General features: G+C 37.4%; 3 protein-coding genes across 13 annotated transcripts; 1 reads left to right on the plus strand and 2 right to left on the minus strand.

Moving 5' to 3' along the window:
• Window positions 1-9,589: 9,589 nt before the first annotated feature.
• METTL18 (methyltransferase 18, RPL3 N3(tau)-histidine) lies at window positions 9,590-12,176 on the minus strand. 2 transcript variants are annotated; one of them, XM_012783923.3, is made up of 3 exons: window positions 11,973-12,173; window positions 11,058-11,143; window positions 9,590-10,934 (listed from the first exon to the last, which is right to left on the minus strand). In XM_012783923.3, the coding sequence occupies exon 3, from the start codon at window positions 10,725-10,727 to the stop codon at window positions 9,642-9,644; it is 1,086 nt and encodes a 361-aa protein (XP_012639377.1). In that variant the 5' UTR covers window positions 10,728-10,934; window positions 11,058-11,143; window positions 11,973-12,173; the 3' UTR covers window positions 9,590-9,641. The 2 variants fall into 2 exon arrangements, with proteins under 2 accessions (XP_012639377.1, XP_012639378.1); XM_012783924.3 differs by lacking the exon at window positions 11,058-11,143 and having other exon boundaries at window positions 11,973-12,176.
• Window positions 12,177-12,236: 60 nt separating this feature from the next.
• Window positions 12,237-58,099, plus strand: FIRRM (FIGNL1 interacting regulator of recombination and mitosis). 2 transcript variants are annotated; one of them, XM_012783925.3, is made up of 24 exons: window positions 12,237-12,374; window positions 15,317-15,356; window positions 16,672-16,760; window positions 17,988-18,092; window positions 18,569-18,709; window positions 19,800-19,965; window positions 21,761-21,845; window positions 23,513-23,651; window positions 30,284-30,364; window positions 31,331-31,395; window positions 34,453-34,601; window positions 34,867-34,996; window positions 36,489-36,675; window positions 37,092-37,174; window positions 37,536-37,587; window positions 39,275-39,364; window positions 44,376-44,561; window positions 46,666-46,788; window positions 48,260-48,355; window positions 52,337-52,450; window positions 54,631-54,735; window positions 55,404-55,484; window positions 56,482-56,601; window positions 57,785-58,099. In XM_012783925.3, the coding sequence occupies exons 1-24, from the start codon at window positions 12,264-12,266 to the stop codon at window positions 57,971-57,973; spliced, it is 2,727 nt and encodes a 908-aa protein (XP_012639379.2). In that variant the 5' UTR covers window positions 12,237-12,263; the 3' UTR covers window positions 57,974-58,099. The 2 variants fall into 2 exon arrangements, with proteins under 2 accessions (XP_012639379.2, XP_075856487.1); XM_076000372.1 differs by lacking the exons at window positions 21,761-21,845; window positions 23,513-23,651; window positions 30,284-30,364; ... (13 more) ...; window positions 56,482-56,601; window positions 57,785-58,099 and having other exon boundaries at window positions 19,837-19,961.
• Window positions 38,170-99,489, minus strand: SCYL3 (SCY1 like pseudokinase 3). Of its 9 annotated transcripts, none has more exons than XM_012783918.2 (15): window positions 96,362-96,497; window positions 95,285-95,377; window positions 91,158-91,372; window positions 82,791-82,976; window positions 80,968-81,081; window positions 77,808-77,864; window positions 76,612-76,714; window positions 75,326-75,437; window positions 72,965-73,042; window positions 70,769-70,908; window positions 69,228-69,412; window positions 65,044-65,215; window positions 59,655-60,352; window positions 58,726-58,793; window positions 38,174-43,448 (listed from the first exon to the last, which is right to left on the minus strand). In XM_012783918.2, the coding sequence occupies exons 3-14, from the start codon at window positions 91,320-91,322 to the stop codon at window positions 58,734-58,736; spliced, it is 2,070 nt and encodes a 689-aa protein (XP_012639372.1). In that variant the 5' UTR covers window positions 91,323-91,372; window positions 95,285-95,377; window positions 96,362-96,497; the 3' UTR covers window positions 38,174-43,448; window positions 58,726-58,733. The 9 variants fall into 9 exon arrangements, with proteins under 9 accessions (XP_012639376.1, XP_012639375.1, XP_012639367.1 ...); XM_012783919.2 differs by lacking the exon at window positions 38,174-43,448 and adding an exon at window positions 58,098-58,622; XM_012783913.3 differs by lacking the exons at window positions 58,726-58,793; window positions 96,362-96,497 and adding an exon at window positions 96,588-99,489 and having other exon boundaries at window positions 38,173-43,448.
• Window positions 99,490-121,896: the final 22,407 nt, after the last annotated feature.

Here is a 121,896-nt window from a genome sequence, read left to right on the forward strand (position 1 = left end):
TTCGAGTGAAACACATGATACGGTGGTTCTAAGCATTGTTACCCTCTGGGGTAACTGAAAGGAGGGGACCTGAGGGAAGAAATCCCGTGTAACTAGCTTGAGGAGTTTTTCTGTAAAAAAGAGTGGAGAAGTGAGGTGACAAGTGGAAGAAGTGGGATCAACTGGGGGGAAAAAATAAAGCCGAGGTTGTTTGCATGTTTTCTACCTGGTTCAGAACTAATCCATCCTCAAGAAAGAGCTTGACTCTGTAATAAATTCTTAGGTGACAGAAGGGAGGTATGTTTCTAATTAGAGTATGTCTTCCTCCAGTTTTGTATCCTGGCCCAGATTTGCAATGAACTCACGTCAGAGTCCAGAGGGGGTACAGTTGAGTGTTTTGCTGGAGGAAAGAAAAAAAAAATTAAAAACACCAGAAATAGCTTTTGCTCTAACAGAATATAATCCAAAAAGAGAAGTTTCTGTCCGTACTTCACATTACACCAACCTTGGCATCATGGAGCTGTGCCCTGTGGGCAACGCAGGTGCTTGGTAAGAGATGCCAGGCCCAGTGGTGACCCTGGAGGAAGCGCTGTCAGTGCCCAGCAAAGAGCATGGGCCCTAAGCGGACACTGGTGCTCAGTAAGAGATTGCATTGTGGTTCAGCATAAAATAACAATAACACTATGGAGAAAAGGCCAGGCCTCCTTTTTTTTAGCACTTGGAAATATCTCCTGAGAAACAGCAGTGAAAACATGCTTGGATGGTCCGTTCCAGACACAACTGACTAATCCAGGGGCCTAGGACCCAGAGGGTAACAATGCTTAGAACCACGGTGTCATGCATTTGTGTGTGTCGGCCTGACATGAAGTCTCACTGTGACTACTGTGGCTGCCCCATGCACCCCTGGAAATACAACCAGGTCAAGAGAGCCCATAAGAAAATAAAATAAACAAAAAATGGCTCAAATTTCTATTTATCGGTTTTTCATATCTCTCAGCTTTTCATTAATTTTGGGACAAGATGTAAGAGTAGGATGGCTGTTTGAAGACTTTTTCTGTGCCATGGTTCGATGTTTTGTTCTTTCTTGTAGTAGAGGACTATGGTTTTCCTCAAACTTGATTTCTTGCATGTAAATGTTAATGATGATAAAAAATAATACCTAATCTGGTGGTTCTGAACATTTCCACACATCTGTTAAGCCATCCATCAATATTTATCAATTCCCATTATAGATAAATCACCGCCTAACAGAAGAATTTAAGACACATGGTTCTGACGTGGAAGGCTTTAAAAATTTCCCCAGGAGGGGATATTTATTACTTACCGCCTATCCTGGTTTGCCAGAAACAGTCCTGGTTTACACCTGTTATAATTATTAAAATTGCTTCATTTTACTCCCAAAATTATTCCAGTTTGGATGGTGAATTGTATAGTCACGCTGACTGTAAAACTTTTTTATTTAAGTGGTAAAATACCGACACATTCTAGGGAAGTTCAGGGAAAAGAGCCATCAGGGTGGATATAAATGTTAAGGTAGGCTTCACAGATGTAGGGCTTAAGGTAGGCCTCAAATGAGGGGTAGAAATGTTAAAAACAAAGAGAAAAAGGAAGCTGGAGTAGGCGTAATAGGGAGGGTAAGCTTTGTTAATGAAAGACAGAGATTGTTTTGGGAGGAATGGTTGTAGCAGTGTTCTTGAGACAGGATACGAATGGTAATTTTGGCTAAAGAGAGTCCTGAATGCAGACTAGGGGATTTGAACTTTATCTTTGAGATAATAGAGAGCCATTGAAAATTTAGGGGTAAAGAAGCAGTATTTTAAATAAAACACTGACCCTTTTCTCATGCACTTGGTCCTTCTTCCAGAAGCCCATTAGGGGCAGGCTGCCCTTGGAGTAATCAGTGATATTAGTGCAAGTCCTTCTCAATATTCCCCTTGGAAAGTCTTCCCTGATGATCCCATTTTTACCACTTTTTTGTGAAGACTTCATGGCTCTCTTCTTTGTAAACATGGTTTCTATGATGCTAAAGTGATGTAAATAAAGACAGACATTTATTTTGGCAGAATGTTAGGAGATGGTACTAACTTCATGGTGTATCTTATGCCATGGGACATAAATCAAGAGTTATTTTTTCTTATGTTTTAAATTTTAAAACTAATACAAATATATAATCTGATAATTTCTTCCTACATTATAATGAGATGTCTTGTATACCTACTTTGGAAGCCACAACCTTTAAAAATGAGAAGCTGTTAAAGATTTTAATCAGGGAAAGATGGGATGAAATGTGTGTGCTATAAATACTATTATCTGGTGGTGTGGGTTGAATGGATTAACATTAGGAAGAATGAATTGGGACAATCCTTAGTTAGAGAGATATAAACCAAAGGAAGCAATTAACTAAATGCTGGCAGTGGCAATATTAGAAAAGTTGGTTTTAGCCAAACGTGGAAACAAAAAGGAAACATGAATCAAGAATAGTGGTTTTGGGGGAAGGGGGAAAACGGGCATTTATTGAAACCTTAAAATCTGTACCCCCATAATATGCCGAAATAAAAAAAAAAAGAATAGTGGTTTTAAATAAGAATAATGTCCCAGATTTGTAGGAAATGTTAATATATAATATTACATTTGAAACTCATAACTCAGTGGGATAAACAGGACAAATACTACCCGACATTCTATTGAAGAGAGAGCTATTAGAGATCCTTGCCATTTGATGAGGGCATGCACACAGTTACTAAGGGCAAGACTCAGGTCTAGGACTTGGGTCTGCTCGCCTTCTATTCCAGCGGCCTTTCATCACACCACACTGCCTGCCCCACCCTTGGAAGCCTATCTTTGCTCCGTGTTGCTGGTTCTGAGATATCCTTAGTGATTAAGAAACAACAGAATGTCATAACACTCTAGGATAAAGATGCCCATGAAAAATATTCAGGCCTGCAAGGTGCCCATTACTTTCCCTGAAGGTTTTATAAATTTATCAGCCCCTCAATCTGCGAGGCTAAAATAAGAATGCAGCCTCAGCCTAAATTCCATTTCAAATACATCACAGTCACTTCCTTACGAGAAAAACACACACTTCACAGATTGATCCTTATGTGCGATAAGTGAAATCCAAGGATTTATACTCAGAGGTTTGTCATCTGCTTAACAAATAGAAAGGGCAGCATTTTCCTAGAACCGTGGGTGTAGGTAAGTTTTTAAAAGACTGAATTTACTCATGAAGAAATTCTTTCCCGGCAAAATGTAAAACTAAAGTACTAAATTGTGCTAGACTGTTTTAAAAGAATGCCAATTTTTAAAAGTGCTCATAAAACATGTAATTTTGGTTGATAAAATGAAGTTTTGATGAAATTTAATTGGTGGCAAATTTTAACAGAAAAAAATAATGAATTGGAAAGCTTTACCTCAGTCACTGAGCCAGCTCCATATCTGACTGAGGTCACGTAGTTCAATGATTTGGAGCTTTGCTGCTCACGTTAGTATCCATCGTAATCCAGCAGCATTGGCATCACCTGGGACCTGTTGGAAAGCCACAAGCTCCTCCTCACCTGCCACCTTGAAATGTGCTTGGCAGATAGTAGGTGCTCAGTAAATACTCAATGAATTAATGAATTAACCTGCTCTTGGAATTCAGTACTTTTTCACAGACTAGTCCTTCTGCCTGTTAAGCACTCAGCTCTCCCCTGCCAACACTACTCCCGTGTCAGTCTGATGAAAATCCGTTTACATTTGAGTCTGAGGTTATGTTATCTCTTCTGAGAAGCCTTCTCTCACTGGTGCCTCCAAATTTCTCCTCCATCTTGGCACTGTCCCAACATTGGCTGTCGTTATTGCTGTTCCCTTTATCATTTTAGTTGCTTGCTGAAATATATGTATATAAGGAAACCAGTCATTTTTCTTAGTAAAATAAAATCCCTAGCCTTTGGGGTTGCCAAAGGGATAGGGAATCTCTAATTGGGAAGTGGGGGAAGAGTATCTTCCTAACCTTCTTCTTGTGAGATTCATCTTCAGCCTTTGGTCCCCCATAGCCTGCCTACACTTGGCACAGGGCATCTGTCCCTTCACCCATCAGGAACTGTCTCAATTCTCAAGTCCAGAGTCAAAAAAAGAGAAGCGAGATTTCTTAGTTCTTTGATCAACCTTCCAAGTTCTAGTTCTGTCTGAAAATCTGCTGAGTCACCACCAGATGATTGATACTTGGAACAAGTCACCCCATCCTGAGATGATCCACCCATCCTCTTCCCCTTCAACTTTCTCCCTTGTCAACCCAATTACCGGGGATATGGTCTCCCCCGATAGCGCAAAAGGACAACCCTATCAGAAACCTGTACAGTATGGGAAACATACTCACAGGAAGTTCACTGGTTGTATAGTAACACATTTCCTAGATTGGAACCCCTTGTAAAGCACAGACTGTATCATTTTAACTTAATAAATTCATTTTGAAGCTCAGTGCCTGACATCTGGTTGGAAGTTATTATTTGAGTGATTTTTTAAAAAAAAATCACGACTCACTCCACAAAATTACAAGGTTAAGGATGGTGCTGCAGGATTGGTACACAGAAGCTGACCATCATGAATACACTTTTGAGAGTGCTAGAGTGTTAAACCAGATGGGACTGTCTTGGGCAAACTGGGATGGAGGTTGTGGTAGGTATCAAGCTCAGTAATGTGCTTCCACAATCCCAAACTCCAACTGTCAAATGTCAGGGGCACAGCAAGGTCACCTGGGCTGTCATCAAGTGCTTCTCCTTGGGCTCTCACCAACCCTGCCTTTTGGTTGTCTCTACCCACCATGAGTCACTGGCAATCCCACCCCTCATCACTCACTTGTTTAAAAGTTCAACTATTGTGTGAATTCCAGTCAACCTCTTGACTTCCTGACTGCCTGGTCTTCTTCCTTGGACTCTATCATTTTCCTTTCTCAGCATTCTTAGTGCTACTCTAAATTTTAATTAATATAATTCCGTGTCTGTCTTTCTATCATTCTTCATCTCTTTCTTCTCTCTTCTGTCCCATCTTGTTTGTTTGTTTGTTCTCTTACTTGCTTTAATACATCTGTCTTCTTGTGGGGGGGCTTGAGTCCAAAGCTGTCAGTTATCTATTGTTCTGTTTCCCGTTAGTTAATCCCTGACCCTTCATAAATTAAATTTGACAAAGTCCCTTGATTAACAAAGGAAATTCACAAGTCACAGTAAAAGGGGCACACAGAACACAAATATACTTGGGGACTTTTCTATTCCTAACCCTGCTTTTATAAAAGATTCAGGAGAAATGGAGTATAACTGGAAGGGTATGGAGTTACTCTAGAACACAAGTGTAAACTTTACTTACAAATAATACATTTCTTTAACAGATTATTGAAAATGAAAATTGTCTTCTCTATACATAGTAAGTACTCAGTGAATTCTTGATGGAATAGGAATCTATTAGGTTCCTTTAGAGTAGGGCAGAATTCTATTTGATTGGCAAGTATGGGAGAAAAGTAAACCCAAAGGACTGGCACCTAAGAAGCAGTACCTGGAAAGGGCTCATTCTTCCTGTCACTGAAATATCCTACAGAAACAGGAAACTTCGTGTGCATCTCTACATATGGTCAAACAGTGGGCCCATCTAGGATGTCTCTGTAGACCAATTATTGGCCAAATAATTTGCATTCAGTTTCTTACATTTGGCTTTCTCATTTATTTTAAGCAATTGGGTAAAATAGGATAGTACTAGATGATAGCAAACTAATTATAATTACCAGAGACATAAGAATCTCTAATGATTTTGAGCCTAACTAAGGTTATTTCTCTTTATGTTGAACTATGATAGGAGACAAGACAGAAAAGAGCTTCTGAAGTATTTTGGGAGAAGTTTACACACTAAGATTTTTTGTTACCACTTTGGGAAAATGAAAGCCAGTCAGAGTTAAGAGGCTGATTGTATTAATGTTTAAAATTCAGGCTTGTCCTCATTTCCTATAAAAGGAACTAAAATGAGCCTTACAAATTTTGCACCACCCTTCCTAGAAAATGTTTTTCTGAGATATTTTCTACAGAAGAGAGAGACTCTTGGATTCTTATTGTAAAAATCCAGAGGAGCTTAAAGACAGCAAAGCAAACAGGAAACAGCGTTTAATTTGTGGAAAGCTCAGGGAATAAAAGCAAATTTCTGAAAATGTATCTCCCCCTGAAGACTTTTAAAACACAATGATGGTGGAAAATGCAATGATAATAAAAAGCTGGCCTAGAGATTGGTTAATGAGAATGTGCTGTGCCATGGAGCCGACTGGGTGTGTGTTGAATTTCTAGGCTTTAATCTGTTTTCCACAGAAGTTCTCCCTTAAATGCCCCTGCCCCCAATACTCTTTCTCATGCCATTTAAATAAGTTCAGCAGCCACTAGAACTTATTTAGGCTACAGCCTAGAATAGAAGATATCTAGAAGGATTTTGATTCCTAGGACATTTGAGACACACATAAAGAATTTGGACAAGCTTTGACCAGACATGACAGAATAGAGGTAATTTTTTTCCAGAAAAGGCAATGGAGGGATGGGGAGGTGAGGGATGAGGGTGAGAGCAGGGGCGGGGGTGGGAAGGATACACACGTGGTGGGAGACAGAGGAGATTGATACCGGGCAGTGCAACTCCTGAAACTTAATTGTTTCTTCAAATTCTTAAGTGGGATTTGTAAACTGTAAAGGCACAAATCCCATTTTTAACAAAAGTGAGCAGGACTCCCCATCTGGTTGAGAAAACAGGATGACTAAACATTATAAGAACTCTTGGAAATAATAATTTCCATTTATGCATAAGAACCATATGACAGGAACCATGATATATGCTCAATATTAATTTTGTTCTTCAAAAAACTCTGTTAGGGTTGGGTATAGTGGTGCATTACTGTAATCCTAGCATTCTGGGAGGCTGAGGCAGGAGGATTGCTTGAGTCCAGGAAGCCTGAAGAAGAGTGAGACCCTGTCTATACAAAAAAATAGAAAAATTAGCCAGGTATGGCAGTGCACGCCTATAGTCCCAGCTACTCAGGAGGCTGAGGCAGGAGAATTGCTTGAGCCCAGTGGTTTGAGGTTGCAGTGAGCTATGATGATGCCACTGTACTCTAGTCCGGTAACAGAGCAAGAAAACAAACAAACAAACAAAAAATAACCACAAAACTCTTTAGATACTATTTTAAGTCTGGTATTAGATTCCAAAATCCATAATCTTAACATGTATGCCCCTTAAATGATTAAGTTGAGCTACTTACACAATAAAGCTTACTCTGCATCCTTCTCCTGGATTTGTAGCCATAATTTGTATCTCAAGTCTCCTCGCTGCCAGTTACCTTGGGTAGGTATATCCTCTTTGGTCTGTCTGCTACTTCTAGATTTATCTTTAATGCCAGGAATGGGCTTCTGCTTCGATACCTTCTGCTTTTACCAGACCCCCCCTCCCTAGGGACTAAAATGGTGTCCTGAGCCCCTGGCTAGGGCCTGTGCCTCTGCTACTCCTGGACAGGCCTCATGGATGACACTTCACTGAAAGTCTACTTTATCTTGGAGAATTGAAGATACCTATTTGTTTCAAAATCATTCATACTGATTGTTGTGTAATGGGATTCTGTCCAGTGCTTTGTACCTTGTCAAGTAGCCAATCTAATTGTCAGGGCTTATTTGTTCTACTTTATGTAATAGGTAGGTCTGGAAGTGTTAGCTGTGGCATTTCTAGTAATGGTACTTCAAGGACAGGTATCTTGCTATATGTCCTTTGTGTAGCCATATCTGTGCATTTACCTGATGGGTTACAAATTATATGATTATAAAGTACTTTCTTCATATTATAATTAGGGATATATATATAAATAATTATATATTCATTAGGGATATATATATGTATATATATATATATATATATATATTTTTTTTTTTTTTGAGACAGAGTCTGGCTCTGTTGCCTGGGCTAGAGTGCCGTGGCATCAGCCTAGCTCACAGCAACCTCAAACTCCCGGGCTCAAGCAATCCTCCTGCCTCAGCCTCCCAAGTAGCTGGGACTACAGGCATGTGCCACCATGCCCGGCTAATTTTTTCTATATTTTTAGTTGTCCAGCTAGTTTCTATTTTTTAGTAGAGACAGGGTCTCACTCTTGCTCAGGCTGGTCTTGAACTCCTGAGCTCAAATGATCCACCTGCCTCAGCATCCCAGAGTGCTAGGATTACAGGTGGGAGCCACTGTACCCAGCCTTTCTATGATTTTTAGTGGTAGCTTGCTCTTGCTCAGGCTGGAAACTTTTTAAATGATATGTGTAAATAAGTTTAACTATGACTTTCATTACAGAATAATAAAAGAGTGCTAAGAACTATTTGTGATGGAACAGGCATTGGTAGGTTTAAGACCACTGGATGGTGAAAATGTGTAAAACTTTTTAAAAGACTTTAATTCAGATTCTGGATCAAGGCGAGGAATGTGATTGGAAGCAAACTACTTCTATGAGTTTCTATATTTATTTATCTATAAAATGAGGACAGTAATTAGAACCTATTCCAGGGCTGTTATATTAAATGTTAGCAAATTGAGAACTCTTCTACTTCATACTATAGCAAATGTTACTAGCTATTAGTATACTATTAGCTGTTAGTATTGGTAATACTGTTAGCTATTATGATCATTACTAAAATGGAGATGACATGCACCTCATAAAGTTATTAAGTACTAAGCAAGATGCTATACAAAATGCCTAGTTAGCAGGTGTCCAGTAAATATCACATTTAATTGAATCTAAGATGTCCTATTATTTCAGTTATCTCCAAGAAAGGAAAAAATGCTTCCAATTATACTGTTACAGATAGCAAGGCAGATACCAATTTCAAATGTGATAAAATATGAAAATTTTTGCATTAAAATCAACAAAGCACTTTTTTTCTTCTTTTCTTTCTTACTATATCGATGACTGGTGAGGAGTCTCTACACCCCAGGGTCTGGAATTCTCCTTTCCTATTCTTTTTCCTTCTACCAAGGCCCTAGAGTCTTTTACTTGGTTACAGGGTTAACCTCAAGTATGGTAAGTTCTATCACTTTTTTACTCTATCACAGACTCCCTTTTGTTTCCTCATCTCAATGTGAATTCAACAGCTCAACATCCTGATCCTTATTATGTTAAAACAAGGTAAATGAATATAAAAAACAAAGTGAAACAAAAACTTCTTCCCAGTTACCTAAGGCCTTCAATCAAAATATTTAGGTTCAGTACCATTTAGTGATGCCATTAGAATTAATGGCAGGGTGATCTGACTAGGCACTTCATGTGAACAAGGGACTAACAAAGACTAGAAAGAAATTCACAAATATCAGATAAGAAATGGCAGGTTTTCCTGGGAACAATTTTGTGTAATGTCAAAGGCAGTAGAGAGGACAAACGAAATGAAAGTGGAGAACAGAGGACTTTCTTACAAAATGATTTCCCAGGAGATCTCATCAAATGTTGAGGGATTTTCTCAGTCTCACCTACTAAGTACAAAGCTTGCTGACATATTAATAGCTGGCCTATTATTTAGATAAGCAAAACTAAATGAACAACATAAAATTTTCAGAAAAAAATAATAGCAAAACAGAAATCGAACATACAAAAGCAATTTCTGGTCATTGTTTATTTCACTTAGGACACTCAATGAACATTAACTAGCGTACTTAAAAGTCAATTCAATTATGAACCTCTTTAATCCTTCATCAATTATTTGGAGTGTTCTAGTCTCAAATACACCCCTTTCCTCTACAAACTTCTGAAAGAGATGAACACCTCCACCTACACCAAAATAATGTGCTTTGCTGGCCAAAAGTATTCGTCCATTTTTATCTAACAGTCTAAGGAATGTTTGGTGCAAAGTACTGTAATAATCCGGATTGTAAATGGTTTCTGAGGTGAGAATGAGATCATATTTTACAAATGGGTTTTCACTGCTTTGTACAAGCTTACAAAACTCAGACCACTCCCCAGAAAAGAAATGGCATTTATACAGTTCTTGTACAACTTTTGATTTCCTGCATCTCTTCACATCTGGTTCGTTTACATCATTTTCTTCATCTTCCAAAGTGGAGTTAGCTACTACATTAGGTAAAGTTACTTCATCAATCACCATACTATTATAATCTTGAAAATGAATTTCATCGGCCCCTCCCTTGAATGCAATTATCCCCAGCAACCCTGATCCACAGCCAAGATCCAACACTTTTTTCCCAGCAAATTTCACATTGGCCTTTGTGAAATAAGCTAGGAGGTCAAAGGTACATTCCCAAATTTTTAAGCCTCCTTCATAAACACCTGTAATCAGATCAGTGTGAGAAGAAAAGCTTTTTGCAACTATATTTTCTCCAGGGAAGTTGTCTTTCAACAAGATGGTTTTAACTGCTGATAAGTTAACATGCTGGAGACCTGGTAATGTTTCTATGACTTTATTTCCTAACATTTTCTTTAAATCTTTAGGCATAGCATGCTCTTTGGCAACTCTCAAGCAGGGCTGTTCTTCAGGTGGCTCTAAGTGACTTGAACTGATAGCTGCACTTTCCACTGACTTATGTCCCCACGAGTGATCCTGAGGCAAGTCAAATTGTTCTACAGAACATTTTCTGTCCCGCTGTTCTCCTTTTGGACTTTCTAAGGCTGACAGCTCTTTTGAGGAATCCAGCATCAAAGCTCCATCTCCAAGGGGTGTTAATTCATTTTCCAGATGGTCTTGTATAGTAAAATTAAATTGAAAGGTCATTTTTTCATTAAATGCACACAATCCTTAAATTTATAGAGATATTATTCAACTTCTGGATAGAATTTGACGACACACATAAACCTGCCTCAATTATTCAATTAGTGTTGTCAGGGCCACTTTCCCTTTAGCCACTTATACACTGTAACAAATACTTAGAGATGTTTCCAACTGAATTTCAGAGGTCTTTGTTCTTCTTTCAATTTCGCCCTGGAGAGAAAAAAAGAAAGAAAATGATGGCTAAAGCAAAATGTCACAATTTTACTAAAATGTAATATGAAACAGCCTGCCTTCCCCCAACACAGCTGCCTTTTCTCCCATTCAAGTACTAACCAGGGCTGACTGAGCTTCCGAGATCAGAGGAGATCAGGCGTGTTCAGGGTGGTATGGCCACAGACAAGCTGCCTTTCCTAAAAAAGCTGTAGGGAGAGAGAGCTAAGAAATTTGGAAACACACAAACACACACACACACCTTGGGGGTTCAAACGCTGGAGTAGAAAATAAACTATTAAAACAAACAAGAGAACTACAGCAGCAGCCACCACCACCAGAACAAACCTAAAGTCAAAGATTTTCAGACAGGACAGTCTAGCTACTTTGTATCTTTCAGCTGTCCTGACTGTGTCCAAACATAGTCACTCCTCACTTCTGTCTTTTACTGTCTCAAATAACAGAAGTTTTCAAGATTTCAAGATTTTATCTTGGAAAATGAGCAACCCTTGGAAAACATGCACAGGTATGGATTGGCTGGTGTGTGTAAATTCATCCAAAAGATGAATTTCACTACAAACATTTAAACCAGACCAGCAGCCCTAAGGTACGTTAGTGGATCAACTGGGAAGTAATCAGTAAAGACTAATTAGGTGGCAGGACAAATACAAAATAAGGGCACTGCATTCCCCACCTGGAGAGGCCTGTAGAAAATGGAAACAACTTTATCGAGAATCTTTTTCTGTATCTACTGCGCGTTGACACTTTATACCATCTGCTTCAGTTTGCACAATTCTGGCAGGTGGGATTTTTATTCCCCTCACACAAAATGTACAAAGAGAGAGACGACACTTAAGCAGGTAGGAATGTGTCTAGTTTCTGTCCCAACACGCTGCAGGGCTCGGAGTTATTTCCTGCTGCAGGTCTCAGGTCAAACCTAACCCCAGAAGCGCAGTCTAAAAACCCCACGGGTAGCAAACCTGGGCACTTCCGGCCCTCACCTCCCCATGTCAACGTAACCTTTACTACGATCCAGACCTGGAGATGCTCGCGGGCCGTACAGTCTTGGCACCGCTCGGCAGAGCAACCCGGCGTCCCGGCGCCTCCTCCGCACTGAAAGCGTGCACCAGCGAGTCGAGTCTTCCGAGGGCCAGACAAGCCCTGCTTCCTTACTGGCCGTGAGCGACCGGGGCTCACCAAGGAACCCAGCTCGCGTCCTCTCTATGGTTCTGTAGCCGGCGGAGAGCGCGCAAGGGCTGCCGGGACGGTGGGAGTTTCCGGTCTGGGCTTGGCGGGAGTAGTTTGAAGCTGTGTTCTCCGGAGGAAAGCATGTCTCAGGAGCGCGTTATGCCGGCGAGTGCGGTTCCCCTGGAGGAATTAAGTAGCTGGCCAGAGGAGCTATGCCGTCGGGAACTGCCGTCCGTTCTGCCCCGGCTTCTCATATCCTTGGCTGTCACTTCCACCTAGAGAAGGGTGTTGGGCGGTCGCGAACCTTTCTCCTCTGTCCACTCAAACCCACCGCCAGGCCGTGTTTGGTTGCTGCGGCCCGAACTCTCTCTTTGTAGATGAGTGGGATGAACAGTGAGGGAATGGAGGGCGAGCGAGCACCATGGCAAATCGAAGGCTGTGTTTCTGGAAAGGGTCGCAGACGTGTTTTGACCTAAGGTTTTGGCAGTGGATGTGGCGTTTTCTTCCGGTGCTCTGTGCCTTTAAGTTTTTCTGTACTCGTTACTTGCACTTACGTGTAAGTGCTTTGCGTGGGGATGTGGGGGAGGCAAGAACTCAAACCTGAGCTATATAGGGTTATCTCTGGCTCTTGAAAGGTGGGTGACGTAAAGCGAGATACTCTGAGCTTTTATCACCTGTAAGACAGGTAGTGAAGATGAATACTACCTTTCTCAGCATTTTAAGAATTGAAGGATATAGTTCTGTGGTGTCAAATCTTTAGAAGATGTTCAGTGAATAAAGCTGTTTTACCCCCTTCCCTTCTCGGACCTCTTTTTCTTTATTTCTAGAAAGAGTTGCTTCTGCTTGTTGGATTTCATCTGCAGGATTTGTGGTGTTTAATGCCTCTTGTTCAGATGCAGACCATTCTTTATTAGTCTCATGCCTTTGTGGCTGTAAATGTGCCTGCAGCCCTAGCCCTTCATGTTAAAAGTGTGTGTGTGTATAAATTTACATCTTTAAACTTACCTTAAACATAAAATTACCCTCAAAAGAAAAAAAGTTACCTTCACTTGAAAGAGTTTTGACACTGCACACATAATTTTTCACAGCTAAAGCCTATCATAACTAAGTATTACCATTACATGGAAGTCATTCACCTAGTCATTAGCAAAATCCAGAAGGTACCAAAGCCCTTTTATAGTTTTTGTGTAGATCAGGAATTGCTGTCTTCAAGGTGTTTCAACTTGGAATCAAATAACCATTTCCTACTCAAAAATGTTTGCTGGGTACATAATGTGTATCTGGATTTAATGTGTATCTGGCATGGTGATAGGCTTTGGGGAAACAAAGATAACAAACATGATTCCTTTTCCTCTCAAGCTTATAGGGGGACTTCATTAAATTGAAAGTCACCATTCCCACTTAGCCTTGCATCTCAAACTAGACTGAACCCAAACTTGTTCTTCCCCTAGTTTTCTTCATCAAAGTAAATGATTTTATAAACCAAACCTTTAATCCTCTCTCTCTCTCTCCCATCCAATGAGCAAGTTTAATTGATTCTGACTCCACTTGAATCAATCCACTTATCACCATCCCCATTGCTACTACTCTGATTCCAGACCCTATCGCGCTTCATCTGGACTGTCAATAACTTCCTTCTGGCCATGTTCTCTAGTAATCCATTCTTCAAAAAAAGTTCAGAGGGAAAACCATAGATCATGTCACTACCTTCAGTGGCTACTCAACAAATTAAGAATAAAATCCAAATTTACCTTCAAAGTTCCCATACCCTTCTCTCATACCTGGATAACCATGTTCTATCCACACGTACCTCAGGATCTTTGCTCAGTCTAGGTTGACCTCACAGTGTTTTGTACTCAGCTCAAATGTCACCTCCTTAGAGGGACCTTTTTAGAGCCCTCAATCTTAGGTAGTTGCTCCATACCCAGTCTGATACACTTTTATCATATTGTCTTGTTCAATTTTCTAAAGAGCCTTTTATTATTAACAGAAATTATCATATTTGCTTTGTTTATTTTCCACTTTTCCACATTATACTGTTAAGTACATAAAGGCAGGAACTTGATTTTCTTCACTGAGTTATCCTCAGCACCTAGAACATTGTCTGGCACATAGCATTCAGTAAAGAGCTAAAAATATTTCATGTTTTAAAAATGCTTGGAAGTGTCACTAGACAATAATTTTTCAGCTTATGGTGGTCTATCTCCACTATTTTCAACAAATGAAGGAAAAGTTTGCAATAAATCTACAATCCCATCACCCAATTATTTTCATGTTTTGCGTTTTACATATTACTTTTACAGTCCTTACCTGCATGTTTATGTAATCATAACTTATGGTTAATTTTGGAATGGCTAGAATATTTTGAGCTTTACTGAAATTTTTCCATAAGGCAAATTCTACCCTACCGAACAAATGGTTTAAGGACTATACGTCATTTTGATTGCTGCTGAATAATACCTTTCTCAAATATTTTTGTGTAGATGGGGAATTGCTGTCTTCAAAAATATATATGCAAAATAAGATTTCAGAAGAGGAATCAATTCATATATTAGGGCAGTAGAATTATGAGTTATTCATTTTTCTTGTTGACATTTGATGATTCTTATATTGTTTTTATAGTAAAACTTTTTTAACAATTACTCTTGATGGTATATAAGTGTATAGTTTTTAATGTGATTACTGTTAATTTTTGTATTGGACATGGGATAATTTATTATCACATATTTGTAAGCTCCTGCTATGTGCAGAAGAATTTCAGTCTGATAAGAATTTCAGTCTGGTAAGATAGGTATACAGGTAACATGAAAATAAGATAGAATGTGATGAGTGACTTAAGACAGACATATAAAGTACTATAGATGAGAAGTTTCTTTCCTCTAGTAGAAACCAGAAGTCCATGGATTATTATAGCACTGTTTCTTATCTGTCAAAAATATTTCATGACTGTACATGGTTTAAAAAGGTGAGTTTGTCCCTGAGCAATTTTGAAAATATTTCCTTATAGTATTTTCATGATACTGTTTGTTTACCTAATGTTAAGTTTTTAAAAGCAAAATTGGGCCAGTAATTTGAGTTCCATTTCAAATTCTTATGGATCACTGCTTAAATTTCAAGATGAATCATTTTTGAATTTATTCTCAGTAATGAATATTTTATTACTATGATACAAGTATCTTCCTTAATTATCTTACTCTTTGTATCAACAGTCTGACAGTTGGATTGAGCATATTCGTAAGTAAAATTATTTTTTTTTTTCTTTTTTTTTTTTTAATGAGAAAAATTTGAGAAAAAATTATTTTAATTGCATGATTTACTTTGATGTCATTGAAGTCTGAGTCCCATATACTTCAATGGATATGACCTTACAGTTTTGTATTCCCTTCAGATTTAATAATTTCTGTTACAGCCTCTGTAACTTTCAGCTACTTAAAATGACCAAATTCCTTCAAATTACAGTGCTTAAAGTTTTAAATTCCTTTTTAGATAGATACTAAAAGCATTCTGTTGATGATTTGTGTATAAGCACATTGTAAATTATAAATGTTAAATTGTGGTAGATCTATATGAAACATAATTTGCAGTCTACTTAATAACCTTAAGCCTCTAACATGTTTACTGTCATTTCGAAAATACTTCCTAATTGCCAAAAGCTCATTGTCTAAGTGATAACAAATTTGTCATTTAGAGAAAGTTGACTTTCTCGTTTTTGTCTGTCTTCATTGGTGTTACTTGATGAGACTTACTCTTTTAGTCAGGAGAGGATATTGATATTGAGAGTTAAGACTAGACTGCTCAGTTTATTCATACTTAGACTTAGCTTGTTCTATTTACATTTCAGTTGGTTGTGGAATATTTGTTCATAATTTTGAATCTATGTTGCCTGTTGGGATCTAATTTCTTTTAAGTGATAATTTTTTTAATCTTGAGTATAAAAGTTATTCATGTTCATTGTAGAAAAATTGAAACATGCAGAAAAACAAAGATTATAGAATATCCACTAATCTGAAATGGTTAAGATATTGATGAGAATAGATTTCTTTTTATTTTCATCTCTTTTTTTGTTTTTTAAAAAACTTTCTTCTGGTTTTCTTATTTTGTTTTCCTGTGCTATTAATCCTGTGACAGATTAGAGAGTAGATTTCTATACATTCCTACCAGCCTGTCTATCATTCTTTGCATGTACATGTTTATGTGTATTAAAATTGGAATTATACTATCTTGGAATCTTTTTGTCATGTTTTAAAATATCATTTTAATGAAAGTGGATCTTATTCAATAGATGTACCCACATCCATTTAACTGGTTGTCAATTTTTGGATATTTAGGTTGCTCCTCCCTCCCTCCCTCCCTCCCTCCTTCCTTCCCTTTTTTTCCTATTATACGTAATTTTTGTTATTAGATACTTAATAGTTTTTCTGCATAGAATATGGCATTTTGCAACCATACAAATATTTAGATTGGTAGTATTCTTGATAAAGGGTAATGGCCTTTGTTGACTGACATGATTTAATATTTTTTAAAAAGATGTCACTATTTTGCTTTTCAGAAATTTTGAAGATTATTGTAGAAATGTTTTTACCTCATATGAACTACTTGACATTGGAACAGTCTTTCTTTTCACAAGCATTACCAAAGGTATAGTACTTTTATCTTAATGTATATTTTATAAAGGTTGCTAAAATCTAGCTTTAGTTAATGTGGCTGTGTTTTTCTAATGTAGCAAACATTGGAAATAAAAATAGTACTAAAAAAATATCTCATGTAGGAATATGGTGGTGTTAACATGATCATTAAGTGACTAAAAACATTTTCAGATTGTATTGATCCTTTACCTATTGAAGTTAAATTATTTGTAGTTAATTTTGAATACTCTTATGTTTGAAAGCTATTAAATGAAACTTTGGATAGGTGATAAAGTTAGTTAAGCCTTATTTTATCTTCTCTGTAGTGTTTGTCAATAATTGTTATATTTCATTGTCTGGAAAAATGAAGCTAAAATTTATTAAAGAAGTCCTAGAATTTAAAAAGCTGAAATATTGGTAAAATCAAGTAACTAAGAGAAAACACTAAATTCACAGACTGCATTATTACTTTTTAGATATGTATAGTATACAATTGGATCAGTCATCTGGGAATTGGATCAATCATCTAGGAATTACACAGATGAAAACAGGATGTTGAGCATTACCAGGCTTATGGGAAACAATGTCCTCTATACATTGTGATGTTGACTGTGTTGTTATTCTTATGATGTTTAGCCCATTTAAATTGTTTAAAAAGATCTGAGTATTAAGATCTAGGATGGCTAACTTTTAATAGACAAAGGCTTAGTTGTCAGGTCACATATTGTACTCCTATTCCAGGAAGGGTATCTTGGTCACAAAGGGGAACTGGTTAGAATGTAAGCGAATAGATTGAGTTAAAATTCATTACTACTTCTAGAAAATACCCTTATAAATGCCCATATGAATATTGATTGGTCAAGATAGTCATCTTTTATCATGCAAAAAGTAGTACTTATATTTGTTGCATTCCCCAAAAATGAAGATTGAGTGAGTTTTTTTTTAAATTAATACTATTAAATAGATTCAAACCACAGAAATGGAGAATAAATCAATTTCTGTCTGAGGCTTTTTAAAAATTCTTTTTTAAAATTTTTGAGCAGTCTTCAATGGTAAGAAGGTTTTTAAAAAAGGGATTGTATTATAGAAATACTTTTTACTTAATTAGGTGTAATTGTTAGGCTAGACAGTATCCTATGGGTATTACTAAATGCAAAATCAAATCATCGTATTGTGTTTCTTTAAAGATTTATTTTCTAGTGATTTTTATTCCTATTTATAACTTGATTTGTTTTCACAGACTGTGAAATTATTTGATGACATGATGTATGAATTAACCAGTCAAGCCAGGGGACTTTCAAGCCAAAATTTAGAAATCCAGACCACTCTAAAAAATATTTTACAAGTAAGTCAAATGTATTAGAAAGGAGTAGAGAGAAGAAGCTTAAAGTGTGAGAATTTTTATACTGTTATTGATTTGTCACGTATTCTTTATGTAATGGCCTAGTGCTGGAATTAAATTTATAAATTTAAAGATATAAATACAGAAATGTGAATTCTGAATTTTTAAATATAATTTCATGCTGAGTAAATATCTAAATTCTTATAAGAAAACAAATCATGAAGATAGCATGTCCTACCTATAATTTCAAGGCATATGTGTATAACACCTACCACGTGCTTTGAAGTTTGGGTTAAGATTCCAAACAACTAGATAGTTGTTTCAGTATTTGTAGTTCTGGTAGACTGAAGTTCTGTGAAAAGAAGAACAAGCTGTTTGTTTTGTTCACTGCTGTATCCCTAGTACCCAGCATACTGTCTGATACCTTTTTAGTGCACAAAAAAATATATTCTGAATGAAACTTCTTTCCTCATTTCCAGACAATGGTGGAGCTCTTAGGAGCTCTTACGGGATGTGTTCAGCATGTCTGTGCCACACAGGAATCAATCATTCTAGAAAATATTCATAGTCTCCCCTCCTCAGTCCTTCATATAATCAAAAGTACATTTGTACATTGTAAGGTGAGTAAAGGTCTAAGTATACTCTCAGTGGCATAGAATCAATGGGCAAAAGGGCTGAGTAAAGTAGTGTTTATGCAAGATTTTACATTTTAGCCTATATTATTGGACTAGACTTTCCAAAGAACCAAGAGTATGTGTATAAATAATTATTTCAAAATAAGTGGTTATAAGGAAGGCATAAAAAGTGGCCTTTTGAGGGATTTTGTTTTATCCTATTTCCCCTGTAAAAAGAAAAGTGATAAGGACTTTTGTTGAGACACAGTGATCCTGAAATTGTTATGTCATATGGCATTGGATTAATCATCAGTCACCTTAATCATTAGGTGCCAGGCTTCCTTTTATAAAGGGAAGTTAACAGGCCAGGTGTGGTGGTGCATGGCTGTAATTCCAGCACTTTGGGAGGCCAAGGGAGGATTGCTTAAGACCAGGAGTTCAAGACCAGACTGAGAAACACAGTGAGACCCTGTGTCTAAAAAGATAAATTAGCTGTGCATGGTGTCATATACCCGTAGTCCCAGCTACCAGGGAGGATCGCTTGAGCCCAAGAGTTTGAGGCTACAGCAAGCTATGATCATGCCACTGGACTCCAGCCTGGGTGACAGAGTTAGACCCTGTCTCTAAAAATAAATAAATACAGGGATTTATTACTAAATTCTAAATGTATTACTAAATACTACAGGGATTAATACTAAATACTAAATATTTAGTCCATCTTTATATTCCAGAGGCAGCTTTAAGGCACAAAAGCTGGCCTAGAATTTGTGGGGCACAGGAAGTTTTCGTGTTTGTTAGTTGAATGAAAATCACTAATTAATGCTTCTCTTTGGTGACAGGGTGCTTAAAATGTCATGCCTCTGACCTTATGTATCATCTCCTTTTTAGTTCTAGCACAATCATGGAAGTTAGAAATCATATTTTATACATGCATCTCTCAAATTATACAACGTATAATGGATGTTCAGTTAACATTTGTTTAATGAGTAAATATATGATTCAGTAAATTTATGATCTCTAATAGTATGAGTTAAAGTAAATTTGGCTGTTGAGCTTTTTATAATTTGTTTTTTCTCTCATTTTTATTTGTGATCAGAATAGTGAATCTGTGTATTCTGGACGTTTACACCTAGTTTCAGACCTTCTCCAGGCTCTTTTCAAGGAGGCCTATTCTCTTCAAAAGCAGCTAATGGAACTACTGGACATGGTTTGCATGGACCCTTTAGTAGATGAGAATGATGGTATTTTGAATATGGTAATGGGTAAGTGAAGAAAACTTTCTGCTTAGTATATGATATATATGATGATTATAAATCATACATCAGTTAAAATTGTTCTTCATGAGTCATGTTATCTTCTTAATCATTATACATAAAAAATAATTTAAATCTTACTAGATAAATTTTTAACGTTTTAAATTTTGGAATTTTCAAAATTGATTTTTGGTGCCTTAACCTGGATTTGCATATTCAGTTAATGTTCATGGTAGGTAATTTCCCCACAACATTGAACAAAGAAAGGCATGCAACTTTCTTTGTATATCCTCTAAAGTTGTCCATACTCCAAGACAGTAGGTTTCAGAATTTTTAACCATAACCCGTAGTAAGAAATGCAGTTTACATTCCTTTTCAGAATACATATAAATATGTGTATATATGTATGTTTCTGAATGTGTATGTACTCACAGACACATTTATTTATTATAATGAAATTATACCCCTTTTACATGTGATGTACTCTGTATTGTCTCATTTTAAAAAAATTTTTGACTGTAACCTATTTCATTGATTTCATCACTCATTAATAGATTATGATCCAGAGTTTGAGAAACAATACTTTAATGTATAAGGGCAAAGTTTGTGTTCCTAACTTTGGTATAAAAAGAGTGTATAGTACTGCTCTGTAACAGACCACCCCAAAATCTATTGGCTTAAAACAACCACTATTTTATTTATTCATGATTCTTTGAGTTTTCAGATTAGGGCGGGATTAACCGAGACAACTTTCTTTGTTCCCCATGGTGCACCTGGCTCACTCATGTGTTTGTGGTCAATGACTTTACTCATGTCTGGCTGTTGGCAGAGGCAGGGGCACTGAGAAAGCCATGCATGTCATCCAGTAGGCTAACCCTGGCTCAGTCACGTGATGGTGGTCTCAGGGTTTCCAAGAACAAGAGAGGGCAAGTCCCAGTATGCAAGCATTTTTCAAAACTCTGCTTGCCTAAATTTTATTATTGTCCCCTTGGTCAAAGCAAGTCATAGGACTCAGCCCAGAGTCAGTGTGGAAAAGTATGGATTCAGAAATGGCAGTTATTGTGGTGGCCATTTTTACAGTAATTTACCAGAGGCAGAGTAAAAGCCTTGCTTGAATACTGTATAAATTAGTTTTAACTCTTCTTAGGTTTCTTTCCTCAGCAGTTTATTATGTCAATTTGGATTAGAATTATATCTATAGAGTATTTGAACTATAATAAGGCACAACTTTTATTCCACTGAACATTTTTAGTTTTATTCAGGTCATAGGTAAACTTTAAAAGTTAATTTTCCATAATTTATAAGAACCATAATCAAAAGCATTAATTTCTGTAATTATTTTGATACAATCATTTCCAAACTGCATTACCTATTTTAATTCAATCAAATATTGAAATTATTCAATAGATACTTTTATTTTTTTTTTTTTTTTTTTTATTTTTTTTTTTTTTGAGACAGAGTCTCGCTTTGTTGCCCAGGCTAGAGTGAGTGCCGTGGCGTAGCTCACAGCAACCTCAAACTCCTGGGCTCCAGTGATCCTTCTGCCTCAGCCTCCCGGGTAGCTGGGACTACAGGCATGCGCCACCATGCCCGGCTAATTTTTTTATATATATATCAGTTGGCCAATTAATTTCTTTCTATTTATAGTAGAGACGGGGTCTCGCTCTTGCTCAGGCTGGTTTTGAACTCCTGACCTTGAGCAATCCGCCCGCCTCGGCCTCCCAAGAGCTAGAGATACTTTTAAATATAGGAGAAACTCTATGACATTTGAATGCCCTAATATTTTTATTACCTTTCTTTGTAGTTATTCATTCATTATTGGATATTTGCTCTGTTATTTCCAGTATGGACCATGCATTTCATGCCAATACTTGGAAGTTTATCATTAAGTAAGTTTGTTTTTTAGTTTTTACTTTTTATAACGTTTTCCACATCCCAAGTCTTAAATATTCATGTTTTCTTAGATTGCATTTGAAACACTTTGTGTGGGTATGTTTACTGACACTGCTGTTTGATAATTCAGATATCTTAAATATAGCTCCCAAACCAGATTGGACTTCTTTACCCTGCTGCCTCTAAAATTAAAAAAAAGTTCTACCTAGTTAGCTAGTACTCCTGAACTAATGGGTCTTGGACCAGACTAGACCCTAACCTTTTGCCTGCTGCTATTATTGTTTAACCAGCTACTAAGTATCCTGTTTCTAGGTTTAAATAAATTAGTAACTATAATTAGAGCTGAATATAATTGTTTCATCATGTACTTTTAAGTTATTCAAGCTTAATTCCATTTATAAAGTAACTTTAAAACTTTGAAACTGAAACATTATGAAGGGCTAGTAGGGAGAGTACCATAGCATTCATCAGCTTCTTAGAGGTGGGAGATGTGGTTGAGATATAAAAATGGTTAAGAACCTCTACTTTACACACATGCATTACTGGTCAGTATAATGCTTTCAAGTCATAGGTGCTTTTCTTACACCACCATTAAGTTGCCAACAAGTAATAGTGCAGCAGTGAAGAGTGTTGCCTCAGAGCTGTACTGCATGTGCTTGTATTTATTTTGAAATCATTCATTCTGAACCTTTGGGCAGTTTGGTTAATTTCTCTGAACCTTATATTGCTCATATGAAAATGGAAATAATAATAGCATCTTGATAGGGTTATAGTCAGAGTTGAATTCATCAATGTGAAATGCTTGGAACTATGCATGACATATAGTGAGTGCTCAATGAATTAGCCACATCACCATCATCATCATTGAATATCTTCTACTCTTGCCCCCTTCCAGTTCATTTTCTACCCAGTATTCAGAGTGATCTTTTAAAAAAGTAAGTCAGATTGTGTCACTGTACTGCTTAAAGTCTATCCCATTTTACTAAGAGTAACAGCCTGATCCTTTTTGTACTCTGTCTCCTTCACCAGCCTATCTCATGCTGTTCTCTTCCTACCCTTTGTTCCTCAAACATCCCAGACTCTCCTGTTGCAGAGTCTTTTCATGGCTTTTCCCTCTGCCTTTTTCCCTAGGATGCTTCTCTCCCCTACTCTGCACCTTGCTAACTCTTGCTTATCTTTCATTTGTCAGCTTAAGTATTGAATCTTCATGATAGCACTCTTTGACATCCTCACCCTAAGAAAGAATAAGTTAGGTCTCTCTATTGTAGCACCTTAGACTTTTCCATCTTAGCATTAATCACAACTATAATTATTCTTACAATTATTTAATGTTCTTTCTCATGCTAGACCACAAGTTCCATGCAGGTAGAGCAGGGATTGCATCTATTTGATTTACTTTATCCAAAGGCCCTAGCAGAGTGCCTGACATGTAGTAAGAATTCAATTAATGCTTTACTCAGAGAAATAAAAAATTAGCAACTTATTTAAACATAATTGCTTCAGAGGTAAAGTTGGCATATCTTAGTTATACCATGTCTAATATATTAAGATATGATATATTGTGATTTTTTAAAAATGTTGTATAAAGTAGATATTTTTATGGTACTAAATTACTTGATGTGTTACTTGTGGTGATTGTATTATTTTCTTTTTATTCATTTAGACAGAGCCTTAAGCACCAGTCCGTTATAAGGAGCCAGTTGAAACACAAAGATATAATTAGTAGCTTGTGTGAAGACATTCTTTTCTCCTTCCATTCTTGTTTACAGTTAGCCGAGCAGATGACCCAGTCAGATGCACAGGTAAAATAGCACTCTAAACAGCAACCCGTATTTTTCTTGGCAATTGCTAAATCTCATTTGAATGTCTGGATCAGTCTATTTAAGAAGATTTTAATTAATTTCATTTGGGCTTTTACTAGATCTTTGGGCTGCTTTACAGCCCATAATTACTTTTTACCCAGAACATTGCATTAGGCGTCTATCCTAACTGCCCTCATTGCCTCTAGAATCTACCTGTCCTACCTCTTTACATTCTAACTGATTGGTTAAGCCATCTTAGAATCCTTTCATTCTTTTCTGCCTTAGAACAAAAATCTAATTCCTTTGTCCCATATTTATTTAAGGTCTTCCTAATATAGCCATAGTCAACCTTTCTGTCTTTTCTTTGCAACTGTTAGTGATAAAAAGTGTCCTTGTGTGTGTATGAGTCTTTTAAAATTGGTATATACTTATGTTTATTTTGATTTCAAAAAGTTATAGTGTTGAATTGGCATCCCCTTTATGATCATGTTCTATAGATCATGTTCTAAAAATTTGTTCGTAATATGATTTTTGGGAATTATAGCTCATTTTCCTCTAACCATACTATACATAGTACCTTTTGTTCTCAGAGCAGCCTTATAATTTTATTTAACTCATAATAGCCCTAAACTATATGATTTATGATCCTCAGGACCTAACGGTTTATATATAATGTTAATGGGAAAATGAATGTTTCTGCTAGAATAGCAATAACACAGCCCATCATGTTGTAGATCTACAAATCTTACAAGCTGATACAAGGAATTCCTTTGTACCTGTGCTCTTCCCTGTGGTTGCTGTGGGGGTGGAGGTGTAGGGATTCATCCAAGTCCTAAAACTGGTAGCATCTCCTGGAGTGGGTATGTTCTGAAGAATAGACTCGAGAAAAGGGAAGAACATCAAAAAGGAGCTATGAAGGTGGTAAGAAGGAAGTGAGGAGCAGCTCTAGGAAGGGGCTAACCTGTTTTTTCTTGCTTCTCCTCTTTATCTATTGTCCATCCTCCACATATATCCCTTCATTTTCCCTTTACTTTTTTGTCCCTACGTCCTTCACGTACACTTTCTGATTCCCCTCACCTTGGTTAAAGGAAGAGTTTGGTTGGGTAGCCTATGTCAATGGCAGGAAGGTTGTTCCCTTCTTCACCTTTATCCTACACATCCATATCCTCAACTCCAACCACTTCCCTTTTTGATTTCCTCCCTGCTTATCTTAACTCCACAGACTCCTCAGCTAGTACTTGGAGAGTAAAATTAGAGATTCCTGGACCGGAGTTAAGAAGAGGAAAGCCTAAGCAACAGTATAGTTTATAATAGCAAGGGAAAAATAGTCTGGGCATGGCTAATCAGGGTGGTTATTTATATGTGAAGTATATCAGTTCAGCTTATGTAAACTGTTTGCATATGAAAATCAGATAATTTAAATTATAAATTCTTCTAATTGCCCTAGAAAGTGCTCATGTTTTTACTCATTTGTGCAAATTTGGGACTGATATGTGTGACCACTTCTGCTCACTGTCTACTGCCTGAAATGGAGCTTTGAGAAGGACTGCATAGTTTCTCGTCTTAACTCTAAATTCTTACTAGCAGCGCCCTCTGCTGTTCACTATTGATATTTATTTAGGAATCAAACTATAGTACTAAATTTTCCAAGCAGTTTTCTCTTTGTGTTTTAGTCCATTCAGGCTCCTATAAAAAATACCTTAAATTGCATAATTTATAAATAATAGAAATTTATTTCTCATAGTTTTGGAGGCTGGGAAGTCCAAGAGCAAGGTGCTACCAGATCAGTGGCTTGCATTGCAAAGATGGCACCTTCTTGCTGCATTCTCACTTGGTAGAAAGTCAAGGCAGCTGCTTTCAGCCTCTTTTATAAGGGTACTTATTCTATCCTTGAGGTCAGAGCCCTCATGACTTAATCACTTCCCCAAAGACCCTACCTCTTAACACGTTAACCGCCATGTGAGTTGTATTTAACTCACATTGTTTTTGAGCCAGGGGCCTCGTGAAGCATAGGTAAGTTACCTCTCTTCACCTTGGGAGTCACAAGAACTATTTTTCAAGTTGCATATAACTCACACACAGAAAACGATAAAAAAAACCCCAAATTTTTCATTAAATTAGGATCATTTTGTTTTCAAAGTTTTTATTCTATTTTCCTAATAAAACACTGTGGTCCCAAGGAAAAAATTTTTTTCTCTAGTGTGGCAATCAGTGTGTTTTTACTATTACATTGGTATTAGGTTCCAATATATGACTTTTGGATATGACTTTCCGATATATGACTGACATTCACACTATAACATCTTGCATTCAAAAATGTCAAAATAAAACTGCTAGATTTAATTAATAGTATGCTATTTATTGGAGGCATATGGATGTACTAGTCCCTATATTAGTTTCCTGTGACTTCCATCACAAATTGCCACAAACGGGGTAACTTAAAATGACAGAAATTTGTTCTCTCATGTTTCTAGAGGCAAAAATTCACAATATGTCAACAAGGCCATGTTCTCTCAAAGTCTGTTTTATGTCTTTCTCTTAGCTTCTGGTGTCACTGGAATTTTGTCTAGTATGACCTTAATCTTATTACATCCACAATGAATGACCATTTTTCCAAATAAGGTCACATTCTGAAGTACTGGGATTTAGGACTTCAACATATCTTTTTGGAGGACACAGTTCAACCCATAACAGACCCTAAAATTGATAAGATACTCATTCTCCATTAAGTCTTGAACTTGGTTTCAAAAATATTAAAAAATGTATTAGGTTTTTTAACAGATAGTTTTTTAGCCACCAATTATTTAGTTTTTCTATAAACAAACATAGGGAAATTTATTTGTACAGCCCTTAGATAAAATTTAATTTCCATCGTGATTCTTACTTTTTTTATATAATGCTTTTAAAAATTTGCATTATTCAGAAAAGGAAACATACACTGTTACATCTATTGCCTACACTTAGATTTATTGCCTACTACCTTTAGATTTATCAGTATTTTATTTAAAGAAAGAAAGAATGAGTGTTCATATTTTAAAACATTGAAGAATGGTCTTCCTTGCTTATATTTCCATCCCTTTGTTGGCACTGAGATGCAAACTTTGTTTTAGACAGTTGAGTAAATCAAGATAGGACTGTTAATGTACTTTTGTTATTCACTTGCTTTTTGAAAATGGTCAAAAGCTCTAGATTTCATTAGTTGTATGCTATTTAGTAATGAAGTGAAACTAAAGTCTTCAACCAAATCTTGTATAATTTCCCCTTGAATCAGAGGGAAAAATTTAAAGTAAGCAAACTAATAATAAGGTGTATGTCACCGTTCATTAATTAATTTAACAAGTATTTCCAGAGTGTTTATTCTGTGCTAGAAGAAAATGTACTAGGTGCTAAGTAAGTCATTTCTTTGCCCTTAACAACTTAGAGTTTAGCTGAGAAGACAATTAAACTGGTAATTATAGAATAGGGTGGCCTTTGGAGGACTGAGTGTTGGCTCATGAGAGTAGAAGATAGGTACCCAATCATGAAGTCAGGGGAGATTTCTTATGGTGATATGACATCTGTGTTGAATAAAATTTATTGTAACGTCAGTGTAGATTCATCTTTAATTTTGTACTTTTAAACTTGCATAGCATTATGTAAGAGAGTTCATGTCCATAATTATCAAAGAAAGGTGAATTTTCATCTTCCCTATTTCTGCTGAGGAAAATCGACTTCTTACATATTTTAATAAAGTACAAAATGAAGGGTCATACTTAATTAGTTGATCATCCAATTCTGTTTTGATTTGGTTTAATTAAGGTTTTGCTGTATTGGAAAAGAAATCAAACATAGTCAATTAACATTAAAGTGAAGATATTTTCACATGAAATAATTCTCAAAATTAAAGACAATCTATCTTTTGACTTAATTTTGTGGTGCTAATTTAATACCATTTGTATTATAGTGTGTATTATACATTTGGGTGACAGAACAACCAATATTTATTGAGCTAAGTTGCTTAAGTATCAGACACTGTTTAAACCTCACAATAATCCTGTTATTAGTCTCATTGTAGATGAGGAAACTGGGCCACGGAGAGCTTTAATATTAATAACTTTCCTAAGATCATGTCATAGTTGTGGTAGGGCCAAGTCATTAAATCCAGCCAGAATGATTCCATAGTCCTCCCTGCACGCACATCACTACTGACAGTAGCCCCGTTTTATCAGTTTACAAATGGAATACATAATCAGAAAACTTTCACACAACACAAATATTTAACAGGGAAAGTGAAATCTTACTTTCATCTGTTAGAACCAACCACAGAAAAGGTTTTGATTTATTTTGGTGTGAAGGCAAATATTAACAAATAACATATTTTATAATAATATGTTATATATATTATTTTGCAACTTGATTTTTTACTTAACTATCTTAGGGCTTTCTGTGTCTATGAAGTTATATTTACCTCATTCTTTTTAATGGCTGTGTGGCATTACAGTTTATGAATATATCATAAATTTACAGTTGACCCTTGCTCATGGGTTTGAACTGTGCAGGTCCACTTATATATTATTTTCAATAAACATTGGAAAATTTTTTGGAGATTTGCAACAATTTGAAAAAACTTGAAACATTGAAAAAATGAAGAAAAAGTTAAGTGTCGTGAATGTATGAAATATATGTAGATACTAGTCAATTTTATCATTTATCATAAAATATACACAAATCCTTTATAAAAAGTTAAAATTTATCAAAACTAATGCACACACACACTTGCCATACATGACACTGCTTGCAGTTGAGAGAAATGTAAATGAACATAAAGATGCTGCATTTAATCATAACTACATAAAATTAACTAAACACATACTATACTGCTGTAATAATTTCACAGGTACCATCTGTTACTGTTGTGGTAGGCTCAAGTGTTGGGATCTGCTTAAAATGCCATGTAATGCTAATCATCTCCATGTGAGCAGTTCATCTCTTCAGTAAATTGTGAATCACAGTAAAAAGTCATCTTGTGATTCTTGAGTATTTCCATTATAATGAGTGCAATACTGTAAACTTTGAATGACACCCTGGGATCCATATTAAATGCCACTAGTGTTGCTAGAAGTGCTCCCAAGAATTATAGAAAAGTCATGACATTTCAAGAGAAATTTGAATTGCTTGATATGTACCATAGATTGAGGTCTGCAGCTTTGCTTGCCCACCATTTCAGATAGATGATTCATTTTATAAATAGACACTGTAAACTTACAGTATTGATTGATACAGTACAGTACGTAAATTTATTTTCTCTTCCTTGTGATTTTCTTAATATTTTCTGTAGTTTACTTTATTATAAGAATACAATGTATAATACATGTAGCAAACAAGATATATGTTATTGACTGTTTATGTTATTAGTATGGCTTCCAGTCAACAGTAGGCTATTAATAGTTAAGTTTTGGGGGAAGTCAAAAGTTATATGGGATTTTCTACTGCACTGGCGTGTGCACCCCTAATTTCAAGTTGCTCAAGGGTCAATTGTATTTAACTCAATTTGCTCAAGGGTCAATTGTATTTATTCTCTACCTCATAGACACTCCTTTCATTTTGGTTTTCACTGTATAAAAAATGTTGCATTGCATACCCGTGCTAGTATTTCTATAGAACATATTTCTAGAAATGGAATTATTAATCAAGGAATTTTAACACTTTAGCTTTTAATAACAATGAAAAGACTGTATTTTTTTTTTTTTTTTTTTTTTTTTTTTGAGACAGAGTCTCGCTTTGTTGCCCAGGCTAGTGTGAGTGCCGTGGCGTCAGCCTAGCTCACAGCAACCTCAAACTCCTGGGCTCAAGCGCTCCTTCTGTCTCAGCCTCCCGAGTAGCTGGGACTACAGGCATGCGCCACCATGCCCGGCTAATTTTTAATATATATATCAGTTGGCCAATTAGTTTCTTTCTATTTATAGTAGAGACGGGGTCTCACTCTTGCTCAGGCTGGTTTTGAACTCCTGACCTTGAGCAATCCGCCCGCCTCGGCCTCCCAGAGAGCTAGGATTACAGGCGTGAGCCACCGCGCCCGGCCTAAGACTGTATTATTTTATGCTCCCACCAGGAGTAAAAGAAAATGCTTGTTACTCTACTTCTTCACCAGCTCAGATACATATCAGTCTTTTTAATCTTTGTTAATCAAGTAACCCTCAATCTTTCTGCCTTCCAAAAGATATTTAATTAGGTTGCAATTTGGATTTTTTCAATATTAATTTATTGACAGTTTTTTCTGTGATTTGCCTTTTCATGTCTTCTACCTGTTTTCTTTTATATGTCATTCTTTTATTGATTTCCTTTGACTATCCTTTAACTTTATCCCATATAACAAAGAACAATAAGGTATTTCACTTTCAAATATATCAAGAAGGATCATCTCTTTTGCTGTTATGCATTAAGATTTCTTTTTAGTAATGTAGATTTTAAGTTTTTGAAATACCTGTCATCATTTCTTGTTTGTATTGCTCCTAACAACAATTCAGAGAAGATTTCTGTTTTCTTAGAAAATTTTTATACTGTGTTTAAGAAGTCTTTTTAAAAAATATTGTCTTGTAAGTTTGGCCAATTTCATATTCTTTTATTTATTATGCTTTCTTTTTTTGTGACAGGATAATGCTGACTATAGATTATTCCAGAAAACACTCAAATTGTGTCGTTTCCTTGCCAATTCCCTTTTGCACTATACTAAGGTAAGGCTTTATATACATTACTTTGTTTAATTTTAGTCCTCTGAAAAACTTATATTATTATCCCCATTTTGCAGAATAGAAAACTTAAGCTCAGATAGCACATATCAAGTCATATAGCTAGAAATCAGTAAAGCTAGGAGTACAGATGTGATTTCTCCATCCATTATGTTTAGGCTATCTCTTAGAAAATAAAAGAAATAGTTTTTATTATGTTATAAGGTACAGAAAAAAGCTGATGATCAATTTAAAATTTTTTTAAATTCCCTTGATAGAAAAGAATTGATTTTTAAAAACAGCCTAGAGACAATGTTGCTTCCTAAACACCAAGCATTTATCATCCAGTGCCATTGGTGCACTTCCCACAGTGTATCTCTCTACACACTCTGCAAGCTGCAGGGAACCCAGTGTCAGAAGCAGCCAACTACTCTGTGTGGCAGCTGCCCACAAGGTCCAATTCAGTCAATGCACTAAATAAGATGACAATGTGTCAGTAGCTAGTATGCCAGCCAGGGAATTCTGACTATAATAAACAGTCATTGGAGATCCTTATCTTTTCTCAAAAAGGAAGAAGACAAGGTCAAAAACAAATTCAATAAGGATAATAGTTTTTAAAAAAGCATTAACATCTATTACTGATAGTTTCTTTCACTGTTTGCTATAAGCAGTCTCTGCTCTTCTCTCCAAATAATCTGCCTTGACAATTTACCTATTCTTTTCTTAATTATCACTACTATTCTGATGACTACCAGATATGCAGGTCTCTTTAAAATTGTGACAGTTTAAAGGTTTAACATTGGTTACATAGAACAATGAGTCATACTTACACTCATCCTCCTTGTCATTCTCAGGTAAGAATTTTTTAATGGGGCACATTGAGGATTTATTTTATTTTGCATGCCATTATGAGAAAGATGTGCTAGAAAGTCATGTTGTATGCAAAGAATGAATAAAGTTGTTTTATTTTAGGAATTTCTTCCTTTCCTCTCTGATTGTTGCTGTACCTTGCACCAGCTTTATCTTCAGATACACAGGTAAGAAGAATTATTAAAATGTAACAATGCCATTTATACCATGCAAAGTTTAAGCACATATTATTTTAAAAGAAAATATCAGAGGAATTTTTAGTAAATTTTTATCTGCTTGCTTAAAATAATTTGAAATCCAAGATTTTGAAGGATAGATTTCACTTATCTTTTTGTTCTTAACTAGTACCTTATACATGAGTGGTAAGTATCAATGGCAAAAAAGGTTGTATATACATGTATGTGTTTTATATTGGGATTTTTTTTAATCTTTATTAATTTTTATTTTACTTCTGTTGAGGGTTAAGTCAAGTAGTAAACTCCATCTCAGAAAAAAAATGAATTACAGAAAGGTATCATAATTTACACAGGGGCTAAGTGATATCTGAAATTGACGGTTGCCTCAGAAGAGCCCTAAATTTGACACTAAAACAGTCGGTCAGCTCATTTATTTAGCAGTCCTGTTATATTTCACTAATCCATTTAACCTCTTAGATCAGCTATCCCTAATCTTTTTGGCATCAGAGACCGGTTTCATGGAAGACAATTTTTCCACAGATGGGGGTGGGGAAGGTTTTGGGATGGTTCAAGCACATTACATTTATTGTGTACTTTATTTCTATTGTTATTACATTATTTCTATTACTACATTTCTATTATTATTGTCACTTGCCACTCACTGATAGGGTTTTGATATGAGTCTGCAAGCAATTGATTTATTACGATCTCTGTGCGGTCAAACCTCTCTGCTTTGATAATCTGTATTTGCAGCCGCTCCCCAGCGCTAGCATCACCGCCTCAGCTCCACCTCAGATCATCAGGCGTTAGATTCTCATAAGGAGTGCGCACTCTAGATCCCTTGCATGCACGGTTTACTGTAGGGTTCATGCTCCTATGAGAATGTAATGCTGCCAATGATCTGACAGGAGGCGGAGCTCAGGTGGTGATGCCAGCGATAGTGAGCAGCTATAAACACAAATGAAGCTTCCCTCACTTGCTCCCAGCTCACCTCCTGCTGTGCAGCCCTGTTCCTAATAGGCCACAGACTGGTACCAGTCCACAGCCTGGGGATTGAGGACCACAGCCCTATACCACTTTCTCTCTTTCCTAAAGCTGTTCCAGTCAGACGTTTTGCTGCACTAGTTCACTTCAAAACAGATCTTGTCAAGGTCATCAGTGACCTCCATGTTGCTGTATCCAGTGGTCAATTTTAGTCCTCATCTTATGTACCCTGTCAGTGGTACCTGACTCTTCCTTCGGAACACTTTTTCTGTTGGCTTCCAGGACACGTTTCCCTCTTGGTTCTCTTCTAGTCTTATTAGCTGTTTTTCCAGCCTTCTCAGCAGGTTCTTCGTCTCCACAGATTCTTTTTAAGTTGGGTGTGCCCCAGCACTCAGTCCTCAAGCCTATTCTTCATCGGTTGTCATTTAGTCTTAAGACTTTAAATTTTTATCTCTCCCCTTTAAAGTCTAGCTGCCAATCTGGACATCTGCACTTGAATTATCCCAGACTGAGCCGTTGATTTCCATCCATTCCTTCCCTACCACCAGTAAACTCTGCTTCTCTTGTAACTTCTTTGTTTCCGTTTAAATTAATGACTTTGTTCTTCAAATTGATCAGGCCAGAAAACCTTGCCTCCTTAGCATATTCTGTAATATTATCTCTAGTATATATGTGTATTATATATAAACACACACAGGCAGAATCTAACCTCTTCTCATCACCTGAACTGCTACTATCCAATCCTATCCATTATTATTTTCTTGCCTGGAGTTTGCAAAAGAGCATCTCCTGTCTTTTTGCCCTTGCCTCTATTCTGTTCTCCACACAGTAGCCAAAGTAAGTGATAGATCAGATCATGTGACTTTTCTATTCAAACCCCCAAATGACTTTCATCAATAGAACTTCCTGTTCACCTTTTCTTGTTCCATTTTATCTGTGTAACACTTAATTAACATCAGCTATATTATGTATTTACTTGCACATTTGTTTATTAACTGACCCCTTTCATTAAAATGAAAACTCTGTAAAGACAGTGACTGTATATTCTATTTACTATTGTATCACGCATTCCTAGAACAGTGTATGGCATATATGCATGTATACTTAATAAACATTTGTCAAATTATTTAAAAAATATTAACATATCATTTGAAAAAAATAAATACTTGCATTAATGCTCAGTAGCTATAGTTTAAGTCTGTGGAATTTCATTACCTATATTTTATTTATATATGTCTTTCACCTTACTTAAAATTTAATCCTCAAAATAACTTGGAACCAATGTCACAAATGAAGAAACTGAGGCTCAGGGAGGTCAAATGAATGAACCAAAGTTACATAAGTTAATGATTGACAGATTGGTGATTTTTTCATCACACCAGAAAGACCGCATGTGTTTATCTTAAGTGTGTCCTTTTAAATGTTGTTATTCTCTGCTAGACAGCATTTTCTCATGTACTGTCAAGTTTACTACAGTTAACATGGCAAAAAATATTGAATATATATATCTTACTTCAGATAGGTTTTGATTGAAGTTTAATTTTAACCCCAGTTACTGAGACATTGCCATGAAAAAGTCTTTTCATCCTCTTTTAATGTTAGTATACAGTTTATTTCTTGTAATACTCTTCCTTCTAAGAAACTGAGTATTAGTTCATAGTAAATTCAGCATTCTCCCTATTTCAAAACAACTTTTAATAGAAGTAGTTAAGGAAATTTGTCAGAAATAGAATTTTTTAAAATCTAGTTGATTTTAAGATTCATATTTTTGCAGTATCTTTAAGGACACCATTGTCAACATGGTATTAAAATACCTCAAAGCAATACCAAAGATTTCTCCAAGATTATAAACTTTTAATTTTATAGAATTCTAGCCATGTTATTTAGTTCAAAGGACTTTATACAATTCTGGTGTCAATTCAGTACCTTGAATTTTGTTTTATAAAATGCATGGTACTTATTTTGTATATATTTGCACTATTAGAACATCAGTTTATAGTACTTACTCTACCTAAAACTAGAAGACAGCTATCAGTGAGTGAATTTTTTTCCTTGCTGTTCCAGCAAGTTTCCTCCAAGCCTATATGCTACCAGGATTTCTAAAGCACAACAGGAGGAAATAGCAGGTACTTTCCTAGTGACACTGGATCCACTCATCAGTCAGCTGCTCACATTCCACCCCTTTGTGCAGGTGGTCTTGGACAGTAAATTAGGTAAGTTTCAAAGCAGAATTAATGTTAAATAATGTCCTATAAGTTATGATATGTTAGAGACACAGTGATTTTCCCTAACGTGGTTACCTTTCCTAGAATTTTAAAATTTTATTTAAACTTTCTCTTCTTGAAACACATTTCTCATTTAAAAAAATTATTCCTCTAATTTCTTTATATATCATAATCAGATTTCTGCTGAAAATATTTAGAATTTGTTTCTACAAATTTGTTATCACCTAATTAATGTGTTTTTATTATCTGTAAGACTTGCCATGTGAACTACAGTTCCCACAGTGTCTACTCCTGGTGGTTGTCATGGAGAAGCTGCCTTCTCAGCCTACGGATGTACAGACCCTGTGGTGCACAGAAAACCAGGTCTCAGAAGCTACAACCAGGTAGTAAACATTTTGTCATATCCAGTTATATTACTCGTGATTTGGAATACTCTCTTGTTTGGAATGGTCTTGAAATTAAGTTTTTTGTTATGTCACATATTCTAGTTAATAGTATTTTGTTTCCATGAGAAGTGTGCTTCCTTAAAAAAAGTAGTTACTGTGTAAATTTCATATATATATATATATATATATATATATATATATATAGCTACTTTATAAAAATAGATAAATTTAAAATATATAAAACTATATCAGATGTTAAAAGTTTTTAATTTTGTTCAGTATTTATTGCCTAATGGTCAGCATTATGAACATTGACTGTAACAGAGTAACATTTAAAAATAAGTGCTGATTGGCTGGATGCAGTGGCTCATAGCTGTAATCCTAGCACTTTCGGAGGCCGAGGCAGGAGGATCGCTTGAGGTCAGGAGTTCTAGGCCAGCCTGAGCAAGAGCGAGAGCCCTGTCTATACTAAAAAAATAGAAAAAAAAATTAGCTAGTCAACTAAAAATAGAAACAAAAAATTAGCCAGGTATGGTGGCTTGTGCCTGTAGTCCCAGCTACTTAGGAGGCTGAGGCAGGAGGATCACTGGAGCCCAGGAGTTTAAGATTGCTTGAGCAAAGGCTGATGCCACGGCACTCACTGTAGCTCGGGCAACAAAGTGAGACTCTGTCTCAAAAACAATATATAAATATGTATATATAAGTGCTGATAAATAAAATGCTAGACACTAAAATGTATCTCTTGGGAAATTTCACTTGTAATCATACTCCTTGCCAATACTGTAGTCCAGGCTCTAGTTTCTTCCTCCTTGAATTATCCTATGTTGTAATTTTTCACACCATCTGTTAGCCCATTCTATGCACCACTATGGGGTTAGTCTTCTAAACCTGGTTCTGAGCTTTCTATTCTTCTGCTTAAAACTGAAGTGTGATAGATATCAGAACTCCTCAGCTATGTATTTAAAGCCCATCCGATTCTGTTGTCATCTTCTACTTTTATTCGTTTTCAAGACATATACTTTGCCTCTGTCAGACTTGTTATTTATGTCTGTCTTTTATTCATGTTTTGTGTTCTTTACCTATTTGTATCTTGCCTATTTTTGTTATTTAAATCCCTGTGAAAGTTTTTTCAACCATTTCAATCTTAAAATGACCCCTCCCTGTCTGAACTATAATACTTATTTTCTGTTTTACATATAATATCTAATTTCACTATTTTAGTTTCAGGTTTTTTGAAGAACTCTGAGTAACTTGGTACTGTGATAAACAGTTGGTAAATGGTGAAAAAAATATGTCCAGGAGAATTTTCCTTTAAGGAATTTCTTTGACAGTATATTTATGTATACATAGTCACACATATTGGAAACTATTGTTGATTATACCTCTTGAGACATTTTGCTTTGCTAAAATTATCTTCCATGTGACATATTATACCTGCTAATATTAAATATTATTAATTTGGGGTTCATTTTTCTCAATTTCCCCACAGGGTATCTCTACTCAAAGCCCTTTTCAACAGTTTTGAGCAGTGTTCTGGTGAACTCTCTCTACCTGTTCATTTACACGGAGTAAAGAGTAAAGGGCAAGCCGAAGTGGCTGTCACCTTGTATCAGCATGTTTGTGTTCACTTGTGTTCTTTTATTGCTTCCTTTGATCCCTCACTGTTTCCTGAACTGGTAAGCATGTTACTTGCTGGGCTTTGTCATGGTTACATTTTTGCTTTCTTATATGTACATAGTTGAAGGCAGAAAGGAAAATAAAAGTGTATATGTTGTTCATGTTGCTTTAAAGATTTCAGGGTACTTAGGGAATATTTGTGGATCCTAGTAGTGATTGAGTTACCACATTTTAAACCATCTGTGAATCTCCATAACCTAGCACTACACTTAACATATAGTAGGTGCTCAATAAATATTGAGGGCCTGGCAGTGTATGTTCTTTCAGATGCTGTAAAGTATAGCCTTCCCACTAAGAATCTGTTCTTTGGATTCTGATACTGCTTTCTTATTTTATTTTGAGAAATGTAATATAAATGATAATTTATTATAAACATTTAGCATTTACATAAATCAACCTTTCTGTTTCTCATTAGGATGCCGCTCTGTTGAATGCTGTACTTAGTGCTGACATGATCACCTCTTTGTTAGCTATGGATGCATGGTGTTTCCTTGCTCGGTACAATATACTTGCTTTTTTGGTGTTTGGACTGGTTATTAGTAGTGATTGATAGTAAATGATTTTATAACTGTAAATTAATAGAAACATTATGTTGCAATAATTCTTTAATAAAATCACCAAAATGGTTTGATTTCACATAGCACTAAATTAGGAAACAGGATTCTCACTTTCCTTTTCTTTGGTTCAAGCCAATAGATGAGTATTGCTTGGGTAGTTTTGTACGCTGTAATATTCCTTGGCCATGGAAAAAAGGGCAGTTTTTATGTTCTTGTCAGAATATTTAGTGCTTTATGAAAGTTAATCTCCCTGTATTTCTGAGTAATTGCATAAACCTGATTGCCTTTTCTTTATATCGCAGATATGGGACTGCTGAACTCTGTGCACACCATGTCACCATAGTGGCTCATCTGGTGAGTAGAATTACAAAGCCTTAAATACTCACTTTCCATGCATTTGCTTTGGAGGTATGATAACCTTAAAGAATGTAAATAGCAACAGGAAAAATAATATGGTAACTAAATTGTTTTGACAGTTTCTTTACATAAATTCTGATGCTTTTAAGAAGGATGTACTAAAAAACTATGAGTGTGAAACTGGGGAAATTTTCTTATTTTTCAAAATTTTTTTTTTTTTTTTTTTTTTTTGAGACAGAGTCTCACTTTGTTGTCCAGGCTAGAGTGAGTGCCGTGGCGTCAGCCTAGCTCACAGCAACCTCAAACTCCTGGGCTTGAGTGATCCTTCTGCCTCAGCCTCCCGAGTAGCTGGGACTACAGGCATGCGCCACCATGCCCGGCTAATTTTTTATATATATATATCAGTTGGCCAAGTAATTTCTTTCTATTTATAGTAGAGACGGGGTCTCGCTCTTGCTCAGGCTGGTTTTGAACTCCTGACCTTGAGCAATCCGCCCGCCTCGGCCTCCCAAGAGCTAGGATTACAGGCGTGAGCCACAGCGCCCGGCTTATTTTTCAAAATTTTATAGAGTGTTAGTAATTGTTCTGGGAAAGAAAGACTAGGTTAATTGAGAATAAATTTAAATTGAATGCAAAGTAGAAAATAAGAAAAGAGTTACTTACAATGTTGTTAGCCAAGAGTTAATCTCTTTCTCTCTCTTTTTATTATGACTTAGACAAACTGACTTTTCATTTTGTTCTGTTTTTTTGAGTCAGGGTGATTCAAGAGGGACTAAGTTTGACAGTGATAGGTGCGTTTGGCAAAAGAAGAAATGTTTTATGAATGGGTATAAAGAGAAAATGATTAATAATGATTTCTTTTAATCTTTTCAACATTGACTTTTTGCTTTTAAATTTTGAGATGTTTGATGTGTTTCGTGTAAAATGATTATAACCTGTTTGTTAGGTATTTTTGTCCCTGGCCTTTGATAAAGATCTTGGGGGTCTATATATCCTTTGTTTCCCAGTGGAGTTATTATGCCATATATTTCCTGATTTACCTTTTAAGGATTTTATAGACCAAATTCAGTGAGGTATGTGATAACCTGAACAGCTGACATCTATGTCTCTATGGCTAATAGTCTAGATCATCACTTACCCACTTTACTAAATCCTTAACATGTCTTGCACTAAAAAGAGAGTGATTTTTGTGTTAGGTGTTTTATGTCTCAGGTTTCCTTTAACTAAAAGCTTGCCTAGTCATGATAGAAATGGATTCTAGGATTGAATGACAGATAGTACATTTATGATAAGATTGATAAAATTGAGTTTATAAAATTTTTTAATGAAGTTTCCATCTTGGAGTTACATCCACCTCTGCACTATTATACTTAGATCTTTAAAAGTTCCATGAATTGTCTTTGAGTGGGAGGATTAACATATCAAGTTATCATCAAAATGAAAATTAGAAATAGAAATTACAAGTGTCATTTTTAATTATAATGTTGAGATTTCTTTCTCATTATAAAAGTAATTAGATTCATTGAAGAAAAAAAAAAAAAGCCTAAAAGCCCCAAATTAAAAGTTAACATTATATATAATCTTATCACCCAGAAAGAGCTGCTATTAATATTTTGGCTTATTTCTTTGTGTAAACTAATCTTAAATCAATCATCAGTCTTTCCTCTCTCCTATCTCTTCCTAGATAAAATCATGCCCTGGAGACTGTTATCAGCTCAACAACTTATCAATACTGTTGAAGCGCCTCTTTTTCTTCATGGCCCCACCCCATCAGGCAAGGATAAATCTATGTCACTGTGTTCACTTCAGGCAGCTGCTGAGAATTGGATTCAGACTTTTGTGTCCTTTTCCTCCATCTCATTCTAAAGTTAAATGTTGGCATGATCTGAGCACAGTTTTTTTTAACATATTGCTTGCTTGCTTATTTCTTTTAGCTGGGTGTAGATTTTGATGTCCTTATGATAGGTTACAAATAATTATTCTAATTCCATCTTCCTAAAATATATATTTCCCTGAAATATGTTTTTCTTATATTTGACGTATATGAAATGGTTCTATATCCCCTTTGAACTTATTTTAAAGAGCTATAATATTATTTATGTTTTCAATGATGTCTTTTATTTTTTCTTAGTGAATAAGTTGAACTTTTAGGGGAAAGTTGCAAGTATGATTTGCAACTAAAGCCTTAGTTGTTTGCTATTGTGAGGAAAACAAGCTCTGCCATGATAGAGGAGAATCTCGTATGGCCTAGTGCAGTCACTCAGACTTGTCTGTCACGTTGGAACTCCTGTAGGAGTGTTTAAAAAGATACAGGTTCCTGGACTCTAACCTGTGAATAGAGTGGGTATAGAGTAGTGGATATGAAATAAGGCTCAGCAATTTTTCTTGTTACTGTCATTAAGTTCCTACATGATTCTTACATGGATCCAAGCTTGGAAACCACTAGGTTAGTGAAGAGGATTAGACTTTAAGGGCCTACAGGTCTTGGTTTGAATCCTGGCTTACTGTGACCTTGAGTAAGTCATCCTTTCTGAACCTCAGTTTTCCTGTCTACAAAGGAGAGGATATGTGTAACTATTTTAAAATATTTTGTAAAGACTTAGAGATAATATATGCAAAACAGTATGGTGCTGGGGTTAAGAGGGATACTCGATTCTTACTAGGGTTTTTGCCCCAAGTCCAAGCTGCTCCTGCCCTAGAGAAGGCCAGGTACCAGAGGAATGACACACCTACCCCCATGGTCCTCTTTTGCAAAGTTATCTTCAAGGCAGAAAACACAGTAGTACCATCTATTTGCCCTCTAGAAAACATGTGAGGATTGCTCTCTTCCTTCCAAAACTCCAAAAGAGCTGTCTCCTCAGATCACTTGGAAGTAGGATTGGAAGTGAAAGGGTCACTAGCCATGTGACTTTAAGAAAGTCACTTTTCTGCCGGGCGTGGTGGCTCACGCCTGTAACCCTAGTACTCTGGGAGGCCGAGGCGGGCGGATTGCTCAAGGTCAGGAGTTTGAAACCAGCCTGAGCGATACCCCCTGTCTCTACTATAAAGAGAAATAAATTAATTGGCCAATTAAAAATATATAGAAAAAATTAGCCGGGCATGGTGGTGCATGCCTGTAGTCCCAGCTACTCGGGAGACTGAGGCAGAAGGATTGCTTGAGCCCAGGAGTTTGAGGTTGCTGTGAGCTAGGCTGATGCCACTGCACTCTAGCCTGGGCAACAGGGTGAGACTCTGTCTCCAAAAAAAAAAAAAAAGAAGAAGAAGAAAATCACTTTCCTTTTCACCTCCATTTTCTTATTTATAAAACAAAAAATTATTTTCCCAGGGTGGTTGTGAAATTTTAACTTTTAAAATAATATAACTCACAATGAATTAGCTCTGAGTGAAGTCTAAAGCAGTGTTCTAAATCAGATAAACTTTATCCTTAGAGATCTCTTACTCTCAGTTTTCTAAATTTTCCCAAATGAGGCTATTAGGCTCAATTAGAGGTGGGGTCTTGCTCTGTCACCAAGGCTAGAGTGCAATCTATAATTCACATAGATGTGGCTATCTATGTGAATTATAGATAAATGAAGGGTTACTTTTAATTTGTATCTTCAGTTATCAAATACTCATTTCCTTTTATGAATAAATTACTGTAATAAAATTGAAGATTAAGAAACAAATCTGAATTTGAATACCTTTTTTATCTGAGTCCTTGAGAGAGTTAACCATAAAATTGAGATACTAATACTCATGGCAGTTATGAAATTTGATGAGATATATATATGAAATGAGCATTTAACAAATCTTAGTTTTTCTGTCTTGCTTTTTTTTTCTTTCTCCTTAAAACATTACCCCTCCTTTAAAAGGAGGAACAAGGGAATGGACATTTTTGAGACTATAATATGGGCTAGGCACTTTAATTCATATAGTCCTTATGACAACCTTGTGGAATAGATAATATTATATCCATTTTACAGATGAAAAAACAATAGCTCAGGTAAGTTACAGAACTTCCTCAAATGCACACATAATAAATGGCTGAGCTGAGGTCCAAATCAGAACTGTCTTATTCCCAAGTCTGTGCTGTGCTCTTTCCACTGACTGCTCCAATATTCTTTTCCAACTATGCTTCATGCAGCTATTTCAGGGCCCTCTGCTGTTTGTGAGATGTTGACTCTGCCTCCTTACCACCTTTAACCAGAGGAAATCTACTTTCATTGTTTTGATGTATAAAGCTTTTCATATAATTTTTAATAGCAATTTGTTGCTTAAGTTAAAAAATTTGAGTGTGTATTCCCAGCTGCCTGAGAGAGAGGTTGAGGCGGGAGGATTGCGTGGGCCCCAGAATTCAAGGCCAGCCTGGGCAACATAACAAAACCCTGTCTCTAAAAAAAATTAAATTAAATTAAAAATCTTGGGCCCAGTGCAGTGGCTCATGCCTGTAATCCCAGCAATTTGGGAGGCTAAGGTGGAGAAATGCTTGAGACCTGGAGTTCGAGACCAGACTGGGTTACATAGGAAGACCCCATCTCTACAAAAAAGATTTTTTTAAAAAATGAGGTGTGGTGGCATGTACCTGTAGTCCCAGCTACTCAGGAAGCTGAGGGAGGAGGATCACTTGAGCTCAGGAGTTTGAGGCTACAGTAAGCTATGATGTCACCACTGTACTCTAGCCTTGGTGACAGAGCAAGACCCTATCTCTAAAAATAAAGAAAACTTGGAAACAACTGCGCTACCTTATGATATATCAAGGAATGTAAAATCTAGTAGAAATTATAAATTTATAAAAATTCGCATAATAAAATGTGGTATGTGGTGAGTGCCAAAACTGAGACACAAATTAGACACAAATTAGATCATTTCTGGGGCATTGCAGTATGGGATGGGTAGGAAATTGAGAATATTGTTGGAGATGGTGGCATTTGAGATACATGTTAAAGGATGAATGAAAATGGGAGGCAGGTGGTGGGACTAGAGGAGCAAAGGTGAGAAAGCACAGACTAGGGAAAAAAGGAGAAGCAAGCAGTGGTGCTAGAAATATTATTCAGTCATTTGCATATAAGATGGTGTCTTTTAAAATAGTGAAATAAAAACCTAGGTCTCATACCAATGATGTAGCATTAACATAAATGAAAATAGTTAATCCCAGTATGGTGATGTTTTACTTAAAAAATGTAAAAAGTGTCAAATTAGCTGGGTGCCACACATTTCCTTTAGTATGTAACTATTAATGGTATTCCTGTTTTATTAATATAAAGTAAAGCAAAGGTACAGGTTACCTAACTGAGGAAAAGTATTTAATATGTCTTATCTAAGTACACTGATAATTGTGTTATTTACTTTATTTTTACATAAAGTAAAAATTACTCTATTTGCATTTTAAGCCCACAGATGTATTTTTTCTCTCTTCTCAATTTAAGGAGGGAAGTCATAATTCTCTGTGCATTATTCCTTTATCTGTCAGTCCATATGAACTATTTTCAGTCCTAGCAGTTTTAAATCTTTAAAATTGTGTTGAAACCAGAGTTTTCAACTTCATAATATAATCTGAGCCCTTCCTATGTAAACGATTGTGACACCACCTACCCTTTTGAGTTGTCCATGATATTATGATTTTATAGTTTCTATTTTGGAAAGGAAACTAGTTCATTCTCTTACTCATTGGACTTTATTATAAAGATAGGTGATATTTGAATTGATGTTCACCAGTTGACACAATCCTCGTGGCTTTCCTGGTGCAGTTTGGTTTTATGAATAAAGCTGGTTGTTATAATAGGCACTTAGCTCATCGAGCGATCCATTTTTCTGGCTGTAGCTGTTGTCACTTCAGATAGCCTCATGATTTCTTGCTTGTTTTGACAGCTAAATATGTTCTACAAAAGAAATAACACTGAAATATAGTATATGATATAGAAGAGTTTCTCTATCATTTAATATAGTGATTTTGGTGGGGAAATTTGAAATTTTTTTTAGTTTTGACATAGAAAAAATTTTCATTCATTAAGTAAATTTTGGATATTACGAATTGAATTATTCTACTTAAAAATATACTAATACAATTCCTAGTTGAATTATACTTAATTTAATAATTAAGTATACCATTGCTTTAGCTGTTTTTCACCAAAAACTAATTCAACATTATAACTGTTTTTTAGAAGTTTTATTTCCCATTTTTATCTACTCTGTGACACCTGCATTTTAACAAAACAGTACTTCTTTGTTAACTCAGGAAGCACTTCAGAATGTTATTTCAGTGGTAGAATGGGGTTGCCAACCACACTGTTTTTTATTTGTGGCTTGCCTTTGTGAAACTAATATATTGTCTAGAGTGGAGTCAGCTAACCCATTTGAAAACTGAACCTATGATCTTTGCTTCTTTAAGTTCTCTACTTGGTCAACTGAGATGATAGTAAGCCACAAAGGTTGGCTACATCATTCTTGTTTGCATATTTGAGCTATTACTTTTGACTTAACTATACAGGGTGACGAGTACTTAGGAAAATAGTAGACTTACTGAGTAGGAGCATGATAAAATATCTGACATAACTGACAATGAAATACATTATTTAACATTTCTTAGCGTATTTATGTTATGCTGCATTTAAACTTTTTTGTTTTGGAAACAATGCAGCAAGAATAACAATTATGTTCATTTAACTTATGTTGGTTTGATATCTAGTGATATTACCATGCAATTATAAAGGTTTCTTAAAATACTAAATATAGAAACTAATACTTATCTCTTATGCATCCATTCCTCTATCTCATATTACTCTTATTTCTTTAACACTTTATTTCAGGTAGAGTTTATCCAGAAATTTTCCCCAAAAGAAGCAGAAAATCTGCCTTTATGGCAGTGTATTTCCTTCCAGGCATTATCTTCTGAGTTTAGGAAACAAACTGCACATGACATCACCAAAGTGTGCACTGCAGAGTGCAGGAAATGGCTGAGCAGCAGTCGTACTTTGGGAGAACTTGAATCTCTGGTAAGATAATTTTAACTGACTTGACTCATTCAGCAGCTGCTTATTGAGTATTATTTTAGGTGTTGGGGATGGGTTGTTAATAAAATGGACACAGTCTCTGTCCTCTGTCTCTGTTAGAACCTAGTAAGATTTTCAGATTTCTACATTATAAAAGGATCAATGAGAAACTGTTATCTTGAGTGAAGTAAATAGTTTTGGGGAGGGTTCCATGTGTCGCTCAAGACACCTTGGGACAACATGGTGAAACAGATGAAATACTTCATTTGTGGTATTTTTGCTTATGCAGCTCTAAATTAGGCAGACGTGATTCTTCTGTTTGACAAAATACAACCCCATTTTATACAAACCTACTCTGAACCTTTATGTATCTTTCTACTTAGAATGTTTCCTCATAAAATAATGGAATAAAAAAGAGACTCATCTATTTTAAGAAGTAGAAAATACATGATTTTTAAAAGTTTACTGGATATCATACACGCAGTTGAATTTTCCAGTTTAGTGTTCATTTGCTCATTTATTCACTTATTCAACAAATATATTTTGAGTACTCTTATGTGCCAACTTCTGTTTTAGGCTTTGGGATATATCAGGAAACAAATAAAAATTTCTACTCTTATGGACTCATATTCTAGCTTATCAGTGGATAGTAAAATAAGAAGTATAAGTTTATTTGTTCACAAGGGTAGGAAGAAAAAGAAAAAAGAAATATCAGTTTATTTTATGTAGAGAAAAATCAAGCAAGGATAGGCACAGGGCATTCAAGGGGTTGGAGGCCTATTTGCAATTTTACATTAGGAGTTCATGATTTTCTCAGGGCATGTGTTTCCATACTGAATGCAGATGCTCTGATACTCTGTTATGTAATGGCACTTGACTATAATTATTAAGATAATTAAAAACATTTACATATATCCAAAGGATGTAAGTTTTTATGTGAATTTATTTTAGGAAAACTTACTTACTTAGAAGTGGCTTATATTTGCTCAGATTTTGCATTTAATATGCATTACTTTCTATAGTAAAGACAAAAGGTATTTTGTTTTATATTAAGTAAAATGAAAACACCATGAATAAACCTTTGAGCCATGCCTAACACTTTAGTCCAGCAGGTTGTCGAACATGTTTGTCTGTAGAAGCAAAGAGGTAATTCTTAAATATTTGATAAGAACCTATATGATAATTACATAAAATTGTGGCTGTTGAAGTATAATAGATTAAAGGCATTCATTATTACTGATCATTACATTCTCATATGGCCTTCACCCTACCCCTACCACACCCCAAACCACCCCATTCCTGGCCAGTCACACAGAGGTTTGAGTATTTTCACATATAGGTAAGAGTGAACCAGGAAAGATTGTTTTTAGTTTCAAATTCCAGATTGTGTACTTCTTAGGTATTATGATTGCTTGTTAAATGCATGTTGCTGAGGAATTTAAAATTTTAAAACAACAGGAACAATAAAAATGTAGTAACTGGTGGGTGCAGTGGCTCATGCCTATATTCACAGCACTTTGGGAGGCCAAGGCAGGATTGCTTGAGGCCAGGAGTTTGAGACCAGCCTGGGCAACATATTGAGAACCCATCTCTAAAAAAAAAAAGAATTCGCCAGGCATGGTGGTACATGCCTGTAGTGTTAGCTATTTGGGAGGCTAGGGCAAGAGTATTGCTTGAGCTCAGGAGTTTGAGGCTGCAGTAAGCTATGATTGTGCCATTGCACTCCAGACTAGGTCCATATTGTGAAAAAATAAAACTTTTTGTTGATGAATATTATGAAAATATTATAAATTAGATTAACCATACTGACCACTTATATTAAACCTAATTATTAAAATACATTATTGTTTCCATTTTATCAAAATTTCAGTCTAAAAGGAAAAAAAGACTTAGAAAAATAAAGTAAATGTTTCTGTGTACAAGGAAAATTATTTTTAATAAAATACATTTGTGTTAAATAGCTGGTAAGATGGCTTTGGCTCTTAGAAATATTCTATGTGGATTTTTACAAAGAGTTAAAAGTAACTTATAATCCCTAGGTGATTGGGTCCCCATTCCTTTAGACTGGTATCTAAATTTAAGTCCTTTTCCTCTTTCTCCCCTTTAGAACACAGTACTCTCTGTTTTGCTTGCAGTATGTAATTCTGCTGGTGAAGCTTTGGATACTGGACAACAAACTGAAATTATGGAAGTTGGGACACAGCTTTGGGCTTTTTTAAACATCAAACAGGTAAGGAAAGCAACTGATCATTTCCCTGAAGAACAATAAAAAACAATTTAAAAAAGAGAATAGTACTGAAATTTCCCTGTAGAGTAAAATTTATCTAATTTCCTTGGATGGTTGGTAGAACTTGTGAGTAGAACTTAAACCACCTATTTATTTGTATTCTCTCAGGCAGTTTTCTTTTTCAGAGTATTATAGCATTATATTAACAAAATTAGAATATGGTAAAGTAACAGCAACAATCCACCTACTTATTTTCCTAACTGGTTGAATCCTACTTAAAAAAAAAAATTATCTTTCCTTATTGTTTCTCTCTCTGGCTAATGTAGCCTATTTCTGTGATTCTATGGTCTTTTATAAAATCTCTTGGAGAGTGATCTGACCCAAAGATGGAAGGCACAAGTAAATGGATGTGGCTTATATTCCTCTTTCCCAGCAAAACCAATAAGCTAAGTGATGATTGGGCTAAAATTAGAATGATATGCATCCCACATATGGTTGTAAATTTATGTTTCTTGGTTTAAAAATTCAAATCTGAATTTGTTTTCTTTGACTAAATAGAAATAAATGTGTGACATCTGGCAACCAGGGAAGCTGAAGGCAATGTAACATAATTTTAGGAAGTGATAGAAATCATTTAGCAGATGATGTTTTATCATTAATGTTTGTGGTCAGATTGCCCTACTGTAGTATTTTGACTTCAAGAAGTACTTTTCTCTGATGCTCACAAATCATTCAATAAATGTTTATTCAGGATATCTGTGCTGGGGATAGAGTTTACAATATTATGATAGAAATAACTGTGAAAAAAAGGAATGTAGGCCGGGCGTGGTGGCTCATGCCTGTAATCCTAGCACTCTGGGATGCTGAGGCGGGTGGATTGCTCGAGGTCAGGAGTTCAAAACCAGCCTGAACAAGACCCCGTCTCTACTAAAAATAGAAATTAATTGACCAACTAAAAATATATATACAAAAATTAGCCGGGCATGGTGGTACATGTCTGTAGTCCCAGCTACTCAGGAGGCTGAGGCAGTAGGATCGCTTGAGCCCAGAAGATTGAGGTTGCTGTGAGCTAGGCTGATGCCATGGCACTCACTCTAGCCTGGGCAACAAAGTGAGACTCTGTCTCAAAAAAAAAGAAAAGGAATGTAATTCTAAGATAACTAAGAAACATACAAGCTTTTCAGTGGCAGACAAAAGTAATTAGATCCCCTTTAGACTTAAATCTGGACTTCAGTCATGGCTCTGCTTTTTCCTACCCATGTGATTTTGAACAAATTATTATTTTTTTCTTATTAAAGTTGAGGGTAATAGTATTTACATCATACCACTGTTGTGAGTCGTGAGGTAATAAATATAAAACACTTATTATATTGCCTGGTACATAATAAGTGTACAATAAATGGTTGCTATTATAATAGCTATTCTCATGTAATTGAAAATTTTCACCAAAATTATTTTGTGTTTCTTATATAAGGTAACAGGTCAACCCTATGTTCAACAGACATTCAGCCTCTTACTCCCACTGTTGGGATTTTTCATTCAAACTCTAGATCCTCAGCTGATAAGTCAGGTAAGAACAGTGACCAAGTTGATACTTTGTTTGCTAAGGAGGTGGCTAAACTGGTAGACTCAAAATAACTTTCTAGAAACATTCCTTTTAAATTATTTAAAAGCAGTAAAACTTTTTATTGTTGCTATTAACTGCCCAAGAAAAATCCCTGAGGTTAGGAGTCCTACTTCATGTGTTGCATGCTGCATTCATAGCATTTTCAAAGGCATTTCAGCAGTTGTGGGGATATGGAATAGAACATCATGGGTTGAAGGATAATGCTTATTATTTCTTTGAAGAAATAAAATTATTTTGAAAGAAGAGCTCTAGTGAATTTCTCTCTGTTCCCCAGCTTACACAGCTGGGACAGGCAGATCTGGGGTCACAATCTGGGGGATCCTTATGGTGGTGCCTAAGTTATGCCTTTGTTTTGGAGGTTCTAAGACAACAGAGAGAAAATGGGAAAGGCCTTCAGCTTATGTGAAGTGATTTAGAGGCTTTAGAATGAGCCCATACTGGACAGAATTGATACCTAAAATCAAGAGCTAAGCTCAGGGTTAAGTAGAAAATAGAAACAAAAACTGTTAAGAGAGTTTCTTCTAACTAACCCTTCCTATATAGGAAAAGTGATGGAAGAGATAATATCCTGTCACAGTATGTGGCGGGATAGAAAGAAGTAAAACTAGTCACACCTTTGTTTTTCGTAGCTCTTATTAATGGTGTGTACATGAAGAAGTTAGCATTAACATGTATTTACTAATTAGGTATTTTCTTTAAGTACCATATGTGTAACAGGCTACTAAGTTATAAAGAATGAGAATACAGTAAAATAATTGACTGAATGTAACCATTTGAATTTACTGATTCTGAAGTTTCTAATATTCTTTGAGAAAAATTAAATACCAATAACTTCAATAAAATGTACCTTTAAAAAACCCAAATACAATAACTGAAGTTCTAAAATTGTAATGTAAGTAAATTGTTCATGTAAGTATTGCTTCCTTTATGAAAGACTTCACCTCAGTGTTCCTGAAATCAGGGGCTAGCAAAACTGTGGTCTCGTGGCAAAATTTTGCCCAAGAGCTAAACATGACGTTTACATTTTTGAGAGTTTGTAAAATAAAAAATAAAGTCTTGAAGCCTACCAAGCATTATAAAAATAAATAAGTAAATAAATAAGAATATGCAACAAATAAACATGTTGCCTGCAAAACCTAAAATATTATTTAGCCTCCATTACAGAAAAAGTTTGTCGGTCCTTGCTAAATAATGACCCTCTCAATAAAATGTAAAATATAGGCATACCTTAGAGATACTGCAGGTTTGGTTCCAGACCACCACCATGAGTCACATGAATTTTTTTTCTCTCAGTGCATACAAAAGTTATATTTATACTACTGTTAGTCTGTTGAGTATACAATAGCATTATGTCTAAAAAACAATGTCCATATCTTAATTAAACAATACTTTATTTCTAAAAAAATGCTAATGATCATCTGAGCCTTCAGCTAGTCCTTATCTTTTTGCTGGTGGAGGATCTTGCCTCTATGCTGATGACTGTTGATTGATCAGGGTGGTGGTTGCTGAAGGTAGGATGGCCTGTGGCAATTCCTTGTTTTATGTTTTTAAATTTTTGACATGTCTTTTCCTGATACCAGAAGGCAATTTCTTAAAATAAGACAGTGAAGTTTGCTCCATCAGTTGACTCTTCCCTTCATGAAAGATTTCTCTGTAGTGTGTGATGCTGTTTGATAGCATTTTCCCCACAGAACTTTCACAATTGGAGTCAGTCCTCTCAAGCCTTGCTGTTGCTTTATCAGCTAAATTTATAGACTATTCTAAACGCTTTCCTGTAATTTCACCAGTGTTCACGGCATCTTCACCAGTAGTTCCAGCTCAAAAAACCACTTTCTTTGCTCATCCATAAGAAGCAACTCCTCATCTACTCAGGTTTTCTCATGAGATTGCAACAATTCAGTCACATCCTCAGGATCCACTTATAACTCTGCTTCTCCTGCTGTTTCCACCATATCTGCAGTTACTTTCTCCATTGAAGTCTTAAACACCTCAGACCCATCCATGAAGGTTCAAATTAACTTCTTCCAAATTCCTGTTAATGTTGATATTTTGACCTCTTGCCAGTGAATCCCAAATGTTCTTAATGGCATCCAGAAAGGGAAATCGTTTCCAAAAGGTTTTTGATTGATTTTGCTCAGGTCCATCAGAGGAACCACTATCTATGGCAGCTATAACCTTCAGAAATTTATTTCTTAAATACTACTACTTGAAAGATGAAATTACTCCTTGATCCATGGGCTGCAGAATGGATATTGTGTTAGGGGGCATGAAAATAACATTCATCTCCTCATACATCTCCATTGGTGCTTTTGGGTGACCAGTTGCATTGTCATTGAGCACTAATCTTTTGAAAGAAATCTTTTTTTTTTTTTTTTTTTTGAGCCGTAGGTCTCAACAGTGGGCTTAAAATATTCAGTAAACCATGCTGTAAACAGATGTGCTGTTATCTAGGTTTTGTTGTTGCATTGATAGAGCATGGACAGGGTAGATTTAGCATAATTCTAAGGGCCATAGGATTTTGGGAATGGTAAGTGAGCACTGGCTTCAACTTCAAGTCACCAGCTGCATTAGCCCCTAACGAGAGTCTGCCTGTCCTTTGAAGCCAGGAATTGACTTCTCCTGGCCAGCTGTGAAAGTCCTAGATGGTATCTTCTTCCAATAAACAGTGTAGGCTGTTTTGTCTACACTGAAAATCTATTGTTTAGTGTAGCCACCTTCATCAATGTTCTTAGCTAGATGTTGTGGATAACTTATTGCAGCTTCTACAATCAATTGCTTCACCTTGCACTTTCATGTTATGGAGACAGCTTTTTCCCTTTAACCTCATGAACCAACCTCTGCTAGCTTCATACTTTGCTTATGCAGCTTCCTCACCTCTCTTAGCCTTCACAGAATTGAAGAGTTAGGGCCTTGCTGTGGATTAAGCTTTGACTTAAAGGGAATGTTGTGACTGGTTTGATCTTCTATCCAGACCACTCAAACTTTTTATCAGCAAAAACTGTTTCCCTTTCTTATCATTCATGTGTTCACTGGAAGAGCACTTTTAATTTCCTTTAAGAACTCTTCCTTTGCATTGACAATTAGGGTAACTGGCACTAGAGGCTTAAGCTTAGCTTTTGGTCTCAGCTTTTTCAACAGCCTTGCTCACTAAGCTTAATTATTTCTAGCTTTTGATTTAAAATGAGAGACTTAAGACTCTTCCTTTTACTCGACCACTTAGAAACCGTTGTAGGGATAACTGACCTAATTTCAATATTGTTGCATCTCAGAATAGGGAGGCCCAAGGAGAGAGGGAGAAAGATGGGAACTGCCAGTTAGTTGGTGGAGCAGTCAGAACACACAAAATTTATTAAGTTTGCCATCTTGTATGTGTCTGGTTTGTGGTACCCTCAATTACAGCAGTAACATCAAAGATCACTGATCACAGATTAGCATAACAGAATAATAATAAAAAGTATGAAGTAGTGTGAGGATTACCAATGTGTGACAAAGAGACACTAAGTTAGCACAGGCTGTTGGAAAAATGGTGCTAAATGACTTGCTAGATGCAGGGTTGCCACAAGCCTTCCATTTTGTAAACAAAACAAAAGTGTCTATGAGGCACAATAATCAAAGCACAATAAAACAAGGTATGTCTATACAAAATAATTTTTAAAGTGTTGGGAAATAAAGTTTTTCAGGAACAAATGTATTTTAATTTTTTGCAATGGTTGAAGTTAGGAGGGTATAGTAAAAAGAATGCTATAATAACCGTTTATTTGATTGTTCTATTCAGAGTCTATCTGTGAAGTTCAGGCTTTGTGGCTTGTTTGGTTGTTCTAGGTTTTTTCCCATCCCCATAATTCCATATAAATCTTAGGTAGTATTATGTCTATACAAAATACTGTTTTTATTTATAACTTTTCTTTGGTCTTCACCTTTTAGGTCATGACTTTGCAAACCTCACTACTTAAATTACAGCCTCCTGACCATGTTCGTTTTTCAACGCTGGATTTTGTATCTTCTCTAGGAAAACTTTTTATACCTCAAGCTATCCAGGTAACACTCTTTAACTCTTTTTAAGAGGAGACAGGGTTTTGCTCTGTCACTCAGGCTGGAGTGCAGTGGCACAATCATAGCTCACTGCAGCCTTGAACTCCTGGGCTCAAATGATCTACCTGCCTCAGCCTCCCAAGTAGCTGGGCCCACATGCCTGGCTAATCTTTGAAATTTTCCTTTGAAATGAGGTCTCACTGTGTTGCCCAGGCTGGTCATGAATATTTTTAGATTATTAAAAATAAAATCTCTGTAAGAATTATTGACTACGGGATTTGTTAGGCTTTTAATTCCTGAAATTCTGCAGATTCCTGACAATGAAAGTTAGAAAAAAAGAAATCCATTTTCCAGAGAGGGTAAAGTATCAAAATAGAACTCATTTTAAGTTATTTTCTTTTAGAAAAATATGTTGACATATAAATAATTTATTCATTGGCTCTAGTCTGAGATACAAGTTTCTCATTCTAACTGGGCACTACTACACAGTTCCTGAGGGGAGAAAACATATTTATGTCTTCTAGGGAACAGTATATAATTAGGAAAATTGGTAATTTTTAAGACAGTATTTTTGAAAATGTTGCAAAGTATGTATACTTATGACAAATGAATACTTATAACATTGTACTGTTACGGCCTAACAATATACATCTACTGCATTTTAAAAACTCACACAGCAAAAGAGATCTTCATAAATTTAGAGTTTTGCTTTGCTTATTACTACAGTCGAAGTGTAATAATTCTGGATAATTTTTTTTAACCTCCAAAAGAGAGACTATAAAGAGCTCCTTACTGATGAGAACTTTCTTGTGTAATCAAAGCAAACACATGATGGACGATATCTCATTGTATGTTGATTAAAATCTTTTTTTTTTTTTTGAGACAGAGTCTCGCTTTGTTGTCCAGGCTAGAGTGAGTGCCGTGGCGTCAGCCTACCTCACAGCAACCCCAAACTCCTGGGCAAAAGCGATCCTCCTGCCTCAGCCTCCCAAGTAGCTGGGACTACAGGCATGCGCCACCATGCCTGGCTAACTTTTTCTATATATATCAGTTGGCCAATTAATTTCTTTTTATTTATAGTAGAGACAGGGTCTCGCTCTTGCTCAGGCTGGTTTTGAACTCCTGACCTCGAGCAATCCACCCACCTCAGCCTCCCAGAGAGCTAGGATTACAGGCGTGAGCCACTGCGCCCTAAAATCTTTGAAACCAAAAATTCAACTTCATTACTTTGTAAAGGGCTTTTTTGTCCACAAGTTAATGACACTATCCCATCTATCTCCAGCGTGCAAGGGTATGTTTTATGAAATGATGAGTGTAGATGCTGACAGCTTCTTTTTAACTCTCTTGACAAAAGTATCCAAAGATACTTGCATCTGAGCTATTTTCTTTTTATAAAGTAAGTTCATTCCAAAATGTTGCTCCATTCATGCACAGCTGTGGACCATGCATGGGCCCAGAAACTATGAAACAAGCGTTTTGTGCCTTATGTATTCCCACGGGTGAGATCAGGGCTTGAAGAAATTTTGGGGATTCATCAGCATATAAGAGGTATTTAAAGCAAGAGATGAGATTGATTCATTTGTCCATTCAAGAAAAATTGAGTTCTTGCTGTATCAGGCACTGTTTTAATCACTGGTGATTCAATAATGTACCAAACTAATAATCCCCTGTACAACAGGTAATAATTTAGGGACATATGAAATATGTTAAGTGGTGGTGAGTGTTATGGAGAAAAATAAAGCAGGGAAGGGGGCAGAGAATATGAATGTGGGGGTACGGTCTGAAACATTGAGTCCTCACCAACGTGACATATAAGTAAAAACTGAAGATGAGGGATCAAGCGATGCAGGTATCTGGGGAAATAGCAAGTGAAAGCATGGGAGATTGGAGCATGCCTGATATATTCCAGGAAGCCATTATAGCTAACACAGAGGTAGCAGGGCTTTGCAGGCCATTTTAAGGACTTTGGCTTTGAGTCTCAGGAAAATAGGAAGCTACTAGAAGGATGTGAGCAAAGGAGTGACATGACTTAATGTATTTTAATATAAATGACTTAATGTGTTTTAATATAAATATCCCAGTTCACTGGGATAAGATTATGGAAAGTTGACAACAATTATGTATATTGAATGCACTCTATTGAAGTTTCTTTTTCTCTATTTAGTAAAGTTTGGTTCTCTTTTTAGGACAAAATTCTGCCCAACCTGTCATGTATCTTTGCTTTACTGTTAGCTGACAAGAATTGGCTGCTAGAACAACATACCTTGGAGGCATTTACTCAGTTTGCTGAGGTAATTGTAAGACCAATTTATCATGATGACTTCCAAAACCCTTTAATATTTCACATATTCCAAAACTTTCCCAAAACATTTGTTGAGCTGCTTCTGTATCTGAATCAAAATGTTCTGGATGGAATATTACTAATCATCTATTTTACAGGATCTCAAAATGAAGCCTAGAAAAATGAAGTGAATTTCCTAAGGTCCTCTGAATAGCAAGGACCAGAACAGGCATTCAAAACAGGCCTACTAATGCTGACACTGTCTTTCAGACAGTATTTTTTGGTTGAATAATACATTTCATCTTGAACTATCATTAGAGTTAGGTTGATGAACCTATGTCTGTTAGTGTAGTTCTGTGGGGAAGGTAACCTCCACCATCAGTTGCTCCTTTACTCTTAACCATTGCTGTGCAGTTATGCTTTTGGTCATAAGAAGTCCAGAGGCTTTAGTATGACTAAGCAGAAGTAATTAAAGCTGGCAACACTAAACCTGTACAGAAGTTAATACTGCATTATCCTAAGGCACTCGGAAAGAATTGTGAGCTTATTTTTGAGTATCCTCTGGCACTATTTTCTTTGAAAATGAATTTATTAAGGTAGCTTTTAAAATTCATGCATTTGTCTTTGCAAGTTATTGAAATATATTAAAGTCAGTCTTGCTTATCCATCTTTTAATAGGGAACAAATCATGAAGAGATAGTTCCCCAGTGTCTCAGTTCTGAAGAAACAAAGAATAAAGTTGTATCCTTTCTGGAGAAGGTATTTTATTTATATAGCCTATGTTTTATTCATCATTAAATTTTTTTTTAAATTGTATAATTATAACCTACTTGAGTATCTTCTTAGCTTAAACTTTTCATAGTGCTCAGCATAGTGCTGACACAGATTGTTACTAAGCAATTGAGACCATATTACAAGTTACAGAAGTATATAACATTTGGAGCCACTTTCTGCCTGTAGTCTGAGATACAGTAGCACTGATTTATCCAGAGATGACTTATGAGAATCCCTAAGCCATTACTAATTATAATTATAGATACCTGACTACATATAAATAATTAGCTAGGCCTGAGAGGATGTTTATTACCATATGTTAGGTATAATTTAAGCATGACTTTTCTACACATATGGCAGCCAAGAATTACTTTTCTAAGACTGTGACATTATTTTTAAAGCTGTTTTTACAGTTGGGACCAAAGTTTTGAATCACAGGGCTCCCATATTTGTGGATACTTTGAAACTTATATAGTGATAATGTGAGGATATAAGTTAAGGGTTAACTGAAGTACTAACAGAACCATTAAATCACAAATTTAGAATATCAGGAGAAAGTGAATTCTGCTTGAGTACAATCTGCCCATCATTAAACTGGGCTATATATGTATTCTACATATTACATGTATACACATGTCACAAATTTTACATATATATTACATTTAGTGCACATGTATACATTGCTATTTCTAATTTCTTAGCCCAGTAAAGGTTAGCAGACTCATTTTTTCCTGGAAAGAGGACTCTTCAGTTTTCCTGTAGGGAAGAACACAGTCATTTAGCCAGATTACACTAAGAAGCAGCATTTACAGATAATTCCAATGAATTTTCAGAATTTGCCATGTTCACAGACAGCTCACAATGGTTGAACACTAAGCATTTACACAAATGGTTTGACCTTTTTATTTTCTGAATATTAAGACCATTTGGCTATTAATAGAGAATGCTAACATTTGCTTGGTTTTTCATGGTAATCTGGAAGACTGGGTTTGTAGATGAAACTGAAGCTGCCAAAGTGGAACGTGTGAAACAGGAAAAAGGTATATTCTGGGAACACTTTGCTAAAGTGACTGTCGAAGAAGCAAAGAGGTCATCTTTTCAGGTATGGGCTGCTTTTCAGTGTGGGTCAAACTTGAACAAGGGAAATTCTGCTCTATTCCTTACTGATAAAACAGAAACTAGTTTGGTTCTCTTGGCCTCATGTTGAATTTCAAATCAACTAGACCTAGACATGCAAAATGCTCCTATTTTATAGTAGTTGCTCTTTTAAAAACCACATTTCTTCTTCCTGAAAGGTTGTCAACGCAGAATTGGGACTATAAAAAAAAAAGCCTTACACATCATACATACTCTTTCAATATAACTGTCAAGTACTGGTAGTAACCTTTAAAGGAAGTTATGTATTTTACCAATGAGGCTGCAAATACAGTAGTTTCTGAACCACAGAAGAAAATCAATTACCTTCCAAAATGTTTAGTTTGATCCCTTGCCTCGTTCATCAAATCAACCTAATTATTTTTGGCAATGTCTAAAAAGTCACATCTACATATTAAAAGGCAGAAATTTGACACCAATAAGAATATTAAAAATACTGTTTTGAGCACTAGTAAATAAGTTTAATAACTTTTAAGACCTGTAGCTTTTATTCCTGAAACCTATAAAGTTCCAAATATGTTATATAAATATGTCCTCATGAATTTAAATTTATTGTGACCTTCCTTAAAACACCACAATTATAAAAGATGTCTTGACCTCAACTCTTACCCACCTCTCCCTTGTTGCCTCCCTGGTGTAATGTTTGAAAGCCTGACATCTTATTAAACTGGCTCCAGAAAGATCTGAAAGATTGCAGCTCATCAATTACAAACTTAGCTTAAAAAGAAAAGAAAAACACTGAATTCACAAATGATACTTTTCTGTAAGAACAGATTATATGTCTAAAGAATACTCACTGGAAATTATTTAGGCAGCACATCTCAATGGGAGCCCTTTAGGACAGGACACTCTGTTATTTGCCACAAACAAGCTAAGACACTGGTAATGGCACCTTGAACCACTGTGATAAACCAAAATGCCCTCACATATTTTTCTAGATGACCATGCATGGGTGGTGGTGTGCTCTCTTCCTTATGATCTAGTGACTAGAATAAAATTTGCACATAAACTTTTTTGCAGTTTTAGATTTTGTTCTAATAAGCTTTACTGCAGTCCAAAAGGAAAGTTCTTTTATTATTTCTAGAATGGGTATTATGGCATTACTTACCACATTTTTCTCATTTTTCCAGCCTTACGCAAAAAGAGCTCGTCATGAGTCTCCCTTAGAAGAAGAGTACAGGTCGGCATTGCAGGCAGTAGCAGAGGCCTTGGAAACAACCGAGTCATTACTCCAAAAGGCTCCTGCTCCAGCCTGGCTTCTAATGGAAATGGAGGTGCTCCAAGAAAGGATTGATAAGCTAAAACGTTGTATACTCTAAAGTATTATCACTAGGTAGAATTGGGTTTGCTGCTTTGACAACCGAAAGTGTATTTTGTAAATGAAAATACTAATGTAATTATGTCTGTACATTTTCTAACACATATAAAACAGTTTTTATAAAGTTGAATCTACTGAAAATAGTCTTTATTTGACATTTAGAGAACAGCATTGTGGGGGATATTTCTCATTAAGAACTTTGGTACAACTTAATACATAAGGAACAGTCAGTAACCGCCCAGGTCCACGCAGGACCATTCACTTAGATAGTACAACTGTAAACAAATAAATAAGCTGCCTAAGGAAACCTTAGCAATTTAAAATCATTTATATAATTTATAGCTAAAATTTTTCAGTAAGTTGTATTTCAGAATAGAGCTTACTCTTCTGTTAAAAGAAATGGCACAAAATTAAGCTAACCAGCTTGAATTTTTATATTTATTTTCTTTACTTCCAGAATTGTCCTGGAAAAAGCTGTAAATTCGAACTTTCCTCAGCTACTTGCTCTTCATAGAAATTGGCCTCGGGCAAAGCACACAGGCTCTTCCTCCTGGAAACCAGTACTGTGAGCCTCTTTACCACCCAGGGTTTGTAGCCAGCACGCGAGGTCGGTCTCACACTTCAGTTGGCACAGACTGGAAAAAGAGCTCCTGGTATGGGAAAAACAGGCCACTTTGGGGTTTTCTTGTCCATAGAGCCTGCTTTTGAGGTATTAATTTGATTTTTTAGAAATTTTCCTAAAGTTTAACTCACATCTATTGTCACCAGTTATTATCTTCCCAGTTCAGTTCCCCTTCTTCTCCCCAGCCTTCAGCCTCTCCCTGCAACAAAATAAAGCACACCAAGAGCAACCCACTGAAGCAAATCATATCCAAATTTGAAAAAGCAGGAATTTTTAAAGAACCTAACACTTGTCTTTGTGATGCCAGAATACAATACCCCATACTAAATAATCTTAAAGCTATAACTGAAAGTTGAAAGGTAAGATTACTTTAGTCCCAGTATTATAAAACTAGAACACTGGACATTAACAATCTACTAAAATTAGTCTTGATGATACCATGATACTTGGTTTACTCCTTTTTTCAAATAAAAAGATTATTCATGTAATAAATAGATCATTTAAATGCTTAGCCTAAGCATTGCTACATTTTTCTGGGAAGGAAAAATACCATTTATGGGAACTGATTTTGTTGATTTTATACCTGACTTGTTTTAACCAATCGCATGCATTACTGTTTTCCTTTACTGGGAAAACAGCATGCCTGTTATAAACAGAACAGTGCAACTGGGAAATCCTTAATCACATCGGTACGAGCGTTGACTAGAGTAGACAGCCACAGATGAACGCGCACGTCGACTTTAGCCGACAGCCGTGATATGAATTTTCTAATTTTTCATTTATCAAAATAAAATTGTGAACATTTAAAAATAACGTAATGAAAACATATATGTATATGTTACCTATTCTGATTTACATTACAAGTAAAGCTGCCTGTAAAGTAAAACAAGCTTTCAGTGCTTTAAAGCCTTCCTCATCACACAAGAGCAAAATGGATTCATCATCAATACACAGCACAGACTATTGTGCGGACTGTGGGCAAGGTTTCTCGGCTGTTACGTAAGCGCCGTACCGAAGTGGTTAAGCTGGTTGCACAACTTAATCCAAAAAAAGTACTCACCTCAGTAATCTCTGCTGCAGCAAATTTTGAGGAAAACTGCATCATTGGTGAGACATCATCTTTGTTGGGGACCATCATTTCTGTCCTCAGTTCAGGTAAAATAAGAAAAGCAGCTGAAGGCTTAATGTCTGGGATCATATCAGCAAACCAATCCAACTCAGGATCTTGTACTGGCTTCTTTTTTACCTGTATGGTAAATTCCTCTCCTAAACCAAGTTCCAAAGGAACCTTAAGGGGCTTTTCTTGTGACAACCCTTTTGCTGGCTTGATTTGGTCTGGTTCATCCCTGCTTTGTATAAGACTAGTGTTTTGGGGTAGGCTTGATTTCCAAGGCTTAGACTCTTCAGCGAGTGGAAGCAAAGCAGGAATGGGCTTCTGCTCCCCAGAGGTAACAGGTTTTGCAGCAGTGATTCTACCTCCTGGATTTATTTTAGTATCTAAGTTGCTGGGCTCACAATCATCCCAAGATGACGACTCTGCATGCAAGGTAGTACACTGGGACTTGACAGCTTCACATGGTTCTCTGGGCCAAATCTGTATGTTGACAGTTTGGTTTTCAGGCTCCTCAGACTCACTCCAGTCAGGCCACTCCTCAGACTTTTTAGAACTTGAAGGGAAGTTTCCGCTGTCCTCTGAAATATTTTTCACATCTGAGATTCCATTCATGGGAAATTTAATAGGCTGAGAAAACTGATCACCTGTAGGATATGTACAAGAATTATTCTTATAAAATATTGGTTAAAAGCAAGCAAAACATTTAGGAGAAAGTGAGCATTAAGCAAATCTATAGATCTATTTACTTAGAAATATCCATGCATACTAAACAAAAGAGATCCCAGCAGAACATTATTCAGCAAAGACGTCACATAAGTCATCCAAATACTATATAACACATATAATTTTTCTTTTTTTTTTTTTTTACCCAATGCCAGCAGAAAAGAAATACTTTTATAATACTAGTAACTCTATAGAAACATACCAAGTAACAACTGGACTGGAACATCCTATTCTTTACTAAACATTCAAACATTATTTATTGGCATAATTATCTATAAATACAGAAATGCTCTAAACCAGGCAGTATGACCTTTAAGATACTGATTAGTGCTGTGTGCTCAAATAAGTTTGTCTAACCCAACTTCTTATCCTCATCTTAATAGATTTCCCCAAGTGTAGTTAAGGCACTGGGGCTTTGCTACCATTGCCCCAAACTTATTTAACCACAGAACTTTTTTTTTTTCACATGCGCCCGTTAACATCTTTCAGAAATATTGTTATTGGTACAAATTTGGGGAAATTCTGCAGTAAGGCACCAAAAGTCGCAAAGTAAAGTATCGGGTTCAAAAGAGAATTCAGGTAATGTCAATCTGCTCTTCTCACCAGTTATGAAGAAAAAGTAGGTATATACCAATAGTCTGGGGAAATAAGATGAGACCAGTGCTGACTATATAATTATAAATAAGACAAATCAGTCTCAAAATTCCCCAAAATGCCATTTTCAGAATTTAAACTTATTACTCTCAGGAAAACATTCATTCAAGCAATGGAAAAGCTATATAATTTTAATATTTCTACCTGTCTGTAAAAGAATATTTTAGTAAATCTCACTGTATGTGTTTCTTGCTATTGATGTGTTGTCCGAAAAGAAATATTTAGGGAATATACTAGAGGAGGGGTTCTCTGAGACTGGTGAGGTCTGGCCTGCAGATGACATGCATGCGAGAATAATCTGAAGGTAAATAAAAACTCCAAAAAACGAAAGGGATAGTGAGTAAGCTTCTTGATCTATCATGACTGGTGAGCAATAGTTAAGGGAAATGGGTATATTTAACACAGGTAAAAGCTAAGTTACAGGGAGAGAACATCTTCAAAGAATAGGCTGTGTCCACTCCATGTGGTGGTGATAGAATAGAAAAGATTGAACCATTATATATAAACTTTAAAATACCTAGATAAAAAGTTACAGCCTTTAAAAGCACGGTGGAGGCCGGGCGTGGTGGCTCACGCCTGTAATCCTAGCACTTTGGGAGGCCGAGGCGGGCGGATTGCTCAAGGTCAGGAGTTCGAAACCAGCCTGAGCGAGACCCCATCTCTATCAAAAATAGAAATAAATTAATTGACCAACTAAAAATATATATACAAAAAACTAGCCGGGCATGGTGGCATATGCCTGTAGTCTCAGCTACTCGGGAGGCTGAGGCAGTAGGATCGCTGAGCCCAGGAGTTTGAGGTTGCTGTGAGCCAGGCTGACACCACGGCACTCACTCTAGCCTGGGCAACAAAGTAAGACTCTGTCTCAAAAAAAAAGCACAGTGGTGATTTAAAATCATAACTGATTCTCTATTTTCCTTTTAAGAATGAAATTCTGAATATATGCACAATATGAATGTACTTAATGCCATAAAACTATATGTTTAAAAATGGTTAAAATAATAAATTTAAGCTATGGATATTTAACTACTAACTGGGAAAGAAAATGTCTTTAGCAGTTTACCAGAAAGCTTATACTCAAAGATTGAGCATTGGTCAAAAACATTTTAGCAGAATTTTGGCTAAATGCTTCCTCAGTGTTAAAAGTGAGGGGGGACGGAGGGAGGGAGGGATTCTCTCTTGAGCGCCACTTCTCCCTCCCTCCACCCTCTTGCTTCTTTGTGCCACTATCCTCCCTGCTCAAGTCCTACCTAATGTCTTACCCAATGTTACCCTCTGTCTTCCCGAACGAATACTCTTTTAGGCAGACTATTTCTTATTTCCCTTAGTTATACCTTTCATAAACCTCAATAATAGCCTTTATTCTTAAGTCTGGCCATGCAAGTAAACTGCAAAAAACAGAAAAAAAAATTTAAGAGTAGCTCCTTTATACATGTACTTTCCCCAATAGTCCCCCCACAACCTTCTGAAGAAGGGCTGCTATTAACTATAAACTTGGAATACAGGCTGCTGCCAGGGCTCACTGGTCTTCCTCAATGAAGAGCCTAACTTGGAATGTCAGTGGGATTAGACCTCTAATCTGTTTTATCAAATGTCTTCAGGAAAAACTCATCTACTACTGCTCCTGTGGTGCCACTCCAGTTTCTTATTAAGATTACAGAGTAATCCAGATGGATATAAATAGATGAGGATCTTCAGTATACAGAATATCTCCAACTAGGTACCTCCATCCAATAAATAAGATATGTTAGAAATGGGAACATTTGCCAATTCAGCCTGCAAAGCTGACTAACCCCCTAAGCCTTATCTCAAAACTATGCCCCCTTGAAAAAAAAAAATTCCTCTGGTATGACACATAAACATTTCATTTGCTCTTTGATGTAATGGCTAAAAGAAAAATTGGTAACAAATCAGGCCCCACCCAATTTGGCATGTACATTTCATAGCTGAAAATGAGGCAGCAGCCTCTATGTCACCATTTTCAAGGTTTTTGGAGCCACAATGACACTGTTTTCATTAACACCAAGGAAGAGTTGAACTCTCTTCAAAACTTCAGGGAGCCAGTGTTGCTTAAAAAATTCTGGCATCAAAATTAGTGAAAAAGCTATCTGATACCACTTTTCTACTAATAAGTGTCTCTATGCTATCTACTCACTATCATTGAGAACTGAATTAGAGGTCCAGAATGTCATCAACAAGGCCATTGTCCTATTCAAGGCTATATTGCCCAGGCTGGTCTCTAACTGGCTCAAGGGATACTCCTGCCTCAGCCTCCTGAGTAGCTGGAAATACATCCACAAGCTATTGCACTGGCTAATTTTTTATTTTTTTAGAGACAAAGTCTCAACTATATTTCCCAGGCTACTGTTGAACTCCTGGCCTCAAAAGTGATCCTCCTGCCATAGCCTCTTAAGTAGTTAGGATTACACATGTGAGTCACTGGACGTGGCCAAAATTCTTATAAGACCAGAAATTACTGTTACCCTCTCAGGTAACATCCAATGGGGACATACCAGAAATAAGGACTTCTTGAAGTACCTAAAAATCAACAGCTTTTTACCCAATAAGCCACAACAATCAAAAGAACTTAAAACATCTGTTAATAAGAATTGCTACAACCTTTTTGCAAGCTACAGTATCTACTAAAACTTAAAATATATCCTTTTACTCAGCAGATCTGCTCAAACTTTATCCTGTTACAATGAAACCTGAAGTACACAGTTATCCCTCAGTATCCATAGATGCTAAAGTCTCTTACATAAAATGGCATAGTATTTGTATATAACCTATTCACATCATCCTATATACTTTTAAATCATCTCTAAATTACTTATAATACTTAGTATAATGTAAATGCTATGCAAATAGTTGTTAAACTATGTTTTTATTTTTATTGTAGTTACTTTTTCTTTGTTTTTTCCCCAAATATTTTTGATCCAGTTGGCTGAATCTGCAGTTGTGTAACTTGTAGATACAAAGGGCTAACTGTAAAGATACATGTATAAAGATATTTATTGTAGCACTATTTGTAGTGATTAAAAAGCCAGAAATGGATACGATATCCATGAATAAGGAAATCACCAAACGAATTATAGTCAATGAAATGTCAGGCAGCAATCAAAAAGAGTGAGTTAAGATTTCTATGTATTATTCTGAAGACAGGTTCCTGATATGCTGCCACAGGAAAATAAGTTATAGATTTGTACATAGTATTTTCTCTTTTTTCAGATTATTTTCTTTTTAAACTTTTCTTGTTGAAAACTGAGACACAAATACGCACATTAGCCTAAGCCTACAAAGGGTCAGGATCACCAAAATCACTGTCTTTCATCTGTACATCTTGTCCCACTGGAAGGTCTGCAGAGGCAATAACACGGAACTGTCATCTCCCCTGATAACAATGACTTCGGGAATACCTCCTGGAGGACCTGCCTGAAGCTGTTTTACAGTTAAATTTCAAAAGTATAGTAAATACGTAAACCAATAACATAGTTGTTTATGATTATCAAATATGATGTACATAACTGTATGTACTTTTTATATGATTGAAAGCACCACAAATATGCAATTCATTGGGCTACAACATATGGGTGGCTGCAATGTCACTAGGCTATAGGAATTTTTCGGTTCCATTATAATCTCATGGGGCAACCATGGTATATGTGGTCCATCATTTATGTGGTCCATTGTTGACCAAAATGTTGTTATTCAATGCATGACTGTATATGTATGTATGTATAAACATATTTGCATGTCATTTTGTGAGCTTAAAAGAGGTATGAAAGGGTTCCCATTGAAAATCAGTTACCTTAAGCCCCCTCTGAGAAGTTGGAAAAGAGAAGTTAACCTTTTCCTTATACTTCTCCATTGATTGAATATGACCCTCCTGGCATTACCTGTATATTAAAAATCTAATAAAATAACACAATAAAAAGCTAGACCTTTTAATAATTCTTACCTTCTAGGGAAAGGTCAATAGTTTTAGTAAAACTTGGGGCAGTGCGTTTGAAGATCTTGGTTCTTTCTCCTCCCACAACCACCTCTGGTCCAAGTAGAGAGACCAGCACTGCTAGGCTATGAAGAGTAATTGCCACAATGGAATCACTGGTATCTCGCAGGCCCAGCAATACCTAGGAGCGAATGAGGTAATAAGTGTAGACCACCACATTACCTGTCTTTTTCTCCCCCTGTAAACAAGCAGTTGGGCTGCAATCAGACTGTGCTTGCTCTGATAACCTGTTTTCTTAGATATGTGTTCTAGGTCAGTGGCTCTCAAACTATCTGTAGTAAAGGACCAATATCTTCCCCTCCCAATCTATCACAGGATTTTTTTCTTTTTTCTTTTTTTTTTTTTAGAGATGGTATCTCACTCTTACTCAGGCTGGTCTCGAATTCCTGAGCTTAAGCGATCCTCCCACCTTGGTCTCCCGGGATGCTAGGATTACAGGCGAGAGCCACTAAGCCAGCGCAGGCTTTTTAAAAATACAATGAAAACAAAATTAAACAGAAAAAGACACTGGAAAATAACATAAAATTATAGTGTCAAACTGCTACAAAAAGTTTTAAACGTTAATTCTCCATCTGTGTACTCACCTTATCACAGAAAGGTAACAAAAGAGTTCACAGACTGGTAGTAATGTTCTTCAGAGTGCACTCAGAACCACTCATCTAGGGCACTAACGATTATATTTCTGGTCCGGGGCCATCTTTTCAGCCTACAAACTCATAAGGGGAGGACCTTGAAAACTTTCTTTGTATATGATGCATATAATACCTGCCTCAAACTGAGCCCATCATGAGCTCTTGCTTATTAATATAAACTAGAATTTAGGAAAATCAGTTAACTCTGTAGTTTGCTTAAAATGAAGACAATATGCCAGGCACAATGGCACACATCTGTAGTCCCAGCTACGCAGGAGGCTGAGGTGACAGGATTGCTTGAGCACAGGAAATTCTGAGCTCTGTGAGCCATGCCAATTAGTTCTCTAAGTCTGGCATCAATATGATGCTCTCTCAAGCAGGGGTGCCACCAGATTGCCAGAGGGGGGAAGTGGCCTGAGAAGGAAATAGAGCAGGTCAAAACTCCTATGCTGACCTAGTAATAGGATCACACCTGTGAATAGCCACTACACTCCAGCCTGGGCAACATGGCGAGGCCCTATCTCTTAAACATTTTTTTTAAATGAAGACGGTAAACCTAGAAGCTATGAGACAACCACGTTTGGCCACGTGCACACCAAAAACAATGAAAGCTGGTCTACAAGAGTCAAAAGTGAAACAAAGCAAAAGGAAAGGAAAAGACAGGAAAGGAGGTCACATGGCTGTGAGACCCAGCTGCACATGATCTCCATGTAAGGTAGTCTTAACATTCTTTCATTACATTTGCTTTTTGCTTTGGGTGGTTTAAAATAGGTTTCAGTTGCTTACAACCAAAAGCACTTTAACTAAGATATGCAGATATCCGGAAAGGTGTTGCCCTGTATACAAGCAAGGAGGTGACCTGCAAATATCTATACCACTCAGACACAGGGCCGGGGTAACTGGCCTGCATAGTGGAAGCAGCAGGGCATGACAGGGGTCAGGAGCCCAGCTCTGCTAGTAATTCTCAGTATGACTTGACCAATTAATCAGTTTATTTTTCTGATCTAGTTTCCTCATTTGCATAGTAAGATCAAAGGTTTCCAACAGGTCTCAACAAGATAATTATTAGGTCTAATGCTAACAGATCAGGCACTTTCTCAAAACAAGGCTGTGCAAGTAAATTAAAGCCTGTTCCTTTTGCATATTATTAGAATTCCATCAACTGAATACAGTAATCATCAACCAGCCATCCAAGCAAAAAGCCATCATCCTGAACATCTCTTTCATCAAGTCAGACACTGACTCCTACCCCCCCTCCACCCTTCACATGTCCCTCTCCCATATCCACTGCCACATCTTCCCCAGCCTTTGTCACCTCTTAGCTAAACCGTTCTAACAGCATCCTAGCTGATCTCCCTCCCTCTCTATGGTCCCTCCTCCACACTGCTACTGAAGTGAACTTTCAAGCACACAGAAATTGGCCCAGTTATTCTTCTTCAGGGGAAGTAATTTCCTAAGAAATGAGAGCTTTCATTGTCCTTCACACACTGAACCATCTACTCATTTTTGACATCAGCCCGATTCTGAGACTTATGATACACTTCCATTTCAAAGTGCTTCATTCCTCTTCTAAATTTCCAGATGCAACTGCATACAGGGTAACAATTACTGCTGCGGATATAAACACAAAGTGCTATGTTATGGTGGTGAGCCTCCAGTGAACCTCGCCTCTAGGATCCATGCCTCTGTGTAAAGCCATCCCACAGCGAACCTGGGTGAACCTGGGCTGACTTTTGTGACTCACTTTAGAAAAGAGAATGTGGGCTGGGCGCAGTAGCTCACACCTGTAATCCTAGCACTCTGGGAGGCTGAAGCGGGAGTATCGTTTGAGCTCAGGAGTTCGAGACCAACCCGAGCAAGAGCAAGACCCCATCTCTACCAAAATAGAAAAAATCTGCTGGGTGCAGTGGTGTGCACCTATAGCCCCAGCTATTAGGAAGGCTGAGGCAGGAGGCTCACTTGAGCCCAGGAGTTTGAGGTTGCTGTGAACTATGATGATGCCACTGCACTTTACCCAGGGCAACAGAGTGAGACTCTTATCTAAAAAAAAAAAATAATAATAATAATAATATGTCAGAAATGACACTGTCAGTTCCCAACCTACATCCTAAGAAGGCTGCTTTTGCCCTTTTGCCCTGATTAGCCATGTAAGAAGTCCACCTACCTTGCTAGAGAAATCATGTGGAAATGTCACATGGGGGAATAGAAGCCCTGAGAGTTCATGAAGAGAAAGGCCCAGCTGTGTCAAAGTCCCAGCTAAGCCCAGCTTTTCAGCCATCCCCTCCGAGGTACCACGGAGCCATTTTGGATGTGTCAGCCTGGTGGGACCCCAGATGAGTAAAGCCTCAGCTGACATCCTGTGGAGCAATAGAATCCCCAAGCTGAGCCCAGAAATCCAAAGAATCGTGAGAATTGATAAAATGTTGTGTTAAGGCACTATGTTTCAGAGTAGTTTGTTACACAGCAATAGATAACTGAAACATTTATCTTTCCCACTTATTAGCTCCTTGAAAGTAGGGACAGTGTTAATTAATCTCATAGGAAAACAAATTATTAATATCTCAAAGATATCATGTAATTGGTATTTTAAAAACAATCTTTTTTTTTTTAAAACCTCACACTAGATTGAATAGTGTTCCCCTCAACACCCCCAAATTCATGTCTATGCAGAATGCAACCTTTAGATGAGGGCATACTGGGTCAGGGTAGGCCCTAAATTCAATGCCTGGTGTCTTTATAAGTAGGCCATGTTAAGACAGACACAGAGCAAAGAAGACCATGTAACAACAGAGGCAGAGACTGGAATGATGCAGCCACAAGCAAAGAAGTGCCAAGCATTGCTGGGAGCTACCAGAAGTTAGCAAAAGGCAAAGGAGTCTGTCCTAGAGCCTTTAGAGGAAGCACAGTCATGCTGACAACCTTGGTTTCAGCCTTCTGGCTTCCAGAACTGAGAAAGGATACATTTCTATTGTTTTAAGCCATGCAGTTTGTGATAATTTATTATGGCAGCCATAAGAAACTAATATAAACCTGCAGCCCCTGGGTGGGCAGGCAAATTATAAGGTTCCCGGGTGGCCGATAAACACACTAAAAACCACCGACACGAACAATTTTATATTCCTCAGTTCTAATTTAACTATTTTATAATAATTTAATTACGAGCAACCATAGTTATGTTCACAAAGCATTCCACAAATGATTCTTATTCATTTTTCTCCAAAGAATTAGCAAACAGAATAATTGTCTCTCGGGTTGGAACCAAATATGTTAATGTAATCGATTTGCCAGCAAGGATTGAATGGAAAAGCAATTTTAATTTCAGCCCTTCCTATTCCAGTAGGCTTTCAACTCAACTGCTGCCCCAAGGCTCTCTAAGCTATTAACCGAATACCCCAAAACGTCTTCTTCCTTTCAGCCCCCAAATTATTACCAGCACCGCTTTGCCCACTCCTCAGATCTGGAAGGCTCGGTGACAACCCCACTGACAACGTGGTCTCTGACCTGTGGCAAGATGACTTTCTTCAGCTGCTCCTGAGTGAAGTGCTCCACGTAAGCCTCAATGTGAGACAGCAGCACCATCCGCACGTGCTCCTCGTGAACCTCGAACAGCTGGAGAAGCACGGGGATCACTCGAGACTGGAACAGGGCTGGTGAGAGCAAGCAAGGTGTCTCTCCCTGTGCATGATCTACCCCAAAAATCAAAGGAGGTTACAGATGAAAACACAATTGGTCATTTCAGTGAAAAGAATACTAAGCGTGATTCATAAACTGAACCCAGAACTTGGTATGTATTCTAAGTACTCTTCTAAATTCTTATGTCCTAAATCAAAGAAAGTTCTTTTCCTGACCCCAAATTACTCAAGGCTTTATCTTAAATACCCTCTACCTTATAGAAATGTTTTGAAATACTAGACATCATTATTAATTACTATAAAGCTTGTATTTTAATAAAATCCTAAATCAGTAACTTTTTAAAATTTATGTTTAATCAGTGAGGACTTATATACTAGATTAGTGACATATTGACATTGGTTTTATAATTTTATTTGCAAGATCAGGTGTTAAATGGTACAATGCAACTTTTATGCTAGATAGTCCTCTCTTTCCAGTAGTTATGGTAGTGGTTATCAAATAGTTATACATGAGAATCATTTGGGGGTCTTTAAAATATATATATACCTATGTCCTGGCTCTGTCCCAGAACCAGTAGATCAGGCATATAGGCAAATGTTTAAAAAGTAACCCAGGTGATTCAGAGATACACCCCTATTTAAGACCTACTGAGTAACAGATTAGAAGATCTCTAAAGAAAGAGATGACTTTCTAAGTCATCTATGACTAGTCATCTATGACTAGACATTCATGACTAAAGAGAATGATATCAAAGCACAGATATAAGGAAATTCTAAATTGTAAAACAGTTACCCATAACATTGCTGTGTTGGATTGGTATTGTCTAAGAAAAAGAAATTCTGAAAGCAGATCCTACCTAACTAAAAATTTCATAGTGTTATATTAATCCTATACTCTCTAAACTGATGTGTTACCATCTATAGGCCTATAAAGTTATAAAGTTTCAAAGCAATAACCTTATTTCACATTCAGGAGAAAAAAAACCCTGAATCTTCCAAGAAGTAAAATGATCTCAGGAGTTCTTTTTAATCTTTTCACTGAAAACATTAAATAAATGAGTTGCTCTTGGCAAGTCAGGAGGTAGAGACCTAAATGATTCATGCATGGCAAACGCAAAAGTTCTTCGAAGATGTATCCTCACCTTAAAACTTCATATGTATTTCATACTCTTAGTCGCATATAACTACCTACTGCAGGAAATCCGACTCTCTGGGAAGATGCTCCATATTTATCCTGTGAGCTCTCGCACCCAGGTTTGAGCTGAAGTTATCAGATTAGGGGCCAATAACTATTCTCCATTTTTAGAACCAACCATTAACTACACCATATAGTAATCTCACCCTGCTCAAACATAGACTAATAATCACCAAACTCTTTAATTACCAATAATATTTTGAAAAAAAATTCACCTTTTTTGGGGCCAAGCAGATGAGGAAGAAAACTCTTAACAGCTACTGGCTCTGCAAACACCAACTGATTAAGCAGAAGTGGCACCAGCCTCGAAGCTATTAATTCCTCTGATAAGCAGCTGACTCTGTCCAGCAGAAATCTAAGGACAAAAAAGGAAAGCCTGGGAAACTGTTCATAACACTGTTATCAATTAACTTGTAGAGTTTAGTCCACATAAGGCTCTCTCCCACTTTTATCAAAGTGATGCATTTTGAAGTATAGTTAGGAAGGTGAACAGACTGGCCTCCAATCCACGCTAGTAAATATTTTTAATAAATTACTCCTTATTACTCTCAAAGTATTCTCCTTTTCCCTAATAGGCCCCAGGCTTTCTAGATAATAAATGACATTTTCTCCAATTTAAAAGATTGTAGGATATCATTATAGATTATATAAAGTTTCCATACTAGACAAAATACAGGCTTTGTTACTAACTTCATTAAATTAAAACAACATATATAACAGCAGTTTGTTAAGAAACAGACATTAGGTATTAACAGTAATAGTGATAATAATACTCCATTATACAAGTACCCTTGGCAGATAACTTTGCCTCCTACTTTATCAGGACACAGGGCACATCATGCATTATCACCTTCCAACCTCTACACCATTGTCGACAAACAGGTCTGTGTCTACACGCACCTCCTTTCCAGTTACCAAGGACTCAAGGGCCTACTCTTACTTAAGGCCACCTGCTCCCAGCCACTGCCCACATCGCCTTCTCTTCCAGACCATGCACCAACAGTCCCCTCTGCAACATGACTGCAGCTTCAACTGCTCCCTCTACTCTTCCAGCAGCTCCTTTCCTTGTGGATAAACATGCTCATGTCTCTTCCATCCTTAAAAAATCCTTCCTTGACTCCATTTGTTTCTTCAGCAATAATATGTTCCCTCCTCTCCAAGTTTTTCAGGAGGTGGTTTTTCCCAGTGTCTGCCTTCTCACCTCCATTTACTTCTCAACCCACTGCAGTCTCCCTCTGCTAGAATAGCTCTTGCTAAGACAAGGTTACTAGCGCCTTCCTGACTGCTAAATGAACAAGTATCTGTTAATTCATCCTACCTTTCTGAAATTCCCTACTCCTTTGGGAATTCAGAAGCCTTCCTGGCTCTCTCTGAATATCCTCTAACCATTGCTTCCTCATCTCATTCATCAGCTACTCCTTCCCACTGGGCTGGGTGCCCCCGGGTTACAATTTGGGCCCACTGTCCTTTTCATACCACCTGCTTTCTCTGGGCAAATATCACCAACTGGAGGCTAGTGACGCTCTAATATTTACCTCTAAAAACTTCTCTCCTAAGCTTCAGACCTGTCTGGCCAACTGTCCATGTACATTTCTATCTAAAGTCCCACAGATACTTCAAACCAACATTTCCGACACTGAATTCATCACTTTCCCTGCCTAATATGTCCTTCCCTCCAGTATTTCACTTCGTGATAATCACTAAGGCTTGCCAACTTTATCTTTTTAAATCTTTCTTATCTCAGTGTCGTATTCTTCATTAGTACCATCAAAGCCCTCATGTGTAGTCTCATACCTACTGCCTGGAGTACTATCATCTAACCAACCAACCCAGGTCTTAAATGAGTTAAGCCTGCTCCCTCTGCAGACAACACTGACCCACCTAAAGGGAGATTTAACCATTTCACAGCCTGCTTTCACCCCTTTGATGACTTCAACACCTGAAGTCCACTGTTCACAGAGTCAATACTCCCCATTGCCACATTCAAGGACCACCTCTTATCTGTCCTTGTCTTGAAATTTACCCTCTAACAGGACTCAACTGCTTGTAGTTCCCTGCACCAGTCACACTGGGTCTTGCCTTCATGCATTTGTTCACGTTGCTCCTCTGCCCAGAATACCTTTTCTCTAACCACCTCCTCCCCATCCTCTCTGTCAAGATTCCCTCTAAAAGCTCTACCACTGCACGCACCCCTCTGTTTAAGGATTATCAGTCTAGGTATCTGTTTCTCTCACCTGAACTATCTACCTATCCATCCCAGGGCCTAGCTGAAAGCCTGGCATGTAGGAAATGTTTGACAAACACTGTTAAATAAACCAAATGTCTGACTCATCTTCTCCAGAATCCCTAAAGTGATTACATGGGACTTAATCCAAGTTACTTAATTCAAGGACTTAACTTTCTGAACTTACTTGAAGAATTCAGTTTTTTCCTCTTCACTCTTCAATGTTAAACTTTTCAAGAAATTCACAACTTCGAGAAAATCATTTCTAAATGCCAAAAAGAAAGAAATGCAGAAGATATTACAAGAGGCATGTTAATACTCACCACAGACCACATGTATAATTTCCAACAAAGAAATAGCCTTCTAAGCATTTAAAAGATCAAATCATAACTAAGTAGTTTATGAGACAAATGCTATGACATAAGCCTCGAAGGAATCTAATATTTTAAGAATATCAGAGAAATCTGTGAAGAGGATACAAGCTTAAACTCACACATGCTAACATGCTTTTTTTGTTTGTTTTTTTACAGACAAAATTTCTCACTCTGTTGCCCTGCACTCTGTGGCCCTGGATAGAGTGCAATGGCAACATCGTAGCTCACTGTAGCCTCAAACTCCCGGGTTCAAAGGATCCTCCTGCCTTAGCCTCACGAGCAGCTGGGACTATAGGAGCACGCCATGATGCTCAGCTAATTTTTCTATTTTAAGTACAGACAGGGGTCTCACTCTTGCACAGGCTGTTCTCAAACTCCTAAGCTCAAGCAATCCTCCCACCTCAGCCTCCCAGAGGGCTAGGAGCTTTATGGTTTTAATAGTCATCATAATCCTCCAAATTTGTGGTTGTAATAGGTTGTGTTAAATTAAACATCCTGGGAGAAATAACATTACCCTGACAAAATACTGTTGATTCCCAAGTCTCCTTTGGTGAAGTGAAAACTGTTAAAGTTGTTGAGGAAATTTCTGCACAAGAATTTTCTCATTTCTCCGGCAGTAAGTTATTTAGTCATTCTTTCAACCAGGCAAGGATGAGTGTGAGAGGAGACATTAGACTCCTACAGGGCTGCCCCAGAATCCCAAAGGCTGTGGACTGTTCAGCTCACACCCTACCACATACGAGACTGTTGCCCCTGGATGTTTCAGTACACAAGCTGGACAGCTGACACGGCAGGCCCAGTGAGCACAGCTACCACCTGGGTTTTCACAGCTTATGTTTACACCTATCATGTGTTTCTCTCTGGCTCAGTAGAGAGATGTCTTAACTTTAATTAAATTGGGCTCATGTGCCCCAGCAAGAGATGCTGGTTCTGACTGCTTCTGTTATCTCTGGCGGGGTTTTCTTCCCATGTAATAATGGGAAGGTGGAGTTGGTGTGTTTTTAGCTTTCTTTTCTCCTTTCAATTTACAATATAATTCTTAATAAGAACTCATTTTACACACTGTAATGAGAGAATCTATTTACTAGAATGCATTATTCTTCACAGAGACTTTCTATCAAGGGAAATAAAGTATTTCTAAGAGTCATCCAATAGGACATGGAAATAGCTTGGTTAAAAGACTCTTATAATGGTAAATACACACAATTTATATTTATCAATTAAAAAAACAAATTTTAGGAAACATCCCCCCAAAAAGACTTTCATAATGGGAAAAGTTTTGAAGAATTTCTTTGATACATAAATGACAAATATAACACCAATAACTATAAATACCACTTATTTAATAATATACCAACCTCCCCAGTCCCATCTTAGAGGTAATTTTTCCCCTTCAGGACTGATATTAGCTTTCCTTTCGCTCTGGTTTTTCCCATGCTTTCCAAATGCAAACAAAGACGATACTACTTCAAAACTAGCATAAGCTTGGTTTGCTAATAAAAGCCATGAATCTGGAACTAACCTGTGCAGAAGTTCTGCAGTCATGGAAATAAAAAATAAAGGACATATAATTAAAACTAACCTCAAAAAGAGGTTCAAAAACATCTTAATCCAGGAAAGTATTAAGGTATATTGTATCCCTCCCCATAAACCAACTTCTCTGCTCTTCCATCACATATTACTAGACAAAGAAAAAAATCTTCTACCTGAAGAAAAATAAGCTCATTTCCCACCCCCACAATAAAAAAAAATCAACAATAACAAACTCATATCAATAATGGCAGCAGAAAGAAGAAGCCATGTTTATTAACTTTTCAATTAACTTACTACCGTAAACCACTGAACACAGCCTAGCCTCTTCAAAATCAAAAGTCCTAATGAATCCGGCTATAATTTCTAACCCCCAGCCTTCATGACAATCAAGGATTTCTAAACTGCCTATCCATTAATATGGTAGGAAACTGAGGCAACCCAATTTCCTCCCCCTATTCTCTTCTAGGGACATGATTCAAATTCAATCTCTCCTAATAATTAACAACAACAACAACAACAACAGGGACTGCATCATTTGGTCCTCCAAAACCCCCACTGGTGCTCATACACGTTCAAGGAAGCAGGCAGCAGTGGGAAGCAGCCAGCGTCACCACAACCGTCACCACACCCTATGCCCTCACCTGAAGAAGTCATGGGATAGTAAGGTGCAGAGCGCTGGCCGACATTTTGGATTGGGATTCAGCAAAGTTGAGTGCAAGGTCTGTTGAAAGCTGGAGAGAACATCCGCTGAAACTGAAATCCAGAGCTACAGTTAGTTTCCAATGCCTTCTCCCTCTTTTCAGGACCTCTACAGCTGGAGACTGACGAGAGCAAAAACCAACCTGTAAAAGCCCAAACAAACAAAGCCCTGGCTGTTGCTAAACAGCTTCCTGCTTGCTTTAAGCCAAACTCCTTGGCAGGTGTAGAAAGCTGTCCTGCCAACAAAACCAATCTCACCCCAGGTACCTACCTCCCCTTCTATGCCCTCTCATTTCCTAATTGTCCTTTTAACCCAGCTCAGGCCCAAAGAAGGTTTAATAATTGACAGATTTGAGGCCCTCTGTCAACCAAGGTTCCTCATCCACAGAACACAGAAAGTTATCTGAATGACTATATTTTCAATACTTTCAAAGATGGTACATAATTGCCACCATTCCAGATACACAGAATAGTTAGCTCATTATACACGGTAGATGCCTTCGGGCCTTAGAGTTTAATTCTTAAGTACTTAAGCTGGGGCAATTTAGAGCCCACAGCTGAATGGTGCTTGTAACACCAGAACACCAGCATAAGTGTCATAGTAGAAACCACATTAGAACTGGCAAAAGCTTACGCAGTGTGAGCTACAGGCCTGTGGGGCCCACGGTGACGTGTGCCTCAGTAAACTTAATGAGTGGAAAATTAAAGGCCTAGAGTAGACACAAGAGTGGAGCAGGCTGCCAAGCATGCAGTTAGAGAACACAGAAGATAACAGAAAACAATGTCTTTAGTAGTCTGGGTTTTCAGGGGCAATGAAAGAAAAAAGTAATGAATAAATTATACCAAGAAGAATATAAATCAAAAGGATTTTGAAAGCACAGAGACAAAGAAATGTGAAACCTGATTTAATAAAAAATTTGACTCTTACTCTATTATTTGGATTATTATATGTAAATCATTATTGACATTTATTTATTTATTGGCTGGCTCAATAAGGAATAGAGTTTTAGACTATTAATACTATTACTTAAAATTCTTTCACTATACAAACAAATGAAACCAAGACTTCTTTCTTGACTGCTATTAATATCTGCTCTAAAAAAGCAACAGGTAAGCAACAGGTTCCTTACTATGATCAAAGACTGCAGTCCTTTGAATTCCACACAGAACAGGGTGTGGATGATTTTCCTACTTATTCTATGGAAATAGTAGTATAACTCCAACTCACCCTGTTCATTTAAGATTGTGAGCAAACTTTCCACCAATGTTCCAAATGAAAAGGCATCCCGGGCATGTCCATAAGACTCTGGAAGAGTTGTGAATTCTGGAGACTAAAAGCAGTAAAGACCATTAAAACTAAAAGATCTGCCTTACAAGCCATTTCTAATTTCTCTGAAGCATTTTCTCCTATGTTTGCATTTATTATACCTAGATCTAACTTCACAGTGCCACACACTAATTTATAGGATCTTAAAACTTAGTGAATGGCATTGATAGAAGATTTTTAAATGCCAAACAGGGGCAAAGAGGACAAAAAAGGTCAGAATATGACACCTGTCTGTGGCTTTTAAAAATATTTTTTATTACAACCCAGAGTAAAAAAATTTATATTATGATCTAGTATACACACATATGTATAAAGTATGTATATAATAGAAACAAAAAATCTCATAAAACAATACTTAGCCTTACCATCTAATAGGATGCCCAATGATATTTTCTTTTATTCCATTTTTTAAAAATGTTGGTCACGACCCCCCAAACTGACTTAAAATCCACAAATCACCAGTTTAAAAAACACTGATAGATGTATTATATACAAATACATAATACTGATTTGGATAATATCTGATTTATTTAAAGTCTTAGGTCTATACTTAAGTTTACAGTTGGGTTTGTATTTCCTATAAAGTACACTAAATATGTCTTTGGGATTAATGTTTGTTTATAGTGGTTAGAACAAATTTATAGGGATCATCTTCTTTTGAATTTATTGGCAAAGAGAATCTTTACCAACACCATAATATTAATAATCACTCTTCTCCTCATCTTGGAGTCCTAACTAATGAGCAGCTGCATAGATGATGGCTCAGGTGAAGCACACAAAAGGACTAGGGTTGCTGCTTCTCCAGCTAGTATGTCTTCCAGCCAAGTGCAATTACTTTTTATGAAGTGGGTATGATACCCTGTTTACCTTGAGGTATGTCTATCTTTAAACAATATTACAGATGTTTATATGACCACAAAATATAAGCTGGTTCCCTGGCTGTGGTGGTAAGATTATCCTCAGAAACCCACAAGGCCAGAGAAATCATGAGGCATCTATGAGATGGTAAAGAAAGAAATGGGCAGAGGAAAGTTTCTTAAAATTTCATACTCAGTTACACAAAGGAGCCTCATTACATGTGAAGTATATCACCTTACCATCTCTTCAGGAGGGATAGATGCTGGGTCCCTTACTGACTGGATGCTTTTCAGAAACTAGACAGAGAAATAAATTAAAAATAATTCATACATATGTTTGGTGAACCAATCTCTTACATCAAGTTACAAAAGCAATGAGCAATGAAACAGCATCAATTAAACTTTCAAATCAAAACCACATATTAAATACACAAATTTACAATCTTCCTAATTTAAAAAAAATGTGAATACAATACCTGGCACAGCACAAAGTTTAGCAGAAATAAATGTTATTCCATTTCCTCTCCCCTTCAGCTGGTTTAACAGACACCCTCTGCTGTTCAAAGTCATCTGTGCGTCTGATTTCCTTATGTGGAAATTAGGAACACTTCTTTCTCTTCTGCATACATATTAACAACTAAAAGGCTTTTCTACACAGAACACATTAATCACAGAACAAATCTGTGATTAATCTTCTAACTAAATCAAGTGAATTTTACGTTTTGCTACCACATGGGATGTAAGTGGAGAACCCTCAACAAAAGGAAGAGACAACCTACAGAATGTGAGAAAATATTTCCAAACTACCCGTCTGACAAGGGATTAATAACTAGAATATGTTATCTCAGGAGCACTAACAACTCAATAGGAAAAGAATCAAAAAATCTGATTAAAAATGGGAAAAGGATCTGAATAATATTTCTCAAAAGAAGACATACAAATGGCCAACAATTATATGGCAAAACACTCAACATCATTAGTCATCAGAGAAATGCCATTCAAAACTACAATGAGATATCATCTCATCCTAGTTAAAATGGCTTTTATCCAAAAGACAGGCAATAACAAAATGCTAGTGAGGATGTGGAGAAAGGGGAACTCCCTTACACTGTTGGTGGAAATGTAAATGAGTGTGAACAGTATGGAGGTTCCTCAAAAAACTAAAAACATTACCATATGACCCAGCAATCCCACTACTGGGTATATATCCAAAGGAGGAGGATTCAGTATATAGAAAAGACATCTGCACTCCCAAGATTTGGAATCAACCCAAGTGTTCCATCAACAAATGAAACGATAAAGAAACTGTGGTGCATATACACAATGGAATATTATATAGCTATAAAAACAATGAAATCTTGCCATTTGCAACAACATGGATGGAACTGGAGAACATTATGTTAAGTGAAATAAGTCAAGCACAGAAAGACAAATCTTGCATGTTCTCATTCATATGTGTGAGCTACATAATAAAAACAATTGATCTCATGGAGACAAAGGGTAGAATGATGGTTACCAGAGGCTGGGAAAGGTAGTAGGGAGGGGAAGATAAAGTGGGGATGGTTAATGGATGCAAAAATACAGTTAGACAGAATGAACAATATTGATAGCACAACAAAGTGACTACAATCAATAATAAGTTAGGGTATATTTTAAAATAACTAAAACAGTAGAATTGGACTATTCCTAACACAAAGAAACATTAAATGCCTGAGGTGATGGATATCCCAATTAACTTGATTTGATTAACTTACATTGTATGCCTGTATCAAAACATCACAAGTATCCTATAGACAACTATTATATACCTATAATAATTTTTTTTTAATTTTGAAAAGAAGTTGAGAACCTTATACACTATGGAGACAAAAACCAATATCCACAGAATAAGCCCATTCACTAATTTAAAGATTATTTTTGAAGACCTTGTATGTTCCAAACACCATTTACGGCACCAGGAATACAAAATAAATACAATAAATTCCTTGCCCCCAACCAGATGCTCATAACCTTGAATGTAAAAGCAAAATTTCAATAAATGTGCTGAGTGTCATGGAAACACTGAAGGAGAGACTAATTTTGTTGGGGGTGGGGAGGTGGGGAATGCCTGGGGGAAGGGTCAGAGAGAGGAGGCTTAAGCTAGATCTCAGATGAGTTTGCATTTCAGGGGAGAGTGGGGGAAGAAAGGCATTCCAGCAACAGAATGGCCTACAAAGGAAGAAGAGGGTGAAGGAGGATGGCACATGTGGGAACACAGCTGAGCTGCATGGAACAGTATACAACCAGAGTGTAGCTCAAGAACTGTGAGTGGTACCTGGAGCTGAAGGAGGGCTGGGGAAAGAGATTGTGAAGGGCCTTATATGCCATGGCAAAGAATTTGGAATATATCCCATAGATCGGATTACATGCTTTATGTACTAATTAGACATAAGGTAAATTCAGAGAAGAAAGGTAAATTCAGAGAAGAAAGTGATTAACACGGCGGAAATAATCAGAGAGACATCTTTTTGGTAGAAGTAGCATTTGCACTGAGCAAGAAGAACCCATGAAGGTGCACATTAGACAAGGCCCAAGTTAAATGTGGAAGCAACACAAAGGAAAATAGGAGAAATTAGACTAAGCTAGTAAGTCAAACAGTAAGGCACCACTTTAGCAGGGATATTATGATAGGATGGTTTTTCTTTTTTTCCTTTTTTTTTTTTTTTTTTAAGAGTAAGTCTACCAGCAACATGCAAAATGTTGGAAAGAAGAAACAAAACGGAATAGAAAGGTTTGTAGAAAGTTTAAGCTGGAAACGTATAGATCTCTGTCAGACAAAATCATAAGTACCACATGTAGGAATAACATAGCATACTAGGAGGAATTAAGATGCACAGGTTGTAATATCAGCTGCTGGTACACATGTATGAATTTGGGCAACTTAGATGATTGTTTAATGAATATTTCTTGAATACATAATATATGCCAGGCACTATTCTAGGTATAGGTATGAAGATTAAATATAAGAGACTATCACACCCTGAAGAAGTTCAACCACTGGTATAGAAGACAAATACATAAAGGCAATTTCAATATTAAGTACTAAGTAGTATAATCAAAATAAGTACAGGGTACTACAGGACCAGAGAGGAGGGGCATTTAATATAAATATTTTAATAAACTAGTTTACCTCTCTCAGGCTCAGGTTCCTCATCTATAAAACATGGAGAGAGGAATATATGAACCCCTAGTGCTTCTTTGAGGAATAAAATGCTATAATGCTATGAACAAGGGCATTAACAAGAAATTCAAGTCTCCAAATCTAAGATCATGCTAACACTGAAGCGTCTCCTTGGCAAGAACCATGCACCAAGATACTATAAAACACTGAAGAAGGAAGAGGGCCTAACACCTGGCTTACCTCGGGTGTGGCCTGAGTAACTTTACAAACAGTTTCCATTCCTCCCAGCTTCCAGTGCCCATCTTCACTCACAAACACAGATGATAAGCAGACATTGTTGTGTGTTAGGTGTCCCTAGGGGGGGAAAAAAAAGAAGATGGCCACTCCAATTTTTGTAGTAATCTTAAAAAACTAAATTCTAATCACCGAAAAAGATTATGACAAGCCTTTCCACTTAAGGAATAATAAATGGCACTATGACTTCAAGGAACAACAAATTGGGTGAAGTTTGATAAAAGGAAAAATGGAATGGAAAGGCTCTTGTTATTGCCCCTGCCTGGTGAGGCAGTTAATAAAGACATTAAAGCCACTGCACAGAAGAAGTCACCTCTCCATTTCTATGAGAATCAGGTGATACACATGTCCTTAAACATTTATAGCCTATGCTATCTTTAAATCCCTTTAAAGATAAATTTTATCTTTGCATGCATAGGTTTTTTTATTTATTTTCTCCTCTAAATTCTTTCTCACCTACATTCTATCACCAACCCAGATCTACTTCACCTGAATCTTGTCAGTAGGCATTAAAAAAATTCTGCCTGAAGAAGAGGAAAATGGAATGATAAGGATCACCAGAAATGTCCCACAGACCACAAACAAGCCAATTATAAATCTACTGAGAAATAGCACAGTCAAATAAGAAGAAGGGAGAAAATGGGAATAGGGTTTAAGTATTTAAATTTTTATTTCCAGGCTCGAAATCATTACAGTAGACAAAAGAGTACTTTATTCATTCTACCCACTAGATCAAATATGTACATAGAGAATATTCCAAAATATGTATATTTTAAAGGAAGGTTTAGAATAGCACGTATGGTATGTTTCTATTTGAGAAAAATAAAAGAGAAAAAGCACACAGATATTTGCTTTATATGCACAAAGAACACCTCTGGAATAATACCTTGATCATCATGGAGGCCTTTGAAGAGAAGAATCAGGGCAATGGATTCCAGGATGTGAGAGGGACTCACCTGTCCCTGTGTGCACTCACATACTGTACAAATTTTACCATGTGCACTGCACTTTTTCCAACAAGGCAGATATTTTCCCCTAGCGAAGCACTAATAACTCTTGTTACTATGTGAACTCAAACATACTTTTAAGAGACTATAAATCCAACATATGTGAACAGTCTGTCTCCCATCAATAGAAAAGATTTAAAAATATACATAAAGATGAGTCAAATGCACATATTTCTAACCTGTGACTGATGTTTTTTAATCTTGGGGGGGATGCTGATAAAGACCTTACTGCTTCAGAATGCAAATATCATTAAGAAATAGTAGCTCAATAATACTGTCAAGATATAGGCCCTCACTACTCAAATGAGAAAAGATATGTATAAATTCTGTCTCCTCCTAAGAAACGGTCCTTTCTTGCTTCAAAATTTAAAATGGGACAAAACTCCTAAAAACAAATAAGAATTTTGGTCTATAGCAGCAGATGTTAAACCTTTACCTTTGTCTTAATAACTAATACCAGCTGTAGCTATTTTTAGGTAAACAGTTATCCAAAACTAGAAGTAGACTATACTGCACTAAAATACAGTTCTATAAATAATTGCCCAGGGAAAAGGAACTGTAGAATAGTTGCCCATTCCATAAACCATCTGTCTGTACACCTCTGGTGACTTCCATTGTGTTATTTTTTCTTAGGAAGTCTTCTAATAATTGTAACTTACAATTTCTATGCACATAATAATTTACAAGTACTAACACACACAACATCCCCCCCAGTCTACAGCAAAGCCTGTAAAGCAGACTATACAGGTTAAGGTTACTTACTCTGTCATGAAGGAAGATAAGAGCCAGCAATATGTCATAGATCCCAGCACACACCTCCGCGGAAGACAATGTTTCCAAAGCCACTTCCAGAGGCTGCACTCGCTCAGTGACAAGATGAATGCCATCTGCTTCCACAGTACAAGATAAAAATCTTAGCAAGCAAGGATGACGAAGTGTCTTCAAGTGCTTTAAAAATACAAACAGAAGAGGTGATGAGGTTAATGACTCAAAACCTAATTAATTATAGTTCCACATACATTGCGTTAAGCCAGAAAATATATACTTGCACTTAAGGTCCATTAAAGTTTCCTAACCTCCTCCCTACCCCCCAAATTTCAAATAAGGCATAGGAATATCTAGGACTTGTTTTGACTTTTTTCAATTTCCCAACATTTTAATAACTCTACATAGACTTCCAGTTCCATTATAGTACTGTAAGCTCCCTAAAAGCCCAGATTTCCCAATTGCTATAAACGCTGAACAAAGTGCCAGACACAACTGTTAATACCTGAGAACTCTGAAAAGTAAACAAAAACAAGCAAATTATGGAGGGGTATCAAAACGTGAAGCAGTGACACCCATAGGGATGAGTTTCCTGGATTGGGGAATTTTTCCCTTCTCAGTTATGCACTGAAGGCAGGCCCCAGTTGCAAAGCAATGTAACAAATGTGCTAAAACTCCAATAAAAATCTTGCTATCTTTCTGGCCAGAAGAATCACAGAAAGGAACCCAGGCAGGCCAGAGTATGAGGAGAAAACCCCAGAGGGTAGAGGGCTGAAGACGTAGATTCCCTAATTTTCTACATATCCACAAATTCTGAGACTAACCCCTGAAACAAGCATGCACACAGTATAGACCCAAACAGGCATAGTAAAACTATGAGAAATAAACTGAGATTAGAACTACCATTCACAGTAAGCGTGGGAGTTCAAAAGCTTGAGGTCTGAACCTGAGGGGATTAATTGCCTGCTAAATAAAAAATATCAATGTTCTCCAAAGAACTATAACAGAGCCAAAAGTCTACCCAACAGGACATTCAACATGTCCATAATGCAATACAAAATTACTCAATATAGAAAGAATCATGAAAATGTGATCAATTCTTAATGGAAAAGATAACCAACAAATACCACTCCAAGATGACCCAAATATTAGAATTATCAGGATGAATCTAAAGCAGCTATTAGAATCATTCTCCTAGACATTAAGGAAAAGTTATAAAATAAATGGAAAGAGAAATTCTCAGAAGAGAACTAAGAACTACATGGAAATTTTAGAAATAAAAAATAAAATACTGGAAATAAAAATTAATGTAGGGACTCAATAACAGAATGAATGCGACAGAATAAAAAGTCAGTGAACTTGAAGATGTTAACTACTCTGAAAAATAAGAAGTGTTTTTTAAAAAATTAATCACAGCCTCAAGAACCTGTGTGACAATAACAAAAGGTCTCATAAATATAACTGAAGTTTCATAAAGAGAAAAGAGCTGAGTCATAAAAAATATAATGGCTAAAAATTTAAATTTGACCAAATACTTAACTTTATAGATTTAAGAAGTTCAGTGAACACCAAACAGGATAAGTTCAAAGAAAACCACACAACATCATCAAACTGCTAAATATCAAAGATAAATAAAAAATGTTTGAAGAAGCTAAAGAAGAACACCACATTACATGTGAAGAATGATGATTTAAACAACGGTAGATTTCTCATCAGAAAATATGGTGACCAAAAGATAGTGGAACATCTTTAAAATACTAAAAGAAAAAAATTATCAACCATGAATACTATATCTAACAAAAATATTCCTCAGGGACAAAGGCAAAAAAAGGGCATTTTTAATAACAGAAAAAAGAAAATTTATTGCCAAAAGATCTGCTCTATAAAAATACTAATGGAAGTTCCTCAAGTTGAAGAGGAAATGATAACAAAGAGAAACTTGGATCTTCAGGAATAAACATCAGAAATGGTAAATATTAAGATAAATATAAAGGCCACATTTTCACCTCTTCAGTTATTTAAAATATATATCACTATTTAAAGCAAATACTGTAACACTGCCTGGTGAGGTTTTCAATGTGTATGATGTGTATACAATTGTACATATGTTTCAAAGGACAGTAGGGGTGGGAGGCTGGAGACACCTATATGATTACAAGGCTTCTACATTTTATGTGATGTGGTACAATATTAACCAAAAGTACCTTTTTTGCCTTATTTTTTTTAATTTTTCATTGATATATAATAGATGTATATATTTTGGGGGTATCTATGATAATTTAATACATTCACATAATTTATAAAACTCAAATCAGTATAATCTGGATATCCATCACCTTAAATATTTGTCTTTTTTCAATGCTAGGAATATTTGAATTATTCTCTTCTATTTTAAAATATACAGTAGATTACTGTAAACTATAGTTATCCTACTGATCTATCAAATACTAGGTCTTATTTCTTCTATCAAACTGTAATGTGTACCCATTAATCAACTTCTCTTCATTCCCTCCTCCTCCTCTCTACTCTTCCCAACCTGTGGTAACTATCAATCTCCTCTCTATCCTCATGGTATCTACTTTTTAACTCCCACATGAGTGAGAACATGTAATATGTGTCTCTTCATGCTTGGCTTATTTTCACTTGACATAATGGCTTCCAGTTCCATTTATGTTGCTGCAAGTAACAGGATTATGGTTAATATTCCATTATGTATGTATGTATATATACACACACACATATATATATTATATATATATATGCCATATTCGCTTTATCTGTTTATCTGCTGATGAGCACTCAGATTGATTCCATATTTTGGCTATTGTGAACAGTGCTGGAATAAACATGAAGTGCAAATATCTCTTCGATGTATTAATTTCCTTTCTCTTGTATATATATCCAGTAATGGAATTGCTGGATCACTATTTTTAATTTTCTGATGAACCTCCATAACAGTTTTCCATAGCGGTTGTACTAAGTTACATTCTCACCAACAGGGAATGAGGGATCCTTTTTCTCCACATTCTCTCTAGCATCTGATATAAGCAATTCTGACCAGGGTGAAATGATATCTTATTGTGGTTTTGGTTTGCATTTTTCTGCTACTTAGTAACATTGAGCACTTTTTTATACACCTGTTGTCCATTTGTATGTCTTCTTTTGAAAAATGTCTATTCAGATCATTTGCCCATTTTTAAATCAGATTATTTGTCTTTTTACTATTGAGTTGTTTGAGCTCCTTATACACTTTGGTTATTAACTCCCTTGCCAGCTAGATAGTTCGCTTAAAAAAATAGGCTATTAAAGACTAGCTATGTATACTAAAATCTTTAGCACAACCATTAAAAAAAATAAAGAAATATAGCCAAAAAAAATCAAGATACATTAAAATTGGGATACTGAAAAATACTCAGTTAATCCAAAAGAAGAAAAAGGAAAACAGAAGAACCAAAACCAGAATGGGACAAATAGAAAACAAATAATAAAATCCAACTATATTAATATATACATTAAATATTAATGATCTAAGCACTTCAATTAAGAGCAGACAAAAAGGCAAGACCCATCCATATGCTGCTTATAAAAGACACTTTAAAAATGAAGACATATTTACGCTGAAAGTAAATTGACAGAAAAGGATATACCATGAAAACAGTAAGCATAAAAAGGCAGAAGTGGCTATATTCCTATCAGGTAAAATACACTTCAAGACAAAGAGTATTGCTAGAGTTAAAAAGAATACTTCTTAAAGAAAAGGGACAGTTTAGTAAAAAGACATAATTGTAAATGTATAGATCCATTATAGTAAAGCCTCAAAATACAAAAGAAACAAAAATTGGCAAAAGGAAAGGGAGAAACAGTACACTGTTAATTTGTATATGTACATATAAAAATATAGCAAAAATTCAGATGAGCCAAAAGTTGTGCTAGCAGGTTAAATGAGTATAGTTAATTGAGAAAACCTTACAAGTATGTTTTGAGCTATTTGTGTATAAAATTATACAGCCTCCTTCATATTTTCATTATAAGAATCAATTCAAATAATTTTCAAACCAAACACAAAACACTTTTGCCTGTCAAGGAAAAATTCTTCAGGTTTGATGTTTTCATGGTTTTAATTATTTTCATTTGATTTTATGTGCCTTCTTTCATTTTCCTTCTAGGTACTAGTACCTGGGATAGACTAATATGTCAGAAGGAATGCAATTTGGCTCAATGCTAGCAGGAAACTAGAGTCACTACATGTGCACCTGTTTGAAAAATTAAATAAGAGGCTGGGGACAGTGGCTCATGCCTATAATCCCAGCACTCTGGCACACCGAGGTGGGAGGATCGCTTGAGCCCAGGAGTTTAAGGTTGCTGTGAGCAATGATGATATACTGCACTCTAGCCCAGGTGACAAAGCAAGACCCTGTCTCAAAAAATAAATTAATTAGTTAAATAAAATGAGAAATTTCACTTTCTCTTCTGCTTATTTTTTTATCCTGCATGCCTAGCAAAATTCATGGTCTAAACTGAGTTCATATTTGTTTAATAAAGGAAGAAGGCACTTAATTTAGCGAGAACCTTATTTGTCACTCCTCCTTAGGACATTCAATATTATACATAAATTATGTATACAGATTCACAGGAAAGAAGAATCAAAATAAGCACTTAAGAATAAAATAGAAACATTTCTTGATTCAAGCCTCTGGTGCTCTAAAGAATAGAACAAGATATACTTATTAAGGTAAATAGGATATTTTCTCAATGAATGTCATCTGAACAATTAAGTAGCTCTTGTTCTGGTGGAGAAAGATGACTGCTGTTGAATGACAGTGCCTTGAGTGCATTTGCCCCAAAGTTACTGAATATCTATTACTCCATTCATTGCACTAGGTGATGATCTTTGAAAGAGGATTCCAAGACCTTTATTGTTAAATATGAATAGTACTATATACTTTATCAATATTTGTATTTATGCACACCCACCCGGAGATCTTAAGTGAGCTTATATCCCTTACTATAAACTATTCCCACTTTTCAGGAATTAATTATGACTCAGCTATCTAGACAATTAATTCAAGCCTCAGAGGCTTAATTCTTTCATTGCTGTTCTGCCTCTGATTTGCTATTTCACTCTTGAGAGCAACACAAAGTTAACTAACTCAGTGTTCTTATCTACAGCTCAAATCTATCTGCAAGCTTTAGAAAGGTAGAAAGCCAAAATTTCACACTGTTTAATAAATATAACAAAATAAATGAAATGCCTAAACTAGATAACAAGGATTTTCAGGGAAAAATATTGTTCCTTCTTCCCAGATGTAAATCTGAGACAAAGGTACAGATACATTGTGTTTAAATTCTACCATCTGAAGGTTGGATCACAAACTAGGAATAAAATGCAGAAAGGAAAAGGGATAAAGAATTCCATTCTGGAGAGCTTTCATTTGAGGAATGATGGAACATCCAGGTGAAGATATACACAGGCATGTGAAAATATAGATCTGGAACACAGACAACAGATCGGGGCAGATATTTTGTTTTGGACAGCAGGCGGGATGGTTACAAGCATCAAAAGAGAAAGCATGAGAAAGTGATGTCTGAAAAGTGCGGTGGGAAACTGGGAGATGGCCAGCTCCATCTAGTGGCTCCATCATATCTGAGGCATGGGAGAATACTTTAGAAGTTCTTCTGAATAGATCATACTCAGGAGCCTTGTAAGAGCACCAGGTTCTGATTATGAGAGGAAAGAAATAATTTCTGAAAAAGTTAATAATGTAGGGAAGTTGACTGACCAAGGAATAAGGGTTGTAAACAGTAAAAGAAAGGGCTTCCATTTCTTTATCATGTCACACAATGTGGGTTCTCAAATATGTTGACCAGCCCTCCTAGAAAAGAGCCTGAATCCATCAAGATGAGCATAATGTCTCCAGGATACTAAATAGAGCACTTGCATAGCATCTATATACTATTCCTAGAGTCCTATGTGATTCCTGGTATAAAGACACTCAGAAATCGTTTCTATAAGCTTACTATAAACCCCTAAGCATTCAGATTACAGCAAACTACAGTGACCAAATTCTGACTTAGGATTTATCATTTCTTATGTTATTAGGAACTGCTTAGCTTATCAGTTAGAACTGAGTCATAATCACCAGTGACCAAATTATACTATTAATTACAGCTGGTTAATTGAAGATAAAATGAGGTAGAATGATGGACCTAAGCTTTTCTCATATTGTTTTGTGGCCAGAGCTTATACCTGTATTTTATCTTATTTCAGAGGCCTAACAGTGTACTATGATTGTTATTTTTTACTTATAACATAGAAGAAGTATATAATAGTTATCCAGTAATATCTGCCAAGGAAAACACTGCATATCTGCTTGAAATGGTCATTAAAACTATCAAAGATGGGATGAGGAACCCAAACTCTAAAGAAAGTAAGTCATGCTAACTAAATTGTTTTAGTATTTCAGATATCTAGGGCATCAAATTCCTAAAATCTATTGCATCACATGCCTTACATTTCTCAGGTAATATGACCTAGTTTTTGAGATTATAAGAAACAGTCTAATAATCTAAACTCATTATCACTTTGTTACTATTTCAAATTTCCCAGATTCATGTCTGAGGTTTTCAAAACCACAAGATAGCACAAGAAGGGACAAGTAAAAACTATTTGCAAAGACTCAATCATGGCTTAAACAGGTACCTATGAATACAAAGGGGGAAAAAATTCTTCCATTTCAAGTTTTGCAATTCTTACAGCACAGAAGTCCTCAAACATCGAAAGTAGATCTTTGCTGTTTTCCTTTAAAAACGTTATGATCTGGGTTATTCAATTTTCTTGGTACACGGGCCACAAAGGGCAATACAATTTAAAAAAAAAAACTTATAGTCTTAAAAAAAAAACTAAGAAAGATTATAAATCTCTAGTACCTCGCTGGTAATAGTCACCCTAAGTTATTATAAAAAACAATATGCACAATCTTATTAGATGAAAATAACAGGAGATATGTTAGACATTAACTGCACATAAGAATAAGACAGTGCAGCAAGGCATTTTGCGTTTTGCAAAATCACAATAAAAAATTAACAATACCTAAATGGAGTGAAAAGGAGACAAAAACATGGTTTTACCAAAAAGCAAAATTACCTAGTAATAAAACAGCTAGCTTCACTTTTTACTACAATGCACTACTAGAAAATGCATCCTGAGAGAATCGTTACATGTCTTTTTCCTTAGAAACCATCTTATAACTTAATTTTGTGCTTGATCAAAGACATAACATAATTAATGGGTGTGACCAATCAAATACCAAAATTATATTAATACTATAACCCTTTATAATCACTTTAAAAAGTAACAACCATTTAAAGAGCCCTATGAAATAGATATCAATGTTCCATACCTATAGATATTACAAATGGACTCAAGGTAATATAGGTCATAATTCTAACAAAATAAAGATATCAAATTCAACCTGAAAATAGTGTGCTTGCCACAGTAAACACTGAAGAATTAAATAATACAACTATATTTTCCTTTTTAGAAAATGATCTGAATGGCTGACTATTCAAAGTGCCACCTACCCACTAAGATCAAGTTAGTTGACATATTAGCTAATATTATTTGAAATATCAACTAATGCCTTTGTTTTCTCTAATTCAAAAAGACATTTGTGGTTATTTTACTGAATTATATTCCAAAGTAGAATCATTTTTTCCTAATAAAAGGCCAGGGTCGCCTAACAGTGTGTCAAACAGCAGGCTAATGCATTGGTACCCTTTGCCCGAAGTAACAGCTACAAGGTGTGACCTAAAAGGACATTTTTCCTAAGAGGGAAACTGAAGCCTCTAGAAGTTAGTGATTTAAGGTACTGCAGCAAGGATGAGAGCCCAGGTTCAACATTCTTTGTGGGGCATCCAGTCTAACATTCTAGTTCAACACTCTTTCTGGGGCATCACAATATCTCAGGAAAATAAAAATATAGTAAAGTTCCAAAAACATTTTACTTCTAAGCCCATCATCCACTCACTAATTAAAATGTTGTCAATACTAACAACATTTTTGCTAAGCTAGATTAAAGCCTTTTATATTAGCCATATAAAATAGTCTTTCTCACTACAAAAACTAAATTATGATGATAAAAGTCATAACATCAAGTTTTATGCAGCTTTTTAGCTATAGCTATGGTACCTAACCATGTCATACACCCATAAAGAAAAGACAGCTATGTTTTTAAATCACATGAATAATAAAATACTATTTTATTATTGGCCTTACCTCCTTTGACCTTTATTAATTTCATTTTTTTAAATAGTAAACAAGATAGTAAATAGTACTAACTATGAAGTCGTCACCTATTATGGTACCTTGGCAGCTTTATTAACCTTGTCTTCATTTTCTCTCTTGTAAACAAAAACCGAAGCAAATTTGCCATCCTGCAGCACAGCAGGATAAACGGCAAGTCCAGAGGGTAAGGTAAATGGTGGTTCTTTCAGCGTGTAACTCTTTAAAGCACTGTTCTCTGATCCCATCCCTTATGCAGTGGGGCAGTACTGCAGCTATTCCTCAAATCCAAGCAGATCTGAAAGAAAAGAGAAAACAATTTCAAACATCAAATCTCTATCTACAACATGAACAAGAGATTTCCAAGATATCCAGTAACAGCCACTCAAACCTGCTAATTTCTGCAACCCTCATAACTAGGACATTTGACAGTGAAAATGGTAAATGCTCATCAAGTTACCAGCAATGCTTATTAATTAACAATTAACAATCTAGAGAAAATACACATTACCAAGTAGTCACATACAGCTATGGTCCCTTCCCAAACTCTACCACATATAAACTTTCAGAGTAGAAAGGCAATCAAAAATAGGATGAGGTAAATTCATACTTCCTAACTCACTCCTGTATCTTGCCTCACAGAGGAAAATGTTGCAAAACTTGATTACTAAAAAATAAAACTTCTTTATGTCTAAAATAACTTAAAATTATAAAGGAAAACAATATAAATTGAAGAACATTTATAACGCTGATGGAAAACATATTAACAAATGGAGAGCTCATACAAATCAAATAAACACTAAAACGCTAGTACAATACTGAGAAAGAAGAAATCACTCATTGAACAAATACCAATGATAGTAAACATAAGAAAAAGGGCAATTTCACTACTATTCTTCAAAGTTATGCCAAATAAAAAGGTGAAATTGCAAAGCTGTACAATCTCAAATGCTAAAAACAAAACTCACACATACAGAAAATTCTAGAAAATGCAAACCACTCTGTGACAGAAAATAGTTCAGTGGCTGCCTGGGGAGTGGGCACAGGCTAGAGGGACCAGGGTAAATGAAAGGATTACTGAGGGGTATGAGGAAATTTTGGGGGGATGAATATATTGATTGTCTTCATTATGACAGTTATGAGTGACTATAAATGTCAAAACTTATAAAACTGTACACTTTATGTTCAGTTTATCCTATATCCAATATATCTCAACAAAGTTGTTTTAAAAAGACATACATGCATACATACACACAAACTTGAAAAAAATATGCTGAAGTATTAACAGAGGCTGCTATGGGAGGTTAGATTATAAAGATAAGTTTATATACACACATACACACACACACACTTCCAGGCACATTCCAAATCTATAATATGAACACAAGAGGGATACAAACGCATACAGGTAAAACAGGTAAGGCACAGCAGTCCAGCAGTATTGGTGGGTAGAGTAGCAAAGGGCCTACGTACTGCACGTGCACAGACACCTACTGAGAGAGGGCTTACACTCTGAAGGGAGCAGCTATCGCAAAGTTCCTACCGGGACTGAGTTTCAAGGCTGTCAGATCATGCCATTTACCAAGAGCCTGAATAGTTACATGCAAATTTCCACATTTTTTGACGTTGGCTCAAACTTTTTTAAAACCTATATAGGCCAAACAACATATGTCTGAGAAATTTGTGGCAGTCAGTTTTTAGTTCTGGCTTTACCATAATATAAAAATTAGAAAACAAAAATTTCTTACTAACTCTGGCAATGTGATGAGCAAACTGCTAGTTCTAAATAACACAGCCTTTAAAAATTTCAGTTTAAAAACTTTATTTTCTGGACAAATATATAAACCCAGTGGTTGTAACACACAGACTCTATACTTGCACTTTGTTCCCACTTTGGTGAAGTTCCATACAATACTTTCTATTACACATTATTAGAGTATGTAATGGTGCTCAAAACACATGCCTAAAACAAAATTTAAAGTGCCTACAGAGCCATATATATCACTATATAAGAATCACAACATGTATAAGGGCTAAAGCTATCTAAAATTGCAATTTTTCAAAATTCAAGAATGTTTCTGTGGGTAAGAACTAAGTCTGCTTTGTAATAAATCTATTGAGTTCCTACCTACCTAGCAATTTATCCTTCTGAATGATAGAGAAGTAAAAAACAGTACTAAAAAACACCAAGTATCTCAACTATACATAACATTCACCTTTCTGTTGGGACTACAAATAAAAACAGTCCATGAAGGATCATGAAGAAGAGCAACTATGTTAATCCTCCTGTTCTGGAGATGTTGTGGTCCCTGTGCATGCTGCTGAGTAGGGGAAGGACCACATTTAGGACCACAACCTCCTGCTGAGTAGGGGAAGGACCACACTTAGCACTCAGGTCTTGACCCCCTCTTCTTGGGCATAGTTAATGGGCCAGGTCATACGCTGGGCCAAAGGGTAGTCCTTTCAGATCAGTCATCTCTATGACCCATGGCCTAACTGAAGAGAGAAACTGGACAGATCACTGTCTGCCCCAAGAATGTGAACTAGAAGAGAGATATTTGTCTATTAGTAACACAGCTGAAGGTAGGATGCCCTGAGGTAGAGTTAGGGCTACGGCAAACCCAACCATATGAAATCAGACACTTGGCAAACACAGAAAAAGTCAGTTGGTAGGGGGATAAGAAAAAGGAAACACTGGGGCCAGGTGCAGTGGCTCACACCTGTAATCCTAGCACTCTGGGAGGCCGAGGCAGGCGGATTGCTCCAGGTCAGGAGTTAGAAACCAGCTTGAACAAGAGCAAGACCCCAGTCTCTACTATAAATAGAAAGAAATTAATTGGCCAACTAATATATATAGAAAAAATTAGCCAGGCATGGTGGTGCATGCCTGTAGTCCCAGCTACTCAGGAGGCTGAGGAAGTAGGCTTGCTTGAGCCCAAGAGTTTGAGGTTGCTGTGAGCTAGGCTGATGCCACTGCACTCACTCTAGCCTTGGGCAACAAAATGAGACTCTGTCTCAAAAAAAAAAAAAAGAAAGAAAGAAAGAAAGAAAGAAAGAAAGAAAGAAAGAGAGAGAGAGAGAGAGAGAGAGAGAGAGAGAGAGAGAGAGAGAGAGAGAGAGAGAGAGAGAGAGAGAGAGAGAGAGAGAGAGAGAAGAAAGAAAGAAAGAAAGAAAGAAAAAGGAAACACTGGGAGAGCAGCTTAGTCACATTTATAGAAGCACATTACTACTCCCATCTGAAGGCTGCAGGAAGCCCAATCCATTTCCCTCACTGTCTCTCTGACACCTTTAGCAATCAGCACCCCTTTCCCTGAGATAGCTTGAGTGGGTCTATGTTCTTTGAAACCAACTGCCAATTCATAAGCAGAAAACTGTCTTTAACTGCTGCCTGAAAAACCAGTTAGACTAGAGGCTGGGTTAGAGAAGTATTCTCTTAAAAGTGTCTACCTGAAGCTAGTCTAAAAACTTCTTTTTCTTAGCCAAAAAAATATAGCTTTTTGAATTCAACACACAATAAGGGTAAAACTGAGAATAAGAAACTGTAAGGAAATGAGTATCTTTTTGGCAGAAATTCATGTTGTTCATTTAGTTTTAATATTAGTCCTCAGGGGAGATAAGGAGGTCACCAGAATCCAGGGGCAGTGCTCTGGCTACATAAATGGCAGTCAGCGGAGATGAGAGCAATGGACATTTAATTTACTTAGTTATTTCTAGATAGCAAAATACTTCCTTGTGGGAATATTGATCCTTACCATATTTATTACCTCTGATTTAATAGTATGAATTCCACTACAAAATAATTAACAATTAGAGTTATACAAGCGTTAGGAAGAGGCTAAAACTGGTCATTTTTCTTGGCCATGTATTTTAGGTCAAAGACGCTAAGAAATACCACTTAAAAATTAAAAAGGGATGACTCAGTTTCTTAAGAGAAAGGATACCATTTTGTTGTTTTGAAAAGCATGGTTAATGTTAACAGAAGTCTATGATTCCATCAGTGTGACCCTGACAGAGTAGCAGAATTATATTTTATGTTCAGTGAGAACTGTATTAGGGGAAATTAAAAGCTGTGCATGTGACTGCAATTTGAGAATGTCTTAAAGCAGTAATCTTAATGCTTTACTTCACACAACTATATCTAAAGAGGCATAAATACTGTTAATACTTAACAGTGCTTTAAAAATAGTAATTCGTTAAACAATGGACTTACTGAAATGTAAGACAGATAAACACTAACACTTGGACTTCCAAAATGCTCTTTCTTGTTTTGAGGACGGCGAAAACACAAAATCTTGCTTGATAGCTTTGAAATGAAAAAGTCACAAGAAGGTTCAGAGGGATATTCTATCACAGCATATATATTTTACAGACTCTATTATCTCCTTTCTATAACAGAATACTGAGTTGGCAGTCTTTGACTTGAATATGCTTCACAGTCTTCCCTTTTAAAATTTACTTACCTATCTTTCTCCACCCTTTTGCTTAGTTGGGCAGCACATGAAGTTTCTGGACCTCTTTTGGATTAAGAAAACCCATGTCTAGGTCACAGGGCAACTCATACACTCAACTAACAAACCTGCTTCCTCTGGGGAAATATTTCTCTCTGCTCTTTTCCCAGCAATTAATGGAGATTATCCTGGTCCTAGCTCCCTTGGCTTGAAGTTACAGAGATAGTGGCTTGCACTATGAGTTCTAAAGATACACTGTACTGACTGATATTTTGGTATCTAATTTTACTTTACTCTGGCCTTTTGCTTTCATCTGCTGCAGGTGCATGTTTCCTGTGCTGAACTGGGTCCAGCATTGCTAGCTGACAAGCAGTACCTGGTGAAGTCTTCGGGGCCCAAAAGAACTAAGTATGATTTCAGCTAAAAGATACACTTTAAAGGACACGGGGCCCCAAAAAACAGCAGTAACAGCAATCCCAAATGTCAGGACCTGACTCCAAGTAGTTCACGTGGTTCCCTAAATACGACCTTCTGAGAAAGGCTTCATCTTTATTCTAAATAGAGAGCACCACGCAAAGACCGGAGCGAGCGGGGCCTCCGGGGACCGGGCACTGGTCTTGCCCTCCCGACGGCGGGCAGACCCCGGGCTCCCAGGCTCGCTCGGGCAATACCTAGCCCCGCTCCCAGCCCGGGCACACTCGCCCGGTCCACCGCGACCCCGCCGGGACGCCGAGGGGCCGGGGCGGCGCTCTCGCCTCGCCGGCCCCGCACCTTCCACCCCTCCCCGCGAGGACCGACCAGGCGGCTCGCTCGGGGAGCTCCGGCCGCCGGCGCCTCACCGTGCGGGCTGGCCGCGAAGCCCGGAGTGGAGGGCGACCCACAGGGAGCGCGGGGAGGCTGCCCGGCAGTGGAGAGCACAACTCAACCGGCCGCCGGCGGCGCGCCGGGCTCGCTCCCGCGCGGGCCGGAAAGCGCAGACCCGCCCGCGGAGCGCGCGCCCACCGCGGCCCTCCCCCACGGCCCGGGCCCGCAGGCCGGCGGAGCCAGCGCCCGGCTCCCTGTTACCTGCGGGAGGGCGGCGGGGGAGGAGGCCGAGGGACTTGGCTCCGGTCCGCTTTTCGCCCCCTGTTGACACCAACCGCCCTCGCCTGCCGCTTCACGCTGTGGCCACTACACCCACAATCTTCTGGGGGTCAGGTCGCTCCCACACCATAGAGATGGTCCGGAAACGGGACAGAATGCCAGCCTTCGCCCCTCCGAAGCCGCCACTGAGGCGAAAGAACCCGGAACCGAGCTAGAGCGGCCACACGGGGACTCTCAAGCAGGTGCCATCTTGAGTGTGGGCGCCGGTGACGACGCCGCGTTTCAGTCACGCCCCCAGCCGCCTCGTTGGTATGCAAAGACGGCCCTTCTCCAGAGTTTCACGCTGAGTGCGCGTTTGCCCTGACTTTAATTTTTAGACTTTTAACGGCGCAGTTTTCATTTCATTTCCGCCCGAATCCAAAATGGTTACCAGTCACTTCTTGCAAACAGTAAAGGGGGCAGGGCTGAGAAAAGGAGTACGGAAATTAGGGCCAATTTTTAGAAGCGCGACTTCACTCACCCCGGCAGCCCTGATTGGCTGCGCTCCGCGGGCCGGAGTCGTGCGGGCTCCCGGCTGATGCTGGCTTTGGGGCGGAGGGCGTGGTGACTCCCCGGCGTAAGCGTGAGAGACGGAAAGTCTCCCAACTCACGATTAAACAAGAAGTAAAACTGGGAATATTAATACGGTAGTTCCCACTCATCTACGGTTTAGCTTCCTGCTGCTTCAGTTACCCCGGATCAACCTTGGCTCAAGAAGATTAAACGGAAAATTACAGAAATACGCAAGTCATGAGTTTTAAATTGTGCGCCATTCTGAACAGCCGTGGTGAAATCTCACGCTGGCCCATTCTGTCCCCCTCAGGATGTGAATCAGTCATCCTTTGTGCCCACGCTGTCTGCTCCGTGCCCCTTCGTCAGTCACTCAGCAGCCTCCGTTACCAGACTGGCGGTATTGGAGTGCTTGTGTTCAAGTAACCCTTATTTTAATTAGTAATGGCCTTAAAGCGCAGTAGTAGTGGTGCTGGCCATTTGGATATGCCAAGAGGAGACGTAAAGTGCTTTCCTTAAGTGAAAAGGTGAAGGTTCTGGACTTCATAAGGAAAGAAAAAAAAATCGTATGCCGAGGTTGCTAGGGTCTATGGTGAGAATGAATCTTCTATCCATGAAGTTGTGAAGAAGGAAAAAGAAATTCGTGCTAGTTTTGCTGTTGCCCTTCAAACTGCAAAAGTTACAGCCACAGCGGGTGATAAATAACTAGTTAAGATGGAAAAGGGCTTAAATTTGTGGATGGAAAACATGAACACAAAACACGTTTCAATTGTGGACAACATATTTCTCCGAAAGCATTGAGACTCTATGAAGACTTCATCAAGGGATCCCCTAAAATGAGCCACACCAAGCCATTTACTGCAAGTAAGCGGTGGTTACACACATTCAGGATTAGGTTGGGGCTGAAAAATATAAAAACCACTGGAGAGGCCACATCTGCTGATGAAGAAGCTGCTGATACATGTCTGGCGGAGTTGAAGAATGTCAAAAACAAAGTCTCGGGGATCAGTGGTGAAGTTAGGAAAATCATTCACATGGCAGGACAAGTTGGTAGAGAAGGATTTGCTGATACGCTTGATGAAGAGGTGGAGGTACATATCGAAGACATGGAGAAGTGTTAACAGATGAAGAATTGGAAGAACTTGTGTAGTCATCTATGAAGACAGGAGGATGAAGAAGAAAACTTGAAGCAGAACCAGAAATGTGGACATTACAGAAGTTTGACAAAGTGTTTCATATTGCACAGACATTAAAAGACAAAGCCATGGAATATGATCCTCACGTAAAACACAGCATTAAAGTCACCCGTATGATCAACAAGGGGTTACAACCCTGCAGCAACACTTTGATGAGTTAAAAAGAAAGATAAAACTTCAATTACATGTTTTCCAAAAGGTTTAGGCAAAGAAACCTTCGGCTATCTAGACTTCCCAACCATCAACAGCCTCTGTCCTGACATTGGATTGTCCACAAGGCTTGACCCAGGATCACCCAAAACAAACTGTCCTCCTAGTGACATATCCTTAGAAGGTTATCCTCAATTTCAGGCATCCACTGGGCTGGGAGTCTTGGCACTTATGCCTCAAGGATAAGAGGAGACTACTGTATTACCTATTTATCTTTTTTTTTTTTTAAGGTAGCACCTAGTTCTAATATTAACCGTACTCAATAGGTTGTTGTGAGGATAAAGTGAATATACATAATGATTTTAAAACTACATGACACAAAGTAAATAGTCTACAGTATTTTTGCTGTTATCATCTTCATGATTTATATTAGTAGTCATCATCACTACTACTTAATGCTTCTACGACCTCAAAGTTGACAACTAAGTCTAAATCATTTGATCGTGTACAACTTTAGGTCCTATCTGGCCTAAATAGTAGCCAAAAAGGTTTAAGGTGGATAAGGACCCCTATTAATTTCTTCACCAGGTTAAATGAAAACAATCAGGTCAAATTTTGCCCCTTGTTTAGAAATGTATTAAATATTAAGAGACAAGTACACAGTTAATTTATTCCATCCTATAAACTTGATGAAATCTGGGCTCTCTGTCCTAGGTCAGTGCTGTTCTGTAGAAATAGCATTCAAGTCATATATATAATTTCAAATTTCTAGTAGCCCCATTAAAAACAGTAAAAAAAAATGGATTGAAGTTAATTTTAATATCATATATGTGTGTGTGTGTGTATATATATATACACATACATATTTTGAATCAGAGTCTTGCTGTTGTTCAGGCTGGCTTTCAATTCCTGGGCTCAAGTGATCCTCTTGCCTTAGCATTCCAAGTAGCTGAGTGGATAGGACTACAGGCACACACCACCCAGATTAATATTATATTTTAACTGAATATATCCAAAAGATTACTTAAATGTGATTCAATATAAACAATTATCAAGATATTTTACATATAGTTTTTTGTAACATCTTCAAAATCTGATATGTATCTTCTACAACTTGGACTAGCCACATTTTAATCTCCTTAGTCACATGTGTCTGGGGACTACTGTATTGAAGGTGCAGTTCTAGGCAACCTGACCGCCATCTTGCATTAGAAAGCTGAAAAATAAAAGTATAGTGCTGGATTCTTTTACCATCATAGTGTCAGCATTTGGAAACCAGAAATCCTCCTGACCACTACTAAAGCCAGGACCATCAGGGATGAAGCCTCAGGCGGCATCTCCAGCAACTGAGGACTCCTTGAATTTTTAAACCCAGCTTATTCAAGAGGGGAGAGCATTGTCTAAAATATTTTAGTGCATTTGCCTATTTTGAATTCTTTTGAGAGCCCACATCTAATATTCATCATAATAATTAATAGGCTGATATTTTGCCAGTAAAAAACATTTCTGACACTCACTATGGTAATTACCAAAACATCCAGTGTCATCAGAGATCAGGGTGGCGAAAGCATTTCTGGCCGTATCTCTGAAATGTGGCCCTTCTAGTGTGCTACTAGCTGCCTACCCTGAGGGGCGGATTCCTGATAACTAGAATTTGAGCTTTCCCTGGGGCATAGCTTCAATCAGTTAAACCACACAGCATATTACACTGTCTAAGCAGAAGTAACTTAAAGTAACTTAAAGTCAACCGTAGACATCATAACATTGATGTTGTCATACATAAGGAATATTAGTCTGCGTCATAAACTGTAAACACTATGCCAATGTCATAGAACTTACAACCTTGTGTTACAGACTATGTTTATTTCACAGATATTTAACACCCACATTTTCTGTGTCAGGCACTGTGCTGTCCACTCAGAAAATAAGAAAGATGTAGACATAATCATTGCAGAAAAGTGGGTTCTTCGAGGGGCCCAAATCATGGCTTTTTAAAAAGCAATTGGGAATATACGAGTAGCTTCATGTGCCCCGCCCCACCACCAGTGTATAAGTTTTAAGCGACTTGTGTGAAGCTGGATATGAGCTAAGTGACTGCACCTCCCGATTCTTCTGGAGCTTTTCTGACATTGACCGCTTTTTAATTTATTTAGTCAGCAGATACTTTGTAAGTGCCCGCTATTTGCCAGCCTCTTCTGCCAAGACTGGAGAAGCAGCCTTTTGCTGCTCAATAATCTGGAATATCCTTGGGCAAATTCATTTTGTTCAGCCTCCATGTTTTCAGCTGCAAAATGGGGATTAAAGTTGTACCCCCATCCTGGGGCTTTGCAGGGGTGGGTAAGATAAATGGCTACCACATGTTAAAGATTCAGTAAACATCAAGGCTGTTCCTGTGACCAGCCTGGACACCAGGGAGCATGGCTTCTGTCATTGGGACTCATTCCTCTCACCCTTGCACCCTTGCCCTTTCACCGCACCAGGGGTGCAAAATCCTAACCCTCCATCAAGCCATCGTCTGCCCTTTCTAATTAGTGAAGAAAATCACACCATCCCACATTGGCACCACTGCAGATCCATGTCTTTGCCCTCAGCAGGGCTCTCTCCACCCTGCCAGGGTCTCTCTCTACTTGTCCTTATGAGCAGTATTTCCCTGTATGTAATCATTTAACTTCTTACCCCATTATCTTTCATAACTTTCAGCTGATGACATTTTCCTTTTTTTTTTTTTTGCAAAGAAAACAAGCACCATTAGACATGAGCACCCTAACTTTCTCCCATTCCCCACAAAAATATACCAGCATTTGTTTACACCAATGGCAAACTGTACTGAGTCCTTACAGCTTTACATTGTCTCAGCACCCATTTTGGGTATAGGTCTAACATTCTCATACCAGAAGCAGAGCTCAGTCACCCTTGACAATTCCCAGTTCTCTGCCTCCTTCCAGTCCCTCAAGGTGGTTAACCCAGGTAGATATCCACTTTATACAACTGCCTCTTGGTGACACCTCCCCATGGGACAGCCAGATTCAGCCTACTTGACTCACTCCACAGACCTGCACACCACACAGGCTGTGCAGATATGCTGCGGTGACGACCCCTCAGTCACAGTGTGACTCCAGGGACCTTGTGCCTGCTCACTTTAAACCCACCAAGGGAAACCCGATGGGATAATGCCCTGTACCCCAATAAAGGCTTTGGCCCACAAGTCCCTCTCTCTCCTTCTCCTCACCCACTGGCTAAGCATGTGTGTCCCGGATGACTTCTCCCTTCCCTCTGGCCCAGTGAGGTATGCTGCCCTCTTCTTTTGGATCTATAAGTAATAAAACCACCTCTTTTATTTCATGAGTTGCCTCTTCTGTGTCTCACCTGACCAATACACCCAAACCTAACTTTTTTCCTGGTCGGGGTTTTCCTAGAAAGGAGCTATTTTGGGAGGAATAAACTGGATACAGGTCAGACAAGAGCCACAAGGGTGTCTGCCAGTATACACAAGTTTCCTGTGAGAGAGGGACACCTTGTCATGGGCCAGACACTTTGGCATTAGGCCATCTGCCAGGACAAAAGTGTATCCTGTGAAAGGCACATAGTGAACATACCCGAACATTTCTAGAGCCCATTAGAGCAGAGATGGAGTTTATAGCCACTCCCAGAGAGAGACGTCAAGACCAAATTGGAGGAAAAAAAATACAACACAAATGGTATAGGTTTGCTAGCTCCAACACCCATTCCCACTGTCCTCCCTTTTCCCCCACATTCACCTTTACTATAGAGTGTAAGAAACCGAAATGATCACTTTCTGAGCCTCCTTTGCAGCGGGGATGGTCACAAGTTCTGGCAAGTAAGACATAGCAGATGTTGTGGAGGAGTTGTGGGGAGACTGGGCAGTGCGTTAGGGAAAGCTTTTGCCTTCCTGACAAAGGAAATGAATGTGGGTGAGACAGCAGCAGCCACCTAAGTGCCATGAGACACCAGCAAACATGCTAAGGCTGTAGAGTTGAAGATGGAGGAGTGGGATTCTCTTACATTTCATACTATCCCTGGAGAACTCATGAGTATGTTTTCTTCCTTTTACTGGAGAAGTAGAGACGAGTCCCTTCAACCCGTACATGAAATCTTCTGCAGTCAACATAGCTACTTACCTGGACTACCCTCTGCCCAGCATCCTCACCTCTGAGTTCGTGCTGGTCTTCCCACCCTGTCCTTGCCCCCTAATCTAATGTCCAGACATGTTGAGCTCCAGGGTATCCTCTATCATCATTTCCCCGGCCTGGTGGTCAGGACTCTGCACTTGCTTTCATTTCCCCAGGGTAAACCTTCTCCCCCAAACACCACTGAGAAAATAGTACGTTACTGCTGAATGAGAAGGGCAGAGATGGGAAGTGGCTTGATACGCTCAGTGCTTCCCCTCCCCAGTACTCAGCTGCTCATGCATTTGCTCTTGATGTCACTCTAGTCTCTGAACAAATGTCACCTGTTCAGACTTATCAAAGCCACAGGTTACTTTGTTGTTTTTGTCCAATAAGGATGCAAATAATTCTGTCCAGTGGAAAAGATAGCACTAAAGTTTATTCTTATTGCACTAGAGGGCATTACTCAGTGTTTGTATCTAATCCAGTAATCTCACCCTAATATTTCCTTATTAAATTGCCTTTAAACATGTAGCTACTCACATGACCTTTGAACCCATCTTAATGTCTTTTTAGTTTCCTCATTAAATAACATGATTTTTATATTTGCAAGTCATTATTATTATTATTTTTTTTTTTTTAATTTTTTTTTTTGAGACAGAGTCTCGCTTGTTGACCAGACTAGAGTGAGTGCCGTGGCGTCAGCCTAGCTCACAGCAACCTCAAACTCCTGGGCTCAAGCAATCCTTCTGCCTCAGCCTCCCGAGTAGCTGGGACTACAGGCATGTGCCACCATGCCTGGCTAATTTTATATATATATTAGTTGGCCAATTAATTTCTTTCTATTTATAGTAGAGACTGGGGCCTTGCTCTTGCTCAGGCTGGTTTCGAACTCCTGACCTCGAGCAATCCGCCCGCCTCAGCCTCCCAGAGTGCTAGGATTACAGGCGTGAGCCACCGCGCCCGGCTCATTATTTTTTTAAAATTCTACTTGAACATAATTTATCAGAGCCTCCCTGAAAACGCTATGCAAAATGGCACCTTTCTTGTCTCCTGTCTTTTGACTTTGCCTTATTTTTCTTCTTAACACTTAACACCAGTGCACCTATTTGTTCATTCAGCATCTTTGGTCTTTGTTCAGCTAGAATGTCAGCTCCCCCAAAACACGGCTTGCTTCAATCCTTCCTTCCTTCCTTCCTTCCTTCCTTCCTTCCTTCCTTCCTTCCTTCCTTCCTTCCTTCCTTCCTTCCTTCCTTCCTTCCTTCCTTCCCTCCCTCCCTCCCTCCCTCCCTCCCTCCCTCCCTCCCTCCCTCCCTCCCTTCCTTCCCTCCCTCCCTCCCTCGTCATAACACAGTGCTACATACTCTCCTTTCTGAAAAGAAAGCACCCAAAGAACTCAGCTTTGCTGTTCATGCAGCGCTGCCCAGGATTTACCCAATTGCATCAGAGCTTCCCAGGCTTATGCAAAAGAAGATCAGTCTGTGTCCGTCTGCTGAGGTTACAAAGGCTGGAGAGCTATTGCAGCTAACAGATGCTTTAGGCCCCAGCATCTGCATGCTCAAGTCTCATGTAGATATTTTGAAAGATTTTACTCTGGATGTGATGAAAGAGTTGACAACTCAGGCAAAACACCACGAGTTCTTAATATTTCAAGACTGGAAATTTGCAGATACAAGAAACACAGTAAAAAAGCAGCATGAAGGTGGTGTCTCCAGGTTGACAAGGGTCTACAGTTGACTTTTTTTTTTTTAATTTTCCTTTTTTTGTTTTGTTTTGAGATGTAGTCTCTCCCTCTGTTGCCTGGGCTAGAGTACACTGGTGTCAGCATACCTCCGTGCAACCTCAAACTCTTGGGCTCAAGCCATCCTCCCACCTCAACCTCCCAAGTAGCTGGGACTATAAGCCTACTCCACTTCACCCAGCTAAGTTTTTTATTTTTTGTCCTCCAGTGATCTTCCCACAACAGCCTCCCAGAGTGCTAGGATTATAGACGTGAGCCACCACGCCCAGCCTATAGTTGTCTGTGTTGGTCAAACTTTGTCTTTCCTAGTAGAGAGAGGAGGAGAGACACTTTTGTAAATTTATATCCTGCTTTTAGGCAAGTAGGAGTAGGTTTTGTATCTGCTTTTTCTCAATTGCCTTTAGCTCAAAATAACCTTTATGTCAAGGAGGCATATTTTGGGTTAGCATATTTTGTTCTCTTACATTAAGATTGGAAACTTTTGTAGTCTTACATCTATACAACAGTGCCCATAGCCCCTAATCCCTCCTTATATATATAACAATCTTGGGGGTAATGTGAAAAGAGCTGCAAAGCATTTGATAGGAAAGGGGGAGGGAAACAGCATCTACACATATCCTGATAACGTGTAGATGACAGTTGAGTTAATGTTACAAATTTACACCAAGAAGTAGTGACTTGTGATCCTTAGTTTCTGAGTTCTCTCCAAAGCTATACTTCTAGCTTAGGACAACATGAAAACAATTTGCTCTGTTTCCCTTAAAAAAAAGAAAAGTTCCTGTTTCTCCCCATGCCATCCCCAGGAGTCTTTCTCAAAGAATTTCAGAGCTGCCATCTCTCCTGAGTTTCTCTCCTCCTCCCTGCAAACACCCAGCCCAGTCTAAGTTCTAAATTGAGGAAGAAGCAGATAGATTTGGATGACGTGGTGTTTGTGTGGCAAAGGGATTCAGTGAAGAGTCTGTTCCATCATCAGCAAATATATTAAAAACAGGCAAATAAGCAAATCCCAAAGAGTTTAGAGCTCCTTTTAAAACTTTTGTCCTCAGTTTTGGTACTAATTCTTAAAGTTTAGTACTAATTCTTAAAGTTTCTTAAAAATTATTTTCCTCCTTTCTTATGGAAATTGTATTTTTATCAATATTTTCAATTCATTCATTTTCTTCTTTTTCCTAACTTTGCCTCTCACTATATAGAGTAAATAGCGTTCCTTAGGCATGAATTCAGTTGTTGTCAGCAATAAATGTTGCATACAACCAAGTGCCAAAGATGCCAGTGTCACAAAAGCACAAGAGATAGCACCACTGCTGTCTCTCACCATCTCTGATAAGAGAAGTGGGGAGGAGGAGGAAGGGCTTATTTGCCTTTTTTTAATCTTCTGCAAGAAACAGGAAGTCAGAGCAAGAAGGAGTTAGGAATTAATGAAAATCTGATTACTCTGACAGAGTTGTTTTAGAGAGAACAACTAAAGCAGAAAGAGATGCCTCAACATTCTCAGAATAAAGGCTGTGCCAGGGAGTGTGTCTGCCTATGTCTCAGGGAAGCTCAATGCGTTGGCGCTCTTCCCCTCCCAGTGTAAACACACAGGGGCGTCTACCTGTGTGCTGGGGAGAGGTGTGCTTGGAGCTTTGCTATGTCTTCATTTTGAGTACTTTTATTGCTGCCTAAAAAGTGGCTAGATGAGAGAATGGATGAATAACATGTATATCTATATAATAGAATATTATTTGGCCATAGAAAGAAATAAAGTTTTCATACATGCTACAACATGGATGAACTTCTGAAAACACTATGTTAAATGAAAGAACCCAGGCACAAAAAGCCACACATTGTATGATTCCACTTATACGAACTGTTCAGGATAGGTAAATCCATAGAGACAGAAAGCAGTTATGGGGTTGCCAGGGGTTGGGGGTAGGGAGGAATGGGGAGTGACAGCATATGGGTAAGATGTTCCTTTTTGGGGTGATGAAAGTATTCTAGAATAGATGATGGTGACAGTTGCATAATCTTGTGACTGTACTAAACCCCACTAAAGTGTACATTTTAAGATGGTGACTTTTATGGATATTTGAATTATTTTTCAATTTTAAAATACCATAAGATGTGTACGAGTATGTATGTGCAAGCATGTACACATGTGCCCATGAAGGAGGATGAATATCACATTCATTAAGTCATTATGTAACAGTTGTAACAAAAAGGAACTCCATCAACAGCAGGTTTTTTATATCATATCTGATGGTATCAAAAGCCAAGTTTGAGGAAAAACTGAAAATTAATTGGGGATAGTAATAAAGACAACATTAGAAATGTCAAAAAAAAAAAAAAGAAAAAGAAAAGTGGCTAGACTTACTAATTTCAATAAGAAATGATTGATAGACTCAGCTTCTCTGTCCCAAGTATTTCAATGCATTTCAGGGAATTAGCAAATTACCTTGAGTGCCCTAAACTTGTGTGGTTCTCCTGAGATTCAAAAATCACTGAATTAAAACTGATCCCTTCACAGAGTGAAGGCAGTTGCCACAAGTTGCAGGTTGGGGAAATGGGGAGATGTTGGTCAAAGGATATAATCTTTCAGTTATAAGATGAATAAGTTCTGAGGGTCTAATGTACAAGACTGTGGTTATACTTAATAATACTACATTGTATACTTGAAATTTATAAAAGAGTAGATTTTGAGTGGCTTCACCCTACCCCTCCCAACATGCATATACATATAAATATTAGTTTGGTGCAAAAGTAATTGCGATTTCATCACTGTTGAAATTTGCCATTCGTTATTGGAATATATTCTTAAATAAATGTGGTTATGTTATACATCATTTTAATACACATTTCTCACTTTATGTTTTTTTTGCTAATGACATTACTTCCTATTTATTTTAAATTTATTTTAGACTATGGAAATGATGTTAGACACAAAGCAAATTTGAGCAATTTTCTTATTCGAGTTCAAAATGGGTCGTAAAGCAGCAGAGAGAACTCGCAACACCAACAATGCCTTGGCCCAGGAACTCTTAAAGAACATACAGGGCAGTGGTGATTCAAGAGCTTTTGCAAAGGAGATGAGAGCCTTGAAGATGAGGAGTGCAGTGGCCGGCCATCGGAAGTTGACAATGACCAATTGAGAGCAATCATTGATGCTGATCCTCTTACAACTACTTGAGAAGTTGCCGAAGAACTCAGTGTTGACCATTGTACAGTCATTCAGCGTTTGAAGCAAATTGGAAAGGTGAAAAAGCTTGATAAGTGGATGTCTTATGAGCTGACTCAAAACCAAAAAAAAAAAAATCGTCCTTTTGAAGTGTCGTGTTCTCTTCTTGTAAGCAAAAACAATGAACCATTTCTTAATGGGATTGTGACATGCGACAAAATAGTGGATTTTATACAACCATCGATGACCAGCTCAGTGGCTGGACTGAGCAGAAGCTCCAAAGCACTTCCCAAAGCCAAATTTGCACCCAAAAAAGGTCATGGTCACTGTTTGGTGGTCTGCTGCCGGTCTGATCCACTACTGCTTTCAGAATCCCAATGAAACCATTACATCTGAGAAATATGCTCAGCAAATCAATGAGATGCACCAAAACCCACAATGCCTGCAGCCAGCATTGGTCACCAGAAAGGTCCCAATTTTCCATGACAATGCCCCATATGGCACGTTGTATAACCAACGCTTCAAAAGTCGAACAAATTGGGCTGTGACGTTTTCCCTCATCTGCCATATTCGCCTGGCCTCTCGGCAACTGCCTACCACTTCCTCAAGCATCTCAACAACTTTTTGCAGGGAGAATGCTTACACAACCAGCAGGATGCAGAGAATGCTTTCCAAGAGTTCGTTGAATCCCGAAGCGCAGATTTGGACACTTCAGGAATAAACAAACATTTCTCATTGGCAAAAATGTGTTGATTGTAATGGTTCCTAATTTGATTAATAAAGATGTTTTTGAGCCTAGTTATAATGATTTAAAATTCATGGTCCAAAGCCACAATATTTTTTGCACCAGCCTAATAGTAACTGTGGTGATAGATGTGTTAATTTGATTTTGGTAATCATTTCACAGTGTATCTGTATATCAAGTCATCATGGTGTACACTCTGAATATATTATATACAATTTGTATATTTATCTATTATACTTCAATAAAGCTGGGGAAAAAAAACAAGTGCTGATTTCTTCAGACCAGGATCAGAAATAAAGGTTGTCTGAAACTTAAGCTAAATGAAAGGTAACGTTTCCTTAACTTGCCCTCCTGGAGTCTAAGCCTTAATGGGCAGCTCTATGTCCCACCTGGTGCAAGCTGTAATATTCGTAATCTACAAGGTTCACCTGCACACCCGTGTACAAGTGCAGTGCTGACTACACAGCAGACTTCAAACAGTGGTAAATTGTAGATAAGGAGGAAAAAGAGCTGAACTTGTAAGAGACATTTATTCTGCTTTCAAGTAGCAATTACCAACCTTCAGAGTCTAGAATCCACTTATCTCAGTTTCCCAAACTACCAACCTATGAAGATTAAGAGGCTAGGAAGAGAAAAGGAGTAGAGGCAAGCAATATATGTGCTAAACATCCTTTTTTCACAAGTTAATTAATTACAAGTTTTCTATATTGAGTTTTCATGAAGATTAAATAAAAGTATTTTTAACACCACAAAGCTTCCTGGATTTCTGATTATCAAAACATTTCTAAGTGGCCGTGAGAGATCATGATGTATAGTAACTGATAATTTTTCTGAGAAATGAATTTAAATTACACACACTACAGGGTGTTATTATACTGTTTTCTATTGTTCTTCATTTAGGTAATAACTCGCATGAACTCATAATCTTCATATCTATGGAAAATGCTAGGGGTGGTGATAGAAGTCAAGAGAAGTGATGAGGTTTAAAGAAGTCATGGGGTAGAGGGCCAAGGTGGAGGACTAGAAGCAGCCTGAACAAGCTGCTCTCACAGAGAGAAAAGAAAGTGGCGAGTGGATATTCACCTTCAGATGGATGGTCTGGTAACATTGAGATTAACAGGCGACAGGAGGCTCCCAAAGTGAAGGAGAGGGAAGTGGGGCAACCTGCTTGGCAGGATCGGAGGTACATAAAGAAGACACCTGCACATGAGGGTTAGGAAGGGACAGAAAGGAGAATCCCAGGGCTCCACACTTCCTCCATGGACATTGCAATCTGAGCTGCTAGAGGGACCCTCCAACTGCAGCCGGCCGCCACACTGACACAGGGAGCTGACTGGAGACTGTATAGCGGCACTGCTCTGGAGAGAAGGCACAGCGTGCTGCTGTTGGTTTACAAACCTCAGGCGCTGTGGGTGGCACCATATGAGAACCCAGTCCCAGAGTGCTACATCTCTTATGTAGTGTTACCCAGAGGTCAGATTCATTGCTGCTGCCTCCCCGCTGCCCCTGCGAGCTAGGGAGGCAATGGGGAGGCCAGGCGCTCCCATGTGCCCAGTACGTAGGTGATGTATGCCCTCACTGCAGCTGAAGGACATGAGGTGAACACTTAGGCCACTGCATGCTGATTTCTGCTGCCACCACGGACTTGAGAAGAGCAATGATCATGCCACTGCAGGCCAACAAATGCTGCCACCACCAGACCTGCACAAGATGATCACTCATGATGCAGCACACTGCTGGCCCATGACAACCACAGGGAACGGTGTTAAGTGAAGGCTCCTAGTGCATTTGTGCCTCTCCTGCCTGGTCAGTCTTCTGGAGACGACTCAAGTGTGCCATCCAGGGACCTCTCCCTCTCTTCACCAAGCAACAGAGTTCTCAGCAGAGGAGAACAGGTGTACCACAAACCTATCTGTCTTGAGCAGAGAGAACAGATTTCAGAAGAGAAAGAATCAGCATAAGATCTTTGGAAACATGAAAAACAAGGCTGTTTTTATACCCCCAAAGGATCACAATAGTACTCCAGCCATGGAATTGAACCAAGAGGAAGTTGCTGAAATGTCAGATATGGAATTCAGAATATAGATGACAAGTAAGATCAATGGGATTGATGAGAAAGTTGAAAACCAACACAAAGAAACCAAAAAATTAATTCAGGACATGAATGAAAAATTCTCTGAAGAGATAGATAATAAAATAGAAGATATAACAGAGCTTACATAAGTGAAAGAGTCATTTAGGGAATTTCAAAATATAGTAGAAAAATTTAACAGCAAACTAGACTAGACAGAAGAAAAAATTTCAGAGCTTGAAGACAAGGCTTTCAAATTAACCCAGGTAGTCAGAAACGTAGAAAAAAGAATCAAGAAGAATGATTAATCTCTCCAAGAAATATGGGACTATGTAAAGCAAATGAATATAAAACTCATAGGTATCCCTGAGGAAGAAGAAGAAAAAGCAAAAAGCACAGAAAAACCTATTTAAGGAAGTAATTAAGGATAACTTCCCTGGTATCAGTAGAGATTTAAACATCCAGATAAAAGAAAGTCATTTAACACCTGGATGATTCACGGGAAATAGAACATCACATAGTCATCAATCTGCCCAAAGACAAAGTGAAGGAGAAAATCCTACAAGCTGAGAGATGAAAGCATCAAATGACTTAAAAGGAAAAACCCAGCAGAATAATGGCAGACTTCTCAGCAGAAACCTTACAAGCCAGAAGACATTGGAGTCCCATTTTTAGTCTCCTTAAACCAGAACAACTGCCAGCCAAGAATTTTGTATCCTGCAAAACTAGGTTTCATAAATGAAGGAAAAATGAAAGTCTTTCCCAGACAAGCAAATACTAAGAGAATTTGTCACCACTAGACCTGCCCTACAGGAAATGCTTAAAAGTGTGCTGTACATGGAACAGAACAATCAATACACACAAGAGTAAAAACACCCAAAAGTTAAAGCTCACAGTTTTTCTAGAACAGTAACACAAGGGAGAAAACAAAGCAACCAGGTAACAATCAACACGATGAACAGAACAATATCTCACATAGCAATACTAACAATGAATGTAATTGGTCTTAATGCTCCACTTCAAAGATATAGATTGGCTAAATGGATTTTAAAAACACAAATATATGATAAGTCAAGAAATCTATTTAACTCACAAAGATTCTCATAAACTCAAGGTAAAGGGATGGAAAAAAAATTCACACAAATGGAAACCAAAAGCAAGCAGGAGTAGCTATTCTCATATCAGATAAAAGAGACTATAAATCAACAATCATAAAAAAAATGGCAAAGATAGTCATTATACACTGATCAAGGGAGCAATTCAACAAGAAGATATAATAGTCCTAAATATATATGCGCCTACTGTAGGAGCCCCCAAATTCATAAAACAAATTCTACTAAATCTCAGCAAAGAAATAAGCAGCAACATCATAACAGCTGGAGACTTCAATACTCCAGTGACAGAACTGGACAGATCATCAAGGCAGGAAATCAACAAAGAAACACTGGACTTAAAAGTGACATTAGAACAAATGGCACTAACAGTCATTAACAGAACATTTTACCCCAAAATTGTAGAATATGCATTTTTCTCATCAGCACATGGGACATTTTCCAAGATAGATTATATGTTAGATAAGAAAAGAAGTCTTAGCAAATTCATAAAAGTCAAAATCATGCCATATAGCTTCTCAGGTCATGCAATAAAATGAGGAATCATTTCCAAGAGGAACTCTCAAAACTTCACAAATGCATGGAAATTAATACATGCTGAATGATTCTTGGATCACTGATGAAATTAAGATAGAAATCATCATATAGGAGGCAGTGATAGCAAAAAAAAATTAAGTTGGAAATCAAAAGATTTTTTGAATTGAATGACAAAAATGACACAAGCTGCCAAAAATCTCTGGGATACAACAAGAGTAAATGTTAAGAGGGAAGTTTGTAGCCTTAAATGCCTACATCAAAAAGACAGAAAAATCACAAATTAACAATCGAATGTTAAACCCCAAGAAACTATAAAACAAAAACAACCTAAAACCTAAGATAGCAGAAGAAAAGAAATAACAAATCTCAGAGCAGAACTAAACGAAATGGAAACAGACAAGCAAACAAACAAAAACCCCAAAGTCTCAATGAAACAAAAAGTTGGTTTTCTGAAAAGATAAATAAATCGATAGATCACTAACTAGATTAAGCAGAAATAGAAGAGAAAGGACTCAAATTATCTCAACCAGAAATGAAAAAGGAGACATTACAACTGATACCACAGAAATTCAAAATATCATTTGAGACTACTGTGAAAACTTCTATGAATATAAAGTAGAAAATCTAGAGGATATGGATACATTTTTGGAAACAACACACCCTCCCAAGCTTGCATTAGGAAAAAATAGAAATTCTGAACAGAACAATAATGGGTAGTGAGATTGAAGCCGTAATGAAAAAAATCTGATGAAAAGAAGTCCCAAACCACATGGATTCACAGCCAAATTCTACCAGAGCCACAAAGAGAACTGGCACCTATCCTACTGAAACTGTTCTATAACATTGAGGAGAAGGGAATTTTCCCTAACTCATTCTATGAAGCCAGTATTACCCTGATACCAAAGCCAGGAAAGGACACAGCAGAAAAAGAAAACTATAGACCAATATCCCTCATGAACATAGATGCAAAAATCCTCAACAAAATACTAGCAAACCAAATTAAATAGCACATTAAATAGATAATTCACCATGATCAAGTGGGTTTCATCCCAGGGATATAAGGATAGTTAAATATACACAAATAAATAAATAAGATTCACTACATAAACAGAATTAAAAACAAAAACCATATGATCATCTCAATAGATGCAACAAATGTATTCAATAAAATCCAAACACCTTTGTGATAAAAACTCTCGACAAACTATGCATAGAAGGTACATACCTTAAAATAATAAAAACCACATACAATAAAACCACAGGCTACATCATACTGAATAGGGAAAATTTGAAACCATTCCCCCTAAGAACTTGAACAAGAAAAAGAAGCTCACCGTCACCACTTCTATTCAACTAGAAGTCCTAGCTAGAGCAATCAGGCAAGAGAAAGAAATAAAGGGCATCCAAATCAGGAAAGAGGAGGTCAAACTACCCCTGTTTGCTGACAATATGATCTTATATCTAGAAAACCCAGACTCTACCAAAAAAACTCTAAGAATTGATAAATACATTAAGCAAAATATCAGGATGCAAAATTAATGTACACAAATCAGTAGCATTTCTATACATTATTAACCATCAAGTTGAGAGTCAAATAAAAAACTCAATGCCATTTTCAATAGCTGCAAAGAAAAAATAATCATAAACTTCATATGGAACCAAAAAAGAGACTTAATAGCCAAAGCAATCCCAAGCAAAAAGAACAAATCTGGAGGCATCACATTACCTGACTTCAAATTATAGTACAAGGCCATAATAACAAAAATAGTTCAGTACCAGTATTAAGGTAGACACATACAGACCAATGGAACAGAATAGAGAACTCAGAAATAAAACCATATAGCTACGACCAACTGATTTTTGACAAAGCAGACAAAACATACACTGGGGAAAAGACTCACTATTCAGTAAATCATGCTAGGAAAACTGGATAGCCACATGCAGACGAATGAAGAAATTGCATCCCTATGTTTCACCATATGCAAAAATTAACTCAAGATGGATTAAAACTTGATTAAATGTAAGGCCTGAAATCATAACATTCTAGAAGAAAACTTAGGAAAAACTCTTCTGGATATTGGCCTAGGCAAAGAATTTATGACTAAGACCCCCAAAGCAAACACAGCAACAATAAGGTAAATAAATGGGACATACTTAAACTAAAAAGTTTCTGCACAGCAAAGGAAATAATCAACAGAGTAAATAGACAGTCTACATAGTGAGAGAAAATATTTCCAAACTGTATATCTAACAAAGGGCTAATATCCAGAATCTACAAAGAACTCAAACAAATCAGCAAGATAAAAACAAATAACCCCATCAAAAAGTGGGCAAAAGACACGAGTAGATATTTTTCAAAAGAAGATAGACAAATGGCCAGCAAATATGAAAAAAATGCTCGACATTACTAATCATCAGAGAAATGCAAGTTAAAACCACAGTGAAATTCCACCTTACCCCTGTGAGCATGGCCATTACTAAAAAGTCAAAAAAACTATAGATGTTGCTGTGGATGAGGTGAAAAGGGAATGCTTACACACTGTTGGTGTGGATGTAAACTAGTACAGTCTCTATGGAAAACAGTATGGAAATTCTTCAAAGAACTAAAAATAGACCTACCATTCAATCCAATAATCCCATCCTGGGTATCTACCCAAAGCAAAAGATGTCATTTTATTAAAAAGATACCTGCACCTGAATGTTTATCACAGCACAATTCACAATTGCAAAGATATGGAATCAGCCTAAGTGCCCATCAACTGATGAGTGGATAAAGAAAATGTGGTACACACACACACACACACACACACACACACACACACACACACACACACACCACAGACACACCCATGCAGGACCAATCAGCCATGAAAAGGACTGAAATACTGTCTTTTGCAGCAACTTGGATGGAACTGGAGACTATTATTCTAAGTGAAGTATCCCAGAAATGGAAAAATAAATACCACATATTCTCACTTAAAAGTGGGAGCTAAATGAGGGATACATACGGTCCTTCTTTCATTTCTCCTGGGCTCACTCACATGACTGCAACCTGGTCAGAAGTCAGCTGGAACAGCTGGGCTTCTCTCTCCGGTTTTTTCACAGTACAGCAGTCTCAAAGAGCACTCCAAAAAGGCAAAGGCAGAAGCTGCAAGGTTTCTTGAGGGAGAGGCCCTGAACTCACATATCATTTCTGTCTCATTCTATTGATGGAAGCAAAATATAAGGGAAACTCAATTTTAAGAAGTTAGGAAATGGAGGTCCATCTTTTGATGAGAGGTGCTAAAGAATACGATGGCCATCTTTTTCAATCAGTTGCACATTACCTCGTGCCACAATTATTTATATTCAGCCCACATGTAAAATATGCTCACTTCCTCCCCCACAAGTCTCACACCATTATGGCATTGGACTCTGATTTAAAATGCAAGGTTTCATTGTCAAAATCATATCCAGGCATGGATGAGTCTCCTCGTATGTGGTCTTTAGGTTCTCCTCTAGTATGGCTCTTCTTAATCTAGAAACCCGTGAACTGAAAAAAGTTGTCTTCCATCTCATTCTACACTCTCACCCAATCTACAATAAGGGAGGGACAGGGACAGGATAACCTCAAAGGCTACTCCTATTCAAAAAGGAGAGCTACTGGACATAGGTAGCAGTTACTGGTTCATAGCAAGTCAGAAACGTTGCCAGGCACACTGGCCAGTTCCCTTTACTCTTGGGTTAAGGAATATTCTTTAGTTAGAGCCCATTTTCATTTCATTTGTTTTCCTATTGTACAATTGTCTTAAATTGTATAAGAACTAATCATTTAATAAATTCCATATGCTATATTACTCGTAGTAGTTTTGTTTTTCTGATGAAACTCTGATATAAGACCAGTTAAAAGTAGCTGACCCCATCAGACCCAGAATTTTCTTTTGTGGCATTATTCACTGTGGCTTTTGGATCTTACATCTGTGGATGGTTCCTATGGGGGCAGGAATGGATCAGCAGCCACCATTCCGGGGGATTTTTGACGTAAGGAATTCTAGGAGGTACAAATTTATATCCTTAGAAGAGCAACCATTTTTATCTAGTTGGACCTATCTGAGTTGGAGGGTCTGTGGGTCTGGTACTTGTAGCCATAGCAACAAAGCTTCTAATTATACTTTGGATCAGATTAAACTTTGGTCAGTCCAGAGTAAGGGCCCAGATCTTGACCCAATTAAAATAACAATGATACTTTAAGGAAAGGGCCAAACTATTACACTCACAAAGAGGTGGCAAGGGAAACACTGGTCCTCCATTATTCCAAAGGATGGCCCTGTCAACTGAGACCAAAGGGTCTCTGCTAAAATGAAACAACCCTGGTAGGATTTACAGTGGAAACACAAAAACTATTTGTGTGTCAAGGATAGCAATGCCACCATAACTTATAGTTAGGTTAAATACTAGACTCTGACTCCCATTCCATATTCCCTCGTAGAAGAAGGGCCAAACTAATTGGCACAATACCTGTAGCTCAAGGCAGTTTCAATGCAGATATTATAAGAAGCCAAGTGACTGTTGGGCTGTAGCTAATGGGCTGACAGTCTGGTCAAGTAGTTGGAAACAAAATGCCTAGATAATTAATGTAAAATCAGTTTAGGAAAAGGAACTATCAAAAGCACTGGCGATATATGTGGATACCAAGTTGATGAAGGAGAGGTTTATAAATTTAGTAATAAAGTAGGTGTTCTAAATTGAACCATTATCCTCCAAAAAGGAAAACTTGGACAACAGGAGTTATTTCCATCACTGAATCCTTTCGTGGACGTGTTAGGAAGGTGGGCTCATACAATATCCTGAGAGTTGGGTACCACCTGTGTATGTCACTGAAATGTAAGTCATGGGATCTAAATTAGTGAAAGCCAAATCAAATATACTCTCATTTAGTGTTCCAGCTTGTCAGATATCATAAACGGATCTCAGGGGACTATTGCTGAGGTAACATGGCAGATGGATCACATAGGACTTGTGATGAAAAGTAACAACAAACAGTATTGACTTACTGCCCTACACTTGTATTCAGGGCTCTGGCCTGCATTTGCTTTTGCCATAGTGACTTGCAAAAATGCATTTAAAAGGGTGGAAGGATTGTGTGAAAGACATGCAAGCTCTGAGGCTATTGATCTGTACCAAGAATTTTTTTTAAACTATAAAATCTATTCAACAATGAACAAGTAATATGGGTATTCAATGGAATTTTAATTTTCCTTACAGCTGACTATGGAATAATGGAATGATAAAATGGCCTATTTAAACAAAAATTCAGATATTTTTATTTCTTCCTGGTTCAATCTTGGTAGGCTATATGTGTCTAGAAATTTATCCATTTCTTCTAGGTTTTCCAATTTCTTGGCATATAGTTGCTCATAGCAGTCTCTAGTAATCCTTTGAATTTCTGCAGTATCAATTGTAATGTCTCCTTTTTCTCCTCTGATTTTATTTATTTGGGTCTTCTCTATTTTTTTCTTAGTTTGGTTAAAGGTATGCCAAAATTGTTTATCCTTTCAAAAAAATCAACCTTTTGTTTTGTTCATCTTTTTTATTGTTCTTTCCTTCAATTTCATTTATTTCTGCTCTGATCATTATCATTTTTTTCTTCCACTAATTTTGGGTTTGGTTTGCTTTGTATTTCTAGTTCTTTGCAACAAATGTATTTCTTGCAGAAAATACAGAGTTGGCTCTTGCTGTTTTAACCATTCTATGTCTTTTGATTGGAGAGTTTAGTTCATTCACATTCAATGTTATTATTGATAGGTAAGGACTTACTACTGCCATGTTGTTATTTGATTTCTGGTTGTTTCGTGGTCCTTTCTTCCTTCCTTCCTGTCTTCTTTTGTTAGAAGTGATTTTCTGTGGTAGTGTGTTTTAATTTCTTGATTTTTATTTTTTGTGTATCTGTTATAGGTTTTTGATTTGAGATTACCATGACATTTTCAAAAAACATTTTATAAGCAATTATTTTAAACATATAACTTTGCTAACATGCAAAAAGAAATCTCACAGAAATTCCACGCTTTAACTCATCCCCTACTTTTTAACTTTTTGTTTTCCTCTATATCTTTATATTCTCTCTCTCTCAAAAGGTTGTTGTAGTTATTTTTGATAGATTTATCTTTTAGTCTTCCTCCTTGAGATATATAAGTGGTTTATATACCACAATTACAACAATATTTTATATTTGTGTACTTTACCGGTAAATTGTATACCTTCAGATAATTTCTTATTGTTGATTAATGTATTTTTCTTTCCTACTAAAGAACTCCTTTTAGCATTTTTTGTGGGATAGGTCTGGTGTTGATGAAATCCCTCAGCTTTTGTTTGTCTGAGAAATTCTTTATTTCTCCTTCCCGATTGAAGGATATATTTATTTATTTATTTATTTCAGAGGGTACAAACATTTTGGTTACATGTTATGACTTTGCCACACCCAAACCACGGTTCAAGGTGTGCCTTTTCCCCCTACAATGCTCACCAAGTCCGTTAGCTGTGAGTTTACCCTCCCCCAACCCCTCAATTCCTGAAGAATACTGTATGAGCACCTTAGTGTTGATCAGTTAGTGCCAATTTGATGGCGAGTACATGTGAAGCCTATTCTTAAGGGATATTTTTGCAGGATCTACTATGCTAGGCTTAAGGTTTTTTCCTTCAGCACCTAAAATATGTCATGCTTCTCTCTCCTGGTCTGTAAGGTTTCCACTGAGAAGTCTGCTGCAGACCTATTGGAGCCCCTTTGTATGTTATTATTTTTTATTTTTTCTTATTTCCCTCAGGACCTTTTCTTTATCTGGGACCTTTTGGAACTTGATTATTAAATGTCTTGAGGTAGTCTTGATTTGGTTAAATCTGCTTGGTATTCTGTGACCATCTTATACCTGAATATTGATATCTTTCTCTAGGTTTGTAAAGTTCTCTGTTGTTATTTGAATAAACTTTATACCCCAATATCTCTCTACCTCCTCTTTGAGGTCAATAACTCTTAGATTTGCCTTTCTGAGGCTATTTTCGAGATCTTGTAGGCGGGGCTTCTTCTTTTTTTTTCTTTTCTGTGTATTTTCAGATAGCTTGTTTTCAAGCTCACTAATGCTTTCTTCTGCTTACTTAATTCTGCTTTTGAGAGACTCATGCATTTCTCAGTTTGTCAATTGAATTTTTCAGCTCCAGAATTTCTGCTTATTTTTAGTTTTTCATTCTTATTATTAAATTTCTCTGATAGGCTTCCGAATTCCTTCTCTGTGTTGCCTTAAAGCTCATTGAGCTATTTTGAATTCTTTGTCTGAAAGGACACATAACTCCATCACTCTGGGGTTGGTCGCTTATACCTTCTTTAGTTTATTTGGTGAGGTCATATTTTCCTGGATGTTCTTGAGGCTTGTGGATGTTCATTGATGTCTGAGCATTGAAAAGTTAGGTATTTATTTTAATCTTCACAGTCTGGGGTTGTTTGAACCTATCCTTCTTGAGAAGGATTTCCAGATATTCAAAGGGAATTGAGTGTTGTGATCTAAGTTTTTGGTCACTACAGCTATTTTGGCATTGTGAGTATCCCGAGACTAGTAATGCTGTGACTCTTGCAGACTCCTGGTGGTACCACCTTTGTGGACTTAGATAAAATGCAGGATTCCCTGGATTACCAGGCCAAGTCTCTCTCTTCATTCACTCTGTGCTGGGTTGCTGGAGTTCGGGGAAGAGTGATGTGGGCACTCCTCATGGGCACTGTAGCTAGGGTTGCACCAAATCACACCTGAAGCCAATCCAGTCTCACCCAAATCCCTTTGTAACTGTTGCCTGGTTACCTCTGATGTTTATTCAAAGCCCAAGGGCTCTTCAGTCAGCAGGTGGTAAATCCTGCCAGGACTGGGTCCTTCCCTTCGGGGCAGCATGGTCCCTTGTGGGCCAGGGTAGGTCTAGAAATGCTACCCAGGGACCAAGGCCTGGAGTCAGAGGCTTCAGGAGTCTGCCTGGTACTTTATTTTACTGTGGCCAAGCTGGTACCCACCCAAGTTGCAAAACAAAGTCCTCTGATCTCTTCCCTTTCCTTTCCTCAAGTGGAAGAAGATTCTCCCTGAGCTGCACTGCCTGGAATAGGGTGAGGGGTGACACAGGCACTGTCTTGGCTATCACCACTGGTGTCTCACTGGGCCACATGCACCCCAAGACCCAGCCTGAGCCTGAACAGCTGCAGGAACTGCCCAAGGATTGCAGCCTTTGTGGCATGACTGCCTAATGAATTTATTCCAGCCTCCAGGCTGTTTTTTGTCAGCTGGTAGATGGGGCTAGCCAGAACTTGGGTTTGAGGGTGTATGATTTCCCTCTTACCAGGGTGGTCTAAATGTTTCCTCTGTGGGTTCCCGCAGAGTTCTGCCATATGCTGTGTTCCCCTGTGTCAGGGAGGCCCCGAGTTCCAATGCAAAGTCTCACAATCACTTCTTCAAAGTCTCACAATCACCCCTTCGGGCACAGATTCAATCCCCAGTTGGCATGCTGGTGCTGCATTGCAGAGGGGATGAGGGGAGGGGTGGTGTAGGCTATGCAAGACTGTCTTTCCTACCCTCTTCTATTGATATAATGTTAAAACAAGGTACTGTGGTCACTCACCTGATCTTTGGTTCTTCTGAAGGTGCTTCCTTGCCGAGGTAGTTGTTGAATTTAGTGTTTGTGCAGAAGGATGATTGCTGGAGGTTTCTACTCAGCCATCTTACTCTGCCCCTTTACTCTGTGCCTGTACCTTTTGAAAAGGACTTTTTAGTTGGAAAACTTACTAGGCAAAAGTGTTGGTGTTCTGATATTTACCTTCTATCTTTTTTTTATTATTTCATGTATACCCATTTCCTCTGCCTTCTCAGAGAGCTTCTCAAGTTTTTCTTCCATATCACTGATTTTTTTTTTCAGTATTATTATTTAATGTCTATTTCAGACAAGTCCTAATCCCAAATAGTAGGGAGGTTCTGCTGTGCTCCAGAAAGAACATATAACGAAGCCTTATGTACTCTCATTTCAATTTTGTAGCCTTTTAGGGACCTGGCTAGAATGTTGTAATGGTTAATTTTAGGTGTCAGCTTGACTGGGTTAAACGGTACTTAGATAACTGGTAAAGCATTATTTCTGGTGTGTCTGTGAGGGGGTTTCTGGAGGAGATTGGCATGTGAGCTGGTGAACTGAGTGGAGAAGACCCGCCTCAATGTGGGCAGGCACCATTCAATCAGCTGTGGGCCCTGACAGAACAAAAAGGCAGAGGAAGGTAAATTTGCTCTCTCTCTCTCCAGGAACTGGGGCAGCCTTTTCCTGCTCTTGGACATCAGAACTCCAGGGTCTCTGGTCTTTGACTCCAGGACTTATACCAGTGGCTCCCCAGTTTTTCAGGCTTTCAGTCTTAGGCTGAGAGTTAGCCAATCAGTGTCCCTGGTTCTAAGGACTCCAGACTCCAGCAGCCATACTACTGGCATTCCTGGTTCTTCAGCTTGTAGACACCCTGCTGTGGAACATATCAGCCTCTATAATCATACACAGCAATTGCTCTAATAAATTGCCACTCATCCATCTATCTCTCTATCTCCCCTTTTTCCCTCCCTCTTGTGGGTTCTGTCTCTCTGCAGAAACCTAACACAAACGTGTATATGGGATTTTAGATGTTAATATTTTCCAAATTTCCACTAAACTAGCAACAAAGACACAAAGTAACACAATGGTTCACATCACTGAAAACCTCAATCTATCTTCAATGATAGAATTTGGGCCAATTTGCCAATAACCAGGATAGTTGGCTAGATTCAGAAAAAAACCCTCTGGGTACCACTTGGGGAAAAAGTAGGCAGATAGTTTATATTTCTCCCATATTCTTTGTTTCATGACTTAAAATATACAGGATCTATAAAATCCTGA

The sequence above is a fragment of the Microcebus murinus genome, chromosome 2 (assembly GCF_040939455.1).
Source record: "Microcebus murinus isolate Inina chromosome 2, M.murinus_Inina_mat1.0, whole genome shotgun sequence".
Classification (NCBI taxonomy): Eukaryota; Metazoa; Chordata; class Mammalia; order Primates; family Cheirogaleidae; genus Microcebus; species Microcebus murinus.

Bases quoted from the DNA above. Each gene is read 5' to 3' on its own strand.
- METTL18 (XM_012783924.3), bottom strand. From the start codon at position 10,727: ATGACCTTTCAATTTAATTTTACTATACAAGACCATCTGGAAAATGAA.
- FIRRM (XM_012783925.3), top strand. From the start codon at position 12,264: ATGTCTCAGGAGCGCGTTATGCCGGCGAGTGCGGTTCCCCTGGAGGAA. The intron at 18,710-19,799 runs GTGAGTAAAGGT...ATTTGTGATCAG, and splicing joins GTACATTTGTACATTGTAAG to AATAGTGAATCTGTGTATTC. The intron at 30,365-31,330 runs GTAAGGCTTTAT...GTTTTATTTTAG, and splicing joins CCCTTTTGCACTATACTAAG to GAATTTCTTCCTTTCCTCTC.
- SCYL3 (XM_012783914.3), bottom strand. From the start codon at position 91,322: ATGGGATCAGAGAACAGTGCTTTAAAGAGTTACACGCTGAAAGAACCA. The intron at 76,715-77,807 runs GTAAGGTGATAT...TACTGCTTTTAG, and splicing joins CTATCCCTCCTGAAGAGATG to TCTCCAGAATTCACAACTCT. The intron at 70,909-72,964 runs GTAAGTTCAGAA...TTTTGTCCTTAG, and splicing joins GAAAAAACTGAATTCTTCAA to ATTTCTGCTGGACAGAGTCA.